General features: G+C 37.5%; 4 protein-coding genes across 7 annotated transcripts; 1 reads left to right on the top strand and 3 right to left on the bottom strand.

Moving 5' to 3' along the window:
• Positions 1-6,080: 6,080 nt before the first annotated feature.
• On the top strand, positions 6,081-25,536 carry COP8 (Proteasome component (PCI) domain protein). 2 transcript variants are annotated; one of them, XR_016099098.1, is made up of 15 exons: positions 6,209-6,465; positions 6,575-6,726; positions 8,860-8,963; positions 9,975-10,035; positions 10,519-10,611; positions 10,765-10,865; positions 13,632-13,740; positions 19,602-19,646; positions 19,786-19,854; positions 19,950-20,041; positions 20,156-20,198; positions 22,697-22,920; positions 23,741-23,800; positions 24,033-24,092; positions 25,088-25,536. XR_016099098.1 is itself a non-coding variant. In XM_088944110.1 (14 exons), exons 1-14 carry the CDS (start codon positions 6,336-6,338, stop codon positions 25,160-25,162), a joined length of 1,194 nt encoding a protein of 397 aa, XP_088800236.1. In that variant the 5' UTR covers positions 6,081-6,335; the 3' UTR covers positions 25,163-25,536. The 2 variants fall into 2 exon arrangements, 1 of the variants encoding a protein (XP_088800236.1); XM_088944110.1 differs by lacking the exon at positions 22,697-22,920 and having other exon boundaries at positions 6,081-6,465.
• Positions 25,537-27,889: 2,353 nt separating this feature from the next.
• On the bottom strand, positions 27,890-66,533 carry LOC148850936 (Protein kinase superfamily protein). Of its 3 annotated transcripts, XR_016098587.1 has the most exons (18): positions 65,577-66,399; positions 64,127-64,221; positions 63,791-64,006; positions 62,327-63,661; positions 55,290-55,462; positions 54,931-55,183; positions 53,006-53,098; positions 52,776-52,916; positions 52,576-52,668; positions 51,968-52,175; positions 51,805-51,890; positions 36,355-36,439; positions 35,838-35,926; positions 34,440-34,491; positions 34,229-34,285; positions 31,213-31,362; positions 29,490-29,564; positions 27,890-28,389 (listed from the first exon to the last, which is right to left on the bottom strand). XR_016098587.1 is itself a non-coding variant. In XM_088942347.1 (17 exons), exons 1-17 carry the CDS (start codon positions 65,818-65,820, stop codon positions 28,291-28,293), a joined length of 3,459 nt encoding a protein of 1,152 aa, XP_088798473.1. In that variant the 5' UTR covers positions 65,821-66,399; the 3' UTR covers positions 27,890-28,290. The 3 variants fall into 3 exon arrangements, 1 of the variants encoding a protein (XP_088798473.1); XM_088942347.1 differs by lacking the exon at positions 36,355-36,439; XR_016098588.1 differs by lacking the exons at positions 35,838-35,926; positions 36,355-36,439 and having other exon boundaries at positions 65,577-66,533.
• Positions 66,534-69,281: 2,748 nt separating this feature from the next.
• LOC148850935 (DNA ligase-like protein) lies at positions 69,282-82,152 on the bottom strand. Its single transcript, XM_088942876.1, has 13 exons — positions 79,941-82,152; positions 79,794-79,848; positions 79,532-79,631; positions 79,322-79,439; positions 79,109-79,219; positions 77,702-77,812; positions 76,990-77,043; positions 76,749-76,882; positions 75,668-76,232; positions 75,332-75,446; positions 75,126-75,175; positions 69,967-70,110; positions 69,282-69,736 (listed from the first exon to the last, which is right to left on the bottom strand). Exons 1-13 carry the CDS (start codon positions 80,523-80,525, stop codon positions 69,491-69,493), a joined length of 2,388 nt encoding a protein of 795 aa, XP_088799002.1. The 5' UTR covers positions 80,526-82,152; the 3' UTR covers positions 69,282-69,490.
• A 7,453-nt stretch (positions 82,153-89,605) lies between these two features.
• Positions 89,606-91,115, bottom strand: LOC148850934 (uncharacterized). The gene is made up of 4 exons (XM_088943171.1): positions 90,814-91,115; positions 90,642-90,716; positions 90,356-90,502; positions 89,606-90,243 (listed from the first exon to the last, which is right to left on the bottom strand). Exons 1-4 carry the CDS (start codon positions 91,018-91,020, stop codon positions 89,860-89,862), a joined length of 813 nt encoding a protein of 270 aa, XP_088799297.1. The 5' UTR covers positions 91,021-91,115; the 3' UTR covers positions 89,606-89,859.
• Between the last annotated feature and the right edge of the window lie 35,756 nt (positions 91,116-126,871).

Here is a 126,871-nt window from a genome sequence, read left to right as displayed (position 1 = left end):
ACATCTGGATTAATAAAAAAAAATACATACAAAAATATTATTAGCATAGAAGCCATCATAACGAAAATCTATAATAACAATATAAATTATAATTTTATGGACTAATCAATTTAATAATTAAATAATATTTTGTATTTTAGAATATACTAAAATAACACAAGTTTAATATAATTCAAAAATAAAATATTATCTAAATATATTAATAATTAAATATTTTAAATAACAAAATATTTAAAATTGATAAATAATTATATAAAAATATTTAATATTATGTCAAACCATTAAAGTAATGTAACAAAATACTTTAAATAAAAATATTTAACATAACTAAATGTTAAATATTTAAAACAACAAAATTATGTAATACCTAACTTACATTTAAATTAATGTTCAAGTAATAAAACATATTAAACAATGGAAATTTGTATTAACAGCATGAAAATAATTACAATAGATTTAACAGTATTTGATAATGAAAATATAAAATATAAATAATTTAAAAGATAAATATTTTTGAAATAATGAAAAAATAAATAAATAATTTGAGGTTATTTAAGCTTCCATATAACAAAAATATCTAATAACTTACAAAAAGTATTTTTAACATATACTAAAACAAAATAATAATTACAATTATTATTGTATTAATAATAAAAACACTATTTCCCTTACATTAATTAATAATTCTATAAAATAAATCTCAAAGTATTTAGTATTTAATAATAATAATGTGAGAATCTTTATCTATATCTATTATATTTTTATATATACTAAAATTAATATTTATTGTATTTGTAGTAATGATTTATTGTATTTTTTGTTATAAATTTATTGTCAATAATTATGTGTTTTCATTGTAATAATATTTATTATAGGTTAAACTACTATTGGGGTTTATACCATTTATTGTATAATTAAATATATTTTTGGTATTTATTGTATTTTGTTATAATTTTATTTTTAATATTTATGTATTTTTTTGCTATAAATTTCAATGATTATTGGAGATTACACTATTGTTATTTATTAGATATTAGACTATTAATTTAACTTAAATCAATTACTGCCATTTTTGTATTGTAACAAAATTATTAACATTAGCATACAAAACATAAACAAATATTAATTATTTAAAAAAGTTAAAATATATAAAAAATATATACTATTATGTGTTTCTACTATTTTCACTTTCGCTTAACAAAACCCGTGCATCATATGTGTCCCTACTAGTAAATGTACAAAATCTAAGCCCAAGCCCAAAAATGTGTGGATTGAATGAGGGGTGATAGATAACCCATATACATTTTTCTATTTTGCTCTATTCTTTTTGCACAGAGTTTGGCTTTAGCCCCAACATACAATCCCAATAGTCATTGGGTTCATACATTAGAAATATCCACATTGTCCTTCACAACGAGATGCTCCCAATGTACGAAGCCATACAATTGTTGGTATCAAATGAAACTCCCTTGCATGTGCCACATGAGTAGTGTAAATGAGAAAAAAATTGCAGATATTTCTATGTCATCTTATATTATATATATTATAAAATGATACGTAATATGTTATGTTATATCTATAACGTATAAAAAACATGTGCTTTGCATGTGACCTTATACCGGTAATGTACAAAATAAATTTTATATACTTACTGTGTATGCCATGTAATATCAAACATTTTTACATATATGTAATTTTTATACATAAGAGACTATGCCTGAGTGTGGGGTTAGGCTTATGTTTTGGGCCCAAGACTAGGCTCGAGCTATGGCTCTTACAAATGTTTAGATAATTGAACTTGACTAGTTTGGTCATACCCCAAAATTAGAATGTGTTAAAAATTTGGCCAAAGCCATTGACCGGTCAATCCAACCAAAAAACATTGAAACCTATTTCGATTTGAAAAAAAAAAAAACGATTTTCATAACTTTTTTTAAACACATACAAAATTTTCAGGGTCATGAACTATGTACTCATATGTCCAATTTTGATGTGTTATTTTCTTATTTCGTACAATCTATTATATTATATTATGTATAACAAATCTATATCTATATATTAAAATTGAATGTGCCAAGTTGGCATTCTCCTATTTTATAGTTATTTTTGATAAAAATTATCATTTTTTAAGAAGCACTTTATTTTAATAATAAACAAAATAATTAACGTGCCCAATAAGCTTTGACACTTTTGTCTCCTACCATTAACTCGCAATTAACTCCCTCTCGTCTTTCTCATTAACTCTTCAATTGCCTCTTTTCATTAATCATGCCATTAACTCTATCCTTAAATAACTAATGACATTAATTCTCTTTCGTATTTGTTACTCCATTAAATTGCCTAAAATTCACTAACTTTATCTATATCTATATCCATTTCAATTTAAGTATAACTTTATATATATTATATATGTTTTATTAAATTATAACCATCAATAAAAATATATATATTAAAATAGAGATATTCAATGATATATTATTAGGCTGAATAATCTACTTCAATTTAAAAGTTTTTTTTAATCAATTGAGTAATTTACGTTTAGATTAAATATCATTTAATTCAGTTAACAAGTAAAATGAGTCTTTTAAAAACTGCCTTGGATGCTGAATAGTGTTTGCCTCTAGGTCACTGGTCAACGGTTCAATTGTCCGGCCTAGACAAATCAAAATATGGCACATCATCCACATGTATATGTATAAGATGATATAATTTAACTACATTTGTGTGTGTATGTTTTTTTTTTTAGGTTCAGATTGTACTTTTATTTCAGATTTTAACTTTTTATAAAGAAAATATGTGAAAATTTATATTTGAGACCACATAATGAGTTTTTTTTTTTTTTTAATAGTGTGGTTGCATATGTTGTGAAAATCTCCCCAACGTAAATAAAATATATAAAAAAAATTGCCCCAATCAGGTAATTAAACATGAAATTTAAGTCTTCTAGAAGTGTCCAATACATTATATATTGCAACCCATGGCCCAATGACTACATTAAAAGGGTCAATGGTTAAACCATATAGGTTGAATAGGTTTTGACCAAGTGAATAGTTTTAACAAAAATAATAAGTTTTAGAAAATCTATACTTAAAAATAGGGTTCTAGAAAAGTCATACTTTGGGCCTAGTGTCACTCTAGACATTCACCATTGTCTTTGCCATAGTCATTTCAATTAGATTCAATGGCAAAGGCAATGGACATTACAAAGTGTAAAAAAAAGTAATTTCATATACTAAAGAAAATGGTAGTTTGGACATTTAGAAAAATCTTAAACAATGAGATGACAGTCCTTTTTTTTTTTTTAACTTACGGAACGCTAATGAGAGAGCTCTTTGTCTAACAATTAAGGTCCAAGGGGGTCTTTGTCACATACCCCATAGTACAAAAGGGTGTCTTGTAATTTACTATAAAATTATAATCAATTCATACTAGCAGAGACCCGTGCGATGTAGGGGAAAACGAAATGCAAATTTTGACAAATTATTGTAATTTATTTAGGTTCATATTATTTGATAATTTGAAGTAATTATCATCATAAGTTCTACTAATTTTTTGAATTTAATGGTTATTTTTACAAAGTTATACTAGTTTCATCTATTTTGTCATATTTTATGGAAATTATTGGTTAATTTTCCCTAAGTTCTATTAAATTCTGGTAATTTATATTATATAATAATTTATAATAATTCTTGGTAAATATAAATTACATGGAAATTAATTATATTTATTATATGATAGTTTATTGGTAAACTATAGTAATTTATCATTTTTATGGAATTTAGTGGCTATTTTGGACATTTTTACTAGTTTATGATAATTTTTGGCAAATTATTTTAATGTATTAAGGATTATATTATTTGATGATTTTAAGTAATTATCATTCTAAAGTCTAATAAATTGTGATAATTTTTTTTTATTTATTTTTCATAATTTTTTTATAAATATTGGTAATTTATGTATAATAATGGTAAAATTTTAATTCATATTTGATAGTTTTTATAATTATTTGACAATTTTAGGTGTAACAATTATCAAATAAAAAAATTCAAATATCAATATTTTTAACTTACAAAATGTATTCAAATAACAAAATCTATAAATGTAAACCAAAGCAATTCATTAAGCTAAATGCAAGCAGCATTTTTAATTAACATTATGTAACAATATTCAAAACACAAAACCCAAAATTTTAAACCAAAAGAAATTCAATAAGCAAAAAGACAAATATTATTTTTGCTGACTTTTATTAATATTAAATATTAAATATGTAATTATTAACAACATTTATCAATAAATAGTAAGTAATCATAATATTTTATTAAATAATCAGTAATGATAGCTTTAATAATATTATTTAGTTATTTTTAATAGAACAATAATTATTAAATTTATGAACAGGATTTATTAACAATATTCATTAAATTAATAATTAAAGCAATTCATTAGCTAAATGCTAAATTGCTAATTGCATTTTTAACTAACATTATGTAACAATATTCAAAGTACAAAACCCAAAAAATTAAACCAAAGAAATTCAGTAAGCTAAAAGACAAACATTATCTTTGTTGTATTTTATTAACATTATTATTAAATATTTAATTATCAACAGAATTTATCAATAATAGTAAGTAGTTATAATATTTCATTAAATAATCAGTAATATTAGTTTTAATAATATTATTTAGTAATTTTTAATACAACAGTAATTATTAAATCTATGAATACGAGTTATTAACAATATTCATTAAATTAATAATTACCAAATTTAATTAAATCAATAGTGTTAAATAATCAATAACAATACTTTAATAACATTTTTAATTATTTTTAATATAACAATAATTACTAAATTTTTTAACAATATTTATAATTTTAATTTAAAGTAAATATTTTTTTATTAACAATATTTATGATAACAATAATTATTAATTATAATCATTAATTAAATATTTATTAAATTACTGTAATAATCAGTAATTATTAAAATCGGGTTAAAATAAATAGATAACTATATTTATCTAAACTGGGTTTATAAATAAATTCGGGTTTGATTATAACAGTAATTATAATCAGTAATGGTTAGTAATTATAATCGGTAATTGATTATAATCTGTAATTAAATTACTTCCATTATTTGACAGTAATGGTTACTAATGATTAGTTTTATTAATAAAATAAGATAAAAATGATTAATTATTTTTATTAGTAAAATATTTTCACCAATATAATAAAAATCATATAAACTAACAAAAAGCAATAAGATAAATTAAAAGCCAACATTCATTTAAAAATAATATAAAACTAATGCAAAATTATCTAACAATTATTAGTTTTATAATTAGTTTTTACTAATGAACTTACATTCAATTGAATAATAAAAACTTAATATAGTTAATTGAATCTAATAATTGTTAATGAAAGGAAAGCTAATAAAAAATAATTAACCTTAAATATAGTTTAATAATTTAAAATCAATTAATTTTATATTTAACAATTAGGAAAAATTATAAAAACATCATTGGGATTTTTTAAAACCACATGACACTCTCGTGTATATGTTTTGACCTTAACAAAAACCTCCCATATTGTTTTGAGAAAAAGTGTAGATATTATCCTTCCATTGACATCTAAAATAGAAAATGTTGATGTAATGCATCAGTTTTCTTAAAATACCAAACTTACCCTTAATCAACTTTATCCATAAGTAATTACAACTCAAAACATATTTTAGCAAAAAATATTTTTACCTACAAAAAATACAAAAATAATCACAAACCATACAATTTAAAGATAAATAAAAAATAATATCAAGATACAATAAAATAATACAATTTTATCTAGACCATAAAAAATTAGCCATTCTCACTAAGTGAAACTTGAATTGTGATCGAATAAAGTAAGCATAACCCAAAAAATACTTGAATTGGACTGATCTGAACAATGTTTAATTGGAAATATCATAAAGTTCTTTCATCAAATTTTCTTAATAAAACCCATGTATTGTGCGGGTCCCACTATTATAATTATTATACACATTATATTATATAAATATATCCAAATATACTACTTAATCACGTCTTGTTCTGAAATGAACGTCTGTTCTTCCCGTCCATTCTCGGTTCGGTTTATCCGAACATTGGTCCTTACCACACGTGCAAAGCCCGGCCCGGCCCATGATCCTTCTTGTACACAAAACCAGTGCAAAAGCTACAGACGAATCAGACGAGTTTTGCAGCGCCAGAAAGGGCGGTTTCCCGAATACAGGGCAGAACAATCTTTCAGTGTAAGCGCTAGGTTTTCGAGTTTCTACCGAGTGCAAGTTTACTTGACGAGCCATGGAGAGCGCGCTATCGAGCGCCTCTGCAATCACTGATCAGAGACAAAAGATCGAACAGTACAAGCTCATACTTTCATCCGTTCTCGCCTCCAATGACATCACACAAGCGAAGAAGTTCATTGATCACAGTAATTCATTGAATCATTTTCATATTAGCTTTGTTTAGGTCTTATTAATTTATACCGATTTTTAGACACTCGCAACAGTTTCCATAAATTCATTCTTTTTGGGTTACAGTGGTGTCGGACGACGTTCCGTTGGTGGTATCGCGACAACTATTGCAAATGTTTGCGCAGGATCTAGGCAGGTTGGAACCTGAGACGCAAAAGGAGATTGCACATTATGCCCTCACTCAGATTCAGCCTCGAGTGGTATCTTTTGAAGAACAGGTTCGTCCCGTCCATTTTCTCTCCCTCCTTTTCTCTGTTTCCATTAGTCTACAACGGTTCCCAGCATAATTGTCAAGTCTAGAGGCGTTGCCAGAGTATTAATCACTAAAACATGCAATAGCAGCTGCTGTATTGATTTTTACTTCACACGACTATGTAAGGGAGGCGTGGCTAGGGAGATGGATTTTATGGTTTCTTTCAGGAAAGCATTAGCTGAACAGCATATTTCTTATTAGTTGCATTATGAAAAAAATTCTGCACTTCCATGATACTGGAGAGTAAAGAGCCAGCGGGCGGAACTATGAGCATGTTTGTTGGATGATAACGAATATATTCATGTATTTCGTTGACTTCAGAGTTGTTAAAAACTAAACACAGTCAACATATTCTAAGTGAATTGATGTAAAAGAAACGTAAGAAATCCGTCTCTTTCCAACAAAAAAGGATACTTCATAAATGATATTGCATTGTCACACGCACCAATTCTCAAGGGGGAAGGGAGGGGTTCTGGGGATGGTTAATGTACCCTGGTAGAGTGATTGTGGAGCACCATTGTCAAAGAAGTGAAGAACCCAGTTAGGCATAGACAACAGATCTGGCTGATTGTGTAGAAAGTGGCCTAGTGTCTCGGACAGATCAAAACTTTTAGGAATACAGAAAAATGTGATTTATTGCTTTATCCCCATTTTACTTCTTCAAGAAAGAAATTGGAGATCCCCTGACAAAAAACAAAGAACGAAGATAAGTTCTAAATGAAAATTTAAACAATTAATGACCGAAAGTAAGCATCTATGAATACTATGTTTGTCTTCAATAGAACCTTATTAATTTTCCTTTTTGACGAATCAAGAATTGCATGATAGGACCCTTATTTATTTATTTTTTATTTCATGCAATTAACTTTGGAAGTGTGCTCATTTTAATGCTTGAGGAAAGTTTCTGCTTGGTCCTAGATGCAAAGGTCACACAAACCAAATTACACACCAACAACCTCAGCCCAATCCTTCTTCATTGAACATCCCTGCCTACCAACACCCTAAGAAAAAATTAAGAGGCCACTAGAAAAACCCATTCATGAAGACTTTGCAATCTCTCTCTACAATTTTTCTTTCCCTTTTCAAAGATTTCATCACCATAAAGATTTTGTTTTCTTTCTCATTTCAAGACTCAAACCAACCCAGTGGGTGTTTGATTTCCTGTTATTGATTTAGTCAATCTACTGCAGTTCACATGGTTTCTTATGGGGTAAACGGCGAAACTGATACTTTTTTTTTGATAGCAAAAAGAAAAACTCATTAGAAGAAAAAGAAATACATGAGATAGGGTGATAAGGCATCATCCAAGAAAGACCCTCCAAAATATTCTCTGCTGCAACACCCTCACACACATAAAACCAAAACAACCATCCCCCACCACCAACTCTTAAACTAAAAACATTGCAAACCTCTTCATGCCAAGAAAAACTTTAATGACCATTGTACATCAGAATAACAAAAGCACTAAAGCCCAAAATTCTAACCAGCCAGTCTAGAGCCACTCCAACCCCAATTTTCCAAGCAAAAACACCACCATTTACCAGCCCTTCACCTACCTCAACTGATTAACATCCCAACTTCTCCAACATTTCATCCCCAATACCATCTTCATCAGCACCACAATCATCATCAAATTCCTTTTTTTCTCCAACTCCATAAAAGTTGTGACTCATATGCTCATTATTCTCACCGCCATCTTCCACTCTGCCCCAGTTCTTCTATATCCTCCTTGATCTCCTTTTGGTTTTGCTTTTCTTTGGTTTCTCTAATTCATCTGCTTGGCCATTTATTATTTTCTATTTGATTGATCCACCAGTTACAAAATTCGAATATTTAATTTTGAAAAAGGCCATTTTTTAAATATTCTGAAATATCATTGGACCAGAATACATCCATCTGGTAACATCTCCTTTTCATCCTAAATTTAACTCTGATGAATCGAATTTCTCAGTAACACCTTCTGGCCAAGTTGTCATTGATAAATGAGAAGGAAATTTGTTGCATGTGGGTGGATTCCTTTTGTAGTGTCTTTAGTCGATTGCTTTTAGATCTTTTAAAAGGAATATGTGACTTGCTTCACTGCTTGTATGAGTTGCAGGTGCTGATAATCAGAGAGAAGCTTGCTGAGCTCTATGAGTCTGAGCAGCAATGGTCAAAAGCAGCTCAGATGCTTAGTGGCATTGATCTGGACTCTGGAATCAGGTGAGGTTGTTTGTTGCGAGGCCAGGGTTATTGCAATACATTCTTCTTGATATATTTACAAGGAGAAATTTGCAAGCTATGCTGTACAAAATGGACATTTTCTAGTATCCATTTGGGAGGGTTTCATGCAGTGGCTTTTGGCAAGGGGTGATCATTTATAGCCCAGCCCAGGCCCAGAATTTTTTGGGCCAGGCCTAGGCCCAAACCTTTAGGCATGGACCAGGCCTAGCCTGCCCACACCTCCCACACACACATATAAATATTATGTGTGTATGTATGTATATGTTATTTTATGCTATATTTTATATTATATAATGTATGAAATAAATCTTTATACACATAGTATTTAATATTTAATATTTTATATTTAAAGTCGTAAGCCCATAACCTGGTCAGGCCCAAGCCAAGCTATAGCCCATATCATAGGTGCTTAGCCCAGTAGCCCAACCCAGCCCATAATCACCCCTACTTTTTGGCTTTGCAAGATGGGGCCTACCCAGAAAGCTCTTAAGGTGGCTGAAACAAACTGAGAAGACTCCTTGGTGCTTCAAAAATGAAATCAGAAAGTTTAGGAGTCTATCAAAGGATCTGCAGCTGGTTCTTCAATGGATCCCAAGATCAGCCAATGATTTAGCAGATCACTTAGCAAAGCAAGGTGTAAACAGGGAACAGTGCTTCTGGGCTAATTTGCAAAATTAAGAGTCAAGGTTTTCTATTAGCTGATGTCCTATGATTACGTTAGTGTTGGGTAGCGAAGGCTACCCAAAAGCTGTAACTCCTGCTTATTAATAAATATTCTGTTACTGATAAAAAATGTTTGGTAAGAAATATGGAGAGCCAAAATTTGCCATTGTGCAGCCATTCAGGTAGCTCTCTGTTGAAGCCTCCTCCAGTAGCTTCTTCAAAGCAGCTACTTACAAGGCAGGGCCTTATATATGAACATACATGCCCTGATTAAATCTTCCTACTTTAACTATCTAGTTTTTGTTCTTTCTTTCTTTTTCTAATCAGAATGCTTGATGAGACCTACAAGCTCTCCAAATGTGTCCAAATTGCTCGCCTTTATCTTGAGGTACTTCAATACTATCTGATTAGAATTTCAATCTCTGGAACAATGTGGATCATTTAGTCTTGTTGATAGTTGTGTTATATCTGGATAACAGATACTTTTTTGGTTGTGTTGAAGGTTCACTTATCTCTGTTTCCTTTTATATTATCTTTTTTCATTAACAAATATCTTTTTTTTACTTCATATAAAAAAGATTGTTCAGTCCCAATAAGCTGCAAAAAAATGGTATAACTGTAACCGTAATTGTATAATTGTATAGGTGTATATGAATTATTCCATGTGTAGGCTTTATGTTGAGTATTAACTGATACCAGAACTTCTCCTGGATATCGATAAAATACATTTCCTGGTCTTGGATATTTAACTTTTCCTTTTTATCAATAACTATATATTTCATTAAAAGATTAAATGAGAATTCAGACAGAAAGCAAATGGAGAATTACAAAGTAAAAGATATTTAACTGTTCCTTTTGCTTCATTTGGCAGGATGATGATGCTGTAAATGCAGAAGCCTTTATCAATAAAGCTTCCTTCTTGGTTAGCAATAGTCAACATGAAGTATTGAATTTACAGTACAAGGTGAACATTCATTCATGGCATTTGAGCTCTGAGGGGAATTGATTAAGAAGTTAAAGCCCTGGGGTGGAATGATTACTTATTTTTTTTCCCTATTTCCTTAAACATAATGCATTCCTTGGTTCAGTTGTTTCTTTTTCTATTGTTTATGAACAGGTTTGTTATGCAAGGATCTTAGATCTAAAAAGGAAGTTCTTGGAAGCTGCACTTCGCTATTATGACATTTCCCAAATTGAGAAGCGACAAATTGGAGATGAGTATGTATTGATGCATCATTATTTTATGAAATTGTTTTGAGTGTATCTGCTGTGGCACAAATCCCTGGGAAGGGTTTATGGAGCACCTTGAATAACTTTCATGGAAATAGGAAGAAATTGAAGGAGGATAGAGATTCCTCCAAGAGTTTTAGAAAAAAAAAACATTCAAAATATCATTCTTCACTAACTTACAGAAAGAAAGAGAATCAACTATTTGGTAGGGAGACAAGAAACATTAACTTGCTGCCTAATGGAATAACCAATAAAAAAAATCAATATATTCTAGCATTATTTTTGATAATTGAGAATAAATTTTATTAAACAAGAAGAACAAAGCTTTACAAGCATCCCTTGGAGAGGCATGAGATGCAGCCTCCCCTAAGCATTACAAATGATCAGAAATAAAGACTACAAAGCTGCCCAAAATAACTGATCCCTAGAGGACCCTTGTTTAGCAAGAAAATCACACACCCACTGGAATCTACACACTATGTGTGTTGTTAAGCATTTAATAACTTTTTTGATGAGATCCCTATAACTCCAAACAACTGAGTCTGGATTTGACAACCAGCTCACAATCACTTTAGGATCTCCTTCAGTTAACAAGTTATCCACTCCTAATTGCTTAGCAATCTGAATCCCTCGTACTGCGGCCAGCAATTCAGCTCTTGTGGAATCCCCTATCCCCACCGGGCCTGAAAACAAGGAAATGATGTTGTCATTCTCATTCCTCAGGACTCCTCCTATGCTAGACAGTCATGGGTTACCTTGACTACTTCCGTCAAAATTCAGTTTAATAACCCCTTCGGAGGAGTTAACCAACCTGTTGCAGCTCTGTTTTTCCTAATTGAAGTGTGTGCAGCTGCAGCCCAATTCCTCCAAATGTCATCAAAGGAGAAGGAGTTGAAAGAAACCAAGGATTTCAGCCAATAAATAGCCCCAGTTAAAATACAATTCTTCACTTCTCTAAAAGACCTCTCCTTATCTTGGAAAATTGTAGCATTTCTTTCTTCCCAAATTGTCCATAAGCATAAGGTGGCTGCTTTGAAACATCTCCACATACTGTTTTCCTCTTTTTGTTGGACAAGCAAAGGTAGACAGAGAAAACAATAATTTTAACTCTGATGGATGATTCCACCTACATCCAAACAAAACAAACATCCAATCCCGGAGATCTGCGGCAAAGGAACGGGAAATCAGTAAGTGGTAATAGTCCTCACTATGACATTTGCACAAAACACACCAGTTCGGTAATATACACAAGAAATGCTTTTTTCTTTTCCTATAAAAAAAAAGAAAGGCTTTTTTCTTTTGTAAGTTCTCCAAAGTATTGACCTTACCAAGGTACACTTCCTAGCAAAAAACAGCAATTGTAGGAGGAACAGGCTTAGTCCATACTTCTTACACAGGGAAAGGCTCAAGGGATGTTCTAGGCTCTAGCATTTTCTATTATGGCCTTGCTGCTGTAGTGGTCTCCAATCTTGAGCTGTGGGTAGTAGGCCTGCAAGAAGAGAACCCAGTAAAGTTTGGGGCCATAAATAATAAGGAAGCCCTACGCATATGGGCTTACAATTCAAGTGTTAGGGGGCAATCATCATGCATCAGTATGTGATGCTAAAATTGAAATAAATGTACTTTAAATTCTATGTAGAGCTCTCTTAAATCACAACTAGACCTGTTCATGCTAGTTCATTATTTATTGGGCTTGGATAAAATTTTAGGCCAATGAGCTCGAGCTTGGGCTTTCTCAATTAAGCCTGCCTCGATAATGTGACATATAATAAAAACATATTTTAATAACATATAAAATATATAATATACATTAATTTATTAAATCATTGCCAAACTAATATAAATGACATCGTAAATAGGACTTTTAATGTAGAGATTGGGCTCCAGGCCTGGGCTTTGGGCTTTATATAAGCCTATAAGGGTTGGGCTTGGGCTCAAGATCTAGGCCCGATGATCTGGCCAGGCATGGGCTCTAGCATAGACATTTTTTTTGTTGATAAAGAGGAAAAACCTGTCCCTGCATGTGAACAGGTCTAATCACAACTGTCCATTGTGAAGTAGAGCTCTTCATAAATGATGGTATCCACTGCTATTTCATTCGTTTCCTATTTCCCCATCCATGTGCCTATCTGAGCACATGCAAGGCAGTTAATGGTCTTGTGGGCATTACATGCAATGTGGGTGGCCATGTGTTGCATGTCTATGATGACCAAAACCCTGGGGAAAGTAAACAAATGAAGATCAGATGTTACAAGTTGTTCCCTTAGAATCTAGATCAACTAATGTAAAATGCAAAATACAACAAAAAGGAAAAATCATATTTATTTGCCAATGCACTGATTCTTGCATTTGGAGTGGGCTCTTCTTACTTGTTTTGGTGAGACATTATCAAAAGGATGAGGGAGATGCTTTTTTCCCTACACAATAACAAGGCAATGCATATAAAGGGCCATTACCAAATTTTGGTCCAAGCTATCTGGTATTGGGAAGGGTAGATTGCGTATGAAGCTAACATTTTGTGTGTGCGCGTGCCCGTGTGTTTTTTACGAAGTGGCCACTTTCATACTTGAACATGTTTTCTCGTCAGCCTTGAATTAGATTCTTGTCATAGTTACAGAACCTGGAATATCCTAGGCCCTTGTAATTCTTTACTTTATAAATTAAATGGAGCAACAGTTATATATTTACATATTTAACCATTTATTCTTTATTATTTATCAAACAAATAATTGCATTTTTATTATTACATCATAGGTGGATTGACGAAGAAGCTTTGGAACAAGCTCTAACTGCAGCTGTTACATGCACAATTTTGGCTGCTGCTGGTCCCCAGCGTTCTCGTGTTCTTGCCACTTTATATAAGGTATATTACCCGTAATAATTATATTTACGTTAGATATAATTTTCTTTTGATCAATAAAGAATGAATTCATGATCAGATAAGAGTTACAGGAAATGGGTAGACTCGGCTACCCCATTAGAAATTAAAATCAAATTACAACTTTGACTTTTCAGCCTTACAGCTGAGCCCAGAAACAAAATTCTCTATTAGCCCCTTGTTTAGCTAACTGGTCTGCAAACCCATTTGCTGCTCATGGAGTCCATTGAAATGACAGCTGCATGTGCTTGGATATGCTTTGGACCTTCTTGATTTCGTTTCTGAATAACCAGTTGTTTTTTGCCAGCCTATAACCACCTTAGAATCACCTTCTACAACTAGCTTCCTCACCCCCATCTCCATTGCTTTTTGTATCCCATAGGCCACTGCCTTTAGTTCAGCTGTAGTAGAATCTCCCACCCCAATAGGGCCTGAGTACATCCCCACTACAATCCCCTTGTCATTCCTTAACACACCTCCAATTCTAGACCTTCCTGGGTTACCAAAACTATTTCCATCAAAGTTTAATTTGAGAAAGCCTGAATGGGGGTGGGGGTCCCAATCCCTTAGAACCTTCAGTTTTACAGCTGAGGATGAAGCAACTGTTCTCCAATTCCTGATTATGTCACCCCCACTGAAATCTGAGAACAGTTTGAGAGATTTTACCCACGAGGTCACCTTTATCATAATTCTATCGACCAGCTCTTCCTTCTTCTCTTTTCTTAAAAAATTCTCGAATTTCTTTCCTCCCACAGCATCAAAGCACTGCTTCCCTTATGCATCTCCACAATGCTCTCCCTCTTTTTTTTCGGCCAGCTGAAGGTATAGGAGTCAAATAGCTTATCCAAACTCATAAGGGGATTCCAACTGCAACCGAAAAGATTGACTAACCAAATCCACCCAGGTCTCTTCCTCTGCATTAGATCACAGGTGTTGATTGCACCATGGTAGACCTCCCAAGAGAAAGCACCCACTTTAGGAGGGAATAGGGCGACACCTAACTTCTTTCACTAGAAAAGGTACCCCAGGTGCATTTGGAGCAGACAAGGATTTGAAGAAGGAAGTGCAGCTGAAGACTCCAGATGGATGAAGGGTCCAAAGCCTAGTGTCTTGCTTAGAAGTGTCTAAAAACACCCCATCAAGTAGCTGAAGGAGAGGCGACAAGGAAGCTAGTTCAGAGTCTCTCACATTTCTATGAAGGCCCAAATTCCAAGCAATACCAGACAAGGGGAAGGGGTTAAAAATTCCGCAACCGATATGCTTTTGAGAGAGGAAAGGGCAAAAATCGTGGGTAACAATGTTCTTAAGGAGGACTCACCCACTCACACATCTTCCCAAAAATTGATGTTGTTACTTGAATTGAGGTCAAACCTTACATGATTGAGCACCAAAGGTAGAAGCTTGTGAATCATTTTCCAAGGTGAGGCACTAGATACCTTGCTAGATACTCTAGCATCCCAACCATTTTCTGAGAGCCCGTGTATGCTGATCACAACGTTGTGCCAAAGCCTGTCTGTCTCACGCATGAATCTCCAAAGCCATTTGCCTAGTAGTGCCTCATTCCTTTCCTTCAATTTCCTAATCCCAGACCTCCAAGCTCCTTGCTTCTAGTAACTTCTTCCCACTTCACTAAATGATATTTTTCTTCTCCCTTGGTTCCCACAAGAAATCCTTCATTATTTTCTCTAATTTTTCTCCAACGGCTTGTGGCATACAAAATGCCGAGTGATAATACATGGAAAAATTTGCTAAAGTGGACCTAATGAGAGTAATCCTGCCCCCAACAAGATATAACTCCTCTTCCACACGGCCAATTTCTTTTCAACCTCTCCACTACCGGATTCCGAAAACCTAAGTTTCTAAGATTTGCCCCAAGGGGAAGTCCAAGATACTTCAGTGGCCATTCACTTCATAGACAACCTAACTCCCCTACCCATGAATTTACCTCTTCTTGAGCTAAATTGATTCCAGCCACCACACTTTTATTCAGGTTCACCTTCAAGTTTGTCACTTTCTCAAAGAGGCTCACTAGCATCCTTAAAAATAATGATATCATCTGCAAATTGTAAATGAGTTACCATCACTCTCTTTCGTCCTACTCTCCACCCCTTTATAAGACTCAACTCATATGCCTTCGAAATTAGTTTGCTAAACACCTTTGCTAAGATAGTGAAAAGGAAGGGGATAGGGGATCCCCTTGCCTCACTCCTCTTTTAGCCCTAAAGAAATCCTTGACTCCTTCATTTATCAACATTGAAAAGTGACAAGATTTTAGGCATCCTTTGATCCATTTACACCATCTTGCTCCAAAATCGCACTTCCTTAGCGCCTCAATCAAAAACTCTTAATCCACAAAATTGTAGGCTTTTTCTAGATCCAGCTTACACACAATTCCCTTCCCCCTGAACTTCTTAAATTCCTTCACACATTCATTAAGTGAGTATTTGGTTCGAGATTTGTCTTTCTTGGATGAAAGCCCCCTGAAAATGAGATATGATTGATGGGAGGACCTTTGCTAGGATTTTATATTGACTGGTCACCAAGCTAATTGGCCTAAAGTCCTTTGGATGGCATGCCTTAGACTTCTTTGGGATTAATGCGATGAAGGTAGCATTAACCCCTCTACTAACAATCCCCTTATGGTAGAATTCCTCAAAGACTTCCATTAAACCATCCTTTAGCCACTCCCATGTCCCATCCATCTTGGTAGAAAGCTATAGTGAAGCCATTAGGCCTGGGAGCCTTAGAGCGGTCCATGGAGAAGATTGCTTCCTTTACTTCTACTTCAAACAATCTTTCTAGGTTTCTACTTACCGAGTCTCCCAAAACTGGTCAATCCAAACCCTCTAACTTCCATCTTTCTGGCAGAGGTCCACCATGGCCCTCGCTATCTCGTCCTGATTCATTATAGTCCCTTTTCCATCTCCAACAGAGAAATCAAATTCTTCCTTCTCTTTCCATTTGCAATCATGTGAAAATATTTTGTGTTCCCATCCCCTTCTTTTATCCAACTCACTCTTGGCTTCTGTTTCCAACTTATTTCTTCTCATAGGTGCAGTTTCCAGCTCTCTTCTTAGATGAAATCTTTCCTCTTTGCTCCCTACTTCTGAAGAACCCGACTCCTCCTTCCTATTTAACTCTTCAATTTTACTTGTAAAAAATTCCTTCCTCTCTTCTATTCTCCCAAATTTTTAAGGTTCTAATCCTTAATTTTTTCTTTTAGGTTCTGAAGCTTCCTATGGAATCTTAACCCTTCCCTTTCCACCTGGGGATCATCTTCCAACCACCATTCCTGATCTTTTGCATAAACTTCAGGATTGTAAGCCACATATTTTCAAATCTAAAAGGCCTTGGCCCCTCTCCCTCCACTCCTTGCCCAATACAAATCGGCTAGTGATCTGAAGTGATTTTGGGTAGCATTTTGCCTACCAGATTGGTCCAGTGATTCTCCTAGTCCTGAGAAGCAAGGAATCTGTCTAGTTTTGAGTAGAAAGGATTCTCTTGACAATTAGTCCAGGTGAACTGATGTTGACCAAGTCTAATCTCTTTAAGCTCAAAGGTTTCTATAAAGCTATCGAACCTCCTTATACTGGTTGTTACCCTTTGTCTTGGATTGTTTGATTCAGTAATATGTCTTATCACATTGAAGTCACCCCCTAGACACCGTGGACCTTGCCATAGACCTCTCATGTCTGCCAATTCCTCCCACATTCATCTTTTTCCCTATACGAATTAGGCCCATAGACATTTGTTAACACCCACACAAAGCTATCATTTAGAAACCTCAATTTCGCTGACACCGAGAATCTTCCTATTAGCTCCTCTTCACATTCCAACTTTTCCTCATTCCAAAGGGTAACTATCCCACCTGAAGCCCTGCAGGAAGGAGCCGTGGCCCAACCTATGCCTCTACCCCCCAGACACTCCTCACTCATCTTCCATCAATCTCTTGATCTTTTGATTGTTGTATCAGTACCACATCTGGTTTTTCTCTCCTCAGTATGTCCTTTATGAGTCTTCACATTCCAATGTCTCCTCATTCCAAAGGGTAACTATCCCGCCTGAAGCCCCACAGGAAGGAGCCATGGCCCAACCTATGACTCTACCCCCCCCCCCCCAAACACTCCTCACCCATCTTCCATCAATCTCTTGATCCTTTGATTCTTGTATCAGTACCGCATCTGGCTTTTCTCTCCTCAGTACTTCCTTTAAGAGTTGTTTTTGATTCTCTCCCTAAACCTCTTATATTCCAGCTTACAATCTTCGTTTCAAAACTACACCACCTTGCTTTTTTCCCTTTCCTCCCAATAATCTCAATTTCCTTCAATTTTAAATTGATTACCTGTCTAATCCTTTTATTCAGATGCTTGAATCATACCAAAGTTGCATTTCTTTCACTATTAATTGTCTATCATTTTCATAAAAAATGTATAAGCTTCATTTGAAACCTAGAAAATCAACATATTCATGACAAATTTGGAAGAAAAGAAATTTCACAAAATAGAGGGGCTGAGCCTCTATTTCTGTTTCTTAGGAAAAGAAGAAAAGAAAAAAAAAGGGTGAAAGAAGGAGGAGGAGGAGGAGAAGATGAAGAAGACAAAGGGACTCTGCTTTATAATTTACAAAATCCACAACTTTGTAAAAGAAATCAGAAATAGACTGATATTTTTTGTATACACATGCACTGATGCACACGTGCACACACACTGATGCACATGTGCACACACACTGATATACATTTAGTGTCAATAATAAAAAACTGCAATCTCAAAAAAGTCCTAAGTGTTGGAATTTTGAAGGGATACCAAATAGATCTGGCCAAAATGTTTAGTAACTCCAGTTGCCTTTTTCTGTCGATTGATGCTTCACAAACTTCTGGTCACATTTAGAACCATGACTTGTATATATGTTTCAGTGCCAATATATTAGTTGATCATAATTTTTATTAGGTTTAGCTATCTGGCAGAACAAAATTGACAACAAGAATAAAATTTGTTACGGGGGGCTCTCTTTTATGCTTTCCTCTTTTAATATTGTTTTTTTTTTTAAATTTCTAATCAAAATAATAAATGGGTACCTTTATTGTCACATTGTTGTCAACATGGAGGCAATTAGTAGTCATTTTGCCCTTCGTCTGCAATGCATTGATTTATTGGTGTCCAACCATTGGTCAATTGACCACATATAAGGATATGTGCCGGGGCACTTAGCATTTCATGTTTCTAATGAATTCAACTCTCTTGAAACAATCTTTTTCTTCCTGAGATTCTGCTATAATTTGATGTCTTGATTGGAATTGAAGAAAACTTTCCATTAGTCTAGAAAAATTAAGTTCACATTTTCTTTTTAATTTCCTCTTTTCCCTTAGTTCCTAGTTTTCTTTTCATCTGTTATCTAGATTTACTTAATTCCTATCTTTCCTACATTCTTAATTAATCCTCCTTATGTGTTTTCTGTTCATTCAAATGTCCACATATAGTCTATAGGGCAATGACAGTCTTCTTCTTCCTGGGGGTGGGGGGATGGGCTACATCTGTATAATATAGCCTTCCATTTTATTATTCTGCCTTCTTTCTATTTTATATATCCTCACCCAATCACATGTCATTGCAAACATTTCCTGCATCCCTATTAACAACACCAAGGGTTAATATTATATATATATATATATATATATATATTAAATTGGTGGTAAACTAGTTGCTAATTGGCTTAACTGATGGTACGTAGTCATCTTAGGTGACTGCATCATGTCTATTGATCAACTTGTTGATGACTAGTTAATGCTTTAATAAAATTGCTGTCATGTATGTATACTATATGAATACTTGGCTTTCTGTTACCAGGATGAACGCTGCTCAAAGTTGAAGATTTATCCAATACTGCAAAAGGTATGGTTGTACCATAATTTTGAACTGAGATTCTGATATTATAGGCAGTATTTCCTGCATTCCTCATGCAATCATTTTTTTTCCTGTTTGTATGTGATTATTATTTTTCTAATTGCTACCCTGTAATGAAACTTACCAGGTTTATCTGGAGAGGATTTTGAGAAAACCAGAGATTGATACATTTGCCGAGGAACTAAAAGCACACCAGGTCAACACTTGTGCTTCATTTTTAGTTTCCTTCTCAGAAATTTTACTTTTTTTTTTGAAGCATTAGGATAATATTATCCAGTGATTTTCCAACAGAAAGCGCTTTTGCCAGACAATTTCACTGTGCTTGACCGTGCTATGATTGAGCATAATCTTCTCAGTGCTAGCAAACTCTACACGAACATAAGGTTGGGAACTGAATACTGTTGTTTTCTCTGTTATATCTTCTTTTACATTGATGAAAGGCATCTATTACTTTCTCTAATTTTGTAAAATTCCTCATTAATTGATTACTCATGCAGCTTTGAGGAACTGGGGACTTTGCTGGGTATTGCTCCTCAAAAGGTACAATCTTTTTGTTGTGTTGCTTATACACCCTTATCTCAATGTTTTTGATTTTCTGACGCTACTCCTAAACTTTTAAAACATCATCATCATCTCATCTATTTCTGGCCATCTAATGAAACTTTTCCTCCATGCCATTCTATCTAGGTTTGTCTCATTATTTCACTTTCAAGGTCTGACATTCCCTGCATGACTATTATTGGAGCCTTTGTCACTTGACTTATATAACCGTGCATTTTCAGATGCATGGATTTATAATATTACTGATATTACATATTGCCTAAATTACTATAATAGTTAAGAAATTAAGATGATTTCTTTATTATGCAGTTGACTGTTCCTTATTAAATTATGAAAACTTTGTTAACCACGTGTTATGATATCTCTGTACAAGGAGCATACTATATTACACAGATCTATAAAAATTAAGTTTGTTAAAAAACAATTTTTTTTTGCCTCCTAAGACCTAACACTGTTATTAAAGGGCCATTAAATTACGAAAACTTTGTTAACCACGTGTTATGATATCTCTGTACAAGGAGCATGCTATATTACACAGATATATAAACATGAAGTTTGTTAAAAAACAAATTTTTTTGCCTCCTAAGACCTAACACTGTTATTAAAGGGCCATTACCCAATGCTGGTCCTATCTATCTTTGGTCTTTGGAGTTGCACATTTACTTGGGAATAAATCTGAATGTGATGATTGGTGGATGATGAAGATTTGACAAACAGATATGTAATGCTATATAAGGAGCATCTCTCATTAACCAACAGCTTGGTCTAGCTGATAAATTCATTGGAACACAGTTATCAGTTTATATGACACTGCATTCTTTGTCAGTCGTTGCAGTGGCTTCTCTGGCTGCTGTGCTGTGAGAGTCACAAACATGGCAAATTACTTAGGTGGTGTTTGGTGCATCGTTTGGTCTGTGGAAAGCTCAAAAAGACAAAAAAAAAAGGTATTTTTCTGTTTGGTACCGTGTAGACCAAAAGACCTGAAGAGCATGTGGAAAGACTGAAAAAGCCAAAAACCGGGAAGCTTCAAATGAAGCTTTTGGTCTTTCCGCACTGGAAGTAGCTTTCCCAGCTGTCTTTGACAGCCTGGTAGACCATGACGCGAACCAAGCAGTCTTGGTTTTTAAAGACAAGACCCCAAAAGCTCAGTGCATCTTCTTGTCTATTGAGCTGTTGAAAGATCTACCTAGAAAGACTTGCCAGACAGCCCCTTAGTCTTTTCTGAACTGAAGTACTTGTATGGTAGTAACTAGTGAATTTGCAGAAAAGGACGAGCCTGATTCAGTTAACTCAAGATCATGGAGCAATCAACAGAAAACACCTCATCCCTCCAAAGAAGAAAAAATAAACCTCTAAACGAAATTCCTATATAAGATCAGGAAAATGCTTTTGAATACACTAAAATGCAACAAACAATCATACTTAATTTCTTGAATGATACAAATAAAGCCACACAATTAATCCGATTGGGAAGGTTCTTTACATTTTACGCTGTTAGTTTCTTGCCAATACTTTGTATGATCGGAATGCTGGATTCTATAGAGATGCTGACGTGTAATTAGCTCCAATATATCAGCCAGTTCTTGTATGTTATGAAATTCTCAGACCACAGGAACCTCACTTTTGGTGAAGTTAATCCTCTAACTGCTATCTTCCTAAAAACATACTTGTCAAGTATCTGAGCCATCTGGTTGGCCTAGCAGAAGAAGATATGGCTTCATCTATTGAATTGAACTATTGAAGGTGGGGTATAGGTGGACAATTTAGACCACGGGACATTACACAATTTATATATATATATATATATATATATATATATATATATAAAACGTCCTATGTACAATGAGTTGCTATACATTAGAGTATAATGTATCCGTATCAAAAAAGGTCCTATGTACAATGACATGTATAATCTATTTAGGGACCCCAACAAAGGTCCACCATCAAAAAAGAAGCAAAAATATCATCTTTAGATACATTGTGTATAGACAACCAATTTTTAAGTTCATCCACCACTAGGTTGATTACCCTTTCTTCAGATGATGATTTTTAATACCTATTATTCCCCTCACATCAAATGGCCCATATAATCCCTAATGGAATTGTTGGCCAACAAACTTCTAAGACATACCTGGAACCCTCCATTCTTGCAAGAGTTCTTTAACTGAGGACAGGAAGCACCACTGCAAAGAGTCTCATTTCTAGTTTCTATTCCTTCGGTTGAAGTCTCACCAACCAAGAGGATGCGGAGGTAGAGTCAGGAGTTTCACCCTAGGGAGAAGAGTCTCACTTCCCAAACTACAACAAAGTTCTATAGCTCAGATCTCAAAATATTTATCCTCTCTAAAAGGAAATAACGGACTGCATGCTTTTTTCTTGGGAATAGTGTCTTGAATTTCAAAGAAAGTGCGATTTCTATTGAACGTTTCCTTTTTGGAAACTAATATTGTTATTCTTTGGGTTTTCTTGTGATACAGGGGAAAAAGGTTCTTGTATATCTGTAATTGGGCTATTTTTTGGTGAATGATTAAAGTGCTACAGGGGAGACCTTTAGGGATGTGATATTCTGCAGGTGCAAGTTTGGGAATTCTAGACAATTTGTATTCTGTTTGCCAGGTTCTTGGCTTTTGGTGTTGGGATTCTTTTAGTGAGATTAAAGTGTCTCTTGGGAAGTGGCTTTAGGGAGAAAGCATTTTTCTTGGTAAGAAAGTTTCTCTTTGAAACTGCAAGTATATCGCTATATAATCATTTTTATACCAAATTAATGAACTTGTATGAAATATAAGATATTATAATTATCATGCAAAGAACTTAATAGTAGCTATAGATGGTGATGTTTCCATGCTAACACAGCATTTCAAACTAATTACTTGGCTGGCTTGAGTTGGGTCAAATTCTGAAGTTTTTAGGCACTGTCCTGCACTTGACTCCAGTTTGTAAGCAGTTGGGTTTATTGGTTTTAGGTGGGGAAGATGTTACAAGACAGTTGTTTTGGGAAGTAGAGATGATGTACCCAATGAATAACGACAGTCCTACTTCAGTTTGGTGGAAAAGGGTGAGATTTGTTTAGGAACTTATCTGGTTGGGGTTGGGAGTTTATTGGGATTATTGAGGGATGTGTTTCTGGAAGCATACTTTTGTGGATGGATTTATCCTAATGAGTGCAGGGGTTGCTTTGGGTGAGTGACTGAGTGTCCTGTGGGTTTATTATATATGTGGGAAGTTTTGTTTTTTCTTGGTTGGTTTTAGGGAGGCTCTGTAGGAGTCGTGTTGGGTCTGTCCTTTCTCTTGGGTGACCACTGACCTTTCTTTGTACTCCTCTTTTTATTTTAATAAAACTTTGTATTTTAGTTCCAAGTGAAGACTTGTGTTTAGCATTACTTTCCTTAGTTTTGGCATTCCTCATATTGTTTAGTCTTCCCCAAAGCTCTTATAATCCCTTTCTAGAAAAAAAGGTAGCTTTCCACAAGAGGCATATCCATTAAAATTATATATTAAACTAAGTTGACTGTAATTGGCAGGCAGAGAAGATAGCTTCGAGAATGATTTATGAGGATAGAATGAGGGGATCAATTGATCAGGTACAATGATAGTCACATGATTTTATCTTAAAAATCATTTTAGCAAAAATCACGATTTCTTAAAAATCATTTTATCCAACTCCCAATGATGATTTCTTGTTCCACTTGTTCTTGGAAATTGTTACAGAACAATTTTAGATCTCCCTTAATAAACCATAAATGACTAATTTTAAATTCTAAGGTCTGCTATGGATGAACTACTGTGTATGATTTGGAGCATTTCTGTTTTCAGGTGGAAGGTGTCATACATTTTGAGGATGACACCGAGGAGCTGCAACAATGGGATCAGCAGGTAAGTTTCTATTTTATTTGCTTGTCCATGAGTCCATCCTATGCGCAAGAGTATTTTTTTTAACCAGTAACTGTAGAAATTAAAGAGGGCATAAGCAGTATTGCATGGGCATAGACACTGGGAGTTGGAACCCAAAGTATGCCCAAGAGTCTGACTTGGCAAGGTGAGAAAATATGGACTCACAGACACGCTTATGGAAAAGCATATACTAAAATAGTTTATATTTTTTGAATTCTAATGTCATATAGCTGCAAAAATGCTGGCTTTTTCACCAAGTAATGTTTTTTTTGGTAAGTTATTCTTGACACAAAAATGGCATACAGCATTGGCTCCCACAGAGCGTGCCCCACAGCACATCTCAACTGTGCATTGGGAACATCTCCCCATGACAGATGTTCCCAGTGCACGCTGAGATGTGCTGTGGGGAGCCAATCCGAACTCTCTTTTACATTATCTGTTCATTTATGTCAAATAAGGTAGGAGATACGAAGGAAATGTTAGGTAAAATCCCAAAAATCCATGGAGGTCTGATATGGATACATCCATTTAGGAGAGTCCATGCAACAGTGTCAAAAGTGATCCAATGGACCAGGATATTACAATTTACAATGCAAACATTACATGTGAGATGGATGTGTATTCATGCGTGGAATGTATTCCTATTAATATTAATATCACAGTTGGGGGAAAACAATCCAACCCATGGTTGACCAAGGCATATCCATAATTGGTCATAGTATCACAGCTTTAAGCAAGTTGCCTCCTCTTGTCAGAAATGCTCACTCTTTATTTGTTTAGTGTGCCATAAATACCATTCTGTGCAACATTTATACAGGAGGAAATTGCCATGCCCTAAGCAACTGCTACCGTTGAACATGTAGTCACGATGTTAATTTTTAGAACACTAGGAAAGAAAAATGTTTAATTAGATGGGTTCTTTCTTGGTTGTGATTAGTTGGGCTTGTAATCTGAATCTGACACTGTCAAACTTGCAGATTGTGGGTCTGTGTCAAGCCCTTAATGATGTTCTTGACACCATGGCAAAGAAGGGCCTCTCCATTCCTGTCTGATTCATGTCAAATGACACCGCGGGGAGATGCAAGGGTGGAAGATGCCCAGAGGTTATGCTTCTTATACTTGTGTAGATGAGTTGGAACTCTTTTCTTTTGGGCATAATCTCGTGAGTTTCGCTCAACAAACATGTGGTGGTCAAAATATTTAATATTTGGGCCCCGGCATTGATCGGGGCGCGGGGGAGGCTGCTGATGGTACATGGTGGTTCTGGTGTCTTTCGGTTTGTAAGTCAACTCATTTGACTATCCCTGTCTATTATTTAATGTTTTAGTTTCGCTTTGCCAAATTGTCTTGACAAAGGTGGATGGTTTTGTGCAATTGCTTGGGCCTTTTATTGGCATAATGATGATTTGGATATTTGGCAAGATAACCCCTGATCTCGTTTAACTGATATTTATTGCCTTTAAGCTTGATCAATTTGACAATGTTGTAAAAGACTCGAGCAAATGAACAACTTTCAAGTTTTACAATGAGCTCTAAATCATGGATTAATAAAGTTAATGAAAGATCAGGATCCACCACTGAGCGGGTACCACATGTTAGATAATCTAGGAGACTTACTCGATCTGATTGGGTCTATATTTACATACCATACATTAATCATGCATGTTGGAATGCAGTTTTGAAGTTGGCAATTAAGGCCATGTTTGCTTCAACTTTCATATGCTCAAATGGACAGAATGAGAAATTATTGTTATGGCTTTTGGAAAGAGTGCACATACAAATATGTACAGTGCAAGACCTTGTTTTTGTATTATCTTGTATTCCTTATTACTGTACATATTTGTATTTATACTCTTACCAAATTGAGCTTATGAATCAATTTTTTTTTTCTCGAAAAAAAGAATTCTTTTAGTAGCAAAGATGAGAATAAATTTTGAATCCATTTAGTTATAAGTTTTAATTTTATTCTTTTTCATCAAACAAAATAACAATATAGGTATACATACAAATATACAAAATTCAATGGCAGAAATATAGTGCAGCACCAAAAAAATCGCAGATATATGGTGGAAGAATGTAAGACCCACATGGCCATGCCAACAAAACACGAATCAACCATTTGGCATGTGGGCTTCACATTAATAGCACAAAATATGAAAAACAAAAGAAACTAAAAAAGTTTTTGCATTTCGTTGCATAGAGAAATATCAAAGAAAATTTAAAACAATTAATACCTATTTACAACTAACTTCTGAATTGAGTAGGCAATTATGCAAATGAAGGAAAGAGCTTGAAATTTCTAAATAAAAATAGACTTTAAAAATTGTAAAATTAAAAATAAAATAATAACATGAAGTATAAAATATCTAACGATTTCATCAAATTGGCATATTCAATAAGCATCATATATTAAGTTATAAAATATGATAAAACATCGTATAAACATTCTTCACGTGTTACTTGTTTTCATCCTTCAAAAATGCTCTATGCTGGTAGGCATAAGCTGCCGGCCTAGGTCTCTAAACTGTCAGCATAGATGTTTATTGGCAGATAGGGGCGGCCAATGTCTGGTGGCACAAGTTTTCACATCTGTTCACTAGTATCTATGTCGACAGTTTTTAAGCCTTGGCTGGCAGTTACAACTGTTGGAATAGTGATTTCAATAATGGAAATGAGTGACATAGGAAACAGTTACCTTTTATGCTACAGGCTACCTCTTTTTTAATCAGCTGCTCTATTGTCATTCATTTTTGAATGAGGCCTAGAGCAGTCAACAAAACATGGTCTACAACTTCTAACATGTCTAGGCTCAATGGATCATCTTATGTTGAGTTTTTGGTGTTTGTTTCAGGTGCACATTTTAATTTTACACTTTCAAATAGGTAAATAGGTTGTTATAGTTTTCTTTCGAAACTTCTCTTGCCTAATCGAAGAGTAGATCTTGTAGTTGTAGGCATCTAATGAATCTGATGGTAGCGCTCGTGAGTACCGTCTTCCTTCAAACTTCTCCAGATCCATAAAATGATTAATATAGCAACACACGCTATAATCCTGACTGGCATTAGCACCAAGGCATGATGACAACAGTGCTAAAATACATGAATGCCAGTGCCAATTGAATAAAAGACTAGAAGAATACATCTTATATTCTTAAGAACAAGTGTGGGTTCCAACTTCCAAGTTGAAATGCCATGCAAAACATTCATTTGTTCAAAATGGCCACTCGTTAACTGGATTTTCAATTCCATTTTTCTTTTTGTTTTTGAATGGTTCATTGCACGATGCAAAGCGTGTTTCTCTCTTTTCTATCAATTATTAGTAATGGAAAGGTTGAAGGGCGATTTGACTCCTGATCTGTTAGAAGTACACATGTTATATGAACCAACATTCCCAGTCATAAGTAAACATGTTAGTGATCAGCACTGTTTCCAAATGTATAGCAACTGATAGGGCAGTAAATCAAAATCCAAATCTCAAGATATTTTCCATGTCATTTTATTCATCATAGACAATAACGGTGTTTTTACTTTTTGGTTCATTTTATTAATTACATATGATACTCTGACTGTTTAATAAGTCCACCGGTGTGAGCGTATCGATCCCAAAACCATTAAAGGAGGATAGTGTCAAGTTGGCAGTAGACCAAAAACTTTTGCCAAATCCTTAATTTTAGTCTACTAGTGGGGTCCCGTGTTATGCACGGGCTTTATTGAATGAAACCGAAATAGTGAAAATACATAATACTAAACACATTTTTTCTATATTCGATTGTAACACTATGAACTAAATATATAATTTATAACATATATGAAAAATAAATATATTTTAAATACACTGAATTAATATCATCATAGGCAATGATTATGGATTCAATTCAAACCCAGTTGCCGCTACCTTCACAAGTTAAAGGAGTACAGGACGCTGGTTATGGCAGCCAGTAATCGGTTTTGGGGCATCCCAGTCGGGTTAGGGTAATAAACGACCAGAACACTGAAAATGCTTTTGACAAGGAGACTGCTTGATAATGAACCTCCCATCTCAAATCCGAATTGATTTGTTACCATTCTTGTAACATTTTTACCTTTTTCCTTTTTGATTATTATTATTTTTCTATATCTTCTGTAAAATAAATTTAAGGTTAAAATTTTGGAAAATAAATGCAATGTCTATAGCCAATTAGCTATGAGTTTAGACCTTTTGATGGGGATGGGCACTTCGATGGATCTTTTACACTTTGCAGTAGCACATCATAATTAATGGATGCCAGCTGTGATAAATTCTGCAAAAGCAAAACATTTTGATCAGCGTCAATAGGAGAAATTTACCATAATTAATGGATGCCACCACTACCCATCAAAAATCAGGGTTTCGTTCTTATTACCCTCCTGCATATTCTTCCTTTCACCCTTCACCCTTTTTACTTCTCTTTGATCCTTGTGGACATTCTAATTTACCATAGGACCAATTATTTAGTTGGTTAGATCTATGATGCCGGAAATGAACCGAAAGAGCTTTGACCAATCAAAAGATTCAAACCACCCCATGAATTTTAATAAATATCACCCGATTAATTACCACTTTTATTATACCGTTTCAGGGGTGCTAACCGAACCGTGGGGCATTTTTCGGAATCAAACCGATATTATCAGTTTTCGGAAAACTGGTAATTGGAACAGAATCAAAATCAGTCGGTTAACCGGTTGACCAGTTTGGTTAACCATCAGTTCTGTTCATCAGTTTTTTGGTTTTTTAATTTTTACAATATAAATTATAAAAGATATATATATATATATATATATGTATACCGGTCGGTTCGGTTAACCGCTGGTTTTCTATATTGGTTAACCAAAACCGAACCAACTGATTCGGTTAATCAATTTTTTGCTTCAGTTTCAGTGGTTTCAGTTTTTCGGTTTTTTTGCTCACCCCTAACCGTTTGATTGGTTTAGGTTTTTTATAGTATCATGTCGTTTTGGTTATCATAGTCGAACCCTATTTACTTTCTTTAATAACTCAAATTCCCATTTCCTCCCCCTTTTCCTGCTCCTCATATACAACAAGATACGCATCAGTATCTTTGTCTTTTGATGTGCAATGCAAGTTTCACCTAGATACTAAGATAGTTCATTAATTCCATATCTAAAAGTGTAAGTGCATCAAAAGATTTTACCCTTCATCCCTCGTGTCCCAATCTGAAATAGACCGAAGAAAACCTATGATTGCTTGGACGAATGAAGATAAAGGGCTTTTTGGCGGTACAGAATTCTATCATACTTCCAGCACAACCTCATTTCCTCTTTTAGAAGGTATAGATAAATTTTCATACGCTTAAACTAGCAACATCATTTTTCTTTTCACTAAACAGATGAACAAGCTTACCTTGAACGAGAAATTAATCAACGAAAGATTTAGAGGAGAAGAGCCAAACTCAGCCAGGTCACCACATTCGTCCATCTGAACAAGAGGAAAAAAAAAAGAATATACAGCTTGCACAATTAAACTTACATTATTAACAATGTTTTGAGCCATGTCGAACAAGAGTAAATACAGATCCAATCTCAATAAACTGACAGGGCATTAGAATATATAAACATGAAAGAGGACAAGGAAAATATGTTCCTCCTCACTTCCTGCAAGGTACATGGCTTAGAGGTGTTGGCTTCTAACAGCCTAACTGATTTCTTAATTTTACATCTTGATAAGGGTGCATCTGGAGTCTCATTTGATATAGGCGAATAGAATTTTATGTGTGTGTTGGGTAGTCAAGAAATAACATGTCCAAAAAATGGTGTGGTAGAATTGCATATATTGAGATGGATGAAAGGAAAAAAACTAGAAAGGAAAGAAGAGGGGTCAAAATGAAGTCATTTAAAGGAAGCTAGGAGAAGCTCCAATAGGTGATAAAATGAGAGAAAGTAGACTTGGATGGTTTGATCACGTCAAGAGAGGACCACCTACAACATCCATAAGAAGAAGTAATCTGTTACAAGTTCAAGGGGCCAAAAGGACTAGGGGCAGACCAAAAAGGACATGGCTTAAAGTAGTAAGAAATGATTCAAGTGCTCATTATTTAACAATGGACATGAGATTAAACAGAACAGGATGGTAAAACAGGATTCATGTAGCCAATCCCATATAGTTGGGATAAGGCTCAGATGATGATGATGACATCCTTCATATGCAAGAGACTGCCTATTGGTCCTAAGAGATTTAGTCACATGCATAGATATTTTTCTGGTTATTCATGAAAAATGCTGTACCACTATGCCTATTGCCATTATATAATATAATAACAGACATCATGCTTCTAGAATTATAGATTGATTTTTGGTTCTGTGGCTAGAATGATTATATCCTTGAGTCTAAACTCTTAAAAGATCAAGAATAATTATACATTTTTTTAATACCAGAATAAGCATGTTGGCAAGGAAGGTCAAAATTGACCCCCGGGTTCCACAACAAAAGAGTACTCCAGTGTGGGCCAAAAGTTTGATGTTAAAAAGTTGTACACGCTCATTAAAATTTTTCTAATTAGGTCATATTACTAATGAAAATGACACTCATGCCCAATTATTTCACATTCAATCAGTAAACTCACTTTTCTATCAGTCATTCGGTACACTAGCTAGATCCCTGCAAAACAAAACTAGATGGACTTCTCATCATAGCTGGTCTAAACTGAATGACTGAAGAGTAAGATAGAAATAAAGAAAACAGGTTCTCTGAGTTTTCCTGAAGCTGGTTCTCTGATTTGGAAACCACAAGATTCCTTGTTTCTAAGATTTGGCATAGAACCATGGTTTCATAAAGTGAGATAGAATTAAAGAGAACATGTCTTGGGTAGCAAGGAGGAAGTAGAGACAATCCCATACATATGGGGCATTGGCAGCTACTGTGGGTTGATATTGGCTCACCTATCAGCTGCCATGAACAGGTTCAAAGAAACTCATATCTAGTTAACTTAATTGATTTAAAGACCTTGCAGTCTGATATGAAGCTCTAGGCTTCTAAGGTTCTGGCTAGTCTGTTCCACATAAAGATTATATATAGATTGCAAGAGATGTTTCAATATTAGTCAACAGCGGTATAATAGGTACATTACCTCAATTCCAGTATCTGAACATGAATTACTTGTGCTTGAGGCAGAACTACTGCAGTTTTGATCTTCTGGTATTCCATTAGAAATCTGAGAATATCTTGACATGAAATAGCTTGTATCATCCGCACTGTCAGGGTTTGGTACAAATGCAGCCTACAAAGGAAAATGTGGTTAGTGAAAATTCCAAATAGGAAAGAGAAATTGTCTATAGAAGGAATAATTTTTTCGGTAACACATCTTGCTCAACTAGGTAGGGCAGATAATTTTTTCTTTTTTTTTTTTTTGGTGTGTGTGGCTCTATAGGTTCAATCAATCCACCCCAACCTACTTAATCCACCCAATTTCCATCCATAGCTCATAGCCAAAATAAAACAGATTCTGTATTTGTAACTAGAGAAGTGGCAAGACAGGTTTAGCTGAACGCTGTGTGGCGAGCTGTGGAGCCAATAATAGTGTTCCATACCAGTCAAAATACATGGTACTCAAATATTCAACCCCTCACTGTGGGCCACATGCATTTTATCACTGGCGTGGGGTGCTATCATTGGTTCCATGGCCCACTAAACAGCTAAAGTGTTCAGATAATCCAGATAGTAGCAGGGTTTGTATTTTTTGATTGGTAGAAGTAGCAGGCATCTTTAGCAGTACTAAGTTCATTACTAAGAGTAAATCATACGCCACATACAAATGATTCATACATGAGCATTCCTTTTTTTCCTCTTCACAAAACAATATACTGTGATGAATTTATAACTTCTTAACATTCAATTGCTTTATTGAGGGCATCCTATGAATAATGGATAGAAAAATCTAAATACCAGATTATTTGTTCCTGTGTGAAATGAAGATCCAGAGCCTGAATTTCTAGACACACTTTGGGAGAAAAACCATTAGATATTTCTTTTCGCTTTCAAATACTAATCATGTATTTACTCAAACACACATATACTTCAGACGTTCTGATAACATACCACTTACCACATTCTAATGTGGGAGTTTTGGATCTAGAGACAAAGGATCCGCCATTGACCATCCCAATCTTTCAAGAATGAGACCCACCATTGAATGAGTTATGGAGATTGTACAGGGCCTTTAAGGACATATTCTTGAACGAAAAGACCCAACCACAATTCACAAATGCTGATTTGGCAGGATGACCATTCTTGGGAATTGGGCTGATTTTGATCAGAGAGGTATTTTGCTCATTACGGGATCCAGCCTCTTATTTTGATTTTTCTAGTCATAGTTTAGCAGTGTTTAAATTTCAGTCATTGGTTAAGTAGTAAAACAGTTATTAAGTTTTCTTTTAAGTTGGTTTATGAGTGGCAGAATCATAATTGAGTTTTCCTAGTTAAGGAGTTTGGCTAACCCTAGACAGCCTATATTGCAAAATGTGGCTAATGAATTTTGGAGCTCATTTTTTCTGCTAGTGTGATTTTTGCTGGGTGATTACCAAGGCACTTGCATCTAGGAATCCAAAGAGTGATTCCTAGATTTCTCTTGTTTCTCTCTCTTCAAGTTATTTTTATTTTTATTTATTTATTTTTTATAATTAACAGAAACTTTTATTAATATAAGAGAATAAGATACAGGAGGAAGGAGGGGTAAAATCTCTTAACCCTCCCTAAGAGTAAACTTCAAATTACAACATTGCCCAAAAAGGATAAACTCTTCCCACCCCTTGTTTGGCCAGTGAAACTTGTTCTCCATGTTTTGGGATACCTATTTTACTTTCTTTTTCTCATTTAAGTACTTCCACAAACTGAACTCTTCCTTCTGTAGCCAACTAATAGCCAGCCTAGAGTCACCTTCCACCATCAGTTTTCTGATATTCAGCTGCTGGGCTCTCTTTACCCCTTCCAAAACTGCCAATATTTCAGCTCTTAGAAAATCCCCTCATTCAATAGGACCAGAATACATGGCAATAATTTGTCCTTCTTCGTCCCTGAACACTCCTATACCTGAAGGGCCTGGCTCTCTTCAAGGTTTTTCTCCTGAGCCTTCTCAAAACTCATCCAAAGTCAATATCCTTCTTTGGTCACCAACCTAAACCTTCTTTCAGAGTTTGGAAAGTTTGAAGAAATTTCATTCCAATCTTGAGATACTGAGGTTTTTGTTTTCTCTCTAGAAATTTCTGCATAATGTGGGAATTTTAGCACTAAATCGCTTCCCTATCACATCATACAGCCACAACCATAAAGAAAATCTCGCCCACCTTCATTTGATATTCTCCTAGCCTTCCGAATCCAACCTTGGTCTTAACCTTCACCATCATCATTTACTTTTTGGTTTTCCTAAAATTTCTTACCAGTTTAGCATTGCATCACATCATTCCTACTCCTATATCAGAGTCCCAACCAAGAAAATTAATCATGACCAAAATCAGCATATTTGGATGATCATTAATCATATAATTTGGTCAGTACTTGTTGAGCTACTTTTAAGAGAAATACACTGTCTAATTAATAAAAAATGGTTATAAATCTATAAAAAAATGGTTATAATCTTCTGCATATGTTGATTTTAGGCTATCTGACATACTATGTAGGACCCATCTAATAGTGGGCCTTAATGTTTGAAACATGAGTGGGACAGGTGACAAGTTATGGGGAGCCCAGACCCATCCATGGTTCCTGCATCCCCATACCCAATGATTAGTGATGATCATGGGCTTCTGGGCCTATATCTTTAAATGTATTATATTAAATATATAAAGTACTTTATATTATATGAAATATAATATATGCATAGAATATATATTAATACTTTTATATAATATGTACATATCAGGTTGGGCCAGGCTAGAAATGATCACTTCTACCCAGGATATAGCCTTCTAGTATTTTATAGCTGAACCCTTTACCATTTGTAAAATCGTACCATCTGTGGTCCAATAAAGAACTAACAATAAAGTAACTAGCACTGCAGTTGGCTCCTTGAGATCAAACATTTATAGAACACTTACAGAAAAAATCTTTTTCTTTTTTGCAAAATCACTAGAAGACCCATTTATTCCTACCTTCTGTAAGGCAAGAGTTTCCCAATTGACTCCCTTGAAGAAGGAATGTGCTTTTACCTGTAATAAAGTGCAAAAGAGTAAAAATAAGAAAAAATATGGAACTTCATCACTTTTCATGTCCTTTCAACACTGTTCAAAGATACTATGTTGTTGACAAAAACTATGGACGGATACATATAAAAAAGAAATACATAAATAAATTATGTTATACCTCAGATGCTCCATTTGCTCCCAGCCGCTGACTTGGATCATGAGTAAGAAACCTGTAAAAGTATAAAATCCCAATCAAATCAAAGTTTCTTTTTAACATATACCATGTCAGCATGTATAAAATAAAGTGAAGGTACAAGTTGGCTGGATTGGCGAACAGACATGGCTTACAGTATTTAGAACCTGATGGGTCTCTCTAGGAGAGCTTCTACAGATAAGCCAATCAAATCCGGATGGTTTCTTTAAGAGAATGCTGGATTCCGACCATGTGTCTAATGGGATTCTTAAATTTGTAAATATTCTAATGCAGATTAACCCTATTAAGCCATGTCTGTTCGTCAATCCAGTCAACTTGTACTAGGAGAGCTTCTACAGATAAGCCTATCAAATCAGGATGGTTTCTTTAACAGAATGCTGGATTCCGACCATGTGTCTAATGGGATTCTTAAATTTGTAAATATTCTAATGCAGATTAACCCTGTTAAGCCATGTCTGTTCGCCAATCCAGTCAACTTGTACTAGGAGAGCTTCTACAGATAAGCCTATCAAATCAGGATGGTTTCTTTAACAGAATGCTGGATTCCGACCATGTGTCTAATGGGATTCTTAAATTTGTAAATATTCTAATGCAGATTAACCCTGTTAAGAATCCCAAACTACTCTTGCACATTCCAGATGGTTTACACCCACTCTTTGATGATCACACCCAGGAATTCGAAGCCCAAACAGCAAGTGGTTCTGCAACCTAACCACTATAAATCTTTGGCAAGATTCTATAGCAGTTTCCTTGCAAAATTTGCAGCACAATAATCTTTCATTATCTCTGATACATAGTATTTTCTCTTATGAATCTCCTGTAACTTCTAACATTGATATAAACACGAAAACTTGCAAAATAACTTAGAGGCTTAGAGTATGTAAATCCCCAAGACATGATAAAGAGTTAAAGACAAAACCGCATTATCACGTAATTAATTCTGGATAACCAGTAATAATATACAATGATGTATGCCTGAGTGCTCATCAATTTTTATGATATTACCCATAGAGACAATGTAAGATTGCTTATAGGTTATTAAATCATCTCTCTCTCTCTCTCATATATATATATATATATAGGAGCACATGAATATGTAATTAATGTAAAAAGACGTGCAATAACAACCCTTCTTCCATAGATCTACCCATATCATCAATAAAGTTCAAGTCTCAGGGAATCCAAAGCATTCCTGCATACAGAATCTACCATGTGCAGGATGATCTTAAGCCCCAAAACAACATCTACTTCCATAATACCCAATGACCTTTCTATAGAAAGAACAAACATGATGGCATTTTATAAATCAAATTATAACCATAAAAAGAATACATTAGAGACTCAAAAGAAATGGTAAGTAACCTGTTAATCAAGTCTTGGGCCTCGTAAGACATGTCAGTGGGAACAGGAGGCCAAGGGATTTTCCCATTTAGGATGTTATCAAAAATTATCTGCCCAGCCATGAAAATAGAGATGTTTAATAAAGTGCAATCCTAACTCTAATTGATTTTTCAATGTTAAAAATATACATACAAGAACACCAGTCCAAATAAAAATGAAAACATAATACTATATTGGAGTGAAAATTACAAGCATCACTAAATATCTTAATAGAAGGATAAGTATGTTTAGAAGCAGCATTAATAGTTTGACTAGTAAGATTTGAATCTGCACAAAAAAGTTTTAAGTATGGTAAAAAATTAAGTGCATCTAAGATTCTTACCTCTTTCAGTGATATTTAGTATTTATTGCTAAATCTAGAAGCTTGTCCACCAGGGGAGATGGAAAGTTTAATGTAAAATACAAATAAGACACAAAATTGATTTTCATGTTACTCTGTTCAGAAAACAGGCAAGACTCTTTAAAGCAAGAAAAATACCTAGTTTCTGCAATATAATGTAATATCCCATTCACTGCACAAACTGCTATTGTTAGCCCTTTTGAACCATTCAAAGGGCAGATGTCTGTAAAGATAAACACGAAAATGGTTCCCATGACTCAAAGTAAACAAGCAGATCGGATTCATTAAAATCAAGCAAAAGAAACTGCCTGCCTTCTGCCACGTTACATTAAGATATATGATAAAATTACACATCATCATTGTCATCAAAAGTTCAAATAAATCACTCGCATAAAAAAATCTAACTTTCAGCAAAAAAAAAGGTCATCTTTCATGTTATCTGAATACAAGTTACTTGCTGTTGTTTTACTATAAAGGTGTTGACCTGCTGCTGCCTCAGAGTTGAGAAATAACTGGATCAAACTAGTTTAAGGTTTCTACAGAGGAAAGTTTTCTCACTCTATGCTTACTTTAAATTGCAAGTAATGGAATTTAACCTCTTCTGAAACAAACATAAGAAAACTAATATTCAAAGTTGTAAGCTTAATTGCTTGGACCTCAATCTGAAGCAGAAGAGAAAGTTGTCCAAGTTCCATCACTCTAAATGTGACCTAAGGTGTCAACCTTGTCTATTTGGCTTGGTTTTGTCATTGTAAAAAAGATATATAGTATTACCCATACAAGCACAAAATCATGTGAGTTGGAAATAATAAAGGGGTTATCAATTGGTCAGATTTGGTTCATATATACCTACTTACCTAGACCTAGATTCAGTCCAGTAACATATTTAAGGTACTCAGAAAATCTGATTAACGAGATTTCAGATCAGGCTAAAATAATATTTCTTAACAATTAAATATGACTTTCCCAAGACTCAAAACTACAACCTTTAGAAGAAAAACAGCATTTTGAGAAGAAATGACTGTTTAGAAAGTTGCAAAAATTCAAAAGAAAGTAGCAGAAATCAGAGTTCAAGAGGAAAGAAGAAGAAGGTGGCGGCAACTTGGGTTTAGAGAGAGAGATTTTTCAAACATAATCTCTTCTCTTACTCCCTTAATTCTATTTCATCAAGTTAAACTTTAATAATTTATAGAGAAGCCCCTAGTTGGGCAGAAAATTAAAAAGACATAACATAAGAAAGAATAAAGCCTAGATTAAGGCCCATTACAACAAAGAACATAAAAGATAAAAAAGGATAAACAACCTATGGGCCATTCGGCCCATTTTCTCTACACTCCCCTTCAAGTTGAGCATAGATGTCAATCATGCCAACCTTGCCAGTATCATGCTAAAGTTTAGCCTTGGGAATGCCCTTGGTGAGGAAATCAACTAACTGTCCTTCGGAGGTGATGAAAGGTAGACACACTTCTCCAAAAGCCACTCTTTCTCGAATGAAGTGTCTGTCAACTTCAATATGCTTAGTTCTGTCATGTTGCATTGGGTTGTGAGCAATGTTGATGGCGGCCTGATTATCACAGTATAGCATCATTGGCTTATCATGCTCAATACCCAGTTCCTTCATCAAGGATCTAAGCCACAACAGTTCAGAAACTCCATGAGCCATGGCTTTGTATTCTGCTTCGACTAAAGATCGAGCAACAACTGATTGTTTCTTGCTTCTCCGAGAGACAATATTACCTGCCACCAAGCTATAGTACCCAGAGGTAGATCTTCTGTCATCAATGTTTCCGAACCAATCAACATCTGTGTAGGCTTCAAGTTTCATATGGCCATGCTTAGTAAATAGAATTCCCTTTCCAGGGGAGCCCTACAAATAACATAGAATCTGCTCTGCTGCTGCCATGTGAGTATCCCTAGGAGCATGCATGAACTGATTGATGCAACTAACAATATATGCAATGTCTGGCCGAGTCATGCATAGATAAAGAAGTTTTCCAAGTAGTCTCTGGAAGACTCCCTTATCTTTTAATAATATTCCATCTGAAGTAGAGAGTTTATGTCTCATATCAATAGGAGTAGCAACTAGTCTAGCACCCATCTTCCCTGTTTCAGAGAGAAAATCAACAACATACTTTCTCTAAGAGATAAGGATCCCATCCTTGGATCTAGCAACTTCTATGCCAAGAAAGTATCTCAATTCCCCTAGATCTTTGATCCCAAACTCTGTATGAAGGAAATGTTTGAGATCATTAATCACTGAGACATCATTACCAGTCACAACAATATCATCAACATACACAATTAGGTAAATGGCCAAGGATCCTCTCCTCTTCACAAAGAGGGTATGATCAGACTGTGTTTGTACATAGCCAAAGCTATCAAGGGCAGCCCTAAACCTTTCAAACCATGCTCTAGGGGACTGTTTGAGTCCATAGAGAGATTTCTTTAGCTTGCAAACCTTTCCTTTCATATCTGTTTCATACATCCCTAAACGAAGAGACATATAGACCTCCTCATGTAACTCTCCATTCAGAAATGCATTCTTTACATCCAGTTGATAAAGTGGCTAGTTTGAGTGTGTAGCCAAAGATAGAAGAACTCTTATAGAAGTCCTCTTGGCAAGAGGGGCAAAGGTCTCCAGATAATCAATCCCATATGTTTGTGTATAGCCTTTTGCAACCAGGCTAGCCTTGTACCTTTCAATGGTGCCATCAACATGATATTTGATAGTAAAAACCCACTTACAGCCTATTGGATCATTCCCTTCAGGCAAATCAACCACTTCCCAAGTGTCATTCTTGTGTAGGGCATCAATTTTTATTCTCATAGCATCCCTCCATTCTGGAATATTAAGAGCTTCCGACACAGACTTGGGAATTGGGTTAGAAACAACAGAAGAAAGGTAGGCAATGGGGATATCAAGGTGTTGGGAAATGCAATGTGCAATACACTTTCTTTTTCCTTTCCTAATAGCAATGGGGATATCAAGGTCTAGGAAGGAATACTCCAAAGAGGCTGTAACAGTACCTGTTGTCTCATCTGTAACTGAAAGTGCATGGGGCTCATGTGTTGTAGGGAAAACAATATGCTCATTTCTAATTCTCTGCCGTTGGTACAACCTGGGATTAAAAAGAGGGCGAGGAGGTAAAAGAGGAGGAATAGAAACACTGGAATGAGAGTGAAGTGACTGATCCTCCCTTGACTCATTTGAAGGAGGAAGAGACTCAACAAAAGACTCAACTGCGACAGGAAGAGGAAGAGCAAACACCTGTTACAAATCCTCCCCCTTTGGACAATGTCTCTCCAGAGAAGAACCATAAAAGGAAGAAAGCTCATCAAATGTGACATCCATTGAGACATACCGAGTGCCAGTCTTCAGATTAAAACAACAATAACCCTTCTGTGTGGAGGAATAACCAAGGAAGATACACTTATGGGCTTTTGGTTCAAACTTATGTCTCTGGACACTTGGGATATGTACATAAGTGCAGCCAAAGACATGAAGAGGAATAGGAAAAAGATCCTTGTCCGGATGAAGAAGACTGAAGGGAGACTTAAGCCCTAAAACCCTGGATGGCATACGGTTTATAAGGTAGGTAGTAGTGAGAACATCACCCCAAAATTTTGTAGGGACATGTGAGGCAAATAAAATACTTCTTGCAACTTTAACAATATGTCTATTTTTTCTTTCAGCAACTCCATTCTGTTTTGGGGTCCTAACACAAGAGCTTTGATGAATAACCCCTAAATCAGTGAGATAGAAGGTCAGGTTTTTCCCAAAATATTCTTTTACATTGTCGGATCTGAAAATTTTAATTCTAGTATCAAACTGAGTTAGGACAAATTCATGGAATTGCCTCACAAGTCTGGGAACTTCATCATGGGACATCATAAAAAATATCCAAGTGAACCGAGAAAAATCATCAATGAACAAGATAAAATATTTGTAGCCACCCATAGAAGGTAAGTGGTAAGGCCCCCACACATCAGAGTACACAATATTAAAAGGAGAAGATCTTTTATTACTCAGAGGATGATTGTTTCTACAATGTTTTGACAGTTCACAAGACTCGCAATGAAGACTGGACAAACTAATTCCCTTAAACAGTTCTGGGAATAAATGACTTAATGCAGAAAAAGAAAGATGACCCAAACGAAAATGACATAACATGACTCAACCGATAAACTCTGTAGATGTAGACCCAAAAGTGGCTTTTCCAGGTTGTTCATGGCACTGTCCAAGAGTATCCGACAGATATATTCCATTCGCCTCAAGGCCACTCCCAATCACCTTCTGAGACTCCAAATCCTGAAAAACACAGTAGGAAGGGAAGAAGGTTACACAATAGTTTAATAACTTAGTTAGGCTACTTACAGATAACAAGTTTGTATTTAGTCTGGGTACATGAAGAGTAGAGGGAAGAACCAAGGAGTCTGTAACCTTGATGGTTCCCTTGCCGGAGATAAGGGCAAGAGAGCCACCGGCTAGGGTGATTTTGTCACGTCCAGGAAGTAAATCATATGAAACAAACAAAGTAGAAAGGTTGGTCATATGATCAGAAGCACCAGGATCAATAATCCAAGGGATCCTATGATTACCTGAAATGGTTGCATGATTGGCAGAGGCCCGTATACCTGAATGAGCAAATGCAGAAGATGTTGAATTTCCTAGAGGGTTGGAAGAAGAGGTCACACCCTCTAGGTGGCTGATCATCCTCCCAAACTTCTCGTATTCTGCCTTCATAGTTGCTAACTGCTCACTAGCCGTCACCTCTTCAGTTTGGTATCTGTCACTATTTGGACCAACAACAACATTGGCACTCCCTGCCTTTATATTATCAGACTTCTTCTGAAACCGAAGTGGTAGGAGCTCAGGATGCAATTTCCAACACTTGTCTTTAGTGTGTTTTGAATTTTTACAGTATTCACAGATAATCTCTTTCTTCCCTGAGCTACTTGGAATCCCTGCAACCCCCTTGGGTTTCACTCCCATATTAGCAAAGTGATCATTTAGACCAGCCCCTTGGACCTGGACAAGTCTTCTGCTTTCTTCACTACTTATCAAGGCATATGCTTGAGACAGTGAGACACTATCCTTGGTTAAAATATTTTGCTTTGTAACGTCGTACTCTGGATTTAGCCCTGTCAAGAACTCAAACAACCTGTTTCTCTCAACCGGTTTTCTATAGGTCTCAGCATCATTAGTGGTGTCCCAGGCTACAGCTTCTATCAAATCTATTTCTTTGCCATAAAGACTTCAGTGTTGAGAAGTATACAACTAATGGTTTCTCTCCCTGTCTCAAATTCTTTATATCACTTCTCAACATGTAAACCCAGTCCACATTTAATTTTTGAGAATAGGTTTTAGCAACACTATCCTAAATTTCTTTTGCTAAATTCATCCACAAATAATGCTGACCAATCTGTGGTTGCATTGAGTTCATAAGCCATCCAATAACAATATAATTTTCTTGCATCCACTTTTCATATGATGGATCATCTTCTGGAGGAGCCTTTTTGCTCCCAGAGATAAAACCCCATTTTCCTCTACTACAAATATGAATTTTTACTGATTGTGACCAAGCCAGATAATTAGTTCCATCCAGCTTGACTGTGGTCACATCCAGTAGAGAGTCTACAGAGGCTCCCAGAACCTGTCCAGATTTAGCAACATGCTTGTTTTCAAAGTCTGAGGAGTTCATCTTCTTAAATAGTTCAAAAATGACTTCAAACAACTTCGAATAACAACAAATGAAGACAGAACAAAAAACTGTGTTGTGAGCCAACCTCTATGCAGCTGTACCAGTAACCTGCGACACACCCAGAAGCTGGGAGAAATAGAGAAAACTCAACCGCTCTTGTAGACTTCACAAAACACTAATCCACTTGATTCGATCTTCAAGAAGAAGAATGAAAAGGCCTTCAGTCACTAAGCGCCCATGTCAAACTCCCTGCGGGGCCCGCATCAGATTTCTCCAAAAAATTAGGGTTTTGGGAAACACACTTGAATCTGTCAAGAGGACAACAAAACCAGTCCCCTTTTCTCCAGAAACCACTAACAACTAGGCTGAAATAGGTTTCTTTAACTATTCATACGATTCAGTTCTCCATACACACTGTGTATGGGAAAAAAGGGGAAAAACGAGCCTGTTCTGATACCAAGAAGAAAAACAGCCTTTTGACAAGAAAGGACTGTTTAGAAAGTTGCAAAAATTCAAAAGAAAGTAGTAGAAATCAGAGTTCAAGAGGAGAGAAGAAGAAGAAGAAGAAGAAGAAGAAGAAGGTGGCGACAACTTCGGTTCAAAGAGAGATTTTTCGAACATAATCTCTTCTATTACTCCCTTAATTCTATTTCATTAAGTTAAACTTTAGTAATTTACAAATAAGCCCCTAGTTGGGCAAAAATAAAAAGACATAACATAAGAAAGAATAAAGCCCAGATTAAGGCCCATTACAACAAAGAACATAAAAGATAAAAAAGGATAAACAGCCTATGGGCCATTTGGCCCATCTTCTCTACACCTTTCAGTTACAAATACAATACTTGAAATGATTTTTTGTTTTAGCAAAAAATGACAGATTATTGTTAGCATAGGGGTATTTCTGTCTTTATACCTTGATTAATGTTGTTGATCTGTAATGTTGTGTTGGAACAAGTGCTCTTAACTTAAGTAAGGGCACATAGGGGTCTTTTCAGTTATGTTTTAATAATAATATAAATACTTACTGGCTGACTGGGAGAAGTCAAGTTGACTCTTTCAGTTCGAACCAGAATTCTCTCTTCTCTCTTTCTCTCTCTCTATCACCTTTTCTTCTTCTACATAACTGAACTCAGTCAGGTTGAACTCTAAGGCAGACCTGAATTCTATCATGGTATCAGAGCTTCTTGAATCTGCCTAGATTTCTGCTTGCCTAGGGTTCATTCTCTGCGCACCCTATCTAGGGTTTTCCTTTTTTTTTTTTTTCTGTGTTCGATTGGAGATAAGGGAAAGGGCTGAAAAGGAGTGATCACCCTCTTCCCTTGGAGGTCTCTATGCCTCCAGTCAGGTCGTATGTGGTCGGTTGCTGTGATTTCTGAGATCGCCCTCTCCTAGTATCGGAAGAATAGAGGGCCGAACTGTGTGGGCAGTGGCTGTTGTGTGTGGACTGCTTTCCTGCTCGTATGGGTGTTACTTCAGCGATAAGGTAAGAGATTTCAGTGCATGATATCTGTTATGGATTAAATAGGAGGTGTGTTTCAGACCATATGCTAGGGTTTCGGCCAGTAAGTGCTAGGGTTTATGCTGGTTTCTTTGTGCATTTTGAAGGAAGAGATATGATCATATAGTGGTAAGATTTCAGGTAGTTGTAGGAGTAGGGTTTGTGGTGTGAGCACACTTTTCAGCAACAATAAGTGCTGAAATCAGCGTGACAGGTGTGATCTAGGGTTTGTGGTGTAAAGAGCACACATTCCAGCAACAATAAGTGCTGCAATCAGTGTCACAGGTGTGACCTAGTGGTGTGTAGTGTGCAGATCTCAGTGATAATAGAATTCAGCAAGTGTGCAGAATCGGTGATAACATAATGGGAGACAATAATGATTATAAACCTAGTGTGATGGTGCCTACAGACTACCTGAATGTTCAGATGACCTCCATTAAATTAAATGGAGAGAATTATGTGCCTTGGGCTAAATCTGTTTAAGTCTTTCTAAAGGCAAAGAAGAAGGTAAAACACATCAGAGAAGAGAAACCCTCCTCTGACTCTCACGAGTTTGAAGATTGGGAGCAAGAGGATGCTTAGATCATCACATGGTTGTGGAACAGTATGGAACCCAGGATTAATTTGAACTTCATGTTCCTCGATACTGCCAAAGATGTGTGAGACCATGCGAAGAAATTGTATTCGGGGCAGGACAATACAACCGGAGTTTATCAGCTTTATCAAGAGTACTTTAACCTACAACAGGGCAATCGGAGTCTTGAGGAGTACTATGCCAACATGAGGAACATACGTAATGAGTTTAATGTCTATCATCCTCTCACTTCTGATGTCAAGATTCAGCAACAACAGAGAGAGAAGCTTGATGTGACTAGATTTTTGGTGGGACTAAGTCTGAATATGAACCAGTACGGGCTCGGATATTAGGGGGATCAGCTCTTCCGTCCCTAGAAGAGGTATTTGCTCGACTCCGAAGGATTTCTATCGGATCTACTGAGAACTCTAATATCTCAGATAGATCTGCCTTTGCTGCATCGAGAGGCCGTGGTGTTAGAGGTGGAGCTCGGGGAGCTTAGTCTGGCCGTGGTGGTGGTAGTGGTTCTGCATATGGCCGAAGTGGCAATGGTGGGTCTACTCATAATCGTGGTGGTGGTCGTACTGGGAGCAGAGATTCAGGGGGAGCCCGTGGTAGAAGACGTAGCTCAGGCCCGAGGAAGTGCATTCATTGTGGTATGGATGGACATACCATCAACTATTGTTATGATCTACATGGTCCTCCCTCAACCTGGGCCAATCATGGCGCGACCGGTGACTCAAGTTCCAGCTTTAGACAGGAGAATCATTCATCTGACAGATGCCTCCTACATCCACAGATGGTCCCATGAAGGAGATGGTGACTGTTCCCCGTGATGAATATGAGAGGTTTATCCAATCACAGTAGAACACGACGACTTTTGCTGACTCAGGTATGGCTTGTCTGGCATCTACACCCAATCCCTGGATCATTGATTCTAGAGCCTCTGATCACATGACTGGAACTCCAGGTGTGTTTTCCTCCTTATCTCATTGCTCAACATCACAATCTGTCACCCTTGTTAATGGTTCCACATCCTCAATTTGTGGTGTTGGTAATGTTGACCTAGATCCCGTATCCCTCTCATCAGTTTTGTATGTTCCTAAATTGCCTTTTAACTTTATGTCTGTTAGTAAGCTGACCAAATCACTTAACTGCTCCATTACCTTTTATCCTTCTATGTGTGTTTTTCAGGATCTCAAGACGGGGATGAAGATTGGTGGAGGGCATGAAGCAGGTGGACTGTATTATCTTGACGGTGGTGGTGGTAGAACTTCAACAGCTCTCTAGTCATCTCTTTCTCCTCTCTAGTGGCACTGCCGATTTGGTCATCCGTCGCTAAAAGCCTTGAAGTCCTTGGTTCCGTCCTTGAGTCAGCTTTCTGTTTTGGATTGTGAGTCGTGTCAGTTTGGGAAACACCATCGTGTTCCCTTTAGTTCTAGGGCTGATAACCGTGTGTCGAGTCATTTTTCTTTAGTTCATTCAGATGTTTGGGGTCCTTATAAAGTGGTCATATAATGGACACAGATATTTTGTCATTTTTGTGGATGATTTTTCAAGGATGACGTGGCTCTATTTAATGAAAGAAAGAAGTGAATTGTTTACCATTTTTCAAAAATTTTATGTTGAAATTCGTAACCAATTTGGTACCCACATCAAAGTTTTTCGTTTTGATAATGGCCGTGAATATTTATCCTCATCATTTCAGGAATACCTGGACCAGCACGACATTATACATCAGACCTCGTGTACCTACACCCCACAACAAAATGGGGTGGCTGAGAGAAAGAATCGCCATCTCCTTGAAACAGCAAGATCCCTAATGCATCACATGCATGTTCCCAAACCTTTTTGGAGTGATGCAGTGCTTACCTCTTGTTTTTTTATTAATTGGATGCCCACGTTCATCCTTGATGGTCATTCTTCGTTTCAGGTCTTGTTTCCCACTGTCTCCGTTCCCTCCTACGCCGAGAGTTTTTGGGTGTGTCTGCTTCGTCCATAATCTGGGTCCCGGGAACGACAAGTTCAAGTGCATCTTCCTTGGCTATTCTCGGACCTAGAAAGGGTATAGGTGTTACAATCCTGGTTCTCGACGGTCCTTTGTGTGTGCTGATGTCAGTTTCTTTGAGTCTACTCCGTTCTTTTTGGGGTCTGGTGATGCTTCTTCCTCCTCATCACCTCCTCCTCTTCCACTTCCCGTTGTCGATCCTCCTTCCTTTGTTCCAGTCGTGACCAAATCCTTGCCTCCGGTGCCACCACCTATTGAACACCCACCTATCCGTCATGTGTATACACATCGCCCACGTGCACCAGCTACTACTCCGGCTACATCTCCGTCGATGGATCCGGCACCAGACCCGCACTTAGCATCTGAGATTGATCTACCCATTGCTTTGCGCAAAGGTAAACATACTTGCATCCTTCATCCCATTTCTAATTATGTTTCTCTTACTCACATTTCCGCTTCCCATCGCTAGTTTGTTACCTTGTTATTGTTCCTAAAGATGTCCAAGAAGCCCTTGCCTCTCTAGGGTGGTGTTGTGCCATGGAAGAAGAGCTCTCAGCTCTTCATCATAATCATACTTGGGACCTCACTGCTCTTCCTCCTGGGAAGCAAGTTGTTGGTTGTAAATGGGTTTATACAGTTAAGTATTTGCCTGATGGTAGTGTTGAATACATGAAAGAGCGATTAGTTGCAAAAGGGTACTCCCAAACCTATGGTATTGACTACACAGAGACCTTCTCACCGGTTGCTAAGATAGGGTCAGTTTGTGTTGTGATCTCTCTTGCAGCAATGTATGAGTGGCCACTATATCAGCTTGATATCAAGAATGCTTTTTTGCATGGTGACTTACTCGAGGAGGTCTACATGGAGCAACCCCCAGGGTTTGTTGCTCAGGGGGAGGATGGTAAGGTGTGCAGACTAAGGAAGGCTATATATGGGCTTAAATAGTCTCCTCGAGCATAGTTTGGTAGGTTCAGTGAGGTGGTAAAGAAGTTTGGTATGAAACAGTGCAAAGTTGACCATTCTGTATTTAGTCATGACTCTCCGGGAGGAAAAATACTGTTGGTGGTGTATGTAGATGATATTGTTATTACTGGGAATGATAACATTGGTATTGATAGGCTGAAGACTTATCTACAAGATCACTTTCAGACAAAGGATCTGGGTAAACTGAAATACTTCTTGGGGATAGAGGTAGTGAGATCCAAGTATGGGATTAACCTGTGCCAGAGGAAGTATGTGCTTGATTTGCTGAAAGAAACAGGCCTGTTGGGTGCCAAACCAACTGAAACACCCACGGCACAAATACCAAGCTAAGCAGTGATATGGGTTAAGTGTTTGAAGACCCTGGCAGATACCGACGATTTGTGGGCAAACTGAACTACCTAACCATTACCAGACCAGACATCTCATTTGCAGTTAGTGTGGTAAGCCAGTTCATGCAAAAACCTCTGATTCCTCATTGGAATGCAGTTCTGAGAATTGTGAAATATTTAAAAGGGGCTCCGGGTCGCGGTCTGATATACAAGAGTGGGGGAAAACTTGAAATAGAAGAGTATTCTGATGCTGATTGGGCCATTTCTATGTCTGATAGGCGGTCTACTACAGGCTATTGCACGTTTCTGGGAGGTAACCTAGTGACATGGAAAAGTAAGAAGCAGACGATTGTGGCAAGAAGCAGTACAAAAGTAATACATAGGGCTATGGCGGACACCACTTGTGAATTAGTGTGGCTAAGGAACCTTCTACAGGAAGTAGGGTACAACATTAACACTCCAATGAAGCTCTATTGTGATAATCATGCTGCAATTCATATCTCATCTAATCCAGTGTTTCATGAAAGAACCAAGCACATTGAGGTTGACTGTCGCTTTGTGAGGGAGAAGGTGTTGAATGGAGAGCTAGACACTACACATGTTAATACAGGAAATCAGTGGGCTGACTTATTTACAAAAGGCTTGAGTTGGGGAAGAGTGGACTACATATGTAACAAACTGAGAGTATATGCATACTCACCAGCTTGAGAGGGACTGTTAGCATAGGGGTATTTCTGTCTTTATACCTTGATTAATGTTGTTGATCTGTAATGTTGTGTTGGAACAAGTGCTCTTAACTTAAATAAGGGCACATAGGTCTTTTCAGTTATGTTTTAATAATAATATAAATACTTACTGGCCGACTGGGAGAAGTCAAGTTGACTCTTTCAGTTTGAACCAGAATTCTCTCCTCTCTTTCTCTCTCTCCCTCTATCACCTTTTCTTCTTCTACATAATTGAACTCAGTCAGGCCGAACTCTAAGGCAGACCCGAATTCTATCAATTATATTAAAAAAAGGGAGGTACATAAGAAGATGTACTCCAAAGACGAAAAAAAAAAAGGATTACAAAGGAAGAGCTACTATTTAACCTGCATTGAGTTCAATTTAACCTGCTATAGTGTTCAGTTCCCTAGGAATCCAGTTCAATTTAACCTGCATTGAGTTCAAAATATCTCTAGCTTCCGCCAAAAGATGAGCCAAATTCCACGGTCCACTGTCTTTTTCTTTTAGCCATCTTATTGTATTGGCTGAATCACCTTCAATAATTAGGGAAGAAATTCCAAGCATTTTGGCACAATGAAGACCTGTGAGGGCTACTACTATTTCTTCCTTTGTAGAGTCATAAGAATCAATTGGGCCACTAAAAGCCCGACATATGTCCCCATCCCTGTCCTGAATTATACCTCCAACCTCTGCTATACTTGAAGAACCTTGAGCACTTCCATCGAAACATAATCTCATCATCCTTTCCTCCCTTTTATAGCAATGGATAGGAGCATCCTGTCTTGGGGATGACAAAAGGATTTCCTTTAGGTTTTGTTGGAGATCATTCAAAGACAGTCCAATGAATTCTCCAAAATTTATAGTAATAGAGGAGATCATGTCTTCTACGGTTCTGGCTTTATTCTCAAACACCCTATTGTTTCTTTCTTCCCAAACACCCCACATAATAGCTTGAACTACCAGTCTCCAATACAGCTTTCCTCTTGTGCCTAGACATGTACCTTTCCATTGCCATATTACGTCCACTACTTGTTTAGGAAACACCCACTTGATGTCGACCATTCTTAGGAAATGGTGCCAAATCTTTCTGGTTACAGTACAGTGTAGAAGAAGGTGTTCTGATGATTCTCCATCACTTAGGCACAAAGGGCATGCATGCGGGGAAATGCACCACTTGCCATTGAATTTTTTCTGTTAAATGTCACAAGTGTTTGTTTTGTTAGGCAAGCCTCCCACACAAAGCATGAAGCCTTTGAGGGGACTTGGGAGCACCAAAGATTCTTGTAGGGAAATTTAAAGTCATGATCATTTGACACTAGAGCCTTGCAAAAAGGAATTGTGTTGAACTTTACAACAAGGTTAAGGGACCAAACTCTTTGGTCAGGAGTAGTTATTGAAAGATAGACTTCTCTAAGGTGATGAAACAAGTTTCCAAGCTTAGCTATTTCTACTTCTCTCAGGGGTCTTCTTAGGTTTAGGTTCCAGTTAAAACTGGAGGAAGAAGGGGGATTGAGAAAGGTTGAAAATACAAGGGAAAGCACTAGCTAGTGTTCTATCTCCTCACCATAGATCAGTCAAAAATTGAATCCTATTTCCATTTCCCACTTTATATCTGATAAAAGGAACAAATAAATCAAAGGTTGTGGAAATACCTTTCCAGGGGTTGTTTGCTGTCACTCAGTTCAAGTTGACTTTGCTATCCCATCCATTCAAACTTCTCCCATATTTTCTGCTGATAATGGAAGTCCAGGCAGTTCCCGACTCAATAGGAAATCTCCACATCCATTTCCCAAGTAAGGCTTCATTCCTCTCTTTAATATGACCAATTCCTAGTCCTTCATTTTCCTTGGGTTTACAAACCTGGTTCCATCTTACTAAGTGGCAAGACTTCTCAATTCCACCATCCCATAAGAAATCTCGCTGGAGTTTCTCTATCTTGTTTTTTATTTTAATCGGGATTCGGAAAACAGAAAGAAAGTAAGTTGGCAAATTAGCCAGAGATGTTTTTATTAAAGTAATCCTGCCCCCTTTTGAGAGAGAACATTTTTCCAGGTAGCCAGTCTTTTTTCACACTTCTCAATTACCGGGTCCCAAAATACTTGGCTTCTTGGGTTTCCCACCAGAGGCATCCCTAGATATGAGATTGGGAGTTTTTCCAATTTACAACCTAGCTTATAAATTTTTGAATAATATGCAATATGCATATACCTCTCTCTATCAATGATTCTGATGATAAATGTTTGAATAATATGCAATATACATATACCTCCCTCCCCGTGTCTGTGTGTAGCCAAATCAGAATGGATACAATTAACAAAGTATTGAGAGCTATATCTAACTAATTTGATCAAATCTAGAAAATGGTCTGATCCAATGAAAGCCATAATCAACACTATTGGTGAAGAAACAGCATCTCATAAGCTGCAGCTTTGCAGAAAAAATAAAGTACCTTACTGATTCTAAAAGAGCTAATCATGAGTTATATGTAGCTGCTGCCTTCCAGACAAATTTTTTTACCAAGGAAATTCCCCTTAAGTAGGACACTATGATTTAGAAGGCACAACAAGACATCCTGTATAGGTCTTAATGGAAATTTTGAGGATACCATGCCTGGTGTCAGGCTGCAAACCCTGTCCTTAGTCTTTAGTCTTTACAAATAAATATGGTAAGACCCATCCCACTATCTCATAGGAAATCCCACTGGGACACAAAATTCTAATTTCTTTTGAAAAAGCTTCCAGAAAAACCATAATTTTATAACACCAATCTTGGAAAGGAAACCATGGCCAAAGTTATGAGGTAGAAAACTAATTCTAAAAACATCTCACAACCACTAGAATTTTTTTAGAAAACTAATTATAAAAAAAAAACTAGAAATTAAGTAAATAGGAAGTTTGAGCTACAAAGTCATATGCTGGAAATTATGAACACCTAAAAGCAATGTTTGTCTGTTAATACAGATAAATTACTTCAAATAGGAATGGGTCTGAATAAGGTTAAGATGTTATCCTCTACTTGCATGGATTGCATAGTCATATCTAACAGCAAAAAAAAAAATCTTGCTATTGGATTATGTACATAAGATAATCCACTCCTTAAATGTTGCCACTATTTGTCCCGATGCTCTTGTTTGTTATATGATAGCTTCCGATGAATGTCATACAGAATGTTAACTTATTATCAATGCTTCTGTATGAAAATGTGTTGCTAATGCACTGGATAATAAGAACAGTAAAAGTAACCGTTGTTTTTATCATCCAACAGCCTATGAATGACTTACCAAAATTGAGTGTGGCAGAAATGTGAAAACGTAGATGGATGGGTGGTAAAACTAGAAAGGACATGGTTACAAATGAAGTCATATGAAGGAACCCAGGAATAGCTACAATAGGTGATGCAATGAGAGAGTAGATTGAGATGGTTTGGTCACGTGCATAGAAGATCATCTATGGCACCTGTTAGAAAAAAAGTGATCTGTTAAAGTTGAAGGGACTAGAAGAGCTAGGGCCAAATGAAAAGGACTTGGATGGAAGTAACAAGAAAGTATTTAAATGCCCATAATTTAACAAGGGATATGAACCTAAACAGAACAGAATAGCAGAACAGGATTCATCTAGCCAACCCCATATGGTTAGGACAAGGTTTAGTAGATGATGATGATGATGATGATGATATGAATGACTTACAAATAGCATCCTCTTGTAGGCACTAGAAATTACAAAATATAACCGTAGCAATCACTTAAGCATGTGAATGACAGTATGCTACCTCAGGGCATTCAGCAGTGAAAGGCGGAATTCCTGTTATAAACTCGAATAGGATAATTCCCACTGACCACCAATCTGCAGCATAACCTGCAGGAATACCCAGGAGTTAACTTTAACCATCAAGTATACTTCAAAAAGTACCAAATGCAGGTTTTGGTCCAAACCATGCTCAGTTCCAAGAAGGATTTCAGGTGCCAAATAGTCAGGTGTGCCAACAGCTGATGCTTGAGTTCTCTCCTCTGCATGTTGAGTGTGTTCAAAACAGGTTTGGAGGTCGTCACCATCCACTGGAGTAGTTTCATTTGCCCCAGACCCAGATAGGTCAACTGTGCTATTAATAAGGCCAATCTTAGATAGTCCAAAGTCTGTAAGCTGGTGATAAATGAAAGAGTTAATGCTTCAATAACATAAAAATCTAACATACTAAACTGAAATCAGGGCTGCAATCTGCATCATATGGAGCAGGATAAAGGCAAGATTTCTTAAGAGTTTAAATGTAAGCATCAAAAAAGATAATACTCAATTCAACTCAACTCAATAAAGCCTTATTCCAACTATATACAGTCAGATAAAAGAATAAGTATATACAAGGCTCAGCTAATCGAACTAGTTTTGCACATGTCATGAGATAATGTCAGCAGCAGAAATAATAGTACAGCATAAAACGGAAAACAAAATAATGCTAAGCCAGTTTAATCGTATCATGTAAAATTACACCACATTAACTATAGTAAATTAAATTAGAGTTCAGAAAAAAGTTTATACACCAAACCTTGATGTGTCCATCATGCGCAATCAATATATTGTCAGGCTTCAAATCACGATGGACGATTCCCAGTGAATGGAGATATTCTAATGCCAGAACCTAAATCACAGTAGAACTTTCATAAGATACACCAAACTAGAAGAGAATTATTACCAAAAACCAAGAGCATAACTAACACACTTCCATGCAATAAATTTTCAAAGTACCAGTTCGGCAATATAAATTCGAGCAATGTCCTCCTCCAAGCAGCCAACTTTTCTAAGCAAGGAGTACAGATCACCTCCATTCAGATATTCCATAACCAGGTAAAGGTTATCTCTGCAGGTGAATGAGTAAAAGAATCGGACCTGCAGAATAAATAAATAAATACTTCATTATCCTTTATGTATGTATGCATGTATGCATGCATGCGTGTATTTATATAATTAAATATTACCACAAAAGGATTTCGAACAGTGATCAATATGTTACGCTCCGCTAATATGTGTTCAATGTCATTTTTCCTTATCATATCCAATTTCTTGAGTACCTGCAAATAGGGAAAATTTGTATTACCGCATAAATGGGATGACTGGAATCACAGTTATATGTATGTATGTATGGCATACAACTGGCATAAAACATATCTAAAAGAGAAAAGGAGAAAGGGAATTAACAAGAAAAATAGTTGCTTTTTCAATTTTGAAAGTTTAAAAGGAATTGCCCTGTCAAAAGTGTGCAAATGACATACTAATTTAATTTATTAATAAATTAAATAGTTAAGTAACACCAATGATAGAAAATTAAGTTAAAATTGGGAAGCAGTGAGATTCTTCTGATGATATTCAATTTCATTAGATCTCCAAGAAGAACTCATCAGTGATCAATCATCACATATTGGATCTTTTTGTAAGAAAGATGAGATTGGGAGGATATACAGTCATGCATGCATAATGTGTGTATGCCTGTGTGTATAGATATAGATAGGGCAAGAAAAATGCAAATATGGTAAATAAAAGTTTTCATCTTGTCGCATTTTATTACCAAATAGTTCTCATTTCATGTACAAGGTTTAGTCCAATTTCTTAGGGAATATGAAAAAAGGAATTGTCAAATTTCTTCAGAATCAGAATTTATGCCCAATCAAATGATTATCAGCCACTGGTAATTTTAGCATACTAAAGAGCAGCAGCATCTGGAGTCTCCATGAGAGATTAGCTTCTATCATTAATTCATCATTTCAAACTACTCACGTTGATTGGTTATTAGAAGATTTGGATTGAACACTCCCAGATTCTGATGGCATAGACAATGGACAAGGATACATCCAATGGACCTTCGAGACTATTCTACCCTATTAGGGAGCCAATATCTTTGAGTTCCAAAGGAAATCCCCTGTTCTAAATTTCCTAGGTTGGTTAATTGTCTGAGTTTTGTGAGGGTGGGTGTGTTCAGGGCTGAACTCTTGCATGTTTATTACTAATTTGAGGGTATTCTTGAAAAATTTTGTATAGTGGGCCTGATAATGGGTTTGAGGACTCAAGAGGACATTTTAAAAGACTTTAGAATTTGTATTTTACATCCTTACAAGTTACAAATATATGCTCTGATGAAGAAATATAATTTTTGATCCAGTAATCCCACTCTGCAATGCCCCCCCCCCCCCATGTACCAGAGCCATTAGGTTCCATGAGACATGAACGTTGTCCTATGGAGCTCAATATCCAAGCTTGAAAAAATTTTAATAATAAAGGAATTGCATAATATTCCAAAAGAAACAAGAAAATATGCAATCTGATCTGAAAATCTACAATGCATAACCAAATAGACCACTAACAGAGGAAGAAAATGGTGGGAAAGATTTCTTCTCCTAAACAAAAGGTAGAGATCACTGACAGAGGAAAACGGCGGGAAAGATTTCTTCTCCTAAATATAAGGTAGAGACCACTGACAAAGGAGGAAAATGTTGGGAAAGATTTCTCCTGAAGAGAAGTGATGAACAAAGCACTTAACAACAACCCTTTTTTCTTTTTCTTTCTTTCTTTTTCTTTTTTTTTTTTTTTGATAAGTGGTATAAGCTTTTAACAACAATCTTTACTTGACCAAGTTGCATCTTTGGAACAAGTACCTCTTGAATCATACACCTACGGAGAAATGATATTAAAAATCAAATTAATATCTAAATTGTGAAAGAAGATAATTCATTCATTCACCTGTCTAGTAAATAGCTAATAACATGAGCACAACTGTCAACTGTCTCTTTCTCACAAAAACCACAATTAACAGCTAATTCTACTAACCAAGCAGCAAACAACTCATTGCCAACAGACTGTACTTTGACAAACCAAACTTACAGAAATGCTTTTATGAGTGAACATTCACCTTTATTGCAAATAAATCTCCTGTTGTACGTTTCCGTGCAAGAAAGACTTTACCAAAGGCACCTCTGCTTATTGGTTTAATGATTTCAAAGTCATCTATGCTTGTTCGCTCTTTATGTGTAGGATGTAAAGGAGTTGACATTGTACTACTCGGAGATGCACTATCCACCAGGAACCCAGGGCTGTCCTTATATTTGCTGTCACTCTTAGGACTTTTGTCATTTGTTTGTTCACAAGCTAGTAGATACTTTTCCCTGAGAATATTTTTGGGGAATTTTACAAAAAGAAGATAGTTATCAGATAAGAGCACTTTTTATTATACAAACAGTCCATTTTGGTCCAACATACATCAAGCATTACCTCATAAGATTCTCTATTCGGCTTCCAAATGTATCAATTACCAGAGCCTTGATCTTGTTATGCTGTAAAATGTCCTGTAAATCATGCATGCAAGCAAGCAAATACTCTGAGGCTCCTTCTTTTGCAAGATCTGTACTTGCCACACAGTGGGCAATATCTGCAAGGTCAGTCATCTGCAGAAGTAAAGTTCCAAGCATAAGAACAGATTGAGTTTTAGTATTATAAACGTATCTTGTTGACATTAGAGGCAAATGATATTCGCTAGAAAACATTGGTTAAAAAACATTGATTTCATTAACCAAATTATAAAAAATAAAATGATGACAAGAGTATAATTGATCAAATACTCCCTACTATGTATGGGATCAATTTGGACAGAATTGTATGGCTGACTCGTTCTCCTATATTCCCTTTCTCTAAAATTGTTTTTGAAATAACCAGGTAAAGAGTTCAGACTTGTTATGTTCAAGAAAATGGAATTTTTGCACATTGTCACTAACAGCAGTACTGGTTTCAAATTTATAAAAGGGCAACCCAGTGCACGAGGCCCCTGCCAATGCGGGGTCTGGGGAGGAGCAGATGTAGGCAACCTTACTCCTGCACACACAGAGAAGCTATTCCAAGATTTGAACCCTGGTCACCCAGACCGCAATGGAGCAACCCAACTGTTGCGCCAATAGATATGGTGTTTCAATTCATGATTACACTTGCATAGTACAGTAAGAGAGCTAGGATGAAAGATATATCATTACTATTGCAAATCTCAAGGAATCAAAGGAGATTTTAATGCAACGAGCCTCTACGAGAGGGCCTTGAGACAACAGGCAAATTACCAAAAAAAACTGAGATTTTCTTCAGTAACAATACCTATTATCAATTTTAAAAAGTTGTTGCACAAGGTACATAAAAATTCACAGAGCAGGTAGCCTAAGATCTTATTTGGGCCTTCCTGCTAGTTTTGGAAAATCATAATCACAAATGTTTAGCTATTTTTTTGAAAGTGTAGTAAACAAAACTACAAGCTGGCAGAAGTTACCGCTATCTTTAGCTATGTTTAGCTATCTTTTCAATGTCATTTTTTCTTCTTCTAAAAAACATCTATCATGAAATGGGAAAATTACATAGGAAATTCCGGTGGGGCTAAAAAGATAAAATCAAGAAAATAAATTGGATCAGGAAGGGGGTCATCAGAAAAAATAAGTTGTTTATTTTCTTTTCTTCTTCTTTTTTTTCTGATAAGCAACATGAAATTTCATTAAGAAGCAGATACAGGAGTTACAAAAAGAAAGGCTCAAGGCAATGAGCATAATACAAACTGATTCATCCCATAAGCCCAAGCACAAACACAACCCAAGAAACAACAGAAAGAAAAAAAAAAAAAAACTTACAAATTATAAGCCGGCCATGGGCATCCCCAGTCCAAACTATATCTACCTACTCCACTTCTTGCCAATAAATCAGGAAGTGCATTGCCACTCCTTGGGACCCAATTGAATGAGGCATTCAAAGAGGCACCTACCTGAACTGCCACAGGATCAAATCTTGTTTTTTTTATCAATAACAAGAAACCTTCATTAAACATTAAAGAAATTAAGTACAACAGGGGAGATAAACTATCGTAACTCCCCCCACCCCAAAGAGGCTGGGGCTCCAAAATAAAAACAGTAAAACAGAACTACAAATGAGCCCAGAACAAAGAATCCCTAAGCACCCCTTGCTTGGCTAGCCCATCTGCAAATGAGTCGGCAGATCTCTTCACCCAGCTGTACTTTATCTCAATGTCCTTGGCCAGCCATTTGAATTTTTTCCTTTCACAGGACCAAAACTTCAGAATTTATTCACTGAATCATTGTTTCACAGTCCCCCTCTACTTCTACAACTGTCAAATATTGTTGCAAGATCAGTTTTAGTCCTTGAAGTAAGGTCAATAATCCAGCTCTTAAAGAATTTCCATACCCAGCTGGACCAGAATAACTCAGCATTATATTACCTCCAGAATCCCTAACCACTCCCTTAACTTATCCCTCCTTGCAAAGATGCCTGAAGATAGTGTTTTTAATCAGGAAATATGTGGGTTATGCAAGTAAAAGCTAAGTACTTACCACATAAGGACTACTTGGACGAAAATTTCCCAAGAAATGGCTCTTGGGGGTGGAAAAGTCTTCTAGCAGGGGAAAAGATTATAATGAAAGGAGTGTGCTAGCTGGTTAACAAAGGTGAAAATATAAAAATTTGGGATGATCCCTGGATCCCATCTTTGGGTGGTTACTGTATCATGGGGCCTATCCAGTCCCAAGGGAACCCTCTTTTGTAATGGAATTAATTGATAGTGGAAAGAAACCATGGAAATATGATGTCTTGAGTTAGCTCTTCCTTCCGGTTGTTAGAGATGAAATTGTCAAAATAAGGCTTGCCTCCTATCAGTGGGAAGATATGGGCTCCTAGTCCAAGAGGTGTATTCACAGTAAAATCTGCCTACCATGTTGTCAAAATGTTTAGGGTAACTGTCTTGGGGTTAGCCAGGTAGGTGGTAGGATACTAACCAAACTGCTCAAAAGGAGATTTTTTTTTTTTATAGGAAACACTAACTTTCATTAGAGAACTGAAAAGATTACAGGCTTACCAACCACAAAATGGATGGAAAAACAAAAACTTACAAACAGGCCCAAAACAAAGCCTCCCTAGTAACTCCTTGCTTAGCTAAAGTGTCAGTCATTCCATTTGCTGACCTTCTTACCCATTTAAAATGCACCCCAATCTCCCTTGCTAAGCTAATAATCTCTCTTAGAGGCTGTCTAAGAGACCACACTCCCAGGTTTCCAGCTTGCATCCACCCTATTACCAGCTTGGAGTCTACTTCCACTTCTAATTGCTTCATTCCCCATTGTTTCACCAGTTTCAAACCTTGAAGCAAAGCCATTACTTCTGCCCTTAATGAATCTTCCACCCCAATTGGGCCCGAGTAAAGGGCCAAGACTTTTCCTTCCTCGTTTCTGTACCTTGTATCATACAGGACAAGAAACAATTACTATGCTCTAGGCTTTTGAGAACATGCAAGGTATACCTGGGTTGGAACCCCCTGGGACTTAGGCTAGATGGTGATAGTGAAATTTTTTTCAAGTCATGGTTCAAGAGATGGCTTGACAAGGGTATAGTAGCAAGAAGTTTAAAATGGATGCTCTTGGTCACTTTGGTGAAACAACTTGGTCTATTTGGAAAATGAGAAATGAGATGGTTTTTCATGATATTATACCTAACCATTCTCTTGCTGCAAATAAGGCCTATAGGTCACTTCAAGGGATGAGGATTATTTCTAAAAAAGAATCTCTAAGCTTGAGGTGTGATGGTGAATAGAATCAGGACTAGATCAAAATTAACATTGATGGGGGTATAGAAATAGAGATGGTGTTGCTTTTGGTATGGTTCCTAGAAATGGTGATGGATCATTTTAAGGTGCAACCATGTTCTATATCCTCTATTAGATGGTGTATGCCCTTAGTTCCAATTAGATTGATGTACACAAACATTTATCAATAAATGAATAAAATACATCACTGTTTTATGTTCTTATTAGTGTGTTTATGTGAATTACTCCTTAAACTAGACGCTTATGAGACTAGTGTTAGTTTAGAATATTCTCAGCCATTGGATAGACTTGAGGAGTTTATCCTGACAAGGTTGACACTGGTGTGTTGCCAAACTGGTGGAGCAGCTTATCTTAGATGCTAGGGTTAGACCCCAAGCATAGCCAGTGGGTGTTTAAAAGAAACACTAAACCAAAACCAATTTCCCGTTATGCCCTAGACCTTGGAGATAAATGGGCAAAATTGGAAAATTGCACTTAACCCCAAACTTGATTATGATATTGCATTAGGTTTTGGATTGAAGTGTCTTTGATATGCCAACCAATGAGATCCATCAAGGGTCAAGTACCTGAGCATGTTGGGGCAGTTTGGGAAATTACCTGAGTGGGTGATCATAGTGGTAGGATCGCCCCCTTTGTTAGACAAAGTGAATATCGGGCTTACACTCTCTCTGATGGAAACCTAAATTGCCGGCAATGGATTTCAACTATATTTCAAATCTGATTTGCAAAATACATTCATATGTTATATTTTATGAAAAATGTCTGCAGAAGGCTTTAATCTCGAGATCCATCTGAGCAGAGAGTGTGACACTGCATTTTGCAGTCAAAGAAAATGTCCTTACCTACGAGCAGTGCTTTGATGATTATGGGCCGAGAGATTAGGTGTAAGAGATCATTACAGGAATGATTACCCTATAGGTTTTATCTTACATAAGTCCATTATCCTTGGGTCTTCATAGGGTGGCTGAATCCAAGGATCACTTATGTGTAAATGTTGGGCCCAAACTAAGCCCAAGCTGATTGGGTCAAGGGTTCACTGCCTCTGAGTAGTGAATTCGGCCTAACCTCTTCCAGAGGTGGGGTCGAACCCTTATAGACTTGTAATGAGACCTTTGTAGGTTCCATGCCATACAATATTTAGGTCCAAAGTGGCCATGCAACACCTTGGGACATGAACCATTAAAGAAAATGGGCCTAAGGCCCATTACTAAGATGATTAATTAAGAAACGGGCATGAATCTAGATATGAAGCACCCATTCTCTTAAAAAGATAATGATTATCATCAAAGATAAAGTCTTGATCCAAATTTGATTTGGATGAGCTCCTAATTAGATTAGGAGAGTGCTCTATATAAGGGACTAAGAGGGGAGGGGAAAATTCACTAGTTCCCTCCAATCTCTTGCTCTCTTCTCTTCTCCCTTGCCTCCTAGAAACCCTAATTCAACCCAATTGTGATAGAGACTGATGTCCATCAGTTCTCTATTGTGTTTTTGCAAGAAAAACATCAAAGGATATCAGGTTCACATACCCACACCAACCCAAGCAAGTTGGGACTGGTTTTGCTGAAATGGTGTTGCTGAATCAGCTTCGCGTGCACACCGCACCATCTTCAACTGGAGGCCAATTGTGATAGGGACTGATGTCCATCAGTTCTCTATTGTGTTTTTGCAAGAAAAACATCAAAGGATATCAGGTTCATATACCCGCACCAACCCAAGCAAGTTGGGACTGGTTTTGCTGAAATGGTGTTGCTGAATCAGCTTCGTGTGCACACTGCACCATCTTCAATTGGAGGCCAATTTTGGGACTGATATTGAGTGTGAACTATCACTCTGAGAGCTGCACACTGTGGTCTCCATATCAGATATGATTAATTTTAATTTGGGTTTCAAATCCAATCCAGTTCAGTGCAAAATCAATATCGAAATTTCAGATTTCAAAACCACCTAGAAATTAGTTCCCGGGTTGGGTTAGAAAATTTTTTAAAATTCAGCCAGCCACCAAACCTGGTTTGGCCATGTGAAACCTGATTCCTAACCTTTCCAGCATCCTCTCCCCTCTAGACAAAGGCTCTAGCTTTGAAAGAAGGAATGTTTTCTGCAAATTGCATACGTAACAAGTAACTTTATTTATAAAAGACCTTACGGCCCTTAAAAAAGTCCCCTGAAAGATCTATCTAAAGAGAAAATGGATCCTAAAAGGTATATTATACAACAGATACAGAAAATGCATGCCTCCCCATTCAAGTCAAAGAAAGAAAATCAATGTCTTGCAATCTCGTATCATTGTCAATTGATGTTCATCCCTTCAACTTTTCCAATATCAACAACCACTCCATAGTGTAAGAGCCAATGTTCTTGTACCCTATAAGTTGGTCCTAGCTTCATAAATCCTCCTGTTCTTTTCCTTCCATAAACCCTAGAAAAGCAAGGGGGTAATTCTCCATGAGCTCAGACCTTTCTCTTCAAAGTTCACATCCAGCCATCATTGGATCATCTGAATAGGAGATGTGAAAAGATGTCAATTTATTCTGAAGATAATTAGAAAGAAATCCCAAATACCCATTTATGCCTAGCAGCAAATAAACAAGTCCAACCTTCCTCTCTTACCCTACATAACACAGTGACTTGCCAGTCTGAAATTATGCCTCTAGCTGATCCACCATAGGATCTTCCCCATAGTTAGGGGTGCAACTCAGGTACCTACCTTGAAGAATTTACGCAGCACCAGATCTGGGCCCAGGCCCTTAGAGTGGGTTCATTCAAATTTTAACAAATGCTCAACTCGACCCAAGCCCATCCAAGTTGAACCCCTACCTATAACCACCAGCCAAATAAATGATGCCCCTAATGAAATGTAGACATTCCCTTGTATTCTTCCTTCCAGATGTTTCATAAGCACACCCAAGACTCCTATATACATATATGCATAAATATGTATATTAATGCATATGAACATACATTTATGTATGTGTGTATGCAGACATATGATAGTAATAAGCACGAGCTAATAGGCCAATTAAATAGAATGAATTTGTAAAAAGTAGCCTGTATCTTTTAAGAAATTGAACCTATCAAGTAATGCTGTGGAATAAATCCAGCCAAATGTATGAGTCTAAAACAAAAAATATGTAACAATAGATTCATAAATATATATATATATATATATATATATAATATATATATTAAATTTTAATATTACAGTTTTTTATGTGTTCAATACTATGACTGGTATATGCCATCCAGACACATAACAAGATAGAAATAATGTAGAAATCTGATTGAGCATAAGGATAATTTCTGGAATTAAATACGTGTTCTGCTTCATAATAAATGACACAATCTATCCATGGACCACCTAGGCCTTGTGCAAATTCTCACCTGTAGTTCATTGTCCTCTCCTAATTTAATATGGCAAACTTAACACTACAACACTACCTAGGCGTTGTAGTGTAAGGTGCCACAAATTTCCAGCTTTTGATGAAACAATTAAGTGCCTAAGTAGTGTTTCAAGTCAAAGGTCTTCTAATTTTAATTTCTAGATGCTAGTGATCCTTAAGAGCAAATTTACAAATCCAGAAATGGTTACATGGTGCATTGTGGATAAATGTAACCAACGCAAATTAAAGATAACCATTGTAAAGAGCATAACTTTCATTAGATAACTAACCTGGTGCACATCTTCTGGTTCAGAGGGGTTGTTGTGCTCTAACCAGAATAAGTCAAAATGGCTTGCTCTTGGGGTATTTGTAGAAGATACTGATGTCATGCTCCCAGCAGAAGATGGTGCGCCATAGTGGCCAAGCTTCATAGCCAAATGACTCTTCAAATTAGTGCAACTTGCAGGGTAAGACTCATCTATACAAGCTGTGTCCATCTCGTGAAGATCTTCGAACATTCCCTCTACTCCTTTATTGTGCCATTCAATTACCTTTGGTGACTGAACTTCTGATCCAACGGTAGAGTTCATACCCTGTATTCTTGAAACATCAGGGCTGCCATAAGATGTATGAGAATTCATGCCACAGGACTCAACAATTTGTTCCAGTATCTCTGCAAGTTTGGAGAGTCGTTCATCTACATCCAAACACTTCAAATCACACTTATCTGCATAAGCACATATATAGGAATGAGCCTCCAAATGAGAAGTTGGAACAACTTCCTCACATATCCGGCAGATAACTAAATCGGATTCATCAAAATTTTGGTGTTGCTCATGAGGCGAACAAGAAGTGGACCTATGCATCATTTTTTCACATAAGCTACCATCAGACTTGTGGAAATCTTGCATGGTATCCTCCTGATATGAGGGAAACAGACTCCTTGTAGGAGCATTATGGCTAGGATCAGATTCTGAGATGCCACTTTCACTTGAATGGGTATCATTCTGGGAATTTTGAGATGATGACTTCTGTACAAAAGTAGACGGATCCTTCTTGTAAGTTGTGTCACTCTCATCTGTTTCTTCTTCTGAATTGCACCGTGTTCTCTCTGAGAGTGAAAGGACCTTATTCTGACCCAGAAAATTTTGTTTGTTGTTATCCTTCTGATTCAAGTCATCATCTAAACTAAAATCAGCACTTTCTGGCCTTGGTGCCCAGCGCATTTCTATGGCAGGGATACTTTCTAAGCATTGCTTAAATTTATGAAGAGAGTCTTCATTGATTGGCTCAGTATCTTTCTGAAACTGTAACAGCCTAGTGCAACGTGTTAAAATGAAAAGCATGCGTGTGAACAGCTGTTTCAGTAATCCTGCCTCACACTGCCGCCGCTTCTCAGCAAGATCATGTACAATTGCTTCACACTTTGCACGGAACTCACAGGAAGTGATCTCTGTGCATTGCTGAGCAAGAATCAGAAGACCCTCAATCACTTTATGGTCTTTTGTAGATGAAGAGTTCTCATTCTTGAGAAGGTCAACAATATCCTTTGCAAAGTTATCCAGCTCTGCATCCACCAGTTCTTTAGTAGCATCAAACCTTGAATTCAATGATCCCAGAAGTTCCTGAATATCAATTCAAGCCAAACATAACAATAATTCTGCCTTTAATGATTCACCAATTGAAATGTGCCAAGAAGAATGAATTTTCATCACATGTATGAAGAAAACAATTCCAAAACAGCCAACTGATACCTTCAAGTCATTATAGCTGTGGGCTCGAGGATGGGCAGGTCGAATGCCTCCTTTTGGTCCCAGTTCATGTGAAAAACTTTTTAAACCTTTTGGCAATTTTCTTGTGTGCTTACTTTTCGGTGATGATTGCTTTACATTCAAATCTTTTGTATCTATACAATGTTTAGTTCGTATTGAAACATCCTTATCAAGCAACTTAACTTCTGAATTGGAAGCCTGAGAAAATGGAAGAGTTCATGATTAATGCTTTGAAATGATAGAAGTATAGGAACTTCTATACATATAGGGTTAATTACAGGTCACTAGCATCTACTTGTCTGCTAAACTAGACTTCACCTCACTGTTGGGAGGAAAATCATTAAATGCTTTATTAGAACCCTTGCTGAGATATGAACTAAACCATCGAGCAATCTTCTTTCCCTTACGAAACCCTGGAAAATTACAAAATGAAACATTGGATCAGTTTTCCCTTTTTGTACATTCTTTTTCTTATTCTGGATGGTTAACCATATTTCATTATATACAAGAGGATTAGGAAAAAAAGTTCTCCATATTAAAGAAGTCTCCTTTTACATCACTTTGGACTATGTACCTCGATCATAAGCATCCAAAAGTTAGTAGAGTGCTGCATAGCTTTTTTTTATCTATCATGGTTGTCTTTTTGGTAGTTACTGATGTATTGAGTACATCATGTTATACTGTCAGTCATCTTGTACAGTCTCTTATTGTACAGAGTATAGTTACGTTATACATTTTCTTCTTATAGCAATGTAAATTCATACTTCATTGTATTCAAGAAAAAAAAAAGGATAGGAAGCCAAATCTCAGCTAAAAATTTCGCATCTGAGTTCATTAAAGGCCTTCACAAAAACTTGCCACAATATGAAGTACTAACTATGTCAGTCTTAAAGCACAATCCCCAGTCAGATGTCAGGGTTTTCATTTCTTTTTCCTCAGAATAACTTCAGCAAATGACCAAACCTTTCTTAATTTTCTCCACTCCTCTTACATACTCTTCCAGTCCCCTAGAACGTCCCAAGAATTTGGATGCTCATAGGAATTTTAACGAAAATATCTGTACTGTACAGTGATTCCAAATGTATTTATTAACCATGAAAGTTGAATCCTTCCAAAGTGGTCAAGCAGCTTCTATAGATCCTTCAACCTTCATATTTCTATTAAAAAACAAATCCAAGGATTGGACTATTAGACTCTTAATTGCTGTCAATATTTTTTTATTCTTTCTCTTTTGAGTTTCCAAAAAACCAGAGGAAAACCCGGAGGCTCAGTTCAAAAATCAAGTTGAATTGGATCGGTCTTTCAACTTTTAAAACTGCAACCACGTGAAGTACCAGAAAGGCAAATTTGATGATATACAAAACCACAAGATGATTGCAGAAGACAGATTCTTCTACTATAACAAAAAGATAAAGAAAAATGATGACAGATACTCCAACTGTATCTAATATTTACCGTATAGCCATGCAGCTCAAATATCCAATACGGAAACAGGGCGGCTTCTGTCACATGGATGCATATTCGCAAATTTGATTTTAGTGCACTGTTATTTTCTTGTTGTATCAACAATTTTCTGTCTTTCTAATGAATATAGTATTGAACATTCATCTTTACAGAAGAAATTCAAATACCAAGAGAAATCCATAGCTCAGACATTCGCAGCATTGCAGCATTAACATATAACAGAAACAGAGATTTCCTTGAAACTCTAACGTCTTAAACAATTTCAACAGTAAATGCGATTTTGGAGAAAGACTAAGACTGAAACCTTCTTTACGGCTGCCGACCCTTCCATTTCCTTCGTCTACGGACTTGTGCTTGAGCGGAGGCCTAGGAACTCCACTGCAAGAAATCAAAGCCACCGTCTGGGAACCACTGGCCGAAGGCAGGTCATCAGGTTTAGGACTGAATCGATCCTTGGAAGGTAGTCGCCGAGTCTTAATACGGTTCAGTCCGGATGGAATTCCAATATCCGCGGACAAATCACCACCGTTTCGATTGATTTCCGACATTAAACCTGCAAATTACTCTATATAATATAGAGTACCAAACGTAAAACCCTAACTATCCGGTTTTCCTTCTTCCCGACGTTGGATACGACACCGCACCATTGATGTGAAAGAACAATTCAAACCCTAAAAAGCCGTCTGGAGCTGAAGGATTTCTGCAGCTGCTAACGTAAAACTTATTCCAGTTTCAAACGAAGGTATTCCCTTTTCAGTTTATGATCGGAGGCGGAGAGAGAAAGAGAGAGCGGGAAACTGAAACTGAAGAGCAACTGTTGTGCGGTGACACCGAAACTTGGTCATAGTTGGGAGTTGGGATAAAGCAGAGAGAGCTTTGACTGTTAATGCGGGATAACCACTGAGCCACGTGTCAAGCAGATGGCGTTAAAAGTGGAAATGCGTTTGGATAGTTACGGCATCAAATGGGTGCTTCCTGATGTCATCCAAACGCACTCGCTAAGTCGACGGTCAGTCCGGCAGTCCCCAGTTTGATTTGATCAAGATCAAAAGAAGAGCAGTGAAGCAAGCTTTCTTTGCCCGCCAGCAGCACGGCATCCATACAACGACGAGTACTCTATGCAACTCTTGGAAACTTCGCTCTGCGGCGATGGTTTGTGCTATTTACAAGTCAAAGCCTGGAAGAAGTCTAATAAGCAAATCCGACTAGTCAGCTGAAGCTCCTGTGCCCCGTTTACTTCGTTCGGATCCAAGCTAAGAGAGAGAGAGAAGAAAAAGTGTTTTGAACTAATCTTCTTCTTCTGTTAGATTCGTTTTTCTTTTTATTTTGATAATTTCTTCTGTTAGGTTCTTTAGGCATGAATAAACGAAGCTTTTAATTAGGTGACATGTGGTAATTGGTCTATCATTCAAGCTACTAAAGTCATTTGCATTTAAGTGACATTTAAAATGCCTCTGAAATTACAATTAATTTACGCCAAGTTTAGAACTGCTTAAAAATAAATATTTATTTTAAGCTCTGACCACATCAATAAGTACTTATTAAAATAAACACTTAAAAATAAGTTCAAATTTTAGATTTATTTTTAAATGCTTATTTTCATTTTGGCCTGTCTTGGCCACCATGTCATTTAGAAAATGCCTATACTATCCCTATTCAAAATAATTGTTTATTAGAATAATCACTTATTTTTAAACATTTATTTTTCAAATAAGTATTCCCAAACTTTGCCTTAATCATATATATACATATGAGAAAGCTTATTTGACTTTCAATAAATTATTTATCAATTATCATTTAATTAAATAGTATAAAATAATTAATTTATTATTTATTATTTGCATATTTACATAATTATTTTTTATGTTATTGAACATTTCTCTAGTTACATAATTATTAATTAAATAATTGATAAATGTCGCGAGGTGTTGGTATTGCAGACGGTGGACGTGGTCCAGTCCAACAAACACAACGCCAACAAGGAAAGAGCTTTCTTCTGGGAATAAAAAAGTGTGTGGAAATCAAGAATAACTAACGAGCCAAGCCCGCCACTCAGCCCAATAAATTTCCTTTCGTGTCCTGTCCATATCCATACATAGATTCAACTTCAGACTTTCAATTCTCTGGGAACGGAGAGGAGGATACTGACTACTGAACCAACCATGTCACACCACCTCACCCCTCAGCCTGATGTGTGAGGCCCACGTATTACCGAATTGACGACAATGGGCCCGATTAAATTTGGGCGGGCCTGGGTTGGGTAGTTGTCGAATCTTATGCCCCGTTTGATTTACAGAAGTTGGGATTTGGAATCAGAATTCGAACGAGTTATTTTGATTCCAATTGTTTGGTTGGATAGGATCGGAATTCCATTTCATTTCTGATAGAATGGTATTCCCCCATCTCATTTGAAGGTATAGTCATTTCCTTTCTTTCCTTTGGGAATAAAATCTTATTCTTATTTATTCTAATTTTCATTTTCATTCCTGTTTCAAATAGATTATTAGAATAGATCAATCCAAGTTTGATTCTGAATGATTTCGATTTTAATTCCAATTCCAACTCTGATTATAAACCAGAAAGACCCTTAAACATTCAGCTTTTCCACAAGACACTTATCCAGCAACAAAATTTCACGTTGGTGAGAGAGGAATTCATTAAATTGGGTATCAACTAATTCCTAGTCAAACTGAAGATATGGACAGAGGGAGTTTGTTGAGCGACCAAATTAGGTTAGCTATGAAGAACAAATATTGAATTATAGACTGTGACCACTAGCCAGAGGCCAACTTAGAAGTTAAAATCATCAGCCAACAAAGTTGTTAGGCTAGGCGGAGACCAGCACTTTTGGGAAACAAGGGGAAGCCGCCCCCCATGGCCCTACATCGAAAACAGTTCATGGTCGCCAATTTGACACAAAAGCAAAGTTCCTTGACGGGTCAACCTGTTATTCTGTTAAAAGCTAACTAGACCAATAAAGAGGGATATCCATCCTTAAGAGTAAATACCACTTACAACGGAACAAAGTATTCAACTAGCTCCACAAAAAATATATATATATATATATAATAATAATAATAATAATACTAATAATAAAAAACAAGAGTAATACTTGCAGCCGTTCAATTTATTTATTATTTATTATATATTACAGTGAGCGTGGGCCTATATAGTATATACTATATACCTTTCTCGGCCTTTTGGCTAAGATCAAGTGAGTGTGGACCTATGGCTTCATTTGCAGTAGGCCATCGTTCATGATGGAATTATCAAGGAATTGTCCTAATGGAACTGGTCACGAATACAATGACTTCATCCAAAGCAATATGCATATATTGAAGTTTTGTTACTTGAGAACTTTATTTCAAATAAAGTTGTCCATGGTCCATTCGCCCCTTCTAACCATCAATATAACCAAACAGCAATTAGTAGGCTAGAGAGTAGACGAATGGGGAAAAATGCTTAATCAGAAGCATCCAATAAAAGCTAAACGACCATAGCTTTCTCTTACCTCCCATACAAATAAAGATAGAGATTCATCTATTTTTCACACATTTCCTTTAGGCTGTGTTTGGCCTGAAAGAAAAGGTAGGGAAAATAGATAAAGTTCTCTTTCAAACCAACACAACCTAAAGGAAATGATTGAAATATAGATAAGTGATTTTAATTCGTATGGCAGGAACTATGATTGATTTGTTTTAATTTCAAACCAAACACAATCTTAGCTTACAGATTTATCCCCCAACCCAGGTGCAGGGAGCATTCAATCCCAAGTCTCCACTACGGCCAGAAGACCTTACCAACCAACTGGTTGGCACCTTGCAAGAACACCCCCTAAATTTGAGGGTGGTGAAAGGCTCCAAAGTTGCGAGTGTTGTTTCACTAATAACATTGTTCCAATCTAATAACTATCGGGCCATAACTACTGTTAAATTTGTGAGTCTTCTAATCTCATACTTCAAATCAAGTTCTTTTGGTCTCCCTACCAACTCTCATTCAACCTCTCAGCTGTCAAAAAATAAAACTTTTGCTTCTCTCTTATTTTATATCAAACCAAACATAGCTTTAAATTTTGAACCCCCAAGACCCCAACTTGAATTACCTTAATATTTCCTATAGGTACAACTTGAAAGAACCTTCTATGCACATCACGAGTCTACTTTCTCCAGAAATGAGCATACTCATGAAAACATATAAAAACAAATATTTGCTTTTGCATCATGTTCTTCCTTCTATCTTTATTGCCCTCTTCGTGGACTTGAATGCAGTGAAGAATGTTGGAGCTTGCCCAACATTATTGTGACTGCAGGGATCAGATTGCATAGAGGAGCGCTTGAGGATATCAAAGAGCGAAGAACCTGAATCTGCTGCAGCTGCAATCCTAGTGTCTCGGCTACTAGATTTGGATTGAGAACTACGAAACTTAGCCGATGAATTCCTCACAGGACGGCATTCCTTCTGAGTCTGCATGATGGAATTTGTTGAGGATGAAAATTAGAACAAATGGAGGAAAACACAGGCGAGAAATTCTTATAATACTATCGGGCATCAACTTATGAGAACATTAATAACAAAACTCCTCTTTTCTACCCTTTTCTCTGGCAAGACAAACTTGGAGTGGGGCAGGGAGGAATTCGGAGATTAGAACATGAAAGATAAAGCACTGAGACCATAGTCATGCAAATAAAGCTTACCACATCTGAAGAATCTTCTGATGTTGAGATCCCACTTCTGCCATTGCTATCATCTCGTCCAAATATAAACGACCTGACCGTACTTGATCCGTGCCTATGGGATGACGATAGGGAGTTGCTAGGTGCTCGGCCCACAAAAGATGACTGCAAATACATACCACGAATTACATTAACAACCCATTTAAGCTCAAGATTATATTTTAATTACCATTGTTAAAAACAATGTAATTTGTCATTGCACCACTATAACGTTCAAGAAGACTGCATTGATCGACTATAGTCTATGGATTGGAACTGAAGCCCAGCTTGGAATGACTACAAATACAAATTTGTAGAGTGTAAAGCCTTGTATTTTGTATATAATTGTACTGTACATATTTGTATTTGTACTCCTTCCAAACTGAGATCGAGTAACAAAAAAAACTTCTAAAACATGACAAAAATATCATTCCTAGAGTGCTATATATGCAAAATTTTACAAGAAACAAGTGTGAATGGTTTTTTTGAAGATTTTTCAAATTTTTATAGGTAAGTTTTTTTTTATTTTTTATAATATATTGTGATTTTTTTCCTGAATGTTTAAATTTATGTTGATCTATAGTTCTTACATTCAAAATCACAATTTTTGTGCATTCAATAGATTTGTGGAAATTTCATAAAGATATTTGGGGAAAATATAAATTAACAAAAAAAAAATTGAAAATGTAATTTTTCTGTCTATAAAGACTAAATATGTTTTAGATCTATGGATTTATCTATTATATCCATATAGTAATTGAACTTTCTTCTTTATTTTTTATTTTTAGAATTAAAAAATAAATAATAATTAATTATATTTTATCATTTAATCACAACAAATGAATATATTATAATTCTATTGATGATCTATCATATCTAAAGACCAATTGAAATTTCTTTAATATTTTTTATTTTTATATTTTTTGAATTAAAAATTATTTAATTAATTAATTATATTTTATCATTTGATAACAATGATTGAATATATTATAATTCCATGGATGATCTATCATATCTACAAAGCAATTGAAATTTCTTCTTTAATAACTATTTTTTCAATATACTGTTTATTTTTTTTATAATTTTTGGATATAAAAAATTATTTATTATATTTTCACTTAAAAGTTGTGTAAATGCATGTTTTATAGTTGGATAGGAGAGTCGGGGCTTTACCATCCCATAAAACATTAAAACTTAAGAATTATAATTTATAAATCATAGTTAAGCATAGGACTTTTAATGAAATTATAATTAACTACAATATATTCCGTCATAAAATCATTAAAATATATTAATTTTAATGTATATACACCCAAGGTTCAAAGTATAGGAAACGCTACGTGTATCAGAAAGGAAAATTTAAGAGACGTATCGGGATATACCTTGGATACTCATGGATACGAACGAAAAATTAAGATACACATGAAAACACATGGAAATGCTATAAATACTCTAATAAATCATAAATAAACATCAATATCACTAAATATAAGACATAAGTGAGCTATTTATGCATAAAAATAGCACGTTTAGTGGGTTTTATGAAAAAAAATATTATAATCAATAAACGAGAAGTCGTGAACAGAAACATACTATCTAATTATGGACACAATATATCAAGTAATTATTTTGCATGTTTTATTCTAATTTTCTAAAAACTAAATAATTATTTTACATATTTTATTCTAAATATTAAATTAAAATTAAGAAAAGCAAATATATAACAAAATAATTGAATGGATTTATGGTCATAATAGATGAAATAATTATATTGCATATTTTATTCTAAAAGTAAACTAAATTTTAAAAAAATAAATAAATATCAATGATTCAATGTTTTAAAACATAGAGGTGTTCCACTACCTAGAGGCGTGAAGCATAATTCAGAACGCAAGAGGCATAAACTTCCTTAAGAGGAGGAAAGAGGAAGGGGGGATTTCATTTTTTTTCTTTATCTTTAATAAAAATCTTTTATATTAAAAAAAAACGCATAACATTAGTTAAAAGGGGGGTCTTATCGAAGGGACCCCAGCTAAAGGGGGAGGGGCCAAACTACTTTCTTTCCCTTTATCTTTTCTAACATTGGCTGAAAATGTAAAAAAAAAAAATTGAAAAAACATATTTAATTTCACTCCTTTTTACAAAACCTTAAAAAAAAACTTATTGAATCTTGGCATCTTACAAATTTATAAATGTTTTTGGCAAATTTTTATAGGATTTCAGTCTTTAGAAAGGTTAAAAGCTTCTTAGAGGGTTTGGGAAAGAAAGGGCTTTTGAAATGGGTTTAGAAATCCTCTTTCAAAATCACTTCTATTTGTATTTTAACATCAATAAAATAGTTGTGTATCAGCCAATACACTACCGATACACACGACCGAAACTCACTGATACAATGTCAATACACCTTCGGCACGACAAAAAGGAATGGTACGATTGATTTTGAACTGTTCGTCGTGCCGAAAACCTTAAGATACAATACGATACGGGTCAATACATGACAAAATTTTGAACTTTGTATACACCTCATTGAGGTCTTATATTTAGTATTATTGATGTATTTTTATGATTTATTAAAGTATTTATAGTGTTTCCAAGTGTATCTATGTGTATTTTGGTTTTTCTTTGATATACATGTGTATCCAAGGTGTATCCCGATATATCTTTTAAAATTGTCTTTCTGATTAGGGTTGTTCATAAGAAGGCCCAACCTAACCAACCCAACCCGAGTTGGCCGGGTTTTCATCAACACCAGTCGATTTCGATTTCCTTGTGTGAAAACCGAAACCGACCCGACTTAGTTCCTACTTAACTATTTAAATATATATTTTGAATTTAATTTAAATATATTTTATATTTAAAACTGTTAAATAAAGATATTTCAGTTTTACAAAAAAATTGAAATATCTAACAACCCAAACTTGCACCACACAGGCCCATGGCCCATGGGGGACATAGATGAACTTAGAGTCAAAACCGACCCAACCAACCCAACCCAACTCAGGCCGACTAGGTCGGTTTTGCTCAACAATGGGTCAATTGGAAAAACCTTAGTAAACCGACCCAACCCAACCCGTGAACAGCTCTATTTCTAATACACTTGACATTTCCAATACTTTGAACTTGAGAACATCCATTTTTTAACATTCAAGCAAAACGCTGCCTGAAAATTCCTGCCTCCAACCAAAGGAGGGGGGATCCAGCCACTTAATTAAGTATATTAGTGTTGCTACCTAGAACACTTAATTAGGCTATGTTTGGTTCGAAGGAAAAGGTAAGGAAATATATACAAGGTTTGTAAAGGTCTCCCTATCTTTCCTATGTTTGATTTTTAAACATGGGTGTTATTTTGGTAATTTTGTACTTTCATTTGGGGGGTTAGACATGGAAATACGGCAGTTCAGTCTTCTTTTATGTTCCTTTAAATTATCTTAAAAATCGCTTAAAACTTAAAATATGTATTCCATTGGAGCAGCCTGCCAAAAAAAGGTAAAAAGGTTAAGTTTGTGTTGAGTTGTGCCTTCATGCCTTGAATTCCAGTCTGTGGCCCACTCCATGATCAGTGCAGAAGCTTGTGAAGAACCTGATTGGGAATCCCGGCAGAGCCCCGACAGCACAGACCCGGCCAGTTTTGTATATGGGTCTAATGCATGCATGCATGTGCAATTGTGCATATGTTTGTACGCCTTTTTGAGTGTATCTAATCTTTGCATCTGCCACTCATACAGAGAGAGCTTCAAGTGTATTGGGTGCAAGGGTTTTGTGAGGCTACTCAATCCTATACTGCATTTTTACTGATTTAGTATATTTCTGCTCCCCCTTGCCCGTGAAGATAGGTCAAAGGCCAAACCATTTTGTTCTCTTTTCAGAATATCTATGTTCTTTGTTTTGTGCAATTCGAACTTGTTTGATTGTGGGTGCGTGTAACAATTTGTATCCAGTCCATCCCTCCAACTCTTAAGACCCAAATAGCTGGGACCAACATTGGATGATGGCTAGCAGTAATCTAACCCACACCCAATATAAGTACACAAATAGTTTAGAAAACTCTGGGTTTACAAACTTATTATGGCTGTCCTCTTCATTGTCTTACTTTCCAAGCTGTCATTTACTGTCCGTTATAGCTTCTTGTCTTCTTGATGGGTGCTAAACTATTACTGAACACTCTCCTTAGGAATTTTCATCATCAAGCTAGCAAGTAATGAGATCATATTCTAATCCTTTAATTTATCTATTATTTTCCTCTACAAAGTTAATCTAGAGAACACTACCATGGACCATCTAAACCATTCTGACAAAAAAAATTTGACAATTAAAGACAATATAAATCAAATCCATAACACCCACCCTCAAAAACCATCATCCTCTTTAAGTTGTTTTAATATATTTGCACTATTTTGCTAGTTTCACCAATTTTCCCATTAAAATTTCATCACTTCTGGCATTTGCAATAAAACAGACAAAAAAGCAGTTATCCAATCATGAAATTTTGGTCCATCAAAAATACAGTCCATTAACTAATGGGAATCTTAACTATTTGGGATCTTGGGGATTGGTTGGGTGGGGGGACTGGTACAGGGCTGTCACTGGTCTCTGAAAGCCCAATGCCCAACCCAAATTCCAATCTACGTATTTCAGATTCAGATTATCCGTTTGCATGATTGGATCAGATGCGGATCTGATCCAAGTCGGTTAAATTTTATAAAAATTAATACACATACATATATATTATTGATAATATATAATTATTTAAAGTCAGTAATTTTTTTTTATAATTTAATTCTTCTCTATTTCAAAATTGATGAAACAATTTAGATTAGATCCAAAAATTCAATAGGATCCAAGGCCCCCCTAAATCTGATCAGATTACAGATTGGGTTTGGATGTGTTTATAGATCAGGCCAGATTCATAAGTGCTAGAACCATCCCAATTAAACTCCAATCGTACCTAACCTCAGGTAGTTTATCATGAACTGTTCTCAAAATCAACCCAGTATTCTGATACTTCCTAGCCCAAGATTTTACCCTCACACTAAGCAATGACCCATATAAGGTCAATGTATATCTCCTATCCATGTCACGAAGTTATAATGCAGTTCACCCAATAATATCAACTCAATGCAAAGTGGGAAATATCTATTTACCTTAGAAGCACTATTACTGTTTCCTCCTGTAACCAGCATATTGAAAAAGGCTGCATAATAAAAAAAACAATAAGAAACAGCTAGTAAATTGGAAAGAATAATCTTGTAGACAGATAAGAAGAGTCAAGTTATCTTTAATACTATCAGTTATCTTTTCTCAAAAAAAAAAAAAAAAGAACAGTCAAGTTCTCAATTGAGTGTCTTACATGTTGGCTTTGCCTTTTTCTTTGTATCAGGGGCAACATTCAGCTTCTTTATAAGACCAAAAACTTCTCTTGAACTCTCATCCTCTTCTGGGGACAAGAATGAGCCCTGATCTTCCTGTTGCATATGATAAAGTACATGAACTCTTCCAAATCAAAATTAAAAATGAGACTAAGAGAAAGTTATAAAGAAAATAAAAGAAACAGAGGGTATACAAGAAAAATATTAACAGTACAAATTTAAAACATATGCATTAGTAGAAACATATGACAAAGAAAAATAAACTAACAAGTTATAAACAAATCTCTGTGGAAAGTGGAACCCAGGGGAGAACTCACATTTTTCTCAAGTAAGCGCTGTCTAACTAGCCTCTGCTCTGTTTCATCGTCATCAGATGACAAGAAGACATCATCCTTATCGGTAAACATCTGAGGAATCATCTGCTTCACTTTTTTTGTATTTATTCGGGTAATATTTGTTGGAAGCATATCATCTTCAAACTCATCTATGGAACCCTCACCAAACTCTCTTTCCTCTTCATCTTCAAGCATAACTGTGTCTCTCTGTTTCCGACCAAACTTTAACCTCTGCAAAACATTATCTGTTGCAGCTGCATCCTGTTGTTCAAGCCACTTCTGATGAAGCTCATCACGCCTTTCACTATCTATTGGATTTTCCTTGTATCCAGTCACTATCAGATCATGTAGTTCTTCAACCCCTTCATTTTCTTCATCCTCTTCATTTTCTTGGAATCTCATTAAATCATGATCACTATCATCTTCTTCTTCAGCTTCATCGTCAACAAAAGCTTTAACTGGATCACCTTTTGGAGACAAAACCTCATGACTTGATTTGTGCGGATGAGGATCAATGTTCTCCTTGTCATCATCTTCTTCATCAGAACTGTAATATACACAGAAATTAAGAATGCATGATAATAAGATGTCATAATTGAACAAAATTGAAATGGCATAAATAATCCAAATTTAAATTCCTTTGGTTTCATAAAGCAACCAGAAAATGGTTTCCCAATGGAGTTCACAAAAAGAAAGAGAATAAAGCTTTGGTTGTATTTTTCCAGGCTTCGGAATAAATTGGGTATAAAATTGTTTGCAAGATCTGGTTCTATATTGAGTTGCTAGAGTGCCATTACAAGTAATATATTCAAGATACTGTACATAAATAGTGGTCTGGGAAATAAGAAGAGTGGCTGGCTTATCAGTTATCAATGAGTTTTGAGCACAGCTAAAAAAAGAAAAAAAAAGGCATAAAATGCATGTAACCACAAAAAGGAAAAATGCAGTAAGCATAATTTAACAATGGATATGGCACTAAACAAAGTGGAATTGCAAAAACAGGACTTGTGTAGCTGACCCCATATAGTTAGGAAAAGGTTTAGATGATGATGGTTTAACTTACACTTCATCAGGTGGAGCAGAATCAAGCTTTAAGTTCATAGCAAGCAAAGATGGTGCTAGAACTTCTTCAGGGCTCTCAGGGTGATCCTCTAGTAGATCATCTTCCCCATCAGGTTGGGATTCAGAGAAAAGGTCCTGCAGTAAAGGCAAGAAAATGGTACCCAAGCAATTACCTTCCTATCTTTACAACCCATTAGCAGGAAAAGCAAATACATGATAAAATTAGATATAGAAAAATCAACCTGAGTGCCATCGACTGGATACTGAAATCCATCTCTGGATCCACTGCCCTGAGCCTGCAGTTAACTAGCAATCATGGCATCATACAGTTCATCTAAAGTAACAGACATAAAAGAGATACACTAAACTGTATTCACATCACATCCTTGTTATTGTCAACATTGTGAGAAACATCTTGTTTTCTAGATTTGCAATAAAAGTAAATACTTAATAAGAATGAAACATAATTTTGTTGAGACTTGAGAGCTATAAATATAACAGCCATGCACTTGGTGTCACTCCTATTAGAACCAGAATTCAACTGGTCTATTCTATTTCCTATCATTAAAGGAAAAAAGAAAACAATGCATTCTGCTGTACGTATATAACCTCATTGTGTAGCTACATCCTACATTCATCATTCTATAAATCAATTTACTTGGTCTATGAGAAATGATATCCCAGAGCAACCTAAGCCAGCTAAAAGCCTAAAACACCACAACCAATCTTGTCATGGTTACCGGTCTCCTGAGAAATTATGAAAAATACAAGTTAGAACATCCCCTTGGACATTATTCCATTCATTGAAGCAGCAAATTAATGCATATAGGACTCAATTTATTTGGTTTGTTACAATTAAAGCCACATTTGCATCACATCCAAAGGACACTAAAAGATCATAAGTGGTTTTCCAATTAAATGGATATGAAAGTTCATCTACTACTATATACTCACCATACTAGAAGAGACATTTTCTCGATCTGAATGAGCGGAAGCATTTATGGATCCATTCACGTGAATGGCATCTGAACTACCATCCACATTCAGGTGATGCATGTCTGTGTCCTGCAACCATATAAACATGTCTTCCTGAGTTGATACAAGTAGATTGCAAAAACACGCCATAGACTTTCTAGGATAACATTAGTGTTTAAAAGCACAAGGCAAAATTAAAAGAAAAAAAAAGAAAAAAAAAGTGAAGTGCAAAAATAAAAAATAAAAGGGAAAATGCATACTTGTAGTTTAAGCTAATTGTTATAAAAAAACCTATTGGCTCAAATTTACATATATAAACATAAAACTCGTGCACTCAACATATTCCAGTTGAAGATGTAGAAAAAATAAATATAATATACGAATCAGATTCATGCACTCAACAATTCATGCAAGTTTCTTCATTTCTTTTCCAATCACATTACCCTAATTCTGCAAGCTGCTTTGTACCTAGCCCCTAGCTCAGCTGCCAAGCTTTAAAAAAATGCAAAAAACACAACATTTAGCTAAGAAGCACACATTGGCTGAGGCACAAGGTGCACCAGTCAAGCACCTGTATAAAAGCAAGGGACAAGCCTTGAAATGCACCTTTTGGATCACTAGATAATACCACTTTTAAGAGCTTTTGAAATAAGTAGAACTAAAATATAGGAGTGGATGTCATGATACACTTAGCATTGGAGAGCAAGAGATAACTCAATGCAACCTTGTTCCCATATTTCGGTTTGATAATTCATAACAAGGCAATGATTAAGGAGGATGTCACCCATAGAGCAAGATGAGCAAAATGGAGAGATGCATCCAGAGTTTAATGTGATATGTGAATCCCACTTAGAGGATGCCATCCAGGTATATTCTATATACCAGTTGTAAGACCAGCTATGTTGTATGAAGCAGAGTGCTGGACAGTCACGAAACATGTCCAAAAAATGAGTGTAGTAGAAATGCCTGCGCTGAAATGGATGAGTGGAAAAACTAGAAAAGATATGGTCAAAAATGAAGCCATTCAGAAGAACCTGAGAATAACTCCAATAAGTGGTAAAATGAGAGAAAATAGACTAAGATTACCACCTACAGCACCTGTAAATAGTTTGCTACGAGTTAAAGGGGCTAGAAGGGCAAGGGACAGACCAAAAAGGACACGAATTAAAGTAGTAAGAAATTATTTAAGCATTTGTGGTTTAATAATTGATGACACTAAACAGAAGAGGATGGAAAAACAGGATACATGTAGCAAACCCCATATAATTAGCAGAACACTTAGATGATGATGATACCACTTTCATAACATACATAGTACATAAGCCCATTTAAAAAATCATGGTAAAACTAAGAAGCCCTTGTCATATTCATGTACAAAAAACTTACCATGTTGGACTTGGAGCTAAATTTTTCATGTTGAGCAGCAGGACCACTAAATTCATCCACATTAGTGCCATTAAAACCATAATCTACACTGAGAAGATGCATAGAAGATCCCTGAAATCATATAGCCACATTTTTCCAGTTAAGATGTAATAATAGACATTCTGATAGTAAACCATATGAATTTAGATATTCACTAGCTGGTTAGAGACCCACTGTTTTTTCAGGGTTTGCATTCCCACTCTTGATACGTTCAGGATATGTGTCCAATGAACACTCTCTCAAAGAAGAATTGCTGACATCGAGGAAACCAAAAGTGTTTGAAATACCAGCTCTGCAACCAATAACGCAAACTTGTAAACATGGAGATGGAAGAGTTGAGGAGCCCATTTAATATTACAAGTTGAATTACAGACTATGACTCACTTTTTTGACACCTCTGTCTTTCTTTTTCGGATCTTCTCCAGAACTGAAGATATTGACTTCCGTACAGAAACTACGGGCTTAAATGCTGCATCCCTAGTTTCTGATAAATATATAGAATCCATGTAGAAAATTGCATCAATAATTTGTGATGTTAAAGAGGCCAATAAAATAACATGGTTTTCGCCCTTTGTAATGAAATACAGATAGAAATTTCATCTAATTGAAACCATGAGCTAGTATTATACAGTCAGCGATGGTCTACCTCTTAAAAGTCTCTGAGATTCAGCGTGAAGTTGTTCAAGGCGAGCCTTCCTTTCCTGCAAAATTGCATACAACTTGTTTGGGCCCGAATTAGGGGAAAAAAGAACTGTAAATTGATAAAAAAAATTGTGGAACTACAATAAACTACCTTCTCTAATCTTCTCTTTGTCCAACCAGACGTTTCAATATTTTCATCTCCACGACTCTTAACCCTCTTCTTATTTTTCTTCTCAACCGAACCTTCTAAGTTGTGCTGTTTATTAAGATATTTCTCCGCATTCAATTCTCCAGTTTCTTCTCTATGAGAGGCTTCTCCCGAGTCCTTGGTTTGATCTTCTCCTTTTCCATCAAATTCATTAGTCGTAGCATCCAAAGAGCTCAGCTGAGATTCTTCTTCCACCTCCGGTGTTGGCAGTGGTTCCAATCGATCTCCATAGGCAAACAGTGGATCCAATCCTGGATCAGAATCCTTTTCAAAGTCCAAACTCTCCGTTCCCAAAGCGGACCCCGATAGATCCACCGATTCCCCGGTATCTAGGATTTTCGAAGACTCGGAATCTTCTTCATTGGGAGAAAGGGAAACGGATGCTGAATGACCTTGATCAGTGTGATGAAAGAGGGACTCATTTGAAACCCTATAAGCTTTCTTCAACCGCTTCAGTTTCCTTCCATCAACAGGAGAAGAGGCTTCTGCTGGATGTGACAAGATCTGGTAATCATCGTCGCTCTCCATCTTTTCTCCCCCGTTGACAAATAAGACTTCTCAGAAGCTATGTACAGACTCGATTGGTTTGAACTCTTTAAGGCCTGCAATGGAGAAAACCAGACGGGTGATATGTGTAAAATAGTGAATTTGGCGCCAAATATTTGAAATAAGGCGCGAGTTGTTTTGACTTTCTAATAAAACAAATGACAACCACCGAGTCCGCGTTCCGTGAACCCGTGGGTTCATGGAACGCTTCACATGGCCGTTAACCGAAGTGACCGGTTGAACCGGACACAAAATGAACTAATTATCCTCGGAATATCTCTCGGTTCGAGCCCTCCCTCCCATTTTTTTTCTCCTCCACCGAACCCTGCCCCACGCATCGGCATCCGTCCATTCGAAAGCCGCCGGCTGCGGAGTGTCTGGTTGTACGTTCTCTGGCCTCCTCCTCCTCTTCTTCTTCTACTTCTCCTACAAAAGTCTTTCTGGTTTTCGTTCTTCAACAAATCGAAGGTGAGTGAACCGAACCTCAGCTCACACCGACGGTCAGTCTTTAGTCGAACGAAGGTGACTGAAAACAAACTAATAAGATAAACTAGAAAAATCAAATCACGGGTACATTAACCAAAACCCAATATGAAATTAATGGTGCATTTGGTTTTCGAGAAAGGGATGGGAAATGAAGCATTTTTAAAAAATACTTTTTTTTCATATGTTTGTTTCAAATGAAAACCCGGGAAAGGAAACACCAGGGACGCAAGTTCCCAAAAATCGGTAAGCGGGGTCACACTAATTTGGTGAGACCCCGCTGAGAAAGGAAAAAAATTCTCGAGAGCCCTCTCATAGACATCATCGCCTCCCTTCTTCTTGTCCAAAGGTCACATCTCCATTTTTCTCCTGTTCCGTTTGATGGATGGCCATCGAAGTCTCACCGCCAGCGTTCTCAATGAAGCTAGGCTTAGATCTAGCATGATTGAACTAGATCTAACTTCTAACCGGATGGTCAATTGAGTCTATCCGCACTATCTCGAAGTCTGGATTTTGGAATATGGTTGTTTCATATTTGGACTTTGTTCTCCGGCACAGTAATATATCTTTTGATTCAAACATTTTTTTTCCAGTTGATCAAACGGAACAGGAAAATGAATTTACACATTCATGTGATCGACCATGCAATGTCATTGAAAAGGGTGAGAAGGGATGACAAACTTGTGTTAATATGTTTGCTGATAAATTTTCTTTAGAAATAAACACAGGAAAATGAATTTTGATCATACTGTTTATTGGGAAACAAACACTGGATACAAATATGGGAAAAATATATATTCCTTTTTCATCCCATTCTTTCTAGGCAGCCAAACAAAGAACTAAAAAGAGTATGAAAACACTGAAAAATATCATAAACCAGTGGATATAGGACACATAAACCTTGTAACACATTTCTGCTCTGCTTGACACTATATACCATAACACAAACAAATTTACCCGTTCAGTGGTTGGGATGCATCACAAGGTAGAAGGTGGTGGTCTCCAAATCCTTCTTTATCTTAGTGAAATCTCTTGTTATATGCCCAAAAATATTATAAAAATCATTTGTTCCTAAACGTAAACAAAAAAATTAGGGATTCACTATATATTAATTTGACTTTTATTAGTTGATTTGGAATAACAAATGGGGAAAAATGTATCTGAATCAATGCAGAATGAGTTCGAGACTGCTGGTGTGACGTGGTTCGGGTTTTCGTTCGATTGAAGATTGATCGCCGGTGTGAGCTGATGTTCGATTCACTCACATTTGATTTGTTGAAAAACGAAAACCAGAAAGGCCATTATGTTTGTATGAAGAAGAAGAAGAGGAGGAGGAAGAGGATGCCATAGAACGTACCATCGAACACTCTCGCCACCGGTGGCTCAAGAGTTGATGGACGCCGGTGTGGATTGAGCTTGCCGGTGTACGGGGTAGGATTCGGTAGAGGAGAAACAAAAAATGGGAGGGAAGGTTCAAAGAAATATTCAAAAGATGTTTGCTCATTTTGTGTCCGATTCAACCGGTCACTTCAGTTAACGACCATGTTAAGCATTAACATTAGCTTCTTTTTGCCTAATAGACGTGGTCGACTTTCATTGGTGGGTTCACACATCCCGTGAACCCACATGTCCACAGAACACGGACTCTATGCCACCGATTTCATTAGGCAAAGCGTACCGATATCAGAAGAACCAATTCGTTGAATATACTCAGGCTTGGGTGGGCTCGAATTAGGAATGTCAATGGGTGGGTTCGGGGTTTGAGGAATCCTCTAATCTTCCCTGCCCGCGGCAAGCATATTTAATTTATGGATGATTTACAAATACAGTAATGTAAATTCAGGGCGAGACATCCTCTCCCCATCCCTACTCCGTAGTCAAGTTATCCTGCCCCGTCCGGAATGGTAGGTTGGGTTTGGGGAAAGGGGAACCCTCAAATTTTCCCATGTTCGAGTTAACCACTATAAATTATTTAACTTATAGATAATTTATAAATAGGGATATTGGATCATAGGAATTTTGGGGTATTTTAGGAATTGAGTTAATACATTGTGGGAGTATTTTAGAAATGGAATTATGGGATCATAGGGTTTTAATATTTTAGGGGAAACTTTGACATATTTTAAAAATCAGCATTAAATATATGAATATTTTACTAATTTACCATTAAGTTTAAAGAATTATATGCAAAACTCATCCCCATTTAAGATCAAGGAAAAACCACCCCATTTGAGACAGGGTAAGTCGGGGCTCCAGTTTTATGGGGAAATTACCAACCCTAGTTCAAGTTAGAGCATTTGTTAAAAGTCAAATGGGCCCAACTCAAGGGCTCGAGTTTAGCATTTGTTAAAATTTGTGTTGGCATTACATGGTGAATTGGAGTCGTATTTGCTCCCAACAAAGTGTGCCTTACACCATCCTCACAAGGCATCACATTTGTGCACCGGGAACATATTCACATGAATGATAATATCATGTACGGAAGATGTTCACAGTGCATGCATGGGATATTGTGAAATTGATGCGAAGCACGCTCTGTAAGGAGCATATCCGATTTCTTTCCATGAGTTAGAAATACCTCAAACTGAACCCGATGAAGTTGTTTTTTTGGTAAAACAACAACAAATGAAAGTCAAAAATAAGTCCGCATGAGTAGCAAAATTGAATTTTCGATGAAGCTATATCAAGTAGCTTTTCCAAAGAGACTCTGGCATCTTCAAGGTTTTAAAAATTTAAACGTGGAGGTGAGGTGGTTGGCTCTCATAGGAGCGAGGCATGAGCAAAGAGTTTTGAGACATAAGCCTTCAGCCAACAAAAAAAAAAGGTACTGGTGTAATTCATAAACAATAAAGTCATTAAAAACAAAAAGTTCGGGTATTATATGGCTTGATTGATATATTAAACATGGGTTCACGTTTCAAAGTATTAGTACAAACCCAATACGCTGAAAGGGGTGTATTGAATACCAACTCTGAATCCTGTATATCTTTTTTTAAGTTTTTTTTTTTCAAAAAAATTGCAGTAATGTTAGTTTTGTGGGCCACTCCAACCATTTGTCAAACAGTCCCTAACAACACCATGAACGAGGGGGCGGGGGTAATCCCCCTTTTAGGCACAATACTTTCTAGCCAATACTCAAGTACTCAACAGTTCAGCAATTCAATTATACAATCTCCTCACAATAAGAGGAGATCACAATATTAAGTTTCTCCTTTTCTTCCTCAATGTCATAGAAAAGGATCTATCTGTTACTTTGTTCGCAGTGAAAATCTGAATCTATAATTTGTGAACCCGGTTTAACTGTCTCTTTGTTTGTGCTCCACATCAGCAGAAATTTCAAGTCCCAAATATTGAAGCAAATTTTGCACAACCTTACTCCTACCTCAATCCTCTTCTATAAAGTGAGGATCCCATTATCTTGCTTCTTACCTTATTCCTAAACAAATAATCCTCCTCCAATCTTCTATTTAACATATGAAGTGGAAACCACTTCATTTTTCTTTCAGTTCTACTTCTTATAAGTTACAACCAACTAAGGATAAAATAAAAATTGAAACAAAAATAAGCCAAAATCAGCACTCAATTCATTTGCACTTCCATACATTTATACCGGTACAAAATGAAATATAGGTTCAATTTATGAAGAACATAAATCCAAAAATATACAATACATATACATGTAAAATGCAAATCTACATATAAATATTTGTACCACTTCCAAACCAAGCCATAATTGCAAACAAACCGACTTGAATGTTGTTATCGTGGAATTTATCTTTTACTGCGAAAGACTCTGATGAACTTCCTGCCAGTTGGTGATCAGAGGTTATTTTGGTGTAGACATGATCTAAGAGTAATGTTCCAGTGCACTGTGTGAAAATGTCTGCGTCGAGTATTGACCATTTGTTCTTGAATTGTGTGCTTTTTCAAGGTCAGTGAGGTTTTGGCTTTAAATTCCTTATGAATTAGTGGGTTCCAACAAAAAATCTATTTTTCGCAAGGAAATACGTGTACAATAGTATTGGAGGGTGGATTTTGTCGAGATAATGTTTGTCGCTGGATATTGAGGGCTACAAAACAAACGCAAATATGTATTTTGGATGTGCGAATTGCGATGCAGCAGTTCTGAATGTCTTGGTTCAAGAACCTAGCTAGAGAGAGTTAGTTATCTATGATTTTCTTCTTGGGGCTTTCAACACAGATAAAGATTTCGTGGAGATGTCGTTTCTGTGAATTTTGCTTTATCCAAGTGAGGTCTAATTCATTGGCTGCAAAAGCTGCACAGGTGCCATTAGATGTGGCTGTGATAACATGGTTGTTAGGCGTTAGGCGTGCAAATGCCCTGGGCTGTATGTAGACAATAGAAAGTTGGGCTTACCCCAACATTTTTTTTCCTGTATGTTTCGGTGGGGATGTGCATTGAATACCGTCAGAGATTCAGAGGGGCGGCTGCCCCAGCTATTTATTGATTAGGTGATGTTGAAGCAACATTACGTTACCTAATTTGTGGCTTCGTGCACAGTATGGTTCGAAAATTGAACCGGATAACAGTTTTTGGGTTCAAAATTAGATCCAGAACCATAACGGATTTCTGGGTCAATTGTTTCAAAAATTGTCTGGTCCAGTCCATACGGTCAGCAGATGGCTCAGCGGCCGAGGTGGTCACTTAACACCCCTCTGATTATCAAGGTACAGTGTGAGATCAAATTTGCATAACTGCAGGCTCTCTCCATGATAAGTTCAATGGACCTACCTTCCCCTATAATGTGTAATATGTAATACCTAAAAAGAAGAGGATATGCATGTGGTCAGTTGGTGTCTCTTCATCCTTTGTAGAGTTATTCTGATCTTATAGCAGGTTTTTTAGGTTAAAAATTGGCCCATTTTGGACCCCCAAGCCAATTTATCACGTGGAAGAGCCATTGGCTGTTCAGCCTTCTTTGTTTAAATGACCCAACCCTCAGACCCACTGGATATAACCACTGACGACCGACCGACCGACCGACCCATTGCACTTAGATCGTTTTCCCAGGCGAAGCTTTCTTTTTTCTGAAAAGAACAGGGCAACCAAAGAGGTATGCGATTCCATCTTCATGTGTTTGATACCTATCTCACTATACGTGGAACCCATTCCCCCTCTTTTCAACGTCAGTTCAGCTATCCAGGCCCAAACTATTACGTTTTTTCTTGATAGAAAACAACAAATATGAAGGTTGAAGACAACCTGAAAACATAATGCATGGTAATTAGCAAGAAATAAGAATGGGCCCAATTCGTTGTGGATCATTCTCAGTTCTCACTACTACAACTAATTATCTCAACCATTCCTTTTCTTTTTTCCAATAATATACAACAACATTTTACCACAGCCGAGCCCATTCTGGGGCCCTAAAATTCACAAGATGACAAGAGGTAAGGGGTTTGGGCCAACAAATTAATGAAGGTTTTCAGTATAACATCTGGGTCGCGTCGTACCATGATAAATAAATTACACAAACACCGGTGAAAATATTTTACGGGTATAGCTTCTGTTATTTCCGAGAATGCTTTTCTTTTTTTTTTTCCCTCCCTTAGAGGATACTTTTTTTTTCCTGTTTACCTATGTGTTTAAAGAGTGTTTTTGAACTGTCGTTGATATGGATGGTTGGACCATTCAACCCAGAAATTATCTAGGAAATTGATTCCATTTTACTCTCAACCCGCTCATTGGCCAAAACCATTGATTTGATTAATGGCCCGTTGATTTGTGTGATCGAACCATTGACTTATTTGAGCCGTTCAACATGTTTTTGGGCATTATTATTATTATTTTTAGTTTTTAATTGAAATGGATTATTCATTCAAATTAGAAACTAATGATAAGAACGTTCTTGGTTCTGGATCGGTTTTTTAAACCTTGTGTTTAAGCAATGGAGACATCGGCATTCAACGAACAAAGACTGTGCATTAATCTAATCCATCATGAAAGTAAAATTAGATGAAACGGATAACCTTTTTTCTCCTATTGTGAAATAGGGAAGGGTTCTACTCACGGTGAAGGATTAGGGTCTGAAAAGCTTTGTACTTCCCAATGAGGTTGTCTTCAGTTTTTACGTTGATGATCCATCGTGAGTCGAACTCTTTTCCTTTTTTCTTATAAAAGCCTAAAAGAAGTGAAAGTCAGCTGAGATCAAACGATGAAATGTAATCAGATGGAATATTATGTGACTAGACTAGCCACGTGTATAGGACCGTTCTAGTGTGAACAAAGTATGGGGCTTCTGACTATAGCCGAAAGCAGGAAGGCAAGATGAGGTTTGGAGTTGGCCGGGGCCCTACCCGACCATAAACTTGCAGGATGCAGCAAAGCAAACCAACACAATCAGGGTCCACATGGTATGGGTGGATGCCAGCAGTCGCATGAAGACATGGGGTTCCACGTTCTTGTCTTTCGTCCAACAACACCAAGCGCTGAAGCGGTAAGCCGTGAGCATTCTTCTAGAGCTCTAGTTCTGGTTCTAACTCTAGTTCTAGTGTTACACCGCTTCCGTCCCCTACTTGAGGGCAATGTTTAATACTTGTAAGGGTGTATCGGACTTTCTTTTTTTACTTTCTTTTTCATTTTTTAAAAATTGGTTTAGGAGGCAGATTTAAGACTCCTCCATCTTTTGTATTGGTCAAAACCTTGATACACCCTTGGAATACTCCTGATATGATATATATATTGGCCGATATATAACGATTTTTTGAACATTGCTTGAAGGTACTTGAAACCGAAGCATTTCACGAGAGATTTGATTTTGTTGATGTAGAATCAATGCCACATCAGAAAAAAATGGAATCAATAAAAAACTGCATTTTGATTGTCCATTTCTTAAAACGTCAAATTGGTGATCAGTAAAAAAAATGCATTTTGATAATCCATTTCTTGGAGATTGGGAAAAGGAGATGTTTCTTCAAGTCAATTTGAAGTTTCTTGAATCACCTTGGTGATTCTAAATCACCAAGGTGATGTGACACTTAAAATTTGAAAAATCTGATTTCTTTTTTAAATGTTATATAGTTATTATTATAAATATATTATAATAATAAGTCAAAATACTTTAAACACTCCACCAGCCTACATCTTTTTATTATTATTATTGGTATCAGTGTTTGCATTCTCGGAGGTATTCCCAATTTTTCAAGAAACAAATAATCTGTGCAACGCTTCTTTGCCAAACAACCTCTTGATTTTTGGTTTTACAGTTTTAGGCTGAAAAATGTACATGTCACGTGCGTTTTCACTTTATATAATAATAATAATAATAATAATAATAATAATAAAACAACATTTTGTTTTCAATTCGGGATTCGAAGATCCAAGAAACAATTCACAAAATCATAAAACAAAAAACAAAAGTGAAAACAAAAGAACAAAAACAACGGACTTTAGGAGAATGAAAAGATAAGGGGGAAAAAGTTGTCGGCAAATCCCAAACGGCATATAATTAATACTGATTAATCTGGGCCCGAATCTTTAAGACATCTTTATTATCAATTTATCATAATACGAGAATTTTTTTTCTTGTGAATATGCTGATATTCATCAATATGTATTTTTGTGCTGTCGCTACATTTGTTCCTTTTAGAGAAAATATTTTGTTTGCTCGTAGAAGAGAAGTTTTATTAAGAAGATGGGAAATATAACATGGAGGATCCTTTTTTCCATATAGAAAATCCAACAACTATATATTCTAGTAAGCACATCATTGTAAGTACATTCAATAAATACTTAAATATTCTGACAGTTGTATTAAAAGTTGTTTTTAAATTTTTAAGAATATATCAGAGGTATTTTATGAGACAGGTGTATTCAACGTGTTAATCATATGTGCTTATTTGATTAGAGCTTGTCCAACAGCATAATTGCTTTTGCTTTTTTAAAACAAAAACAAGTGCCACATTAACAATAATATAAATTTTAGGGATTTTATTATTCAGTCTATGTGTAGAAATCTTAGTTTTACCATACAAGTAGGATGAACACCAACCGTGGACGCCAAATCCACGGATAGGATGCAGTTTATAGGGGCTATCAATAGACTAAGAGGAGACTATAATTTCATATTTCTGCCGTAGAGTGGTCTACTTATCTCATATATATTTCTTTTAAATTTTATTGGGAGGGTTTTAGGACATCTTTAGTTGGCAGTTGATCTAAACCCATAGTTTTAGTGAGTTCAGATTTCGTTTCATAAAATTAAAATTGATTATCACGCCCACCTCACAGCCCTTCAACAGCAAATGGAGAATATCTCTGTACTTGCTCGTTTTTATTCATAAGAGATATTCCCAATGCATGTGAGGACCGATTTTTTGGGAAAGAAATCTAAATCCAGTATTTTTGGCTTTTGATGTCACACGTCACTAATAACACTCAATTTTTCCCAAATGGATCATTGAGGGAGCGAATCAACTAAGATACGAGCCACCCCCAGTTTCAGTTTCATACATTTCCAAAGCAGGCTATTCCCTTTGGTGCCGGGCGTCTTCATGACTTCGCTAATCGTGTATACTGCGACGGACTGTCCCGAAAACCCATTAATTCCAGCCCAATATGTACTAACACTGTGTTGCATTCTACCATTTGAAAAATCGTGGAATTCAACAACTGGAAATATGGAATTGAAAATTTCCACTTTGCCCCCTTTGTCTCTTCAGTCCCTGACTTAAAAGCATCATTTGACTTCTTTGCTCGTAGTTTCTTTGGTCATAGTTTCATTCTGCTCAGCACCGGCAAACAATGAAAATCCGAAAACCACATAAAAAACAAGATCAAATTCAAAGAAGCCAAGGACACAGACTGCCCGCATTAATAGAAAGGGCTACGAAATGCAACTCCTTTTCGCTTCGAAGCAGCAGCATTGCGAGGCTTATTTTGGTAGTAAGGACTCCCCGTCGCCGTCGCCATCTCGGTCGACCCTCTCTCCCTCGTAACGTTTTCCGTTGTCGCAGTACATCCGGCCGTTAAACACCCAACGTTGCCATTAGTGCAGCTGGAGCTGGAAACGGAGGGCGTACGGTAAAAGACCATCGTCTCTGTGTCCAGAACCGAATTCGGCGTCATCTGTCCTTGCTTCAGCGCCTTCGCTCCATCGATATCCGCGCATACGTAATCCGACAGCGACAATGGCAAGAAGTCGCATTCGTGTTGATTTCCCGAGATGCATCCATCGCAGTCCACGAGATACTCCACCTGAAAATGACAAAGAGCGCCGGAAAACATCGACGGAAAACTGTCCAAACAATTAGCGGTTTTCTGATATATTTGCTTACTTATCTTAGCTCTTAAGCTCTGTTATTGTTACCTTGCAGGATAGAGAGCAGAACTGGTAAGATTCTTGAAGGCTTCTGTCGCAAGTGTTGCAGAAGCCACCGGAGCCTTTAACTTTGACGGGGCGTGATTGAGATCTCTGATGCAAGAAAACAACTTTCGCACTGTTCGTGGTGTAGGACTGCAGCATCAACAATTCAAAATCAAATCTTTATCAAGACCCAGCAGAAATTCTCACAGCTAATGCATGATCTCTAAAAGCAGAAAAATTCATAACAGAATGCAAATCCCACTGAGCCGGCCAGAAGGCTCAGATTTACCTGCACAGAACTGCAGTCAAACAGTTTCTCCATATCGTCGAGCCTGATGACGTCGTGATACACATACCGGCGAATCTGACCGAAATATCATCTAGATTCAGAATCACAGAGGAAAAACAAAAATTCTGGTGGAAAATATATGGATTATTAAAAGAGGGGTGAGCATTGAGACCTGAAGTAAGCAATGGGAGCGGTGAAGACCGAGACAATGAGGGCAGATGCTAATACAACAATCCAGGCAGAATGTGTTCTTCTCGTTCTTCTTAGAGTACAGATCATGGAGAAGACATGGATCAAAGAACTTCTCAGATAGGAGAGAGAAAATCCATGAAGGGTTCCGCTGTTTCATGCCTGGAGACTCCGTAGCATGAAAGCCCATGAACACAGATTTTCATGGAGAAAAGAGAATTTGATACGGCTTAATTTATTTAGGAGTTTCTTGACTATTGAGTGCAGCAGACAGACTCGGGGGATCTGCTGTTGGCAATGCTGTGTAAGCCGGCTAAGTATCCAATCACGAGTGAACACGCCAGCTCTGGCGCGTGTTCACTCGTGATTGGATACGTAGCTGGTTATACAGAGCCGAGCTGCAGGCCGGAGTCACAGATTGTTGATTATTATCATTTACTAGCTTTTTCGGATTCGAGTGTTGATGTTACACGATCGGGGATTGGTGTAGGAAAAAAGGTGCTTCGTAATCTGGTGGACAAATAGTTGATTATCATTTATTCACTTATCATCATCGTTATTTTGTTTTCGCTTATAGCAATTAATTAATGTACAGCATACTTATCAGTTATCATCAATGATTTGTCCGTAGTCGTCTATGCCGATGCGTACTTTGTTAATGAGACCGAAAGGTGGGTTAAAGTTGAACAAAAATGGCAGATTGGCAATTAAATTCGTGCATCAGTTTTCCACAGAAAATGGGGGTCACGTTGACAAACAACGTCAAGCGTTCGTTCCAATTGGGACCGCTAGGGAGGAATATAATTTTGATCTCCTACCCACAAAAATCCAACCCAAATGTTAGATATTCTTAACGTACAGCTGCAGTAAGTAGTGGGTGTGGGTTGGATTCTTGTGGGCAGGAGATCTAACTCAAATAGGTGAAACTGTTGTAAACGTTACATCAGCATGATGACATAGATATGGGACTATGGGAGAAAATGATATAGGTGATGACTTAATCTCAGATCAAATTGAGCAAAATTTATAAGAGGAAACTATGATCCCAAACTAAGAGTAGAGGATGTGATAAATCATGGAATAAAGTGTTGGAAGCTCCAAGAATTAATTCCTGGTCCCAAACAATTATGGGTGTCACTGGGCTGCTTTTGAATTGATCAAAATCAAAATCAATTTTGATAGATTGGATGGTCCGATGAGACATATTGAATAAGACCATTCAGATTTAATGGTCCAAAGTGTTTATTGGATTGAATTGAATCTTATCCATCCATAATGGATTAATATTGGATTGGGTTGGATTGAACCAATATGGGGTCCATTAGTAGAATATAAGAATATAGGTGTTAATGTATTAAATTTGGGTTGGAACCAATTTAAATAAAAATCAATTTAGACAGATTAAAAGGTCCAGAAATTGAATTGGACTGGCCTAAAATAGTCAAAAGTATTTATCAGATTGGATTAGAACCTGGTTCATCTATAATGGCCTCATACCCAACAAAGGTGAGGATGAGCTAAGATTGGGGAGATGGTTTAAGCATGGGATTTTCACTTGAATCACATTGCTATCTTGTATTGTAATATGTGCTGCTATAGTGTAGAGAAAGTGAGTAGGAAATCTGGTTAGATTTCAAGAACCGTCGTAGCTGAAAAAAAAATAAAGATATCATTAAGCTGAAGGACTTCGTGAGAAAGTTAAAAATCTAACCTGAAAATAAAATCTTCCTTTGGCACTTATACTAATGGGTGAAATTCCCACGGGGAAGTTTCTGATCCAAAAGGGATGGAGGATTGACCCAGTTCGGGGGAGAAAAAAATAGCATACATATTTTGGACTATTTGGATCTAGGGGTGCAAATGAATTGGATCGATCTGAAATCCGGTCCTATTTGGTTGAATTTGGATCATTGGATCGGATAATAAGATCCGATCAGATATGTATTTTTATATATATATATATATATATATATATATATATATATATATATATGTGTGTGTGTTATTTATTTATTTATAAATATATGTTTTATATTATATTTTTATAAATGTGCTATATTATTTATTTATTTTATAAAACATATATATGATATGATAAAAATAATTAAAAAATACTTATATTTTTTTACTTTATTTAAATTAATATTTTAATAATTTATTAAATTTTAAAGAAAATAAATTAGATTGAATTGATGACTTACTTATGGGATTTGAAATCCGACATAAACAATATTGGATCGGATTTGAATATATCCTTAATCAAATCCAATCTGCTCCATTTACATCCATATTTGTATAAAAAATTTGTTATTTTGAATGAATGAAAAATAGACTGTAATAATTGAAAAGGTTGCACTAGACCTACTTGACTATCAAACCAACTTAACTCTCATTTCAACAAAGAGTCATACTAAAAGTGTTCATCACGTCAGGTCGCTATAACCAACTCAAGATAAAATTTGACCCTTCACGCATTAATAGTTGACGGAACAGAGGCATCCATCGGTTGGGTGGCAAGAGACTTTAGAGTTTAGAAGGGAGATTGTCAAACTTCATGAGAGGTTCGCGGTCAATAGCGGTGGAGGCAACGGCGGCAAAAGAATTAGCATTAGTCACAGCAGCCTGGGAGCAGCTTGAAAGTATAATAATTGAAGGGGATTCTCTCCTCACAATGGATCGCATTAACAAGAAACAGACTTCAGTAGGGGCGAGAAAAAAAAAACCGAAAAATCAGGTCGATCGAAATTAAACCAAAAAAGCACTTAATTGAATTGGTCGGTTCAGTGTTTTTTTAAAAAAATAAAGATATCAGTTCGATTTTTGTTAACCAATATAAAAAATTCGGCAATTAATTGAATCAATCAGTATATATATATTTCTATATATTATATATATTTATATATATTATATATTATATATTTTTTATATATTATAAATTAGTAAATATGTATTATTTATAAATATATTATTTATTATTTAAAATATAATATTTAAATATTTTTATAATATATTATAAAAATTAAAAACTAAAACGTAGACGAACCAAATCGGTCAATCAATTAATCGATTGATTTCTATTGGATTTTAATTACTGATTTTTCAAAAACCAATAATACAAGTTCGATTATGGCCCATGGTTCAGTCCGAACCGTGGGCACCCCTAAACTCCAGTACCCCACCCTGGAGAACTAGTGGTATAATTCACGCAATTAAAAATTTTATAGAAAATAGCAGATACAAGATGTAAGATCAAAGCTGGTTGCTTGCTATCACTTCCCATATATGCAGATCGAAGTTGCAGAATTGCACTCCGGATCTGTTACCCAAAAACTGTTTCCACATTCATACGGAACACTACGAACATGTATTGGGTTTAGTTTGAAAATAGTACAAATACAAATATGTATAATATAAATAATATATAAATATTACAAAAACCTTAGTTTTGCTTGCGAGTCCGACTTACTTAAGTCTGTCTAGTGGGCTTTATGTATACCTGCTTTAAAATCATTTTTTTTAAATATATTAAATATAGCAAAATTTAATTGAACGTTTTAGGTGTTCAGCGGGCTGTAAAACCAATGATAATAAGGTTTCATACCAGTACGAAATACATAAGACCCCATCCTAATACCAGTGTGGAATCTCATCATTGGTTTCTGAACAGGTTAAAGCTTTCAGCTAATCCGAATTCCATTAAGTAGAATGTAATAGAAGTATTTTTCTCATACTAATACTAGATGAAATGATATCAAGTGGGCCTGGGGTAGTTTTATTCTTTAAAAGATATTTATTAATTAAATTTACACCAATGTTTAAAAACCGATCCAGGGGCTAAACTGATTTTGTCTTTAGGTCGGAGGTCATCGGTTTGACCATCCAATGGGTCAGCCATGCCACATCAACCATACGAAAATTCGAACATATATTTATATATCTACACACACATATGTTTGTCTGTGTAAATATGTATAAACTTGTATTTTATCAATAAATAATGTATAATTATGTTCTACATGTAATATATGTATTATTTTATATTTATATATTTAATTTGGTTTTAAATTTTCTATTTATAAAAATATAAAAATTACAATTTGAGGCAAAAAAGGGGGTATGAAAATAGCAAGACAAGACGCCTTAGGATGCATAGATCTCAAAAAATTACCCCAAAACAAAAAAAGAAAAAATCACCTCAATCGGGCATCGAGTGCAAAGTTATGGCCTCTTGAAGTTTACATACACATTTAATGTGCAACCCATGACCCAGTCACCAGGTTGAACGGGTCAACAATCCAACCATCTGGGTCAGAACATTTTGACCAAGTCAATGGTTTTTTACCTTCCTTTAGGTTTTACTTAAATCGGACCCAGAATTTTACTGAGTGACGATTCAAGCGATTCAATCAGCTAGGTTAATGGTGGGTCGAAAACACTCATTTACACGAATTTGGATCTCCTACCTGCAATAATTCTATACACATACCCACAACACACTGCCTCTGTACATTGGGAACATCTCCCTGTGCATAATACTATGTAGGAGGATAAGATGTTCCCCATGTGTGACTGCGATGTTATGTGGGTAGACATGGGTAGGTATAAAAGCAATACTAGCACAATGAGAAGGGAATGACTCAGTCAAGAATTGACTGGTCTCTTGAGTCATTTAAATAGAGATCTTGTTACAAGAAGATAACTATGTACAGAAGATAACAATTACAAAGTTAGAGTTTATCCAGGAAATTATCAGAGGATAATCTACATGGTAATGAGATAAGGTGATTAGTTATCTAGGATAGCTAATAGAGATAACGATCCTAGTTACGAGTCTATCATAACTATTGAGATACTCTAACATCCCCTCGCAAGCTTAGTGGTCTCTTGGAGACGGTAAGCTTGGCTATAAGGTCATGAAACCTTGTTGGTGGTAGAGGTTTGGTAAAAATGTCTACAATCTGATCATGGCTAGGAATGCGATTGATCAGTAGAAGGCCGGCTGCAACTTTTTCCAGTATAAAGTGAACATCCAATTCTATGTGCTTGGTGCGAGAATGGTGGACAGGATTGGAGGAGAGAAACTTGGCCCTCAAATTGTCGCACCAGATGACAGGTGGGCAAGGGAGCTTCAATCCAAGCTCCGTTAGTAACATTTGGAGCCAAAGAATTTCAGTGGCAATGGAGGCAAGATTGCAGTATTCTGATTCAGTGCTGGAGCGAGAAACCATGGACTGTTTACGAGAGCTCCATGAAATCAGATTACGACCCAGGTAAACACAGAAATCCCCTTGGGAGCGACGACCAATAGGGAAACTAACCCAGTCAGCATCATAAAAAGCTTCGAGAGCCAATTCTGCAGAAGAACAAAAAGTAATGGCATGATCAATTGTGGACTTAAGATAATGGAGGATCCTCTTGACTGCACTCCAATGAACATTAGTGGGCTCTTTCATAAACTACCAAACTTTATTAACCAAGAAGGTGATGTCTGGCCGAGTAAGGGTAATATATTGTAGTGCCCCTACCACACTACGGTATTTGGTGGCATCTGGAAGAGGAGAACCATGAGTGACATCAAGTCTGATAGATGCCGCCATAGGTGTATGAATTGGTTTAGCCTCATGCATCTTGGTCTTGACGAGAAGATCATGCATATATTTACATTGGGATAGGTGCACCCCATCTGAACTGTGATGCAGTTCCAAACCCAGGAAGTAATGAGCTTCCTCAAGATCTTGAAGAGCAAAAGTGGTAGAGAGCTAAGAGATGAGTGGAGTAAGGGCAGAATTAGAAGATCCAGTGATCAATAAGTTATCCACATATACAAGAAAAAATATGACATCAGTGCCAGTCCGCCACATTAATAGAGAACTATTTGCTCGGGATTTCAGAAAACCAAGATGAACCAAAATGATCCCTTAATTGAGTAAACCAGGCCTGTGGGGATTGTATCAAACCATAAAGGGAACGTTTAAGATGACATACAAAATGTGGCCATGTTGGATCAATGAAACCCATTGGTTGTTTCATAAAAACTTCTTCACTGAGGTATCCATGAAGGAAGGCATTGCTTAGATCAAGTTGTATAAGATTCCAGCCATAGTGAACTGCGAGAGATATTATTAATTGAATAGTGGTTGGTTTAACAACCGGACTAAAGGTCTTAGCAAAGTCAACACTGGCTTGATGAGTAAACCATTGAGCCACCAATCGTGCTTTGTATCTTTCAATGGACCCATCTGAACGTCTCTTAATCTTATAAATCCATCGATTTCCCACAATGTTCTTATGAGGAGGTGGAGGTACAAGATCCCAGGTATCATTGGGTAACAGGGCTTTGTACTCATCCTCCATGGCGAGTATCCAACGGGAATCTTCTTGGCAATAGTGTAGCAAGAGGGTTCAAGATCGGGGTCAATAGAGGCTTCCAAAGCATACCTAGGGTTTGGTTTGCGAACACTACTCTTGCTCTGTGTTATCATGGAATGAGCATTAAGTGGGGTTGCAATGGAACAAGAGGGTATATCCGATGAGGTTGATGATGATGGGATATGATGAAGAAAGATTTGGCCCGAACTCGTAACCACTCAACACGTGGAAAGGTAGCAGCTTGGCAAAACAGTACGCCCGGGGCGTGAGCTCCGAAAGGAGGAACCCGCAGTCTGAACTCCCCACAAGGAGCCCGGGCTCTCCCTTGGACCCCGAGCCTTACAAACACAAAGAGCAACAACCTGAACTGGCCTGCCTCATGGTAGTTTGGGCCACACCTCTATCCGAACTCAAGACCTCACCTCACACACCACTCCAGCACTTCGCCTCTAGGACGATGAATTGAACAACCACATCGTACCTGGAAACGAAGGAGTCCGTATCCAGGGGCGACGCACCTGACTGACTTGGGATCTAACACTTGATAGCCGCACTTCAACGGCCACCTGCCACCGCCATCTCCAGTTACAGAGACGGCTCCGACAAAGAGAGCAGTGGCGGTTCTGCCCCAGTAGAGGTGATGACACCCAAACTGGCAGAAGCGCATAGGTAATCATACCCGACCTGACATAAGCTTAGGAGTGAGTGTGCAAAGTGGTTATAAAAGGCTCTCCACACCCCAAGAATGAGGTATGTGATAACTTTGCGCCATCTGGTTTTATCTTGCCTTTGAGGAAATACTAACTTAAGCTTCAGAGCATTATCACCGGGTTCTTCTCGGAGATTACTCGCTTTCTCCTCTGTTTCATGCACTCGTTGCTCCAGTCAAAGGCAAGGTCGTTGACAGCTAGGACCAGCCAGATTGCGCACTATCAATTGGCGTCGTCTATGGGAAATGCTTCTAAAAGCCTCCCTCTAAAACTCTTATAACCCCATTTTTTCCAAGAAACCCCAACACTCATGGCTTCTTCCAGCAATGCCGGATGTAGCACGGAGATGAAGGCCCCGGGGAACAACTTCAAGTCCCCATGGTGTGCATCGGACAATTCACCATCCCCCTTCTGGTGGATGGGATCCCCAACCTGAATGTGCCACGAACAGTGGCGCCAGTGAACCTTCCCGCCGTGAATGTCCCCCTTCTTCTACCAGTCAAGACAACCTTTTCCGAACCAACTATTGTCCCCCTAACAACTAGCCAGAGCCAGTTTGACGAACTGATGCAGTTAATGCAGGCAATGCAAGCCCAAATGCAGCAGTTCCAGCAGCACCAAGTACTACACCACCTCTCTCAGTATCACTATCATCAGCAGTTCCCCCAATTGCCTCTTTTGAACCAACCACAGCTTCCACTTCGGCACCCTGCTCCAAAGTCGGTTAAGCCCTCCCCTCAGGGTGGACGCCATCACCGAGGAGAAGCCTCCCAACTTCAGAACCCCCCTAAGAGCCAAGCCTTATCCCCGGGCCGAGGGGAAAGAAAAACCACCCCTGCCTCGTAGCTCGCCGCACGGGTCGGGAACCTCGCCCACCAAGTTAGTACCTCGGCACTCCAAATCTGAGCTCCCTCCCACAGAGAACCAATTCAGCGTCCTAGCTGCGAACTACCAACATTCCGGGCCCATCGAGCTCGGCAACAAAGAGGCCAGCAGTGCCAGTACGAGGCCCACTCTGCAACGAAGATGCCGGCAAAGTCGCCGAACTACCACCTGTGTCCTGTCCGAGCTCAGAGGTAAAGAAGAGACAAGCTCGGACGAGGTAAAAGCTACCCCTATTCTCTGAGTTCCTTCCCCCCTCTTATCAGAACTCCTTGCAGTCCTCATGCCTAGAGATTTCAAACTCTCCCCTTTAGACAAGTATGGTGGGTCCTTAGACCCCAACGAATCGTGCATGTGCGTGGCCTTCACCACCACCTTTAGAGGGTGGCCTGCACCTAGTACAAGAACCTGGCCCCTAGGTCAATAAGAAGCTGGATCCAGTTCGTGCAGTTCTTCACCGCACACTTCGTTACCAGCAAACGGTGCCCTAGAACCAAGGAAAGCATCTTCAGAGTAGTCCAGAGGGAAGGAGAGTCCATCCGGGGCTACATCAAGTGGTTCAATGATGTGTGCTTGTAGATACCGCGACTAGACCCCGCAGTGTAGCTCGCTGTGGCCAAGAGAGGAGTAACACACAAGGAGTTCAAATGGCACAAGGTAGCTAGCCAGCCCGCGATCGTAGCCGAATTCCTCAAGCTTGTGGATAAGTTCATGAGAACAGAGGAAGAGATCAACCAAAGGACCGAAAGCGGGATCGAGAAAAGGAAAAGTGAAGGTGGGACCTTCAACCCAGATGACAAAAGAAAAACCCGGCACGGGAGATGAAGCCAAGCCAGCCGTTCTGAGCTCCCTTAGTAGCTCGGACGGACTACACACCCTTAAACACAAGGCAGGCCAAGATCTTGATGATGACCAAAGATGCCCCATACGTAAAATGACCACCTCGCCTAAAAGGGAACCCAAAAAAGAGAAACAAAAACTTTGCAGTTTCCATGGAGATCACAGTCATAGTACCGAACAGTGTAATAATCTCTGGGATGAGATAGAGGGACTCATCCATTGCGGGTATTTGAGAAATTTTGTACAACAACAACAACAACAACAACAACAACAACAACAACAACAACATAATCATAATAATAATAATAATAATAATAATAATAATAATAATAATAATAATAATAATAATAATAATAATAATAATAATAATAATAATAAGACAGGTCGGCAAGGGGAGCATGGTAGGGATGCCCCCGAATCCAGTAACAGGCCAGCCGAACCACTGCAAAGGCAGCCTCCAGCAGAGAGGCCAGTTCGGGGAACCATCCACGTAATAGTGTAAGGTTCGGTGGTAGCAATTTGTACTACGACGGCGGCCCGGACGTCAGTTCGCGAAGCAACCCGAGAAGAGAAAAATCCTCCAAAGAGGCCGAAGACGGAGGAACCAATCTTCTTTACGGAAGACGACGCGCGAGGTGTCCACTACCCCCACGATGACGCACTTGTCATAAAACTAAGGATCGGCGACTTTGAAGTCAGGCGCGTACTTGTGGATTCAGGTAGCTCGGCATACATTTTCTTCAAGTCAGCATTTGACCAGCTTTAGTTGCAAAGAAGCGAGTTGAAGCCCGCGAGCACTCCTCTAGTGGGTTTCAACGAAGAGGAATTCAGACCCCTTAGAAAATAACAGTGCTTGTGGAAGTCGGCACATGGCCTTGCGCGGTGAGACTCAACCACGATTTCCTGGTGGTCGCGACCCCCTCCCCATACAATGCCATAATAGGGTGGCCAATTACGCATGTCCTACGGGCAGTGGTCTCCACCTACTATTTGGCAATGAAGTTCCCTACAGACTTCGGTGTGGGGGTAGCGCGGGGCGACCTGCTTGAGTCCCACAAGTGTTATGTTGCTGCCCTGAAAGGAAAGACCAAGGCGGCCGACGACCTCGAGTTGGAGCGACCTACGGAGTAGGGTGAGGAACGAGCTTCACCCATAGAGGAAACGGTGCAATCCTGACTTCGGCTACGGATCCAGCTCAAACACTACAGACGGGTCCACTACCCTCACGATGATGCGCTTGTCATAAAACTAAGGATCAGCGACTTCGAAGTCAGGCACATACTTGTCGATTCGGGCAGCTCGACGGACATTATCTTCAAGTCGGCGTTTGACCAGCTTCAGTTGTAGAGAAGCGAGTTGAAACCCGTGAACACTCCTCTGGTGGGCTTCAGCGGAGAAGAAGTCAGGCCCCTCGGGAAAATAACAGTACCTGTGGAAGTCGACACATGGCCTTGTGCAGTCAGACTCAACCTCGATTCCTGGTGGTCGCGACCCCCTCCCCATACAATGCCATAATAGGGTGGCCAATCACGCATGTCCTACGGGCAGTGGTCTTCACCTACTACTTGGCAATGAAATTCCCTACAGACTTCGGTGTGGGGGTAGCGCGGGGCGACCAGCTTGAGTCCCGCAAGTGTTATGTTGTCGCACTGAAGGGAAAAACCAAGGTGGCCGACGACCTCGAACTAGAGCGGCCTATGGAAAAAGGCGATGAATGAGCTGCGCCCACAGAAGAAACGGTCACGATCCCAACTTCAATTGCAGGCCCAACACAGACTCTACAGATAGATGCTTCCATCCAGAAACCTCTACGATCCGTTCTTACTTCAAAATTTAGATATTTTTGCATGGTCCATGGCCGATATGCCCGGCATTGACCCCAACCTTATAACTCACAAACTTAATACTGACCTTGTGGTCAGACCCATTAGACAGAAGAAACGCAACTTAGCCCCAGAGCGCTAGAGGGCAGTCGAAAAGCTCATCGCAACAGACTTCATAAGGGAAGTTCATTACCCGAGCTTTGTAACCAACCCAGTACTGGTAAAAAAGACAAACAACAAGTGGTGCATGTGCGTCGACTACACCGACCTGAACTGAGCTTGCCCGAAAGATTGCTTCCCCCTCCCCAGAATTGACTGCCTAGTGGACGCGGACATGAATTGCTAAGCTTCTTGGATGCCTACTTAGGCTACAACCAAATTAGGATGGACCAATCCGATGAGGAAAAAACCACCTTCGTAATCGAGTTCGGCCTATACTGCTACAAGGTCATGCCCCGCGGACTAAAGAATGCTGGGGCGACCTTCCAAAGACTTGTGAACAAGCTGTTTCAGCCCTTAATTGGCACAAAGATAGAATGTTATGTAGATGACATGGTCGTCAAGACGTAGTTTTTGCATGAACTAATACAAGACTAACGATCTATCTTCCAAATCTGCGTCAATTTAGAATGAAACTGAACCCAAACAAGTGTGTCTTCGGTGTCACCTCGGGTAAGTTCCTAGGGTATATCGTCAATTGGCACGGTATTGAGGCCAACCCGGACAAGATAAAGGCCATCCTAGATATGAGACCACCCCTAAAAGTAAAAGAGGTTCATAGGCTAAACGATTGGATAACCGCTCTGAGTGACCGCTTCATGTCCAAGTCGGCAGACCGCTGTCTGCCTTTCTTTAAAGCAATCAAAGGCAAAGGGTTCGAATGGACCCAAGACTGCCAGTGTGCCAATCTTAACCAGGCCCAAGGAGGGCGAGGTCTTAGAACTGTACCTCTCGGAAAGCGACGAGGTGGTTAGTTCGATACTAATAAAAGAAGTAGATCGGGTCCAACGACCCATCTATTATGTTAGTAAAATTTTGCAGAGAGTAGAGACGAGATATCCACAGATAGAAAAACTGGCATACGCACTGATAATTGCAGCTAGGAAACTCTGCCCATATTTCCAGGCTCACACTGTTATCGTCTTGACTGACAAATCTCTGAGACAAGTCTTACTCAAGCCCGAGGTTTCCGGTCGGCTGACGAAGTGGGCAATCGAGCTCAGCAAGTACGACCTTCAGTATAAGCCACAAACTGCTATTAAGCCCCAAGCCTTAGCAGATTTCATCGCTGAGTGCACATTCAGCCTCGAAGTCCCTAGGCCGGTTGAGCCCGAGATCCCCAGTTCAGGTGAGCCCGGAGCTCCCAGGCCAATAGAGTTCGAACCCCATGAAGTAATAGCCAGGATGGCATCTCTCCTAGTTAGGCCAAACACAAATTGGGATGAGGAGCCCTGGATCTTTCACGTAGATGGCTCATCGAACCAACAGGGCAGTGGGGCTGGAATAGTCCTACGCGGCCCAGGTGGCACAAAATTAGAATACACACTACACTTTGAGTTCGCGGCATCCAACAACAAGGCAGAGTATGAGGCATTGATAGCCGGGCTGAACCTAGCATAAAAGACAAAAGAAAAACACATAGTTATCTGGAATGATTCCCAGCTTGTGGTCAACTAGGTTACAGGCGAATACGAAGCACGTGAGCTAACTATGATCGCCTACTTGGCAAAAGTAAAGGAGACTCTGCTCAACTTCTAGTCACACTTCATCAGGCAAATCCCGAGGTCAAAGAACACTGAGGCCGATGCCCTATCCCAGTTAGCCAGCATCAGTCACAATGCCATGAGAATCGTGTACATAGAGGACTTACCTCGGCCTAGCATTCTCGGTGGGGCAGAGGAGGTCGCTCCCGCCCTTGAAGCAGAGCCGAGCTGGATCGACCCACTCATCAGCTTCTTGCTAGATGGAACCCTCCCTACGGACCGCAATGCAGCCAGGAGGGTGCAGCGCCAGGCAACCAAATATGTCATAATAGACGAACGGATGTACCGACGGTCCTACACGCTCCCCTACTTGCGTTGCTTGCGACTTGCCGAAGTTGAGCTCGTACTCCGTGACACTCATGAAGGGCTGTGCGGCGGACACTTGGGGGGCAGAGCCCTCGCCCAAAAGGCACTTCAACAAGGGTACTACTGGCCAACGATGAAGGCAGAGGCCATTGAACTCATTAGAAAATGCGACAAATGTCAGAAGCATGCCAATATCCACCATCAGCCTGCCGCTGACCTCAAGTATCTCACCAGCCCATGGCCCTTTGTGCAATGAGGCATCGACCTCCTGGGGCCATTCCCACTAGCAACAGGTGGGAGGAAGTTCCTAGTGGTGGCGGTAGATTACTTCATAAAGTGGATAGAAGCTGAACCTCTTGCAACGGTTACAACTCAAAATGTACATAACTTCTTTTGGAAGAACATAGTATGTTGCTTCGGGTTACCTCGAGTACTGATATTTGATAATGGCAAGTAGTTCGAGGATATCAAGTTTCAGGAATGGTGCCAAGATATGGGGATTCGGCAGAACTTCACATTGGCCGCACACCTGCAGGCAAACGGTCAGACAGAAGTAATGAACAGAGCTATCCTCCATGGACTGAAAGTGCGAATAGACTGAGCTAAAGGGTTGTGGGCGGACGAGCTATCAAGTGTTCTATGGGCTCACCGAACCATGGAAAAAACCACCACAGGAGAAACCCCCTTTAACATCACCTACGGCACTAAAGCGGTAATCCCGACGGAGATCGAAATACCTACACTACAAAGAGAAGAATATAACAATCAGACAAACGAAGATGAGTTACGTACCAACCTCGACCTACTGGACGAAGTAAGAGACCTCGCGTACATCCGGACCACAGCCTACCAACAAAGAGTAGCTCGGTACTACAATGCCAGAGTAAAGAAGCAGAACTTCTGCGTCGGCGACCTGGTTCTCCGTAAGATCATGGCACCCGAGCCCGGCGTAGGCAAACTTGGACCGAATTGGAAAGGGTCGTACCGAGTAAAGAGAGAACTCGGGGGAGCATACGACTCAAAACTTTAGAGGGCAAACAAGTACCCCGAGCGTGGAATGTCGTTTACTTGAGACGATACTATCTATAGATCACCAAGCGAAGTGGACTAAGTCGCTACCAGAGCCTTAAGGCTAGAATTCCCAACTAACAAGGACCTCGGCATAGGCAAGCGAAGGCAAAAGAGGCCGCACGGGTGCAGTAACCCGGGTAAAACAGATCGAGCATATGGTCAGTTCGGCAAATATGGTCAGTTCGGGAGAGAGAGCGACCAACACTTAACCAAAAGAAAGTCATTCCATTGCAAAACAAGGGAGTGTACATTTTCAAATATATATATATATATATATATATATATATATATATATATATATATATATATATATATATATATATATATTCACACATATAATATCGAGCTCACAGGCCAAGAGGTATTTCACCATCAGAAGGCACTTCAAAGATACCTGAAGGTCCTGCCTCATCCTCAGAGTCCGGTTCACCGTCTGCAGCGTTGACCATCTCCTGAGTAATGCGCGAAGTGGTTATAGCACCAATATCGAGCTCGGGGTATGTATTCCGGATCATCCACCGGCTTAGTTTAAAGCCCCTTCTGTACAAACCCACCATCAGATCATCAAAGCGCGACGAGGCGATGCATTCATTGACAACCTTCTTGCTGGCATCCTCGATGCCTTGAGAAAAGATTTGTGTCCTCTCCCTAATATCCTCTTGAAGGTATTCAACTTGATGCTGCAAATCTAGCCTCAGGTCCACCATATGCTTCACCACAACTCCCATGGCCTTGGTATCTCTCTGAGACCTTGCCAGCCTGGCCTGTGCAGCGCGAGAAGCCACCTCAGCAGCTCGAGATGACGCCTCGACAGCACGGGAAGCCTCTTCGATAGCTCGCGTCTGCCTCGAGCTCCCTTCCACTTGGGTTGCCAAGGCATGGATAAAAGAATTCACCTACCAAAAGGAAAAATAACAAATGATCAAAAGAACGATAGCAAGAAAGATAAAAGCAAAGAGCCCGGCAAGAAATCGCTGACTTACCACCATGGCATGAGTGGCAGCATGACATGCTACCTAGTTCAAAAGGAGCTCGGTCCATGCCGCGACCTCCTCAGGATAAATGGCCTCTCTACTCTTCTGAAGAGCGTGGTTTGGCGACAACACGCTCCTGAATCGCATTGGGCTCCTGAGCCTAAAGGCCTAGCTCGCGTATAAGCAGACTCAGAGTAAGCGGGAGCCCCCATGTAAGTAGCCTCGGCATAAGGGGCCCCTGCCGCTTCTTGCACTGGAGGGATCATCTTGGGCTCCTTGTGCGGATCCATTGACTGGTAGTTTGGTACCTCGGGCTCCGCATCTCGAGGCGGCTCGACACGAGATCGTTTGGCGACTCGCTTCCTCCTCTTCATGGCGTGAAACAGGTTCCCACCATGAGTCTTTTTTGAGTCCATCTCACCTGCAAAAAGAGCTCGGCATCAGGAAAACGAAAGAAGAGAGCAAAACAAAAGGCAAGTCTCTGAGTAAGGAACCCACCCGAACTCAGACCGGCCTCGATGAGCTTGGCCTCGGTCAGATAATGGTGGCATTTTAGCCCAAGCCGTGCCCATTCCCGGAGGCCCTTCACCGTCTCCCTATCAAGCGTAACACCGGCATCAGGGAAAGCCATCACTCACCTGGTTTGGAACGGCCACCCTAATGCACTTTGCACCCCGAAGTAGTCTCGTTTTCACACCGGGACCTTGTTGGGAAGATCATGTAAAAGCTTAAAACCTGTGCGAGAAGACAGGTAATATGCCCGCTTACGCCCAGTAAGGGGACCCGCTTGCTTCTTAAGCATTAGAATGGAAGAGAAGATCTCCAGGTCTAAAGGCAAGATCTGTTTGCAAAATAGGGAGATTTTCCCCACCAAGTTACGAATAGAATTCGGGTGAAGCTGGCTGATAGTAACGCTGAAGTGGTTCATAACCTCGACAATGAGGGGGTGGAAAGGCATGCGCAACCCAGCAACGAGCTGCTCCCGGAATACCATGATTTCATCAAGACCGTGTTCCCAAGGGAAACTGCCCGATGGTATAAAATAGGTGTACTCCCTAGGCAAGTTGAACTGGATAATAAGGGAGTAAAGCCCCTTAGGCATCATGGTCGAGGGCCCAAACTTGTCTAACGTCCGACCTCGACAGGAGGAGGATGCCAAACTACCCGAGGCGACTCGGCCTATGGGTTCGAATTCTTCCTCGGGCTCTACCTCGAGTTCACTAGGGCTGTCGGGGGATGCAGCTCAGTTCGTAGAACCTGCATCTGACCCCCTCGAAGAGCTATCTGAGCTATTCGAGCTAGACATCGGGAGGAGAAGGATTCCAGGAAAGTACTCACCTGGAAAAAGCAAATGGACTACGGGAACTTGAGCGCGAGGTAAAGACTTGGACACGAGTTGAAACTTGGACGCGAGATCAAGAAGCAAAACACAGGAGAATGACAAAGCGACTGGGGTCCCCCACTATTTATACCCACAGTAACTGAAAATCAACGGTTATGATCAAAGCAAATCCAACGGCCCGCAGTCACGCTGACCACACGTCTCCTGAGACCGAGACGTGACTGGCCGCACGCCTTTTGAAACTAAAAGAGCGCCAGTGCACGTCTCCTCGCATTTAAGGCGGCAACGACACGTTTTTTTCAAATTTGAAAAGACACTCGCTGTCACATCTCCCAGTGGCGCATTTTTTAAAATTTGAAATAAACGCGCACTGTCATGTCTATCAACATTTATAGATGGAATGGCGCATTTTTTGACTTTTTGGCACTCGAGGAACCTGAAAAAATCCTGGCAAACGTGCACTTCGTGCTATTAGTCAAACCAGTTCAAAGTACGGGTCAAATCCACCCGCCACTTCACGAACTCTCCGTGCCAGGGTAGGTCCCTTTGTGTGAGGAGTGGGGGGCAATTGATGAAGGAAGATTTGGCCCGACCTCGTAACCACTCAACACGTGGAAAGGCAGCAGCTCGACACAACAGTACGCTTGGGGCACGAGCTCCGAAAGGAGGAACCCACGGTCCGAACTCCCCACAAGGAGCCCGAGCTCTCTCTTGGATCCTGAGTCGTACAAACACAAAGGGCAACAACCCGAACTGGCCCTCCCCATGGCAGTTCGGGCCACACCTTTATCCGAACTCACGACCTCACCTCGCACACCACTCCAACACTTCACCTCTAGGACGCCGAACTAAACAACCGCACCGTACTTGACACCGAAGGAATTCGTATCCAAGGGAGGCACACCTTACTGACTTGGGATCGACGATTGACAGCTGCACTTAAACGGCCACCTGCCACCGCCTTCTCTAGTTACAGAGATGGCTCCAACAAAGAGAGCAGTAGTAGTTCTGCCCCAGCAGAGGTGATGACACCCGAACAGGCAGAAGCGCAGAGGTAATCATACCCGACCTGACAGAAGATTAGGAGTGAGTGTGCAAAGTGATTATAAAAGACTCTCTACCCCACAAGAATGAGGTGTGTGATAACTTTGCGCCATCTGGTTTTATCTTGCCTTTGAGGAAATACTAACTTAAGCTTTAGAGCATTCTCACCGGGTTCTTCCCCGGAGATTACTCACTTTCTCCTCCGTTTCAGGCACTTGTTGCTCCAGTCAGAGGCAAGGTCGTTGACAGTTAGGACTGGCCGTATTGCGCACTATCAGGATCAATTTGGCAAAACTAACACTAGTGGATATAATAGGTGGGCTAGGGGAGGTGGTGCTGGTGGGTACGAGAATAGGTTCAGGAGAAGGGCACGAATATGTAACAATAGGAGGGCCAACCACAGTGTTAGTAGCCAAGTTGGGAAGTGGAGATGTGCTGCTAGAAGTGCATGGGAAGGTATGTTTGTCAAAAACCACATTATGGGAAATATATAGATGACCAGATGTTAAGTTTAAGCATTTGTACCATTTGTGATGTAAACTATAACCCATAAACAAACAACATTTGGAGCGATAATCTAGCTTAGAGCGGTTATAGGGTCTGAGATGCAGATAGCAAGCACATCTGAATGTGGGCAACATAGTGTAATCATGTTTAGTGCCAAAGAGACACTCTAAAGGAGAGTTCATGTCCAATATTGGAGAAGAGAGTCGGTTAATTAAAAAAACTGCAGTCTCAAAGGCATCATACCAATAATGTTTGGACATTGAAGCTGTAGCTAGGAGGGTGAGACCCATTTCAACAATATGGCGGTGGTGTCGTTCTACAACCCCATTTTGTTCATGAACATGAGGACATGAGAGACGATGAGTGATGCCCGGATTGGAGAGAATAGGGAGAAGTGGTTTGTATTCTGTACCTTCATCTGTTTGTATAGTTTTGATAGAGGTGTTCAATAAATTCTCTACATTCTTCTTAAAAACAACAAAGATAGAGACAACCTGAGTTTTAAAGGCCATTGAAAATATCCATATATACTTGTTGTAAGCATCAACAAAAATCAAATAATAGTGAAAACCATATCTTGTAGAGACAGGGGCTGGTCCCCAAACATTAGAAAATAAAAGTTCTAATGGATACTTCACAACAAAAGTACTATTGGAAAATGACAAGGTATGACTCTTGCCTAGTGGACAGGATGGACAAAAAGAGATGTCCTTATTCGAAACTGGAAGCTGAAATGAAGATAAGATGTGGGCAGCTACTCGCTTGCTGCATTGTCCTAGCCACTGATGCCATACGAAAACCGATACTTTCTTGCTAATGAATGCCGATGGAAGTTTAGTTGTGTAATTTGTCTTCAGTTGGTAGAGCCCTCCGTTAATAGGCCCTTGGAGGAGAGTTTTCCTAGTTGCTTTGTCCTTAATAGAGAAGCTAGCAGCGTCAAAAATAAATGTTGCATTATTATCCTTACAAAACTGGTTGACAGAGAGTAAGTTCTTAGATATATTAGGAACTCCGAGAATATTATTCAAGACAATGAACCCAAAATTAGTATTTAAAACAGAAGAGCCAATATGAAATATGTCTAGACCCGTACCATTGCCGAATAGGATATGATCTGTTCCATGATACTCATTGTGAAGAGAGAGTTTCCCAAGATCTGAAGTCATATGATAGGTTGCTCCAGAATCAAGGTACCGATTATCATCACGAGCTAAACACGAAGATGAGGCTGTATGAGCTTGCTTGGTATTGTTATTGGCAATGAGTTCTAGATAACGGCGGCAAGTAGTTGCTGTAAGGCCAGGATACCCACAGAGTTGGCAAACTATTATGGCGTTCTTGGAATTGGATTTGCTACGATTATTGTTGTTATAGGAAGTTTTCTTGGAATTGTCAGAACTACCATCATTATTAAATTGTCGAGACTTATAAGAAGATGATTGATTGCAATTGAACTTTTTCTTCTATTGGCCAAATTAGCAGAGGGAGAGTTCAGCACAAATTGTAAAGAGTGACGCTCTAAGCACTTTTCAAAAGTAAGTAAAAGACTTTGAATTTCAGAAAAGGAAAGACTATCTAGTTTAGTAGTCACAGAGAGCACAAAGGTATCATACTTAGCAGGTTAACCACCAAGAAGATAATGAATTTGATCAACATCAGTGAGAAAGTGTCTAGAGGCAACTAATGCATCAGATAAACTTTTAATTTTCAAAACATAATCAGTGACAGTGAGAGTACCCTTCTTCAGATAGGCTAACTCTAATTTCAAATCATGGATTTGAGTCTGACTAGTTGAAGAAGAAAGAACATGAAATCGATCCCATACCTCTTTGGACATCTTACAACCAACTACTTGAGCCAAAACTGGCTCTGTTAATGAAGATAATAACCAGCTTATGATCAACTGGTCTTGTTCGATCCATGCTTCATGATCCGGGTTGCTGCGGGCGGATCCTTGGCTACTTCCATCATCCTGGAAGATGGAAGTAGCCATATAAATGATGCTCTATGAGAGCTAGTGTAATTTGAGAGTTCCAAAGCAAGAAGTTAGTACGATCCAGTTTTATTGAAACTACATTCATAAAACTGGAAAGGGAGACTACCATAATAGTTTGAACATCTATCGATCCAGGTTGCATTTGTCTCTGGATGGCATGAGCAGTGGTGCTTTTCTCTGAAGCCATGACATTTGTCAAATGGCTCTGATACCATATAAGAGCAATACTTGGACAATGAGAAGGGAATTGTTCAGTCAGGAATTGACTGGTCTCTTGTGTCATTTAAATAGATAATTGGTTATAAGATGATAACTATGTATAGAAGATAACAATTACAGAGTTAGAATTTATCTAGGAAATTATGAGAGGATAAGCTACATGATAATGAGATAAGGTGATCAGTTATCTAGGATAATTATCATAGATAACGATCCTAATTACAAGTCCATCATAACTATTGAGATACTCTAACAGGAGATCCAGACTCACTGCTTTTGTTAGAGGTATTTTCTAAACATATTTTTTTCACACTACTTAGTAGGGGTATTGTGATACGTGATGAGAATGGCATTTTTCTCGTTGCAAGAGTGATCCATGCCATTCAGCAAAAAAAAAAAACAGAGTGATCCATGCCCAGAAATTCTTTCTTGGTTATCGCTGAAGCAACGGCATTCTTGCAAAGGATTGACCTTTGCGATTGAAATGGAAATCTCCTCCTCACCATTAAAAGCGACGTGCAGGTGCAGATGATGTGAATCCGTTGGTGGAAACTACTGAACTAGTGTTGTGCATTAATCCATTAACAAATAACAGCCTTCTTGTAGACTGTATTAGGAGCATTTTATGTCGCTTTTGTTATGAAAAATTTACCACTTGATGTTCTGGTACCAATTTCTTGATTGTCAATCCCAAATTAAGGCTGTATTTGGTTTAAATGAAAAAAGTAGGGAAAGAAAGGGAAAATGTAGAGAAATCTTTATAAATCTTGTATAACTTTTTCTACCTTTTTTTTCATTTTCTTACATTTTCCTTCAAACCAAACATAGTCTAATGAAAAAAACCATAGGGAGGGAGACATAAACCATGTCTCTTGGTTGAATAGAATTAGCCCATGGGCTTTCAAAAGAAAGTAAAAAAAGAAACCGAACCCACATTCACAAGATAGATAGTGAGTCCCAAACAAAATAGGTGGCCATGCTTATGCTTAGATGGGGTAGTTATTAAGTATTAGTTGTTAACAAGGTTCAGATCAAGAGAGGGTTATTCGCTACAACGTTTATGATTCCAGTTTATTAACAATGCTCGTTTGTAAGGGCAAAAGCGCAGTGGCTTCTGGCTTTTAAGGGTGGGTCCTATTCATACAGCATATAAGTTAGATGAAAAAACCAGAAAGCCCAAATCGGCTGTCAGGCTCTGTTTCGGCTCTTTTAAATAATTTATCATGAGTGGTTTAAAACAAACAGTTGAACCAGGTTAACTGAATCTTTAGTTCAGTCCACCCAAATGGGCCCTGAGTGAAAATAACGTAACAAAAGAGAAATACTAGAACACAAATTGTCCATACCACTCTTGGAAGCTTCGGTGGGACTCAGAATACTAATAATTCGCTTTCTAATGGATGTTTCTTTTCATGGGTCCCACCTTGCCCCGAGAGCATAAAAATCCAATAGTGGTATAAACTCTGTTGTTTGCTAGCGTACCTTGTAATTGGGTTGAATATCCATTGTTGTGTTCTTGAAGGATTACAAATATAAATATATTCAGAATAAAAGGTTCTACACTATGTTTTTCTATTTGTACTCCTTTCAAACTGAGCCTTAACAATTAGGTTCATTTACACCTAGGAGTCAAAGCTCTAGGTTCTACTTTCTCCATGTGGTTTGACATATTTCCTCTTAGGGCCACTCGGAAAGAGCCACCCTTCCACCTTCCAAATTTCCAGGTCCGATCTATTATAATCTCCTTACTACAAACTACAAAGTAGGGTGGAAGTCCGGTATCCATTTGAAAATTTTCGCTGCAAAGGATCTGGGATTTTGGGCCGGCCCCATTCCAATTTAACAAAATCTCGACCTGAACCCGCCCAAATTGCACCACACTACAAAGCAATTGGATTAAAGATGTCTATATTGTATGTCATGTTGAAGCAGTGAACCGCCTTGAATTTGTTGATGTCTCCTTCCTCTTTTTGCAATCAGGCCATGCATCTCTGTTCATTTATTAGAACTTCACATTCGTTATTCGGGACATTCGAGGGGTGTTTGTCAATGTGTATGATTTTGTTTTTAAAATAAAAATAATTGGCGCATCAGAAAAAAAAAAAAAACAACAATTTTTGTGAATGTCCCATAAATAAAACCATATCCATTAACAAATACGCCATTGAGGGGGCTACAAAAGTTGGGCCCTGGCTTGGGTTAGGTGATTGGTTTGCTAATTGTAGGCCGACCAAGTTCCAACAACAAGAGAATGATATTGGTGAATTTTCTGGGTTGGTGGTTTTTTCTGGATTTTGAGAGGGGAAAGTTGATCAATGAGATTTTGGTTCCTATTGACTAAGATATTCATATTCTTTTTCAAGACTTGTGTGGGGTCCATGGAAAATTTATCTTCCCTGGGTATCAATTATCCGGATTGAAAAAAAAAAAAAGAAAGAGAAAGAGAGAAAAACCATGTCTCTGGACGCCTTTAAAAACAACCAACAACACTTATCTCCCTGAGTAAATAACTTTCCCACACGAGCAAAAAGTTGTCAATACTTAGATAAAACAAAATTGTCCCTTTTAATAATGGATTTTTTTATGGCTAAAACAGTCATGCCTTATTTACAAATAAAAGAACATGAATAAATACATTTACTTGGAAGTGTTTCCTGGAAAATATTTATCCAAGTAAATAAATGCATTTACCTGGGTAAATAACTTCCCTAAAAGCCAATGGAACCTAAAACAATGTGATAGATATTACTTCAAAATCATTACTCTATTCATCAGGGAAAATTTAGAAAAAAGGGGGCAACCTTTTTCAGCCATGTGGAAACATCTCAAATATGAGTATACCAGGTTTAAAGCATTGTTTTGGGGGAACACATCTAGTAGGGACAATGTAATACGCACTTCAATGAGCACCTGATAAATATTTTGACTACTGTTAAAAGCGATTTTTAATATTTTCAAGGGTAGGTTGTGACTGTTTTGAGGGATAGGTGTCAAAAAATTTTCTAAATATTAATTGAACGTCCTTGCAACATTGTGCCTATTTTTAATATTTTTCAAGGAAAGGCTGTAGGTATTTTAAGGGATAGGTGTTAAAAATTTTTTGAAGTATTCATTGAACATGCTTACAACATTTTACCTACTCGATAAAAAAAAAAAAAAAAAAAAACGTGCCTACCTGATCCGAACTGTTATTTTGGGCCCAAACTCGATTCCACCTAGTATTTTTCTAGCCATGTCATTTGGACGAGCCTTGCGTTTGGTTCCAGAACTCTACTGGGCTTCTAAAGTTTGCTAAAATCCAAATATGCTAGAGTAGACTTCAAATGAATCCGGGTTAGCTGAACGCTTCAGTTGTTCAGCAGGCTGTGGAGTAATAAACTGAATGCTTTGGCTGTTTAACGGGCTGTAAAACCAATGATGATTTTCCACATCAATAATAAATTCATGGGCCCCACCATGACAGGTGTGGTCCCTATGTATTTTATTACTGAAATAAAACCTTCTCATTGGTTCTCGCAGCCCATTAAACAGTCAATACGTTCAGCTAAACCTTGCTCGCTTGAGAGGGCTTAAGTTTGAAGAAGCTGGAAGAGGCCTTTCTGGAGAGCTGTGTAAATGGCTGTTTACGCTCATTAAATGCTGGTTTGGGAGAGCTTTTACATGGCAGTGTTTGCTGAAAAACCTAAAAAGCCCATATTAACCATTTTTTTTTTAGCAAGAAGGATGACTTCGCCAAAGCAGCTTAATGAAAGCAAGTTAAGCAACTCAGTGATCAGTGTCCATTTGGGAGGACTTACACGAAGCAACTTCTGATGCAATGTGAACTGAGAACCCCAAATGTCTTCAAGTGGTGTCTAGCAAAAATACTGGAAAACCCAAAACAAGCATACATGAGCCGCAAAATCGATTTCTAATGAAAGTAGCTTCCCCGAAGCGGCTCATTCAACATTCAACTCAATTCAATAAATGCAGAAGCCCTCTCAAATGGGTTCTCAACCAAAGCTTTGGCCTAAACACTTCTCCCGAATGAAATTCAGATTAATTGAGCGTAATAACTGTTTAGTAGGGGAACTAACGGTAATGTCCAACGTCAGCGATAAAATACATGGGCCCATAGTGCTAAATTAAATGGTTATGCGTCCCATGTGTTTTATTACTGAAGTGGAGTGGAAAGTTATTGGCTCTACAGCCTGTGAACGACTATTCCGTTCAGCTAATCCTCATTCTCCCCCTTGGGCCCATTATTCTGGTTTTTTATTTTTACCAAAAATTGCTTGGCTTTCCAGATGGCCCCACCTGGCAAAGCCAAATGTTGGATTTCCATTGTCATGGCATTTTCAAATATGAATAGTTTGTAATAAAATATTTGGAAGTTGAAGAATGATTCCATGACCCTTCAGTTCATTTGTTTATACCTAAGAAACTGTTGAACTTAAAAGTTTAGGGGTTTTTATACATCAACCATCCTTAGGGTGGAGTTAGGATTTCTAGGGATGGACTGAATTTTATTCGTGGATGGATGCCAAATTCACGGGTAAGATACGGTTTATAGGGAGGTTATTAGTAGATTAGGAGGGGGCTATAATTCAGATTTCTGAGATGGATTACAGTCCAAAAATCCCAAAAAATTATTGTTAGGTGAGATCCCTGAATAGGATTTTATTCTTCAAAAAAATATACCAATATTTTGTATGCTTGAGTGTGCATTTCATATGTATGGAACACTGTTGAATTCACTCTTGATTGATTAAGTAGCATATATGTAGTATGACAAGCAACATATCTAAAGCTGTAAAGTGGGTTGTGCCAGATTGTTAGGTCCTTAGGACAACACTACATGACTATATATAATATGCACACAAAATTTTCTTTTTAATTTTGTTATGTCATAAACTGTACATATCAAATTTCATATAAAATAAAATTTTAAGATTTTTTAATTTTTTATCTATCTTGTTATTTTATTTTAACTTTTCATTTTTTTTTTCAAATTTTCTAAAAAATCATACCGACCTACAGCCCAAACATTGGGCTATGCCGATTCTGGCTGAACAGGCCTGGCAGGCATGGCCCAAATTACACTGATTCAGAAGAATCAATTTAAGGTGTGTCCACCCCCTGAACCGATCGAAACCCCGATACATTTTGTGTAGGGATATATCGGTAAACTTCCAATGTGATACGTTTCAGTTAATAAGGCCCGATACTTTAAACCTTGTTGATGAGAAATAGTTGTTAATTATGTCGCTATTCTTCCTTTCTTCGGTCACGTCACTAATTCACTACATCAGTAGTGTCCATAGACATAATTGGGCACCAAGCACATGTTGATCATATGCTTCACCATAAAATCAAGAACGGGAAAAAAAGGGTTGGATATATTGAAAACGTACATTGTTATTTAGTTATGGATTTGCTAGATTTTGGAAGTTAGGGTTATGGAGAGATAGAGCTTACATAGAGCTTGTGTAATGGATACATGAATGTGGGGATCTTTAGAGGTCCCGATCTCCTGGAGGAAGGAAGAAAGTTTTCCATTTTGTGCCCGACTTCAATAGATATAGGATTGACGAATAGTTTAGGGTTTCATTATGTGTCTATGTGGTTATACCCGACTTCAATAGATGTAGTTTAGGGTTTCATTATGTGTCTTTTTTCCCAGAATCTACATGGGAGCACGAGTATAGCTATTTTCCTTTTAGAAGCTTGATCACATGTGACGCTGGATAGATCACTTCAAAAAACGTTGTGTTGATATAAGATGTATGGTATAAGGCACAGCCGCACAGGACTGATACAATTGTGACTTTAAGGGGATGTTTGGAATCGTGGTCGTTTTTCAAAAAAAATGGTGTCATATCAGATCCACATAGGCGTTTTAACAAATGCCCATGTATTTTATTGTTTGGTTCAGCCAATTATTAAAAAATTAAGCATGCTTCAAAAATTGAAACCCTACCAATGCATGAATTTGGCGTTTCATGCTTTGGTGAACCGATTCCCCCAACGATTGACTGATATGTATCCTATGTGGTGCTTACCTATCAACACATACATGAAAAACTGTGATGAAAATCACCTTACCAAACAGCATAGTGTCGTTCATTGTCTATATGGCAGAAGCGTTTTTTTTTTTTTTTTTTTGTGAAAAACGGGTCTTGAAAGCATATGCATTTTTTTTTTATGAAAATCAGTTCCAAAAAACACCCACACTTCCAAACACCATGTAAATTGCAAGGTTGCAATTAAAGGAGAATTGCAAGGTCGTAAGGATTCATTAAATTGGCATCTGCTCCTCACAGAACCTCACAAGCACATCGATCCCACTATATATTGAGAATATCTCCCATTATAAGATACGAGTGGTGTAATTGTACTTGTGACTTGTGAGTTGTGAGATGCGACTCCTCGGAAAGATGCGCTGGGAAATTGTAGCATGGCTTTATAGTTTATACCATGAGAGAGGTCCCTCAGCAAGTGGGGTAATGTCCTATTCGACGTAATTAGAGTAACAAGAAAGAATAATGGCTTTGCTAATCTCTTAGCTGTACCACTAAGCATTAATAACAAGTTGAAAACAATGGATTAAGACATTATGTTCCTTACATTACCGTACGTACCAAAAGCTGAATATCAATAGAGAAAAAAAGGGTTGGTCATGGGGATGCATGCATGGCGAATTTCAATTCAAAACACTATTATCTCTACTGCGACCAGAGATCAGAGATCTGGAGTCAGAAATCACTAAAATTCAAGCAAGTGACCATCCACATCAATGGGTAAATGATAGAGAAGGATCTCTCTCATTAATAATGAATGCATGTCATCACCTTGTGGATAGAACACAGCTGTTTGACAAGTAAGACGAAATAATGTGGGACGTTTCTGGGTCTGAATCTGGGGTCTGCTTATATTGTGACTGGCACTGTAGCACGAGCCTCAGCTCAGCTGGACCACTATCTGCACGAAGCAAGGTCTAGTTCTTCTTTTCGTGTGCCATTTGGCTTGTCAGGCTACCTAATCCTGTACTCGATCACAAGTTGCCCATTTATATAATATTGATGAATTCAGAACCTGTTTGGATTCCCAGAAGTCCAGGACGACGGAGGACGGGCCATTTCACCTGCAAATTTAATGAAGGTATAATGAGTCCATGTAATTATTGGTATATATATCAATCTGACAAGTGACAAAGCAAAATTGGTTTAATTCAAATACCCTTTTGTACGATAATTCATTCTATAGTATGATCTCTCCATGGATGACCAAAAATCTTGTTTGTGTTGAAATACTTCTGAGCTAAAACATTTCCAGACCTTATTTCTGCTTTTTTATCTGCCATTGTGCTTAAGCATAATCAACAGTCCACCCTTCTTTTTCATTGAACTTCTTTGGCAAAGAAATATGCTGACTAGAAGTTTATACGACACTTTTGTTTTCACTTTTAGTGCAATTTCATCTGTGTTAGTGCAAATGAGAAGAATACAAACTATGGTTCACTTTTACTTCAGGTTTTATTTTATCTCAATGCAATGCAAACAAACAAATATGGTCATATTCAGAAAAATGATTTACCTATATATATTTTTATATATGGGCCACGTTGTAGGGGGTATTGTAGCAGAAATCCTTCATTGCTTCACAGGTGGCCCCTGTCCCTATGTACTAAGTTACTGTGCATGCCAGCAAAGAAGGGATTTCTGCCCATCTACGCCAAAATGTTGATATGGCTAATTGTTCAATTAAAACAAACACCCTCATTGTAGCTGGTGAAACCAAAATTCAAAAAAGAACAGCAAAGGAGGGATTCAACACCAAAATATGTACAGATAAATAAAGCGTTTGGACAAAGTCTATAATGTAACAAGTTGCATGCATGGTGTTCGATTCTGTAGCTGTTTATTTGGAAGACGGTGCTACCTTATCGTCATATAGGTGATTGGTAAGATTGTTTATTAAATAAACATTTTCTTAATTTGTATGAGAGCCAACTGTTAGAAAAAACATCATTTTTAGTTTTTTTCCAATATCCAATCATTTATTTATTATTGACCTAATAGCATCTGATATCTAATTGTCAAACAACATCATATAGATGTTTTTTAAATAATACAAGAAGTTTATAATAATACATAAAAATAATACAAGAAGTTTATTAAATAAATGCCCACAGTACTATATAGCCCCTTAGTTTTTTTTTTTTTGCAAAGAAGAAAGAATTCATTAAAAAAAAAGCAGATAGCTCGAAAGAACCAGTTCTGGTTTAAAATCAAAATTGTCTAAAGCATTAGCCACTTTGACTAGAAATTTGCCAAATCACTCATGCAGACCCAACTAGGCAACTACTGGACAGGGAATTCACCAATATTGCCTGCAATCTCTGTTAACCTGAGCTTGACCATGATTTTAACTTTACTTGTATCGGTGCATTTGCACTAATACAAATGCATGAGAGTGTAAATGTAGAAAATGCAAATTATTGTTTAATTTGGTTTTGGATTTTACTTTATTCTACTTCATGTCTTAATTTATTTCATTTATATTACAATCAAACAAAATAAGTTAAAATTTGAAACAAAAAAATGTGAAAAATGAGAATTTACACTCAAATCATTTGTACTGTCATAATTTTGCATCAATATAAATTTATTTGCATTGCAACCAAACACGGCCTTAGGATTTATGAGATTACTATTTTGGTAAAACAGACTTGATCGGCATAATTTGTAAAAGCCTGAAAATGACTTGCAAGTGGACTGCTTAAATTTTAACAAAGAGAACACTGCCATCATCCTTTTTCTTTCTCTTTTGTATGCATGCCTACTTTTTATCTCTCTCCTTGTTTTGGTAGAAAAATCAACATTAGTTAAATATGTCAATTGTAAAACATTTTATCACTAGTTCACATTCCACTGATAAAATAACATGTCACAACTGACATCTTTAATGCTGTTAAAGTTTTGATGTAGCATAGATTTTGCCTTTATATATAACTATAAACCTGATGAAATTTTGTAACAATGTAGAGAAGCCTAGTGATATCTTTAACTCAAATTTTACTTATTGACAGAAAGGGGGGGGGGGGGGTAAGTTAAATTTCCCTAAAAGAATTTCTTTAATTTTGTACCGTACACTTATAAGAGACTATGGTTAATGAGGAAAGGGAATCTGATTTTTCTTTTTGGTGGGCATTTGAAAAGCTACATTGAATTGATATTAGTTTTATGTGGGGTATATGGATAGCATTCTAGAGTCTAGAATGTTCTGGCACAATTATTGTTTAATCCTTCAATTTATTCTAGTTATTTTTAATGATGCCCAATAGTCATCAACAGGGGTGTTCAACAAAAACCGAAAAATTGATTATAATATGGTATTTATATTTTTTATAATATATATTGAAAATATAAAAAACCAAATTGATGAACGATTAACCAATTGGTTTCAGATTGATTTCAACTCGCGATTTTTTAAAAAATGGCGATACCTGTTCGATTTCAAAAAATAGCTCATGGTTCAGTTAAACAAATCAGGAGCACCCCTAATTGTCAAAATGTTTTTTAAAAATAAAATCATTTATTGAAATTTTAAAATAACATTATTTTATATTTTTAACACCGTTTGGTATCCCTCATAGGGGACCCATACCATACTGCTGGGCTTTAATGAGGAAAAGCTTATTGATTATTCCTTCCCTTGTCTATTTTGAGTTCTTTAATTTAATTTAGTGGTTCATTTGAATATTCGCATCCTGTTTAATAAAACATATTTAAAGACTGAAATGAAATTAAAGACCATAGTTGCTTCTAAGTATAAATAAGGGCAAAACAAATATTTCACGTGCTTAAAAAACATATTTAAAGACTAAAATTAGAGACTAATTACTCTTCACATGTTTAATAAAACACATTTAAAACTGAAATTAAAGACAATAGTTGTTCCACTTGTATTGAATATTAAGCTCGTAATCAAATTGCTTGGTCACTTTTACATTTGACATTATCTAAAGTATAAACAAGAAGAAAGCATGTATTTTAAAATGTGCTTGATAAAAAGTATTTAAAGCCTTTAAAGACTGAAATTAATGACTACAATTTCTCAATTTGGGACACAATCATCAGAAAAAAAAAAAAGTTAAGTTAAAAAATTTAGGTCATAGGCATTGTCAATCAACAACTCATTACCTTTATAATCCAATAACTTGGCCATATTGCATTTAGATAGCACCTAAGTCAAACTACTTTCTACAATTGTAGCAATCACAACCACCTTTCTATATTCATTGATGACCATCATAACCACTTCATAGTCCATACCCTCATTTTTTCCCTTCAGCATCTTCTCTTTGGCAGCTCCCTATTAACAATCCAACAGATCTCGTTGAATGAAAGAGTTAGATATATGTTGATGGGCCAAATACAATTTAGGACGCCTCAGTTTTCTTGCAAGGTTTGAGCAATAAGGGTAAAGCTGCATGAAACATGGTACCTACATCTGTTTTCGGGTTAGATGGCAGGAAAGTAGCAGAACATTTCAAGGTCATAACTCATTTTTTGTACATAATACACTTTTTGTAAACAGTCATAGATAAATATATCTAGGGAAAATGAGAAAAGATGTTTTCATATTGATATTTATTATTTACAATTGTCCTTTCCTTCCGTGAAATTTGATAATTGCAATCACTTTTCGTGAAGTTTTCAACACTGTTGTAAGTAGACCTCATGTTAGAATCCTCTAAGACACAAAAATGTTCAAAATGCCCGTGCTGTTACTATGGTTTCTGACAAACTTTATGAATAAAAAAAAAAGTTGCAAAAAGAGATTGAAAGGATTTGGGATATCAATTGATATGAAGAATTGAAGAGAAAATTTGAATAATCAACATTTTGTCAAAAGTAATTTCTTGGGTATTTTTGACATTTTCATGTCTCTTGTTAGGGGATTCTAATAGAGGGGCCTATTTGCAATTGTGTTAGAAAGTTTAGGAGAGGCGATTGCAATTACCAAACAGAAATTTACCCTTTTTTAATTAGTTGTGCTAAGCATTTGATTAATGTCAATTCAATGTTGAATGACCACATCTTAGTTATAGTTTAATTGGTCTTCCATCTTCTCAAAGGGCCAAAAAGATATAAGTGACCACATCTTAGTTATAATTTAATTGGTCTTCCACCTTCTCAAAGGGCCAAAAAAAGATATAAGCGGTTGTGCCAAATTGGGAAATGATGTGCATACTTGCAGAATTGTCACCCATCTCCGTAGCTTTCAAAAAAAAATTCATCCATTTTCTATATAATATACATTACAATGACCCATTTCAATTCTTATTTGTTTTTATGAACCGACATTATTTATTCTAATTTTAGGAATGCGCTTAGCTTTACAAACATGGGATTAAGGATATCGATGTTGATGGGTAGGGATGATTATTTATGATCAACCCAACCTGACCAACTTGGGCTTCTCAACTTGCAAACACTTGAGCCAAGGCAGTCAAATTTCTCTCAAGCCTCATCTAGATTGGACCTACATCAAGCCTGTTCACAATGCGGGTTGGGCTCGGGCCATGAAAGCCCTATGTCCAACAAACCCAACATATCCCAGAAATTGTGTGTATATTTATAATATATACTATAATATTGGTATAATGTCTTAGGGGGTGTTCTATAGTGTGGATGAGAATTTGGTGGGTGTGGATTGGTCCACACTACACCATAATCCACAACTATTTTGAATTGTAGACAAACTGTGTAAATTGGGTCAGTCTACACCTATAGTGGCATTTTGTACGTAGAGGTGTAAATCAGGTCAAGCCACCCGCGACCCGGCATGGCTTGACACAGAACGACGATACACGGGCCATGCCAGGCCTGGCACAATAGTTTATACCGTGTTGGGCCTGGGGTTCGAAGTCCAAGGGCCGGCATACACGGCATGGCCTGCAGGCCCATAGCGTGCTGCGCTCGGCCCGTCAACAACTATATAACAAATAGTTTAGGGGGGCATTTTGGGTAAAGTCATAAATAACTTTACAATGACCAAAATACCCCTCCCAACAACAAAATGTCAGTTAGTTTTTAGGGTATTTTGGGAAATTGAATTATTTCCAATTTCTATAAATAGCGCTATCCTCCACCATTCTCATCACACTAATTCAACAATTCTCTTAATCTCTTTTCTCTCACTCTCTCTTATACATTCTCTACAATTTGAGTGAATTCTGATTGGCTGATGGTTTGATTATCCAATTCTCAACTTTATTGAAGTTTCAATAAGAAGAAAGCTTACTCAACCAGCTCAAGTATCTCAAGTTATTAATTTAGGAGGCTTGGACTCTTGGAATTGAAAGGCTTTAATCGTTGAAATCAAGTTAGAATTTTGAACCAGAAATTCGAGTAAGTCCAATTAAATTAATTTTTATTCTTTTAGAATTAAAAAAAAAATGTTGGCTCTTCCTGAAATCAATTCCCCAACATGTCCATTGTTGATGATATTCAGTCGCATCATGATAGTGTTAGCATTGACATGGATGCTATTGATATTGATGGAACTTTCACCCTTAGTACTAATACTAGGGAAAAGAAAAAGAGGGCCTCTAAGTTGAGTAGGGGTAGCAAATGGGTGGACTGGGTAAGGATTGAATATCAACCCATCCATATTGACCCACCAACCCACCATGACCCATCATCAATGCTTCTTAAAGGGTCATAACCCACCCTAACTTCGGGTCACCTTAACCCATCCATATTGATCCACTTGACCCACCCATATTGACCTTACCTACGCTCACCCATAGTAACCCATGCACCTACCTCACCTATAAATATAGAAATGGGTCGGGTCGGCCCATATACCCAACAAAACAACTTTTGAGAGAACAAACTCTCTCGAGTCTACTATGTGCTAAAATGGAACGGGTTGACCTGTATACCCGAAAATAAACATTTTTGAGAAAATCATCTCGCAAGGCCACCACGTGAGAGAAACGAGTCGGCCAACCCATATACTCAAAAATAACATTTTTGAGAGAATAATCTCTACCAAGGCTACCACATGGAAAAAACAGGTTGAGTCGACTTATATACCAAAAAATGCAAAAATTATGCAGAAAAATACCAAAAGCTTCGTAGAAAATACAAAAATTTTACAAAAAATACTAGAAAAATTGCAGAAAATGCAGAAAATACCAAAATATTGCAGAAACTCATGAAAACACTAGAAAAATGCAGAAATATAGCAGAAAAGTTGTAGGAAATTCAGAAAAAATATAGAAAAATAACAAAAAAATTGCAAAAATGCATAAAATACCAGAAATTGCAAAAAATGCATAACTTTTGTAGAACAATTGCAAAAAATGCAGAAAATATTAGAAAATGCATGAAAACATCAGAAAAAATGCATAAATTATGCAGAAAATACTAGAAAACTACAAAAAATGCAGAAAAAACTAGAAATTTGTAGAAAATACATGAAATATAAAAAATTCCAGAAAATTGAAAAACTAATGCAGAAAATACTGGAAAATTGCAGGAAATACAAAAAAGTACCAAAAATTTACAGAAAATGTAGAAAAATACCAGAAAATTACAAAAAACAATGCAGAAAATACAATAAAGTTTTAGATAAGTACCAGAAAATTTCAGAAATTGCAGAAAAAACTAGAAATTTGCAAATAAAACAGAAAAATACCAAAAATTATAAAAAAGCAGAAAATAGAAAAAAATTGCAGAAATGCAAAAAAAAAGTATAACTTTTAACAAAAATCAGAAAAATGCAAAAAAAAAAAAGCAAAAAAAAATTGTAGAAATGATGAAAACGCTAGAAAACATGAAAATATACCATAAAAACATGGCAAAAAATGGTAGGAGGAAGGCACGACCTTTACTCAAAAACCTTCAACCTGAACACAGACTTTCGAATTACTAAAGCCAAGGATTAAAGTATCGGTATCGAGTATCATGTATTACATCAGATAACACGGATATGAATACACTTTGGAAAATGCATGGATACGGATAAAAAATATGGAAACATATGGATAAGCTAGAGAAATACATAAAATTTTATAAATACTTCAATAACACTAAATATAAGATCAAAATAGTATATAAATACATGGAAAATGTAAATTTTAATGATATATAAGAAGAAATATATTACAATTAGTATACTGGGATGCATAGCTATCATATAATTTTATTTATAATGGATCAATCAAGAGTCCAAGACACTAATATATGCACCTATTATATTTTATTTTACTATTTTAATTATTGTGTGTATGTATGCATGTACGTATGTATAATTTTAGAGTAGGTTCATTGACCAATCTCGGCCTGGGCTCGAACCCAAACCGAGTGCATCAAACTATAATGCAGGCTAGGCTCAGATTGGGAAGATCGGACTTGATCTCAGGCTTGATCCGGGTTCATGCCTTAAGCCCAAATTTTAGAGTCAGGCATGAATTGACCATAAACCCAATACAACCTGCCTGATTTACACCATACATTTCACAATATAATATGGCAATGCGTGGGTGCAATTCACGACGGATATTTCTCTACGGAGGTTTTGTTTATGTATTAACAAAGCTTGAGGTAGCAAGAAGGTTTTATTGCGATAAAACTATTATTCATGCATCTTTTGTATTATATAACCTTGTTGGTTAATTAGTTCTTCAACCTGGATGAAGTTGTGGCATGGTTTTTAAAACTGAAACGGTCAGGGGTCCGGTTATCGGTTCAAATGGTCCAATCGTTCGACCCGAATGGTCGGCCTGTTCTGACAAAAAAAAAAATTAAAAATTGAAAAACTGTCAAAACTACTTAAACGGTTTATTGACCAAAATCAACGGTTTTGGAGAAAAATGGAACCGATCAGTTGACCAGTTCCTGGTTTTTCCAGTCCGATTTTAAAAATCTGGCGTAAAAAAAATTAAATTAAAGAAAAAAAGGATGAAGTTGAGGAAAGTTGATATGCTCGATCCATGTGTTTAGGTATGTGATGCTTAGTTTTGTTTTTGTTGAATGTTGAGTTAGGTTATGCATTCTAATCCAACTTGTTTGCCAGAAAAAATTAGGATACGTATGTATATTATAATTTAACCTAACAAATTAAGCCAATTGGCAAAAACATTTACAGTAAATCATCTAAAATCAATACTTTTATGTGGATAACTTTGATCTATATTTAGTTGGTTATTTTTCTACTTATCGCTTATATTTCATTAGTTACTAGTAGTTAAATTCAGAGAGAGAGAGAGAGAGAATATTCTTCTATTCATGTCATACAATTTGGGAATGAGCAAAGCCAATTCTCGATCAATGGGGTCATTTTTTAAATTTCATTCTTGAAATTTGAAGAGACCGGCTTGAGTTAGGGCAAATTCATGTTCACACCGTTCTAACAGACTTTTCCGTCATTGCATTGGGAATATCTCCCCATAAAATAAAGTATATTAGTATGGAGATTGATGAAGGGTGTTTTGGCAATACCCTCTTGTTTTGACTCTTTCTTGGTGTCTGATGACTCAAAGGTTGAGCTGGAGTATTTCTGTTGAATAAAGGTTTGGATGCCGAACTAATTGGATTGAATTAGGAGGCTGCTCGGGTGCCGAACTGGGTAGTTCTTCAAAGAGACCTGCAAGGAAACAGTGTCAGAGGACCCGAGGGTTAACCGGCAAGGTCGCTCCGATGATTAAGTTAGTATTCTTGTAGTAGATTGCGAGCTAAAAATTAGAAAGTATGAGAGCTAGAATGTACTTAATTGTGTGTACCCTCTCGTGTCCTTGGGGTTGGTGCCTTTATATAAGCATTGTTTGGCGTGAGCTTCACACACTGCATCCGAGATTTCCGGGAGGTTGCCTAACCGATCCAAGATCCCCAGAGGTAACTTCCACACACGTTGACCATCCTCCAGAACTCTCGGTACATGGGCCAACTTCCAAGAAACATGGGAGTGAAGACGAACTGCGATTTGGGACTCCAAATCATTGCTTAGGTGGTGTCCATGTGTCATCCAACTGTTCCAAGATACCATGTGTCATAATGTGATTGGAGGGCCAAATCCGCCCTCATCAATTGCCCCCCACTCCCGAGCTGAGGGCAGCTCTGTGAAAGGAGTAGATCGTTCCTTTTGGCCTGGAATGACTGTTTGATGAGCTCGTAGTTGTAAGCATCAGTCCAATTTGCTT

Source organism: Nelumbo lutea, chromosome 5, assembly GCF_056320005.1.
Source record: "Nelumbo lutea isolate HS-2025 chromosome 5, American lotus-T2T, whole genome shotgun sequence".
In the NCBI taxonomy this organism is placed as follows: domain Eukaryota; kingdom Viridiplantae; phylum Streptophyta; class Magnoliopsida; order Proteales; family Nelumbonaceae; genus Nelumbo; species Nelumbo lutea.
The sequence above is the reverse complement of the archived record's forward strand: the minus strand, read 5'-3'. Positions and strand labels throughout refer to the sequence as shown.

Coding starts and splice junctions, on each gene's coding strand:
- COP8 (XM_088944110.1), top strand. CDS start 6,336: ATGGAGAGCGCGCTATCGAGCGCCTCTGCAATCACTGATCAGAGACAA. Junction 10,612..10,764: donor TATTGAATTTACAGTACAAG/GTGAACATTCAT, acceptor GTTTATGAACAG/GTTTGTTATGCAAGGATCTT. Junction 20,199..23,740: donor TGGGTATTGCTCCTCAAAAG/GTACAATCTTTT, acceptor TGTAATTGGCAG/GCAGAGAAGATAGCTTCGAG.
- LOC148850936 (XM_088942347.1), bottom strand. CDS start 65,820: ATGTCGGAAATCAATCGAAACGGTGGTGATTTGTCCGCGGATATTGGA. Junction 55,184..55,289: donor CGAATAGAGAATCTTATGAG/GTAATGCTTGAT, acceptor AAATATTCTCAG/GGAAAAGTATCTACTAGCTT. Junction 35,927..51,804: donor TCACTGCTGAATGCCCTGAG/GTAGCATACTGT, acceptor ATGGCTGGGCAG/ATAATTTTTGATAACATCCT.
- LOC148850935 (XM_088942876.1), bottom strand. CDS start 80,525: ATGGAGAGCGACGATGATTACCAGATCTTGTCACATCCAGCAGAAGCC. Junction 79,632..79,793: donor ATCTCAGAGACTTTTAAGAG/GTAGACCATCGC, acceptor TATATTTATCAG/AAACTAGGGATGCAGCATTT. Junction 70,111..75,125: donor ACAGTAATAGTGCTTCTAAG/GTAAATAGATAT, acceptor ATGTATTTGCAG/TCATCTTTTGTGGGCCGAGC.
- LOC148850934 (XM_088943171.1), bottom strand. CDS start 91,020: ATGGGCTTTCATGCTACGGAGTCTCCAGGCATGAAACAGCGGAACCCT. Junction 90,503..90,641: donor TTGACTGCAGTTCTGTGCAG/GTAAATCTGAGC, acceptor TTGATGCTGCAG/TCCTACACCACGAACAGTGC. Junction 90,244..90,355: donor TCTGCTCTCTATCCTGCAAG/GTAACAATAACA, acceptor TGTCATTTTCAG/GTGGAGTATCTCGTGGACTG.